The sequence below is a fragment of the Channa argus genome, chromosome 9, assembly GCF_033026475.1.
Source record: "Channa argus isolate prfri chromosome 9, Channa argus male v1.0, whole genome shotgun sequence".
Lineage (NCBI taxonomy): Eukaryota > Metazoa > Chordata > Actinopteri > Anabantiformes > Channidae > Channa > Channa argus.
The window spans coordinates 23655795-23799973 of record NC_090205.1 but is presented as its reverse complement, the minus strand read 5'-3'; the positions used below and the strand labels follow the sequence as shown (position 1 = coordinate 23799973).

Here is a 144179-nt window from a genome sequence, read left to right as displayed (position 1 = left end):
TAATAGCCAAAGACAGTGTATTAGATGTGGTAATCCTGCCCTGTGCCCAAAACAAGACGAAATTACTTCAATTTAGCAGTGATCACTTTGTTTTAGAAGATGTGGGCAGGCTACTTTGCTGTTATTCTTCCTAAAGCTTTTTTTTTGTCAGCGTATAGAATAGCCATGCTGCTGATCATATTTTTTTCAGTTTTCTTTAGTACTTTGTTTCTCTTATGATAACAGATTAGGTCTATACTAAATGAATCCTCATCATTGCACACTTTGCAAAAGCCATCAATAAAATTACAAGCCATTTCTCCAGAGTCTTATGTACAACACCCATCCATTCAATTTTAACTGAGTGTCTTAAAACACAGTGCCAGTTTATGTTCTTGTTATCAGAGGCCTGCAGGCCAGAGAACTCCCCCCCCCACAAAACAACACTGCTCTCCATCAGTCGGCTTCATAAAAGCCTGCATGTAAAGAAGTCAATCTAAAATTGTCGAGGACATGCAAAACATTAAGAGCAGAGATTTTGTTGCTGTATTGAACAGATGCACTTCTCCATATAGTACGTAATGTTGGGTGCAAACAAAAAGCAACGGTGAAAAAAAAACTGTAAAACTAGATCACTTGCTTTAATACTTCAATTAGTTATACCTTGAGATAATTAAACACAACATGATATAGTTGACAAAACTTTGCTTTATTCGAAAGTAAAAACATATTACAGTACAATAAACAGTTTGATGCTATCAAAAAAGTTAACAAAGCTACTGAATAAAGAGGATTCAGCAAATTCCTGGAACCAGAGTCTTGCTTTTATTATCACATTATGACAAAAGGATGTTTCTCCAATTGTATGCTGTAGATTTCAGCCATTTGGCAACTGGGCCTGCTGAATCAGGTGTTCTGGCGAGTGATGTCCCTCAGCTTAAAGCAAGCAGGCAAGTTGCCTTTAGTAGGGGTGGATTAGAGCAGAGGATTAGAGGAGCTCACTGTTCTTTTTTTTTTTTTCTTAGCTTCCGTGCATGTAGCAGGTTCTGTTCTTGAGTCCTTGGAGCTCTGAGTGGCCATTATATTGTAGAACTAAAACATCCAGCTGTGACTGCAACCTTTAAGAGTTTGTTTGGAGAAACCTTTGTGCATAAACTATTCTCTAGTGCAATGTGGTGAAAATCAAGCTAATTGTTCGAGCCTGGAGAAGAAAAAAAAAAGAAAAAAAACAGACGCCAGTGAAGGTGCTGATAACAAACTTGCAGTGTCAAGTGAAAGCCATAAACTCCTTGCAGTGAAAAAGCATGCTTCACTTAAATCAGTCCCAGGAATGAGGTTGCGTTTCCTGACCTTTACCTGAGATGATTTTGCAATCGTCAAATTGAAAATTCCACATTGTTACCATTATTTCCTTATCAATCCTAGCGTGTCTCTATGGCAGAACTGAGAAAATATATTATTGTTTTGGCCTTTTGTACAGCAAAACCTTTTTAAGGTTCACAGTTAAAAATGCTTTACGATGTCAGTACTGCAGTTAAAGAAAAACAATAAATGTCACATTAGTCACATTATCGCTTTCTTGCCTACAGTTATGAGAAGATCAACATTTTTCTCAATGTCTGTGCATCATGCTAAGAGGCAAGTTTAGCATAAATGTTTGTAGCAAAGAGGTCAACAGTACCTACAGTACTAACACATTTAAAACACTACAAACTAATACTAGTAGCACTTCAGTTGAAGGTGATGATAAAGTGTTAGCATTGGATTTGTTGTTCTAATTTCTGTATTTGTTTGTTTGTTTATTTATTTTTTTTGCAATGAGTGCTATATTTGCTGTAATTTGGCAAAAGCTGACATTGGCTGCCAATGTTAATAATGGCTTTTTCTCCATGGCTGCTCATAATGACTTTTTAAATAAATATGGCAGAAATGTGGTATTTAAAAAAACAGATACAAGCAATGCAATTAGTAGAAAACTAAAAATAAACAAGAAAAATGCAGAATTACTTGGTCAAAATATATAAGAAAAAGTGGGTAAGATGTTATCTTTAAGTAAATGTGCATACAATTCTCAAAAATAAATGTATTTTGTATAGAGGCACTACTGTGTGTACACAGACTGGCTTCTGCTCCTGTTCACTACTGTCATTTGTGATTTTCAGCAGGGAACTACTGTATGTTCTTTCCTGTGATTCTCAGTGTGGTAGTAAAGCTCAGATTGCAAGGCTGCCGGACAGTAATTGCTGTGGACAATGTTAGAGGTATCAAAATCAAATCTTGCTCCAGACCTTTCAGGAAGTTGGATCGAACCTCAAAAAAGTGCCAACCATGATGTCTGATTTTTTGATTTCATCCTGTGTAATAAACATCAGTCTTTTGGTGTACCACAGTAATTCTTTCGTCTACGTAGCCACAGATCCATTAGCAACACCTCTAAATCTTTCAGCTGGTTGCCTGTGTGACAAACCTGAGACCTCGCTTTGAGATGAAATTACTGATTTCATGCAGAAATATTTTATTTATAAGACCTGTTGCTCCTTCGTCATCCAACTGTATGTACAGAAACAGATTACTTTTCATGTTATGGTGAATACCTGCTAAAATATGTGAAATATGTGTGTGTACCCTGCAGACTGGTGCGTAGTTTATATTTGCCTAAGAGGAGTTTATACGGTGCATCCAGAAAATATTTTCTTAAAATATTAAAATATTTTAAAAACATTTTCACATTTTGCTAGTTAACAGCCTTATTCAAAAATTTATCAAATCCATAGTTTTCCTCAAAATTCTACAAACTATACCACATAATGACAACGTGAAACAAGTATGTTTGTAATCTTTGCAAATTTATATAATTTTTTTTAAAAATCACATGTACATATATATTCATGGCCTTAGCGATGACATTAAAAAATTGAGCTCCTGTGCAGTGTTTCCACTGATCATGCTTGAGATGTTGAGTCCACCTGTGGGAAATTCAGTTGATTGGACACACCTGTCTATATAATGTCCCACAGTTAACAGTGCATGTCAGAGCACAAACCAACCCATGAAGTCCAAGGACTTGTCTGTAGACCTCTGAGACAGGATTGTGTCGAGCCACAGATCTGTGGAAGGGTACAAAAATTTCTGCAGCGTTGAAGGTCCCCATTTTTAATGTTTTTCTCTTCATCTCAACTTTAGACCACAACGGAACAACAATGAGTATAAATGTTAGATATGCATAAGTTTGACAGAGTTACTACAGTACATAACCCGACGTGAAGGTAGAAAAGATGACACGGGACATAATTTATTTCTGTTGTGGTCTTGGTCTATCCAATTTTATGACAACAGAATAAGTGCAGGCATAGGAAAGGAGATTGGACATGTAATTGTGATTGGTACTCTAGTGTGTGCGTGTGCATGGATGTTTGTGTGCTTCATTTGTAAAAGCTGTTACATACAGTGCACTATATGTAGATTATAATAATCACAAATTGCTACAGGCACAGTTATCAATTTGCTTGCATATTTAAAATGCTGGAGGGGATAACGTGTGTAATAGTTACTGTACTATATATGTTTACTTGTATTTTGGTTGGTGCTGTGTTTGTGTGTACACATGCATAATGTATATGAAGAGGGTGGGAGGCTGACGGGAGCCCTAATTCTTTCTCTCAGTGGGCGATGACCAAATGTGTTCACCACACAAGATGGCACCCACAAGCACAGAAGACATGGAATTGGAAATCCCATTAAAAATGGGTCAGTAGATAAGAGAGATGAGTACATGGTGCTCCAAGTGATTCCCAATTTCACACCTCAACATTTCTCTCCTTTTATGGCTGGGATGTGGGATAAGTGAAGCAAACTGCATATGCAACAGCACAAATCCCATTTAGTTGGAAAAACAAAGTGTGTGCTACAACTCCACCGGTAACTGCAAACATAACTCGCCAAAATAAAACATTACTTAGACTCAACCTCCCACCTCCTAACTGCAGTTTCAGATCCATAGGCTGAAAAGGGAGAGCGCATTGCAGGTGGTTTGTTCCTTCGTAATTATTGGTCTCAACCAACTGTCCCCACACTTTCAGAGCTGAGACACACCGCTGCAGCTATAAATCGCTGCTTGCTGTGCCGTGGGTGATGTTGCCTACTGTTTTGGCAGCTGAGCTACAGCCAGGCTGTGAGCTAGGTTACTGTATCTAAGCGTGTTATCAATTATTCATTTTAGGTCACTGATTACTTAATTTTAATGACATGTCACAGCTGACAGATGTTCAGGTTTCATTAGCTGGATATTGAATTTGATTTTTTAAAACTATACATTATATTAAATCACAACTACAATACCTACACGTGGAAGTTAAAAAACGAATCTGACCCAGATGCCTAATATGAACCTAGGCGATATAATAGGCCAATATCCATCCCGACCTGGTTTTTATCCTTAGTCTGCGACTGGGCCACACATAAAAGGGATGTGGATTATTTGGTTTCTCATTCCCATGAGTCACATCTACTGTACATTTATTCAGCTGACTGACTGTGAGGTCAAAATGACATAGCCTGTCCCCAGTCCAGTAATATCAATCTGCCAGTTTGGAGGTGGGTCTGCTCCAAAGCCAACTGCCAACTGAGGTAGGGGTGTGCGGAACAACACACAACACATTTAGTTCCTTGTTGTGATTGTTGTTTCTAGCAGTATGTCTCTCGGTTGGTTGTCAGTAATGCAGACTTCCCAAAAATTAGCGAACATTAAAGAAAACTCTGAGCTCTGACTGGGGTTTACGGAATATTTCAAATTCTCACTATATTTCAAATTTTGCATATCCCTATTGAAAAACAACAAGACAAAGTAAACAGACAGCAGATCAAGGCAGCGGATGATCTATTTAAAAAAATAATACGTTCCTTCTGTCAGCTAAAGAAACCCTTCTCTCCCAACTGCAGAGGAAATGAGGAATTGTGCTGTAAAATAAATAATTTGTCCGGAGCCAAATTAAAACATAGTAGCCAGTGGGAGCATGGTGCACTGATAGGGATGTTTTAGTAGGAGCAGTCTTTAAAGAGAATTATGGCTCATCCCAGGGAGTGAAATTGTCTTCCAGCACAGTATTTGGTGTTTCTTGTTTGGAGACCCTCACTACCCATGATGCACAGCTGGCAGTACCAGCGGGCTCACTGCTGCAGGCTCGTAGGAATCCATTACTTAGCTTAGCCATTGATTTTCCTCCTGCCTAGAAAGATGCACCAGAGAAAGTATAAACAGCTTTCAAGTGAGATTGCCAGCATACAGCAGGAACTTGAAGGACATTTTATCATTACAATACTTTTTATTTAGAGGCAAATGGAGTTGGCTCTTGCCTGTTTTCAAACATTGCAGGCTTTAATACACTTGTGATTTTCACTTATTTCAAGAGAGTTGGATGCAAATATTGTGGACTGCAACAAGTGCAATAAATATCTGGATATTAGCTCACGTGATGTGCAATTTTCTACTTAGAGGCTTTATCAGCAGCTGATTAAAACAGGACCATATGAAGTCTCCAAGAGGTGAGAGGCAGTGTGGTCCACATTAGCATACATTAACACTAATATGAACAAGAGTTTACAGCAGCGCGCCGGCAGATTAGCTCGTTAAAAGTAATCACACCATATAAGACTTGATCAAAAAGAAATTTGCACTCACGCCATTAAGATTCCCTGTGGGGGGAAGTGTATAAAAACAAAAAAGCGATTTTCTGATTTTCAGTGAACTCTGTTTACACCCAGATCTGTTCCTCATGCCTGCTGTTGCTGTTGGATGTGATGAAAATCAGCATAAAAACTAAGTTTGCATCCCACGTGTCACGTAGTGTACGAAGTGTAGTGTAGAGAAACTGCCACGTTGTTTCTTTGATGCATATTAATTTTTGTCAGTGAGAATGTGGCGTCTGTGTGCTTTAGCGTAGTTGTGTGCATGTGCATGGTGTAATTAGTGACTCGAACAGGCTTAAAGAAATCAGAAAAAGAGTGAAGGGATGACACAGTGGGAAATGGGGGTGTTTTCTCTGCCAAGTGTTGTTGAAATATAAGTACTTTGAAAAATGGCCGAAAAATAACTGCTTTGTTGGCTACGCAACATTGCTGGTCAGTGTAAGCTCCATTATAGTGACAACTTCATGACAGCTCATCAGGCTGCTGGAGAGCCAACCCAGGCTGTTCATTGTGTGTGTGAATGGCCTGCAGCAATATCACAGTGGCCGGCAGCGACTCATCTTTGGGGAAATGAAATGACAATGCAGTGAATGAAGAATGCATCTAGAGATATTTTTCAACATACTTCCTCACTGAGGCCTTTTTTTTCCACCCTATGGCTATTCTCCCTTTAAATGCCAGCCAAAAATGTGGATAAGAGAAGAACAAACAAATATACAAACAATACAAAAAAGAGGCACTTATCACAGCTGTCAGTCATTCCTCCAGACTCCTCCAGGATTTGGTCCTCTGCCTACCCTCATGCCCTGAGTCCTAATGTGTAATTTATTTTTTTTTTAAATCACAAGTTGAGGCTGGTCAGCTTCACAGAGGGGAATGGTTGAAGCCCTGTCCAGTGTGGTGGAGGGGCTGCTGCGGAGGTATTTCACCATGGCTATCTAATTTCCCAGCCCCACTTAACGCGCCAGCAAGGGCAATTTTCTGCTCTATCAACGCTTCTTTCCCTTTGCTGCGTGCTGAAGACACATGCTTTAGCCCCAGTGTCACTCAGTGTGCTAGCTGGAAAATAAGACAGAGAGAAAGACTGAGACAGGTCGAAGAAGAGGGATGACAATTACACAACAAGTCTGCTAACATCCGGAAGAATGTAGGCCAGGACTTTAATGAATCTTGGCAATGGGCCAACTGAGTTTGTCCCCAGTCGAATGACCCATTAACAAACAAAAGAGTGGCAATTGCTAGTGCAGGCCCAGTTTCGATGCCGACGTGACTCAGGTGAATGGAACATTCGGGGCTTCAGTGTGGGCCAGCAATCAGCCCCTCTCCACACCTCAAGCTGAAAGCATGGCGCTTGTTATTAGCGCACATGGCTGGGAATGATACAGAGTGCAAGGATTCTCAGCAAATAATCGCAGTGGCAAGCTACTTATCGCGAGCGCTATGTGGAGATGAGAGTCATCTCATTTCAGGACACGATTAATGTGATTCCGAATGCACTTGATAATCCTTTTACTCTCACACAGCTCGGATGAATCAAAGATGTAGCCCTATCAAATAATTCATCTGAATGCAAGGAAAATTAATGCAGTACATTTAAGCAATGAAATTAAGATAAAATGTCATGTTATTGTGGTGATAATCTGCAGCTTAGTTGTTTTATTATCAACAAATTACAGGAAAAGGGATCCACCTAAGTTCCCAAGTATATTATGTGTGTGAGACTTTTCATAGAACTCCATTGTTGCCCAAAAACAATTAACATCATTACGGAGCCACATTGTTGCACATTACTGCTACAACGACTCTCCATTGCTGAAAATAGTCCCAAACAAATGCACTACTTACTCTCATTTCATGGCAACTGCAGTGCCCGTGCTTTTAGCTATAATTATTTAAATACTTTTGTGTTCAGTAGCAGGAAATGGGCTCATCGCTGAGAGCCACAAAAGTGGGTAGTGAAATCTGATTATACTAAAAAAAAACAAAACAAAAAAAACCCAAAAAACAGATGAGCAAGCTTGCCAGTGGGTGTTTTAATGAGGGGTGAACATCACATGACACAGATTCTTCTTTGTCTGTAATGTCATCTACCTTTCCGACAATACATATCTTGATATACAAACTGCTTATTCTGCGCAAAAGGAGCTTGTATGTGTGTTATTGTGGTTGAAAGTTCAGTTAAGCCAACTGTCTAAACTATATCTCGTGTGCTGACCCTCCTAACTGTGGTAGCTGTTGCTGAGCCAAGTATAAAAAGCAGAACACGGGCTAATCTGCTCTTTTCCACTGAGAAGCAAATTACAGTCCTCAGGGTTGCTGATATCAAATTATTATTGGAACTGGGATGAATTTAAAGTCGCCATAAATGGCTAATTACCGTTTCATTGCCTGTGCTACATTAAAACCGACACTTGCTTTGTACCATTGCCGAACAAGACCAGCTGCAGCACTGGGCCAAAAGATCCTGGACAATTCCGTTCCATCTTAACGTCACGTGACTGGTTGCCACAACAACAAAAGCAGTTGTTTCACACTGGACTTGAACTTTGGTCTCCTGTCCAAAAGTCCAATGCATGTCTTATGTTTGTTGTTGTGAGGGCTGATGATCTAGTCTGTCATATTTCACAGAAGAAGCGTTTTAAAGCAGAACAATGCACCTGATATCCTCACACAGAATATAAATAAATATATATGCAACAGTACCTCCCTGCAGCCAGAGCATCTGCGAAGAACTCCATGCCAAGTCTTTTCCCCCCTCGCTCCGCTGCATTTCTGTCTTGCCTTGGGCAGCAGGTTTGTTGGCGTACTGTACTACACACAGGGACAGTACTGTGACATCTTCTATTGTTCACCTCTCTGACAAGAGTGCATTGTGTCCCGAGCAGATGTGAAGGTACTGAAATTGTTTTCAGGACCCACTAGGGGCACACTCTGGTTTCAAACACATTCTCCTAGGGGAATAAGGTTTACTTTGTTGTTACTGACAAGCCTGAAATACCAAAGATCATGCAGTGTTTTTACTTGATTTATGATGAATGAATGAAGCAAGTCGTAGAAAATAAAGAATTACCTTTGGATTTGACCGCTAGTTACTTCAAAGACAAACGTCATGTGTGTGCACAGGGTGGCCTGAAAATGATCAGAAAAGGAACAACATTTAGTCTGTATGTCAGGGTCTTATTAGGTTAGGATTTTATCTAAGCTCACAGCAAACACGAGCCTGACAGAAAGAACTGCCCAGAGTGTGAGGTGGTCACATCACGATTTCATAATTGAACTAAGAGACTGTGATAGCTGCATCAAGTGTGTGATGATGCTCCGTGAAGTGCCCCGATTTCTCGTTTCTTTTTACCACATACACTGCACGACACAATACCACCAAACCAACTTCCACCCAGAGGCAGACTGGAGAGAGGTGGAAAGAAGACCCAGCAATATGAGGAATTCAAGTGTTCATATAAAGTGTCCATTTTCTATGGCAGGTGTTTAAGATAATGTTGCACACGTATTCTTGTGTGTGATTAAAGAATAAAGATTAAAGTCCAATGCTGACATCTTTCATTGGTAGTGTTGGACTAATAAACAACTTCATGTTGCCACCCAGAAAACATGATACAACAGTCCCAGTTGTCTTTCCTGAGGGTTATATGAAGTTACAAATCAAAACTTTACACTGATAAAGACGTCAGAGAAGGATACAATACAATAGTATCAATAATAAAAAAGTAAAATAACCACAGTGGAAACTTTGGGCAGATTTCAGTCAGATAAATGATGAAAACCTTTGAATGAATGTATGAATTCTCCATAAAGGTAAAAAAGTAATGCTTTTCATAAAATGTATTAACCACAGAGGCAGAAAACTAAGTTGAGCATAACACAAACATTAGACTGATGAATAGTAGAATTTTTATTTAAGACTGTTTTAGTCTGAAGTGCTAAATGCTTATAGTGTGAACACAAGATAGGCCATAGACACCACGAAGGCATCAGTGACCTACAGTATGTTGTCTCAATTCCTGCTGTTACTTTAATTGTTGGTGACTGCAGGGTGCCAGTAGACTGGTTATTGAGGAGCCCAAGTCCAGCTTGACATTTTACAGCAGCTGTTCTCTGTTCAATGCCCATGTAAAAGATGTACTGTAAAAAAAAAGAAAGTGTTGCTATTTAACTGATTGAGAGGAATAACAATTATAAGACTTTGTAAAAGTCATCAGCCAGCAGGAGCATCGCTACCATTGTACCACGGAGCTAGTATTGGTAATGATTAAGAGGTACAGTACATGTACTTACAGAAGTGTGACATCTAGTTTACTTGTAGTATTAGTGACTAGTGATTGTACACGTTCTCCAACTCTGAACAAAACCAGCTTCATGTGCTTCAGTGCATTTTGTCCTTTTGTTAGGGCGATTTTTCCTTTTGTGATCCAAAGGTCTACGGACAGAGGAGGTTGTGTGATGTAAAGATCACAAAGCTCATTGCTGGAAATTTGTGATTGCATAAAAAAAATGACTTTACTTTAAAATACCCTGTAAAGTGCGTCAGTCTCCTCAGGTTTCCCTACAGGTGGCAGTGATCAGTGCGCTGGTCTTTCGATTGATTGTTGCTACCTGTGAGTCTCTGTGTCTGTGAACTACTTATTCGCATTGCTCCTGCACGAGGACGATTTGTTGAAATCAAATCATATCACTCGTTGTGAAACAATGCAGTGAGCGGTGCTCAGCTTGCCGGGTCGTTTTCAACATGCCCATCATGTCAGTGTGATCCATGAGTTGGAAAACACATCTGTAAGTGCTCATTGTAGCACTGTGTTGAAAGCAGCCCATGCAAATGTGACCTTTTTTGTGTGTACTGTAATTGAGCAAATAGACATTTCATGTCCTTTATCTTGACCTTAATCTGTTATCACATTCATCGTTTTTGAAGGTCAAATTGTGAGGACGGGAGGGAGAGGGGGGGACAGAGTGATAGGGATACTTCAACCAATTAGGCTTCAAATCATGCATCACGCCTCATGAATTAAAAGAAATCAGACTCCATCAAGGAAATTGATGAATGAGATTTTCAATCAAGCTTGGAGTGCTGAACTTTTTAAAGGGAGCCTCCACATACTGGCCTGTCTGAGTAGGCTGCTGCACTGAGTAGGGTCTGTATGGGTGAGACATCGATGATCTCTCGATCCCTACTTTGTTGGACACTTCTTTTCTCTGTGCTGAGATGGTTGATATTCTTTTCCTTTATGTCCTCCTTCAAAGATCTACAGTTTTATGCTCAAATAAACTCAGGTAAATATTACTCCAGTCCGGATAAATATTTTAAATTTTTGTTTTAAAATGTTGTTTTTGTCAACAAAACCTATGATAAGACTGAAGCTAACAGGTACAGCCTGAAATAGACATTTACCTCAAACCAGTTCCACTTACACCATCCAGTAATTTAAAATAGGTTATTTCATTCATTTGCAAAAGGATAATAAATCCAGCATTAACTGCAGTAAATGTGGAACATGAAATCAACTATATGTCACTCGGAGCATAAACAAAGTCAGACTATTGACTCCTATGTTAACTCTTGTTAAAACAGACACTAAGGATTTAAAATATAACATTGCGACTGTCATCAAAACGCTGTATTGGAGAAACAAGTGACTAACTTGAAATTTTAAATTAAATGTTGTTAACATTGTCTGAAATAGGTTCGTGCCCTTTACTACTTAAACCGTGACTGAGATGAGCCCACGTTTCATCTGCATTCAGTCACCATCAAGACTTTGACAAATCACTTCTGGGCACAAAATGAAAGCTTCCCAAGGTTAATGCACTTGACAGCACACAGTCATAGTGTCAAGTTTCGAGGTGCCCGAGAGAAGAAATTTAGACTGAAACTGACAGCTATCACTTGTCTCCCATGCCCTAAATTACTTTTGTACTTGAAGGAGAATTAAGAACAGATACTAAAAAACAGCGGCAGCTTCAGTCCTATGGGAGATTGTTAGCACCGGCATACAGTAAAACTTGACCTGAGGTTTAAATCTCAGCAGACCCTCCAAGGCTCCCTTTGGCATGGTACCATGTGGAGTATATCGTGCATATAATTGGAAAAAGCTTACACATGCTCAGCCAGCAGCTCAGGCTGAGTGGAGAGACTAGACCTTCGTGCACTCTGGGGAGATTGGCTTTACGTTTACATTCATTATCAAGCTTCTCACCCAAAAAGACAATGAAAAAAGATAAAAAATGCTTTTTGTAATTAAATGTAGTAAGCACTCACCATTTTGAAATGATGAGTGAGAATTTTGAAATCAAGGAAAACTGTCAAGGCATTTAGTGACTGGCCTGAGAATAGCGGGAGACAGAAGGAACCTTTCTGCTTATAATTTACAGTGGTGCAAAACACCTTCATTTACTCCATGTTTACACAAGAAAGAAATGGGAAGCCATTGTGCTCAGTTTTGTTTTCAACAAGTGAAAAGGAAATGCACCTAGTGCGTGGAGTAGTAAGAAGAATCATGGATTTCTTTCTTTAATAATATTTAATTTAAATGAACACGGTTACATGTTTGTGCTACCGGTATTAGATGCATGTTCAAATGTATGCAGGAGTGTAAGTGGACTTCATGCTGTGTGGATGCAGCCCTGCAGATCAACAGCACGTTTTTTCTGACATTCGCACTCCCTCAACTTTGTTCTCCACCTCTGCCTGAGGTGGAGAACAAAAGAAACAAGGAGTTGGGGCTTGGAACCGTCAGCAGCCATAATGTTGATATCACTGCTGGATTGCTGAAGGGAATCTGGCTTTGTCAGCACCCAGGTTGGCTCATCAGCATACATGGGGTACGAGTGAGACTGAAGTCGTCAATCAAGACAAGTCCCTGGAAGGCACATTTCAGGCCAAATCCGACTTGGCATCTTTGTCTGTATTTACCTAATGGGACAGCAGTGGAAAAAATGAGACAAAGCCCATATTTGTGGTAATGCCACAGACAGTCTCTACTCTGCTCTGCTCACAAGGGTGACCAAATTCAATCAAAGTTGCAGTTTTGGTTTTCCATCAAAAAACGTAGCTTTAGGGTTAACTCTGTCAAAAACAAGAGGAAGAAAGTGAGGCTAGAGTAAAATAAAATGATTTTTTTTCTCACTTTATAAAATTGCTTCTTTAGCAATAGATGTACACAAAGAAATAAAAGACATGCACAAGTGCATTAGAGGCCTGGGGCACTGATCTATAATAGAAATTGTGATTATTTGTGAATACTGTGATCATAAAACATTTTATTTCAAGGATATATAGAAACCTATTATACATGTAAATGCAAGCCTGTTTCCAAGAAAAGTCCATATGCTGCTACTATAATACTGTCACAGATACATAATCATTAGTAAGGTTCTACATTTATTGTCCACTATAGGGAAATTGCTTTATAAGAAGTAGTGAGCTAGTGGTTTTAAACACTGCTTGAACCTCCTTTCATCCATAAATTCAAGTGCTGGCAGCCTTTGAGTGGACTTAGAGACTGAGTCTTGGCCTTGGAAGCAGTAGCATCACACACATAAAAAAACCCATCTTAACACAAGCTCCACTGAGCCTCCAGAGTACCACCACCTTTTCTCTGTCCTCCTCTCTACTAACAAGCTAAGCTTTGTAAAGAGAAGCCGAATTTAATATAGCAGTGTATCAAATGATGTGTGTGTGTGAAAACAATGTGACAATGTGAAAGAGGTCACTCGTATTGAGAGTTATCAGCTGAATCTGCAGCTCCACTCAGCTTTACAGTGCTTTATCACTTCATTGTTTAACTGTCCAGCCTGCAACAGCTCTACTGGGGTTGTTGTTCATGCTCCCCTCTCTCACCGTGTATTTTGCAGCTGCAGCACACGGCTTTTTCAAAAGTAACAGCTTTATCAACCCACAATGCACCACAGGCCAAGCTCCAAATAGCAGACTAGCAGGTGAACACTGAGGAATGTTTAGCAGCCAAAGTGCCGGAGTGTGTATTTCCCTGTTGGTAAAGACGAGAAAAAAGGAAACAAAGAAAATTTAAATAGATTTTACTGTACAAAAAAAACAATTGGACACAAGCAGAGTCCAGCTGCAAAAATATGCTAAAGAGTCCATTGTGGATGTGCACAGTAACTATTATATACCCTGCATGTTTTACCACAGTGTTAATTGATTTTAATTTGGAAAAGGAAATTCAGACATTAATCTAGAGGGGAGCACGATGGTGGAGTGGTTAGCACTGCTGCCTCACAGCAAGAAAATACCAGGTTTGAATCCACAACCAACTGTGGCCTTTCTATGTGGAGTTTGCATGTTGTCCCCGTGCTTGTTTGGGTTTCCTCCAAGAACTCCTGTTGCCTCCAACAGTCCGAAGATGTGCATGTTAGGTGTGACTGCAGTGTGAATGGTTGCCTGCCTGTGTTTGTCTCTCTGTCTTGGCCCTGAGATAAACTGGTGACCTGACCTGGGTGGACCTCGCCTCTCACCGAGGAAAAGTGGTTACAGATAATGGATGTGAGTGAAGCCTACCTGTGGGAAGAGCTGCCACAACCAGGAACTAATCAGCCCAAAATCTGACCAAATGGTAACTTAATAGTAGGGTGGAGTCATGTAGGAAAATAAAAAACACTGATTTTTTTTGGAACGATACTGTAGCGGAGGGGCTAAGGAAAGCATTAAGTCAGTGAGTGTCCTCCCAGCGACAGAATGTTTGTGCAGAATCACTGATGTTTCTATATGGAATGAAATGCTGACAACTGTGACATCACAGCATCTCAACTCACACAGGTCGCTTTTTCTGCGAGGGTCACTTCATTGTCACACCTCATGAACACACAGCACCCGAGAGACACCGGCAGGGATGAGAAACACAAACTCTCAAAACAAGTGACACCACACTTCAGACAGATGAAGGACAAAGTTCCTACCACGTCCACCGGAGGAAGCAGAATCTTTAATGACATTTTTTGTTTTCACAGAGTCAATGTTGGAAACATGTCCCCTGTCTCCAGTGAGGAAAAAAACGTCCTTCCTTTAAACTTTCTTCTGGCTTTCCTGTAGGAAAATATTTCTCTGTTTATAGCTGAAAAACTCCTCCAGTTGATCTCACCCGGAGGAGTTTTGCATCATTTTCGACCTCAGACGATGTCATCTGGAGGAGCTCTGGAAAAGCAGGTTGACCATAAATACAAACTCCATACTGTGAGCTAAGAGACAACATAATCTGAAATGAAGGTTCCTCTAAGTGATGTCATCTGGAGGCATATGTACAAAGTGACACAACGCGAACAACGTTAAATATCACACAACTGATGGAATATTGTTCTGTACCTTAAACTCGGGATAGTAGTCAAACTACATTTATTTGGTGAATGTAAGACAGAGCCTAAGAGCGTTCAAACCAAAGGGCCAACACCGTGAGCCCGTGGCTAGTTTCTCCAGACGTAACTAATAAAGTGCCTATAATGTTAAATAATGATGTTTTAAAGTGAGCCACCAGGAGACTGTACATGGTAACAATAAATGCTGTAAACCACTAAGTAGCTATTGTTTTATATTTATGTATTTAGGCATCACGACTTCTAAAAACTCAAAGATGAGCCTTGTGATAGATAACTCACATAACTGCCCACTTCTCTGCTAGATATGTGACAATGCTCACAACTACAATATTCTCTTTAATACTAAGCCAAACAGTTTCTCCACTTAGTCAGTCATGGCGAATGAAATATGTAATATGTCAATGTCACATGAATAAAGAGCAATTGAACTTTGCTTGCTCCATGTGTGTGTTTATGATGCATCATACTAATTAATATATCAAAGAAAACTCAATATGGATTAATGTATCTACACTTAATTAACTGTCTGTCATTAATTTTGAATGTCAGATGTGTGTATTAAATTCATCTCGCCACAGTGATCCTAGTCTGTTCGACGGAGGCTTCAAGCAATGAACAGTTTAGATTATGATATGATGATATTATTATATGAACATTGTTAAAATTGCACTTTACTGTGCTCATGTTATGCTCATACAGTAGCACTACAATTACATAAAAGGATATTAAATTAAAGCAGTAGATAGTTATTTTGGCACAATAAGTAACTTTACATATACGTTTATTACTGCAGACAGTGGGTGATAAACAAAGGTCAAAAATGACCTTCTATGGTTTATGCTCTGTTCTAGTGCTGTTGGACTAAAGTGCCTTTGAGACAGTTGATCTTAATACTGTCGGATGGACTGATGCACTGGGTGGGTATATCGGGCACAACGTTAAACTGGTTTGCTTCATATTTGTAAAATAGGAAATATTTTGTTTCCATTGATAATTATATGTCATCCCTCTCCCCCTGTGAGTATGGTGTTCCCCAAGGATCAATACTTGGTCCAATTCATTTCTCACTCTACATGCTCCTACTGGGTGATGTTGTATGCAGCCATAATATTTCATTTCACTGTTATGCTGATGAGACTCAGCTTTATCTCCCTTTTAATCTTATGGACCATAGTAGGCTGAGCTCTCTACAAGATTGTATGTCCGATATTAGAAACTGGATGTAATTACATTTTTCTCAGTTCAAATAAATCAGAAATTCTCATAATTGGACATCAAAATATTTCGAGTAATATACTCTCATCCATAGGACCTTTATTAGAATTTGTTATAATTTTAATGATGCTGAAACCTTTGTTCATGCTTTTGTCTCCTCTTGTCTCGATTATTGAAATAGCCTATTTTCCTCACTTCAACAAAATAACTTGAAACACCTACAAATTGTTCCGAACTCAGCAGCTAAGCTCCTGACTAGAACCGGGACATTCATCCACATTACTCCTTGTCTTGCGTCTCTACATCGGCTCCTTGTTCATTTTAGGATAGATTTTAAGATTTTATTGATTACTTATAAAGCACTGCATGGTTGTGCTCCATCCTATATTTCGGATCTTTTAATTCCATACATGCCGATACAAAACTTAAGATAGTGGACTGTTGTTTGTTACAGTTTCCCAGTTAAAAACCAAGGGGGATAGAGCATTTTCTATCATGGCTCCAATCTGGCTTTCAGTCTCAGTGTCATCTTTTAAGTCTTGTCTTAAAATGCATTTTTATCAAATTGCCTTTGCTGAGAAAGGCAGAGATGTGAGACTCTTGTTTTAGTATAAATATTATTTTCTATCTATGTCATTTGATCTATTTTTACTTTGTGCTTTTCTTTAATTTTATATTTACCCTGATTTTATTTATTTATGTATATTACATTTTTTCCTTTTTACTGTACAGCACTTGTACATTGTTTGATAATTATTATTATTAATACATATAGCAACAATGTGATTGAGTGTGTTACCATAACAGTATACATAGGATTTACCAATGTAATAGTATCCCTTGTATTGTGTCCACCCCATTGATATCAATAAAGTTAAATAACAGAAATCCAAAATACTCACTGAACCACTGACCATCCCCGGTCCCACCTACGTGCCGAAGTGTCCTTGGGCAAGACACTGATCCCTAAGTTGCTCCTGGCCGTTCAGGTGAGCACCTTGCATGGCAGCCACCACCATCAGTGTGGGGGAGTGTGTGTGAATGGATATCAACATTTTAAAGCGCTTTGAATAAAAGCATTTACCTTCATTCATTGAATGTAGTTGTGTTAGATTGAGTTAGTGTAGCTAATACACTCCCAAGTGAGTTTCTATGAAATGTGGTGGAGTAAAAAGTGCAGCTACCGAAGCCAAACTAGGGAATGTTTTCTGTAATGTTGATTTTAGGACTTCAGAGCTGAATAATCTGATGAGGACCACTGAGGTTGTTCTTTAGGTTACTGGTGGAACATCATCTCAAAATGACACAGAATGATCAAATATAGAAGGAAAATAAAGAAGGAAATCATGTGAACAGACTAAAACATAAGTAACTAGACGGTAAATCTACATAAAACAGTAAAGTTTCTTTCATAGAATAAAAAAAAAAAACAGTTCCAATCATACACTACATCATTGTACCCGTATGACTCATTCAGTAATGGTATTCAAATGTTACTAATTTGATAGTGGGGAGGAGAAGCTGTGAGTAAGTGTATCTTTCTGTGGTCATCCACTGCTTCTGGTTTATGACCCAAGACCCCTTCCCACGGTGGAGAAGGACAGACAGACTTCAAGTAAGTGAGGTGAGAATTTCACAATATTGCCAATATCATAAACATGTGAAATAAAGATGCAATGAAGGAACTGTAATATAAGCAAATATGTTTACTAAACATAAACTCATACACAGTAAAAATAACATAACTACAATTTTAAAAATTGATATTTTGCCACAAAAAAGTGTTGACTGCACTGTCCCAAGTGGAGTCATACATATGGAACAGTATTTCCATGCATACAGATGCTGTTCTTTCCTCGGGGGACAGAATGAGTTCAGGGTAGTGATGTAGATACAGGAAATCGATACGAGTAAGATGTTGCCTCATGCTGATGCGTCAGAAAGGTCTCGATTTACATATAAAACTGTGCACTTCTTGATGCGAATCTTTCTTTCCATTGTTTCCGATATAGCAAACGCTGATTGCATTCAAATATTGGTATGGTAAAAAAAAAACATTTGTACCAGTTTTGTCACAGCAAAAAAAAAAAAGACAAGGAATTAGAAAAGTTTTGTGTTGGTAAATACTAGATAGACTTGCAGCATGTTTTTTTGCTGCTTAAAGGTTAAATCACTCGCACATAAGCTTGTTATTTGCTGTCATACAGCTTTTTCCAAAGACCATTTTAAGAAACTTTAGATGTACACGTGGCTCGGCCATGATCAGAAGATTTACAAAATGAATGGAAAGTTCTTTGAACAGTTGCCATCAATAATCACATGTGTTCTTTACAGCTAAAAGTGGGGATTTAGTTGCGTTCAAAGAAAGTTTACATTTACACACTATCCCGTGCTGTTGCAACATGTTTGTGATACTAAAAAGCCTACAGCTCTAGATTTCCACTTCACAGCAATTCAAGGCTAATAGACAGGTATCAGGAACCTGTTTTTGATTTAAAAAGTATTTTGTGTGTGTTTGGATTAAGGATTTTAAAGTAACAAATAGATTCTGAGTGACTTTCTTAAGCCTCAGTTACCATCTGAACTACGTTGAACAACATCTGAACAACGTTGAATGAATGAAATATGTTGTGTGCTTGAATAAAGACTCACTGCTTTGAGGAAAGGAAAGAAAACATTTTAATAAAACATATTCACATTGGAAACATATTATAATATTTATTAGGACATCAAAGTGGAGACTTTGGGCATATGACTTCATATGACTGGTTCAGCTCAGACACCATTAAATTTATGCTGATAAAGGTATGAGACACGAGACACAACCTCCCTTAGTGGTGGAGAAAAACCAGCAGGTGGAAGATGAAATTTCTTGGGCAATCTTAGAATCCCGGGCGTAAAGAAAAGTGATGGGTTGCCACAATTCCATGGCAGCTGATTTACCTGCTAATGAGTTCACTCTTTGGGCGAATAGTACAAAGACAAGCAAGTAAGTGGATTTTGACATATTTTGTTGCCTATTGATAAATGTTGTTTTTTCACAAGTGCTGTACAGTGAATATCTCTAAATACTTAATTATGAGCCTTTGCCAATGTTGCCAGGGCGACAGAGCAGAAGCAGACATGAGAAGCTGCAGTAACACTTCATTGTGTAATTGGGAGCAAAACAAGGTTACAATATGTCATCAATTAATTATAATAATCACCTTGCATTGACTACTGTGGGCAAGTATGTGATGTGTGGGATGTGCTAGTTATGGTAGTTATATTTTCTCTATGTGCACTTGTAAAATTATGTTGAATAAAAGTCTAAAATATTATGGACACAACAACTATTATGAACATCTAGAAAACCTAATATCACAGTGCATGTTGCTCTAATTAAATAGATAACTCTCTTAATTCTACTCGAACTAGAGCTGTTGGCTGTTCATCTGTTCAGTTATCTGAAATCTGGACGATGAGTCCAACCGGCGACATAGGTTCTCTCAGACGCTGCTGATCCGACTTTGATGAAGTCCATCTGCATTCAGTCTGATGAATCTGAACTCTAACAGGGACAAGCATGACTCGTCTCATTAATACACTCCGGCACTTGAAGAACCTGAAGAGAAACAATAATTACAGGGTGAATACAGAGACATGTATTATTGACTCGATGTGATTGTAATGACATTGTTCATAGACCACATGTATTCTGAGGCCTTTTATTACACACGTATGGTGTTTAGGGTTAAACGAGAAGCAGAAGGATGTTATTAGGTTTGGGTATAAAACCTTGGACTACATTTAATTATGCCTTTAAAATACTACTTTCTACAATGTCTGTCACCTAAAGTGAGGTTCAAGCTGCAACTAGGACTTTACACATTATGTGTTAAAATGAAAATGGGACAGACTGGGGTGTCTCTGAGCTGTGAACCTGATAAAACCTGCTCTCAATAAAAGATGCAAACTGCTTTATGAAAAGTTAAAATAAAAAACAACCTCAATATTCACAATGAGAGTAATTTATTTCACTAGAAACGATTGTGCACAGACATTTATGAATCGTTGAAAACTGTAAATGTCTTTTTTAGTCCGCACAGCCAAGGCGGTTGGTAAAGGACCAGTTATTCATCAGTAGAGATCTGACAAGGGTCTGCAAATGGCAACAGAAATTTAATTTTAAGTATTATCAGAATATATCATTTCTGTCAGTGAATCTACATTTTGTCTGACAATAGTCTCCTAATACAAGTCATAAGTAAAAAAGTCATTCAGTGCCAATGCAATTGCTATTGCAACTTCAGGGCATCTGGAAAATAATTACAGCGCTTAACTATTTCCACATTTTGCTGTGTTACAGCCTTATTCCAAATTAGATCAAATTCATTTTTTAGTTTTAAATCTTTGCAAATTTATTTAAACAAAACAAAACAAAACAAAAACCCCCCAAAAGAATCACATTCAGAGCTACACTCAAAAATTGAGCTCTGGTAGATCTTGTTTCCACTGATCAGCACCACTCTCCACCTGGCCAATACCATCCCTACAGTAAAGACTGGTGGTGGCAGCATCACGCTGTGGGGATGGTTTTCAGTGGCAGGAACTGGGAGATAAATGGAGCAATGTACAAAGACCTCCAACTCTGTGAATGTCCTTGAATGGCCCAGCCAGAGTCCAGATTTGAGCCCGTTTGAACATCTCAGGAGAGACTCTGACAATGGCTTTGCACCGATGCAAAAGAAGAATGGGAGAAACTGCCCCCCCCCAAAAAAGTATTAAGCGAAGGCGGTGAATACCAAAGTATATTCTTTTGTACACCGTTTTTTATTTTGAATAAACGTGCAAAGATTTCGGTAATGCTTTAGATTACTTATTTATTATTAATACCAACAGTGTACCTACATAGTACCTATGGATACATATGTGTTGTTACCTGATAGCAATAAGCAAACCTTAGGGAAAGACTCGGTACCAAGATGAGAATAAGAAAAATACCGTGTAAGTATTTAGTAGGTATGGAGTACTTATTAAATATTACATGATAGGTGGGAATTCTGATTGTGTACCTATAGATAAGAGGGTAAGAAGCTCCACTGTAAATTACAGCCCTCATTTATTGTACTAATGGTGTAACTACAAATAGAAAGATGTTAAGAGGCTTCCACCTATCACACATGTACCTATCCTGTAATATTGAATTATTTATCAGTAAGTGGTTTAGAAGATTTCAAGTTCAACTGATTTAAATTAGTTTCCCATGCTTTCAGGCATTAAAAATTAAAGCATAATTGCTATTTAAATTCATAAATCTAAAGCCCTTTGTTACCTCTGGTTTCACTGTAAGTACAACACATGATAAGTTTTCCCACCGATCATGTAATATTTAATAAGTACCCTTAACTACAAAGTACTTACACTGTAGGTATTTTTTTACCCTGTTATTCCCCAAAGTTTGTTTATTGTTATCAAATAACAACAAATATGTATCCGTAGTTACTGTGGAGGTACACGGTTATTAGAAATAAGTACACAGCAAGTTCACTGTACTTACCTTGAAAGTTGCGGGCTGTAATCTAAAGCATTACCAAGATTTCAAACAAACTTCTTTCACTTTGTCATGATGGGGAATTGTTTGTAGAATTTTGAGGAAAATTATGAATTTAATCCATTTTGGAATAAGTCATTTCAAAATGTGCAAAAAGTTAAGTGCTGTGAATAGTCTCTGGATGCACTGTGCTGGTTGTAATAGCAAATGTTGCTGGCAGCAGGTGGTTTCAGCTGTAAATAGCATAAATACTGTGAGAAACGTTTGAAAGATTTGTAGTTATCTGTAGCTGGTGTCTACAGTATATGAAGTCAAAAATGTTTGCAAGAGATGATGTTTGCGTGAGGCTTCAGCCAGATCTGGGTTTTGTCTTTGTCCATGTGTGGTTGGCTGTGTATTCTGTGTTTTCCTTGTCTTCCAGGAAGTCAGAGGCTGGAGCTGAGTTTTACACATGCAGCACACCTGTGTCCACTGTGTTAACATTCCTACAAAGGAGGCCTCAAAGATCTCCTCAGGCTCCTCCCCTTGGGCTGCCTCCTGAATCCACCTTTGTCTGGTTTACAGCTAGACACACTCTTTTCACACTACCCATCCCAACATTGCATGCAGCACTAACTTGCTCACAAACATAGGTTGCATCTTTGCGTATTCAATTATAACATGTTGAATTATTTGAGCACTTTGTGTGGCCTCTCTCCTTTGTCACATACTGTTAAACCAGGTTACAGTAGAGTTACAGTAAGTCCAGCGGAGTGATACATTTTCACTCCCTAGGATTCTCTAAGCATCAATAAATTTACTTATTGCAAAGTAAACCTGTATTTCATCATAACAGTGTAATAATTGGGTATTTTAAGTTCTTGAGAAAGGAGGTGTACCACAAAAAGTACGATAAGATACAGCTGTTATCTTAGTGTGTCATACTTATATTTGTCATTTCATTTAAGGGCAAACACAACAATGGTGAGTAAACTTCAATTGTTTTTGCGGAGATAAATACACATTTCAAAACCAGTCTGAACCGAGGCCTGAAACCATCAATTTAATTATCGAAAGCAGCCTTGTTACAGCAACTGCATTTTCTAAGCATTTGCTTTTTATCGCTTTCTCAATCAGCAAATCACAATGAGTCCTTTATTCGTTAAACAGGTTACACACTGACCGTCTTGTTTGCATTCTGACTAAGCTGCAACTCGGGGATACATTCATGCAAATATCTTGCCCACAAAGGGACTATAAATAAGATGCAGCAGTTGAGAACTGAGTACATGAAAAGATGCTGCACACACACATACACACACACACACGAGTGATGATGTGCATTGATTCCTCAGACAACTATGAGATTCTTCAAGTGGTCTACATTTAATGTGCTGTCAAACACATTAATTACACACTGCCCACAAAATGGTTCAGCCCCTCTAGCCTCATCATCTGGCTAGTAATGTCAGGACGCGTGCAAAGCAACAGCTAAGGGGAATTTGTGTCAAAGGTGTTTGGAGGTTAACACAGAGGCACTGGCCTTGCATTAATCACTGAAAGGTCACACAGAGAAAGGCCATGGAGAGCAAATTACTCCTGGCTCAAACTAGGGACCAAATCAATGGCAAAATGCAATCAGTGCGATGGCCAACGTGTAACTAAGCATTCATTAGACTGTTCACGTGCTGATTTAGTGATCTGCAAGTGTGATTAATTATTTCATAGATCTTGACGTCCCGAGAAACTTCTTCCCATCGTTCAAATGCTGAGAGTAATGTCTATATTCTCTGACCAAGTGACCTGTGACTGTCTGCTGTCATGTGATTAATGTGAGAGCAAGATGGTCTTTTTTTCACTGCACGACACAGCATTTACTACCAGCCAAATGCACCTGCGTTTGTACCAACAAATGCAGGTGTGAAAATGCATTTAGGTGGTGCATTTAGTTATGGAACTAATTTATGATCAGAGGAGTTTTGTGAACATCGTATTGATGTGCTTCAAGATGAGGACATAGTTAATTTGTGTTGAGGCACAAAAAGCTGATTATTTCACCATGAGAGACTGCACATACTTTCCCTTCTCCCTCCAGTGGTCAGTATTGTCTTCTTTTCAGCATGACCATGATCTTTTCCTAACCTCGACCAAGCAATTTAACTAAGGACTCCTTGAGATTGCCCCACCAAATTACTTATTTTCTCATAAAAGTCTACAGTGGATTTAGTGAATCCATCCAAAGTATTCAGAAATTGGTGCACCACGGCACACAAGGTTAAAGTTTGTACTTCAAATCAAATCACCTCTCACAAACTAGTCAAAGACTCTTATAAAAAGAGGGCACGTGGAGAAGAAAATCGTCCAGACCAGGAAAAATTACATGGCAGAAATTGTTGATAAAGCATTAGTAGCAGGTAAAATCTGATATATTGCATTCAGGACCACCACAGGCTCAGAAGCTCAATATTTCTCTTTAACCCAAAAAAAAAAAAAAAAGAAAAACATGTGGTGTTAATTACAATAAAGAACTTTTTGTTGACACGGGTAACAATTCTTCTGGGAAAAAATAGCAGATACACTGATTAAGTCCCTAAATGAGAAACTCCTCTCTATGAAGATTAACTTCAGTGTGGCTTTTAGGCTGCATTAAACGTAGATTTAACGTAGAGTAGAAGTAAAAGGAAGCTTTGGGAACAGAGTGAGGATAACTACCTATCATAGGTCCAGGATGTAGAGTACGTAAAGGTTACAGTGCATGCAGATAACAATATGTTTGTCACACTGCCTAACAACACTAAGTGCAAATTATTATGGGGCGACTGTGTCGAAGTGTCCTTGAGCAAGACACTGAACCCCAACTTAGTTGCTCCCGGTGAGTGTTGGCCAGCTGCATAGCAGCTCCCCCATCGGTGTGTGAGTGTGTGTGTGATTGTGAGTGTCAATAGTTGAATAAGAAGCAGTGTAAAGCCCTTTGAGTGCCAATAGGTAGAAAAGCGCTATATAAGTGCAGAACATTTACCATTTACCATATATGAATATGTGTTTAACTGAAAAAAAGTCTCGCATGAATTCTTTCCACGTTTTCCTTCACACAAAACCAATAGAAGAAAGAGGCATCACTAGTCATTGTGGACAGGTGATACTTGTGTCTGTATTGCCGAAAGAGAGCCCTGGTTTTTAAAATGTCTGCTATCACCGAGGAAGACAAACAGGAGGCACAGATGTCAGATGATACATCTCATTCAGAGAGAATAATTGTCTTCCTGTATATAACATTTTTTTCTTATGTTCACATTAGAGAATCTTTGATAAGCTCAAGGACAAGGACAGCTCACCAGGTACTGAATCACGTCAGAAGTGTACACATTTATTTCACTCTGACCTGCTATTTCCTCTTAAGATCTCATAGTTCCACTGTTGGCTTTGCAGCAACCAATAAATGTTGCCCTGTAGAGAAATCGTAATTGCATTTACCATTTATTTGGGTGTAAGATGTCTCAGAGCAACTTATTGTTTTCAGTGAAAAAGTGTGGAAAGAATTCAAGCCATTTGGTTTGGTCTACATAGTACCAATGTAAACATTTTATGCTGGGATCAGATCGTTGTATGAACACATGCACCTTACATGCATGTGGCTTAGTATCCCAATCTAAATAATAAACTTAACATATAGTTTATTAAATATGATAAACTATTTAGTTTATCATATTTAATCGCAATTGTCTCCACTGCTCCAGTGGAGACAATATTAACACTATCTTCCTTTTTTCTCCTGTTCCTCTTTTTTTCTCTCCCAGAATGAAAACTCCTCTTCATTTTCATCAGCTGGTTTTACTTGATTCATTAGACCTGATGTGCAACTTGCAGCAGACTGAGAGTCGGGGTCCTTTTAGGGAGCTCTGTGACTGGTAGTGTGATTGCAAACTTTGCACACGGTCAGTGCTGTCCACAGTTTAACTCTTTGCAGCCCTCAGGGCCCCCCAGGCCAGTTGCCTGGGACTACGGTAGCATTTTAGCTATAATGTCATGTTTACATCTGCTGTTGTATCAATACAGATGTTCATCAATGTGCATTGTTTCTATCAAATAAATTAATATCATGGATCCAACCTTCAAGCTAAAGAGAAGAGAAAGCTGTGGAGCTGTGTTGATGCACATCTGCACACCTGTGCATTGATACAACCTCCCAGTGATCCTGAATGATATATTCAGGTTTTGGAGCAGCATATGCAGATGATGTCTTTTCTGGGAAGGTAATGCTTATTGCAGAAACACAGGGTCAAAAACATTCTGGATGTATTTGTTGTATACAACATTACTCAGTAGTAAATAAATCTGGGTGCTAAACCTGTTTGCTCGTTGGTACATCGAGACGCGTGACTGATGACACACGTCCCTGTGGAGAACACGGTGGAGATGTGAAAAGGAGGAGATACAGTATGTGGTGGTACACTACATAAAAAAATGCTGAGTGACTAGTAACTTTGGAAAACTACTAGCCACCGTGGCCAGTGAGCAAAAAAGTTAAATGTCAAGTCCTGTTTATAACACCATATGAAATGAGATCCCTTTGAGTTGAATGTATATTTTGTTTTGGAAAAAAATGGAGCAGATTCCATTTGAAAACAGGGTTCAGTAGATGACATAAAAATATTTCAGTAGTCTTAAATGCAATGAATGACATGTAAACATAATTACTTTGCCTAATGATTGGACAGCAGTAGTTTCTCTTCAGGAGTGCAACAAACTTTTCCTTTGGCTTTAAGTCAGAAAATGAACGACTGAATAAAAACAGAATTACTGTTGGATACAACATAGAAATAATGGATGATACAGCCTAATTATGAAAATCTACTTCTACTTGTGCTGAACCCTGTCTTATAAAAATGCTGTAAGTATGAAACGTAGTCGGCACCTGTATTATTTACCAATTGAACTTATTTTATGTTTGAATTAAGCACTACATTAAGTTTAAAAGGTTTAGGCAAACCTCTTTGTTCAAGGTTTGGTAAAAACTGTGGATTTTTTAACCACTTTAGTTCTTTGCAGTATTTTTATAATACATGGTACAAGATATGATGATATAGTATGCATTCATGGCAGCACCAATTGAATCTAAATACTTTATATTTATTAATTATTGTTTATAGGCCATCATATACATGTGTAATTCATTTAATGGTTATTTTTGTTCATTTTAAAGTTAAATTTAAGCTTTGGATGAATACAGCTGAGTTTAAAACAGGTGTGTGTTTTAAATAAGAATTGCACTAGATTGCAAAGGTAATATATTAACTTAACACATATGTTGAAGTTAAACCTACAGTCAATTATTTTATTTGTCGAAATCCATTTTCATTTTTTTAAGATCATTTTTTTTAGCATTACCAGACAATAAATGAAACCCGTTTAGCATCAACTATTTAAACCCTCTGTTAGAAACAACAAGTCACCCCCATGAGCCATCTATGACATGGAACCTGCAAGAACTATCCACTATTGCTACTTTTATACACACTGGATGTCGGTGAAATTCATTTCTGGGCCAAGTCCTACTAAACATTAATCATGGGCATGTTTTTTAATGATGCAATCATACATTGGGGAAGAAAAATGTAAGCTGGGGCTGAGAACACGTACTATTTAAATGGCTTATCATCCACTGGCTGCCATGCAATGAACATTTATAAACATAATCACGAATCCCCAGCTCCCATCATGCTGTTTAGTTCTGCTGATGTGTGGGAGAGAATTTCATTACTTCCACTATCTCTTCCCTCAGGTCATGTGAGACACAACGCCTCACCCACTGACACTGCAGAATCCAATGCTGACAATTAAAACTGGGCTGAGTTGGAAATTAATTCCTCGGCTTAAGTTTGCTGCCGATCTCGCCTTAATTGAGATACAGGTCGGCGCATCAGTATCCCGCCCTGTTGCGTCAGTGATACATGGACTCATCAGCTCAGTGACGTGGAATGTTTGCTCTCCTGAGAAGTGAAGAGGAATTTGTCACCAAGAGAGACATAAACAACTGTGAGAGTTGCACAGTGGCATTAATAAAAAAACAGATATTGTCTCACTGTGAGCCAATATTAAATTAGTGCGTTAGTAGTCATTAAGAAAGAGGAATAAATCAACATTTCTTTGCCTGGAAATCATTGTTGGAAAGCAATTATTCCTGAAATATAGCAAATATACCCTGACAAATTTAAATCCCTGGAATCAACTGACATTTTAAATATAATTTATGTGATTTGTTGTGGTAATATAATTAATATGAACACATTAGCTAATAGCTACAGTACAGGGCTGTAGTGGCTCAGCTCATTCCCATCCCCAGCTGTGCAGTGCTGGTCTCAAGCCTGGTTGAAATTGGGGAGGGTTGCGTCAGGAAGGGCATCCGGCGTAAAAACTGTGCCAAACTAACATGCGGGCAAATGATCCGCTGTGGCGACTCTGAACTTACGCGATAAGCCGAAAGGAAAAAAAAAAGTTAATACCTACAGTGTTGCACACTGAGCTTTGACCTGATGGATTCAAGGCTTGTAGAGCCAGAGTTTGGATGTGATGTTGGACTCAACTCTGCTCCAAATTCTGTACAGTATCTCTATGAAGTATGTAAAGTAAAAGTTCAATATCCAAAATAGAAAACAGATTTCCAACAACAGCAATTAAATAAAATAAATGAACCAAAGAAATGTAGTGAGATACTGTAATGTCAGGGAGATGATGGGCAATGCTGGCAGGAAGCAACACTGAATAAAATCATAAGGGAAGTTTTTGGGACATTCTGGCCACACTAACTGCTGCTTTGTAAAATACTGACTGGACATTTAAATGCTGCTGTTTCATGTCTGGGACAAGACGGGAGAACAGGTGTTCACATGCAAAATGAGAAGAGAAAAACAAACTTAATCATGCTAAAATGATGTTAGCATAACTTTAGTTGAAATATGTGACTCATTTCTGTCTAAACCCAGTGTGTTCAGCCAGTTATTTTAGAGAGTGTGACTTTGGGTTTGTATTTACATTCAGTTGCAGCTAAAATACAGTTGGGAGTTAATGTGGTCTAAATGTAAATCAGCCGTGTGCTCTCGTTGTTTTATGCTAATTAATTAGCCATGTGCAGCTAGTTTTGGGCAGGTGGTTTTGTAGCTTCTGTTTAAAGGAGTAAAAAGTGAAAATAGCTAAGTATTTTCTGCTAACTCTGTGTAAAAATGGAGTTAAAAGTCATGAAAAATATTGAAAACTCCACTGAGTTTGATTACACAGTAAAAATCTTTAGACCGCTATTTTATAAATAACTTGGTCTTTGCATCCTCAAATCAAAGCTGTATGAGAGCAGGGAGATGGAAAACTGGACAAAGCAGTGGAGACTGCCTGCAAGCTTGGTGCTCGATTAAGCTCCATTAAAACAAAACTACAAGTGTGGCCATGTGGGTTCCCTCCCAACTGACGTCTGAACTCTCTGCAACCCCCTGACTTACTCTTCCGTCAAGCTGCGATGTTTAACCTGGAAACATTCACTGCAGGGCTCATGGGAACTGGTGTCCATTAAAGACTGCATCTAGTTTCAGTTCATCTCTTACACCATGGGTTTGAAATTGGCTCTGTGTGGCCAATCGAACTTCCCATTTGGTAGAGTTTGCCTGTAGCTGCTCAACCTCTACAGCTGTGATGGCCACGCTGCCCTGACTCGACAGAAACAGCCTATTTCTGAGAGACGGTGAAGGAGAGACGGTAAAAGACACGGGGTATTGCATGGTCACCAGTGAAAATTAAACTACCAAGTCTTAGTTATTCTAAACAGTCAAGTCACAGTCAGAGAATAGAAAATACTTTGACGAATCAATGAATGTTCAGGAAAATGAATTATTTCAAATTGCACATAATTGCACATTTGTATCTAAACCTGGTGACAACATCTTTTTTTTGTTTTTTTTTTTGGCCAGGGAGCAGTTTGGCTGAGTTGAAGCAGTGGCAGAGCAGAAGGGTTTGGGTTAATCCTCATTGCCACTGGGAGAGTGTGAAGTGGGTATAAGCCAGCACACAGCAGGCCTGCTGCATATTATAGTGGCTGCCAGCCACTGGCCCCATGAGCCGCATTTCAACTCTCAGACACTGATCCCACCTGTGTTTGTGTTTTGTGAGTTATAGACACACAAACACACACACACACACACACGAAAAATATGGGAAATGTGGTGTGCTGTCTTGGGGATATCACTGCTTAAAAGATGAAACAAATCTTTTTGCGAAAGGGCAAATATTTCTCCGTCAAATATGTTTGCATAAGTGGGAGAAAGTGTTGAAATAGTATGTTGCATCATATTGTCAAAATGCTAAGAAATGACAATCAATGTGATCATGAAGGAAAAATCCAGGCATCTAATTAGCAGGAACAGAGAAAAAAAAAAAAACCTTTGGCAAATGCCACAGTTTAATCAACTTCACATTTCCGACGGCTCTTTGATGTTAATACTTGACAGGCCTGGTGTGCTGCTCACATCCTACTCATCACAAACCTATTTCAAGTGAAAATGTGCCTCTTTCATTTTAAATGCGATTTGCTTGAAAGTCCAAAATTGTAAGCGAACACAAACAAAGGGACCGGTTACATCCCAAGTACGTGGAAGGTGAAGTCAAATGGGAAAAAGGTGGATACTTTTTTTTTCTTTTACGTGGTTTTACAATAAATAATATATTTAAAAAATATTATCATAGGGTAAAGACACATTGAGTCAATATTGATTTTCTTTTGGACACTGACTCAAATTTGAATTTTGTCAGTTTTGTGGACCAATACTGATTCATTTGTAGCCTCAGCATTTTCTCAGAGACATTCTTACGTTTTAAGATGTGCTAATATACAGTAGCTATGTGTGACTCCACACTGTGCAGTCGCTGGTATTTACGGGTGTGTCTCTCTCCTATAACTGACTACTCAGCTTTATCCAACCAAGTGTCAGTCTGAAACTAAAACTATACAATTCATGTATGATTTACCAGCTCGTTCTCATTCCCAAGGCATCAAAATCAGCCACCTTGTCCAGTCCTTTGTCGTTACGTATTGATGCTAAAGGTACCAGTTTGTGCAGGTACAGAGGCCCGGGGCTGTCAGCCAAGTGCAACTGAAACTTCATTATTTGATGCTTAAAGCAATTTCATTGTCGATAAATCCACTATGTTACACACGTGTTTATAAGGAAGTACGTGTGTATGTGGCCATTTAAGATTTACACTAACTTTACCCAAACTTTTCACTATCTCACCCTGTGGGATGAGAATGTGTTGGCTTTGCTACATTTGCTTTTCAATGGTAAAATTGTGAAAAACAATTTATTTATGTTTTACATTTATTTCAAATACCTAGTCACAAATATTAATAAATATGGGCAGAGATGTACTGATGTGGTATAATATATTTCACATCGATAACGCTCAGTGTCTGTCTCCTGAATGGAGTCATTTCATTAACTATATGTCTGCACTTACGTAGCGCTTTTCTAGTGGTGCTCAAAGCGAGTAGTGTGGTGGTGGAGTGGTTACTGTAGCTCTGCTGCCTCACAGCTAGAAGGTCACAGGTACTGTGGCAACTCTAAAGTGCTCACTTAGTGTAAATGGATGTATGTCTGTGCATGTCTTTTTGTGCTTGTCCTGTCCAGGTTGATCCCCTCCGTCTCACCCTATGACGGCTGGGATAGGCTCAAGCCCCCCCTGCGACCCTTCACAATATGATTGGTTCAAGATAATGGATGGATGGATGGTACTGAAAAAACTTTACAGTTATTTCCTATTCACACACACTCACACCCACCAGGAGCAGCTTGGTGTTCTGTGTCTAGTTTAAGGGCACTTTGACATATGAACAGGAAGAGGTGGGGATCAAATAGTAAATGGTCTGAACTTGTATGTCTAACCAAACTGCTAACCACGAACTTGGTGGGCAACATCTTTACCTCCAATGTTTATTGTAGTAACTGATTTAAGATGAAGCTTCTTAATTAAAAATCTAATTAACGAATACATTATAATGTATTATTATGGATTAACCACATGTCAGCACATAAAGCGGTTAACATCAGCTCGTGCATTGCCAGCTGTGCTGTTTTTGTTCCACACCAAGTTGCTAGGCAACACTTGGCCCTTAATTTTTCATTAATTACTGTAACTTTTCTTTGCCATGATTGGAAGGCCTATTGGAAACAGTTATAACCTCAACAATATCACTTTGAATACTGTTTATAACAGCATTCAATTCTGTTTTCTTAATGTATGTATTAAGTTTGTATACTCGTACCACTTCTGATGTCTGGTCAGCATACGTGCAACAAATCCATGAGGCCTGGGAAATGGTGTCTGTGTGCAGCCCTAAACTTTGGGCCTGTAATGCAATGCCAACATTTTATGCAGTATTTACATTGTACTTATACCTAATATTTCTTACTGCAAGCGGAAGTTGTGGATGGTTTGAAGCAAGTGTGTGAGCGGGGAATGCAGAGCAAGCTACAGGTTGTTTTTCTTTGGTACTAATACTGAATTTTCCTCCCAAAATCTATTTGAGGAAACTGTTGTTTTCAAATGGCATCAGTGGATCTTTACACTCTCAACATTCTTGACTTTATTTTGTGCTAAATTTAAACATGAGATGTCACTATTATCTGTCTCTTCAATTTTTCCACCTCTTAGTTTAAATAAAATTTAATATACTCCTTTAATTATACAGTGTGCTGTGTTTAAAACAAGTAACAAGTAATCGTATTTTATTCATTCAAATTAATTCTAATAAATGTAAATAGGATGCAGAAAACAACATTTGTTAATTTATTTACAAGCGATAGTTGCTCATTTTTTCTCAATAAAAACTAATAGCACATGTAACTTTATTTAAAGGTTAATTATAAATAGCTTTTAGGATCCACGTTTAGAAATGTCAAAGAAAAAAATGTAATAACACTTGTTAAGGCATTTATTTTTAAATTATTCACTGAAGTCTGTCCTTTTGTCCGTCTTGACCCATTAAATTATTTTCCAGTGGAAATTGCAGTCATTGTCAAAGTCACTGTGCCTTCTTGTCCTTGATGCAAAAACACATTGTTCCCCTCTAGGGCTCAAAATGCTGTGTACGAAAAAAAGAATCCCTCAAAGTCGTCAATTTGAGCATGTTCTTTATTTCCATGGTAATGGGACCACTCCGTCAAATATGTTAATGAAGCAGAGCACACTAATATCCGCTGCCTGGTATCAATATGGTTTTCACACCCAAAAAGCACTGTGAAAAATCAGCAGCTGGATACTTGCCAAATACAGCCACTAATTGGTATAAACCTCTGGAGGGAAACAGTTTTGACAAGCACCACTCCAGTGTCAGAGTTTGCATATTTATCAGTCAGAAACAAATATTTAGTCTCCTTAGATTACTTAAATAAAAGAAGAAGGTGGACACCATCCATACACAGAGCAGCCTCAATGAAATGATCAGGAGGAAATTCAATAGCCTGCTTTCGAAAACCCCATTGACTTATTGCCTTGGAATTTACATTTAATCAACTTTTCATTTGAAGGCTCGGTTTTAAATCACTGTTTAAGTGATGAACTTCAGCTTTCCTTCTTTTTTTAATTTTAATTTTTTTTAATTATGTCTTTCACTGTAAAATAGCCACTTTGCAAAGTTGGTTTCAACATGAGCACTATAACTGATTATCTTTCAGACATTCCATGAAGCATGTGATTGTGTAAATCTACGGTACCAGTTTAACAGATGCACACAGCCATTCATAAAAGTCAAAGTCGCCAATTTCTTATAATCATTACACCATTTTTTTCTATGTGGGGTTTTTCAACCTCCATTTATACTGAAATGTGGGAGTGGAAATGACGCTTTTAAATTTGTGTTCATTTCCACAATGACTGCGATTTTTAAAGCAGAACTTCATATGTATCTTCATAAATCTGATGAACTAAATGTGTATGCACAAGTCTTTCTCCGCGTGCACACAGTTTCATTTGTGAATCTTCGCACACCTCAGTGCTTCTTTCTTACCCCTGAGAGACCAGGGGCTTTGCGCATGTCTGTGTCTTGGCACGTTTTCTCATAAGCCATGCATGGTGGTGCTCCACACAGGACAAAGGCTTAAGGATATTGCACATAAGGACAAAAAGATGGAAAGGTATGTGTGCACAACATTGAAAAAAAAAATCCTGTCATAAATATGATTTATGACTTATATCTCTTACTGTGTAAAAACTGCCCCATTATGTTTCTTACGCTGCTGCCACCATAGAAACAAACAGGGTCTGTTATTGATTTGCAGACGTTTATCAGTGATCAAATATTCCCAGCAAGGTTCAGACTGATTAAATGATTACAAAACATGGGTGGCTGGATGTTTTCCCCGCTTGGCCGGATCTGTTTAATTTAGAGCAGATTTGTATGACTCAACCCTGTTCCTATAAAAATGGTACATTACATACACTGCATTGATTATATTCACAAAAACTTTTCACCCTATTCTGCTCTAGCTCTACATTTCCTTGCTAATGCTTCTTGATGAGGCTTTGCAGATGCATCAAGGAAATGTAACCTCAAAATAGATCTCACAGCAGCTGAGCGGCTTTACGTCTTTTTGAAAGGCAACAGGGGAGCTGGGGCAGCAGAAAGGCTTTAAAAGAGGAGGGAAAAGATTTATGTATTTACTTCATTAGCCATGTTGCTGGAGCCTGTGACAGGTAGCAAACGAGGGATGTGGCAGTGTATTGACAGCATGTGTACACGAGGTCCCAGCAGGTTCACTTTGAGAGCAAACAGGAAACGCATGAAAAAGAACAGAGTGAAAGTGAATGTGTGGAATTCAGAATGTTGAGCAAATAGTACTATATATTTTTCATCCATCTAACAATCACTAAATGTAAAAAAAAATAATCTGCTCTCGTAACTTATTTACTGTAGCGTTTCTCGTCTTTTTGTCATCTTTGTTTCTGTTTACATGATACCAGTTGTTGTCGTTTCACTGAATCGTCTCATAACATGAAAACACATTTTATTATTAGCTTTGTGCCTCCCACCAGTGATTCAGACAGGGAGTGGCAGTTCTTATTACAGCTTACCATAAGATTACTTTCTGTAGCAATGTCCCATCCAACAATTGGATGTCTTGTTTGATTGAATAAAAGATAAAGTCCTTGTAGGCAAAGCCCACAATACTGAACCAAATAATGTTTCTTCCTGACCTTTCTTCCCCTCTTGAGAAAGGCATTATTCAAACAGTATGATAACCTGTGTATGAAAGCTCAACATGCAATATTAGATTGTATATCAGTAACAGGTCACCTATGAGGCTGAAAAGAAAAAAAAAAACGTGTTTGATTGATTTGCTTTGTCTGCAGTACCTTCGTCATATAGTAACTGAAGAGAGAATTATTGATCAAACAGGGGAACCTGACAGGGTCCAGATAGATTGAAACACAAGCAGTGTCACCAAAACACTATTTGTCTCTTTTTCAAACTGACACTTTTACTGAGGTTCATCATTCAGTGTCTGGAAATCCACAGAACATCATAATGTAAACAGTCTGTGGCCTGAAAATTAGCTATTTGGTTTTAAAAATACTTAACAGACAATACAGTATTCGGAAATATTATTTTGGAATTTCTTTTTTTACACCAACAACAAAAGGAAATTATTATTACAGATTACACTGTAAACTGTATCTAAGCAGACATATATACATATAGTCTTATTAAGTTTATTGAATTACTGCAGACAGTAAGAAAGAAATGGTCTGCACTTACACTGTACAGCATTTTTTGGTACCAAAACCACTGTACAATTCCTTTTCATTCACTCATGCACACACACACATTCACACACCGATGATGGCAGCGGGACAACTTGATATTAGGACACGGAAAGGTGTGGGTCAAACCGCAAATCCTTTGATGGGTGGGCAACCTTTCTAAAGCTGTCCCTGTATTAAAACATAATACTTTCCATGAAGGGAACCTTTGTATCAACTGTCAAAATAAGAGCGTGAAATATAATTGCTGTAACCCTTCCCCTGACAGTTTGACATCAATGACTGACCCTCAACATCTGTATTCATTTAGAATTTTTAATACAGTCACTATTGACAGCCCATTATATCATCAGCAGACTCATCAACTTCAGCGACTGGAAAGCAAAAGACCCCTTTTCTTAAGTGTACTCAGGTGTAATTTGGGCTGACACGTTTGTCAGCAATTCAGAGGTAGCATTTTTTTTAGTGGTCTTTTTTCTTTAGTTTCTGCCCCCCCCTGCTAAAGTTCTACTTAGGCAGTATTGTTTAGTTTATTCATCGAGTCACGACAGAGCGTATTCGGACCCTGTCGAGTTTTCCACATTCAAACTCATATTTAAACTTATTCAAGTCCTTCTACACACATCACTCCACAGGGATAAAATGAAAACAGGTTGTTTGGAGTGTTTGTAAAAATAAAAAACCGAAATATTCTATTAAGGTCACTCTGACTCTTCATTTAATATTTGGTTAAAGCACATTAGCTCTGGCTCGGCGACTCCAAGACTTTCAGAGTTTTCCTAAAACCACTCGTGTGCTTTCTTGGTAGTACAGTCTGCTTCAGCATGTTGTCTTGTTGAAATGTAAACCTTCCCTCTACCCTGAGATCCTGAGTGCACTGGAAAAGGGTTTCACTCAGGATTTTAATAACTACTAAAATAAACATAAGTACATTTTTATAATAATACACAGTTCAATGAATCAACTGTTTGCAATCGATAATTGATGTCAAATTGTGGTATGACAATGCTTTGTGTGTGCCGAGTGGGGAGGACATTTTTAGTAACATATTACATCCTTTTTATGGTTAATATAAGCTGCTATTATGAGGGTGAAGATAAAACCAGTGCGGGTTGTTCGTGGACAGAGATCTTTTATAGCATAGCTAAACAAATCCTTGAGATATCACTGTTGTCTTTTTTTCATTTAGTCATATTATATGAAGGGAGCCATGTTGGTGGACTGGTTAGTCCTGCTGCCTCAAAGCTAGAAGTTCTCTAGTTCAAATCCAGCTTCCGGCTGTGGACTTTATGTGTTGAGTTTACATGTTTGCCCTGTGCTTGCGGGGGTTTCCTCTGGGTTCTCTAATTTCCTTCCACAGTCCAAAAATCAAGCATGTTGGGTTAACTGGTGACTCTAAATTTGAGTGTGAATGGTTTTCTGTCTGTGTATATCTTTGTGTTGGCCCACAGATAGATTGGAGATCTATGAAAGATAGACTGTCCACTGTGTACCCAACCGCTGGCCCAAGAACAGCTGGCAGAGGCTCCAGCCCCCCATGATCCTGAAAGCGATAAGCGGATAAGATAATGGATGGATGGTTAAATTAGTACAGCAGACATATACATTGCCGGGCCAAAAACTTCACCACCTGGATTTGAATAAGTAAGTAGGCAAGAGACGTCCATTGGATAATTACTGCAGTGATTATGTCAGCTGGCATTAAGTTATTCAGAGCTAACTAATGCAGAAAGTCAGCTGACAACCTGAATACACTTGATGATCAGGTTTTTCCATCAATAAAGATTTTTTTCCACATAGCAAAGACATATTTCAAGATGACAATGCTCTAAATGTGAAAGAATAGATTAGGTAGAATAAGACATCATTTTCAGTCATGGATTGGCTACCTGAATCTACTGAAAATCTTTGGGGTGTGCTGCAGAAAACTTAACACGGTGATCCCACTGTCCCATCATGGTTAAAAGTGAATGAAACTCTAAATGGATGTAAATGCTGTGACATTGCATAAAACCATCAAAATGGTGTCAAAGCTCAAGCCAGTCCAGAAAAATAACTGAGTGTGTGACGTTTATGACTGGGTGGTGTATTTTGCAGTGACATTATTTCCTCTTGGGGGTGCTATGGTTCCATCACACAGTACATTTACCCCATTTATTAGATAAATAATATCTTTGCGATTTTACATCAGATTCTAAGCAGACAAGGATCAAACATCAAACGTGTTATCATTTATGGAAACTTCAAATTCAGGTTTTGTGAAACTTGTGACCTTAGGTCATACAGATAATGACCATGTACAAAAGTTTAAACACTTTTAGTTGGTAAGGTAACATGGGTGCACACGAAGTGGTCTTTTTGAAGAAGGCTGATGATAATTGTTTTAAAGCTATGTGTCCTGGATTCAAAAGGCAAATACTGGTAATGAGAAACATCTCTTCCTTTATGTGTTGAAGGCTACGTGTTAATGTTAGGCTCCCAAGACCAAGTAGGAGACCTCATCATGGGGAAAGTTCAAAGGTCAGTTTGTTTTCCTAGGATAGGAAATAATAAGCTGGTGAACAAGCAATTATCAGCTAAAAGCCAGATATTGTTTTATTTTTGGGAGTCAATATATGAGGCCAAAAACACAACCCCAAATGAATCTGTTACTCAGCTGTTTTGTCCAGAAAGAGCTGGGTAATCAGTTCATTTTGGAGTTTGGATCTTGGACTAGAAGTTAAAATTTTAATGCCAAATTACCCCCATAATTAACAGTGACCCATTTCTGTGAACTTTTCTTTAAAGGAACCAAAATCTGTGCAGCACTTATTCATTTGCAAAGAACATTACTGTGCAATTTAATGAGCACATGCAAAAATGTACAAAGGAAAATCATTCACCGGCACAGAACTATGGGTCTAAATGTGGACTGTACAAATATAAGATGAGGACAGAAGTACTGAACAGAAGTGGAGCTGTTGCTGCTTTATTAGCAGCACCTGCCAGAGCAAAAACAGTGAATTAATCCTTCAGATTAATGCAGTATTACATTAAAGTTTTGCAATATTGCTCCCAAATTCTACCATAACACACCACTCACCATTTCTTCTACATTTTTTGTCCGGACACATAAGATGACACATCTTTTTTTCAGTTTTTTTGTTTAGCTCAATAGTTTCTTCCAGAGATCCTAAATGGCTTTACAAACCATAAGTGGGGAGTTTTGTCAGCATAGAATGTCCCTGTTACTGACATCTCAGGACCCCTTGGGATTTGTAGGACAAAGAGTATATAATGGCAGTAGTGTTTGTGACTTTCTGCTCCTAATTGGCAAGGTGTAAAACACCACAGTTAGAGGTGCAGCTCTCACCGAAGCCACTGGGAGTATTTACATTGTCGCAGAAGTGCATCAAGACACCTATTAATGGATACACATAACAACACTGAACAGATCATTGGAATGAGTCAGTAGAAGTTTTCTATGGACAGGTCAAACCATTTCATTTTATTTCTTTGGGTCTGTGCAAACGACACTTAACCAGTAAAGCAGCAAATGATTAAAATGGGTTTAAAGTGTTGGCTTTGCGTTGGCTGATGTGATTGCATCACCTCAGAGGAAGCCTGTTATTTGTGCAGCTGAGCAGAATAGCTTGCAATGGGAAATCACTGCCATAACTGGCAAGATTTGTCTTGAATACGGCCTCTAATTTCAGCCTGCAATGCAATTATTTTAGAAAAGCCTTATGAGCATGTCCTCTATGACTGAAAGGCAGACTGGTTAATGTTCCCTCTCAGGCATAGCCACATGAACCCTCTGCATTCATCAAGTTCATAATTTATGCATGTGTTATATGGGGACAGTCCAAAAAGACTTTGCACTCAAGGACTTGCCAAAAGGACACAACAGCTCAGCCATTAGAAAATGTTCAAGGTTTCTTTTTAACTGAGGAAAAACGCGATTTATATCCAGAGCAACACGTGTGGACGCATTCTCCAATGTGTCATTTTATGAGCTGTGATCATTGAATTGCCAATAAACTGCAGCATATTGGCCACATGCGTGCAACAGCTGTTGCTCAGAGCATCTTTAGGAGGCCGTATAACCAAGTCATCTGCAAACATAAAATAAAAACAAGATGTAATTTAAAAACAAACCTATTTTATGATCATTTAACTGCCAGCACAAGTGTTGCATTTAGAAGTTACACAAGAATGGACATAATACACCAGCTTGGGAGTGAGAGCATCCGGCCTAAGCTTTGTGGTCGGACAGGTACTTTAATACACAGAAATTGAGGCTGTAATTGAGGGGATTGCTCACTGTGAGCTGCCAGCTTTAAAATGACAGTCCAAAATCCTCCCTACTATACGTGTTCAATAGGTGTGAGATCTGTCTCATTCCTAACATTTACTTTTAAAAGGTTGAGAAATGTGGACCTTTTTGTCACATGCTAATACTTTAGATATTTAATATCATTTTGTACATGTGATATTATTCATCCGGCATATAAGCATATTTCTAATCCTTTATTTAATCAGAGTGGCTTATCTCTGAGAGGCAGGAACGTCCTGATCAGATTCTCTCTAATATACACATTCAAACCTGGAACCGGTCCAGTGCAACCACAGTCTGACCTGTGACCACTGAGCAGCTCTACTGGACCGGTTTGGAATTGAGGGTCTTGCTCAGGTACATCACAGTGTGGCTGATGAGTTCTTTGTCTCTATTGATGCTGCACTATTAAGAAAACCGCAACTGAGATGTGAGCTCATTGGGTTACATGTTTGCAAAAGGAAAGTGTGTGAATGTGATAGTCTCTGTTTGTGTGGCATTTTGCTCAACCACACTCGCCAGATTTAACATCTCATCAGATCTATTTAGCAACCTTGTGTCAAAGAAGCTGCTAAAAACTTGACTCACCTCCTGTCAGTGCAAACAGTGGTTAGAATCCACTCCACCTTTACCAACAGTGAGCCTTTTTTTTTTTTATTAATTACAATACATGTTTTGGCATATTCGTTTAAATGACATTGTTTTCTTAGTGGAGAGCTTTTATATTTGTACTGTAAATAAAATGAAGATATTACTTGCAGTGTAGGTTTGCCAGATGTGTAAACAATGCACGAAAACAGAAAACATGCAGAATCCTTTTTCTACACATAAAGTCAGACATTGTGTGATTACATATAAGATAAGAGCCATATTAGATGAGTTCAGTTGTTTTGACAATTGTCAACAGTTATCTTAATACTTTGACATTTAGATTTTGATGAAGCTTTGCATTTAAAGTCTTAAGTTTAAATCACTTTTTGAATGATGGGCTTTTATCTTTTATTTATGGACATTTCTTCCTACATCAATTTTTTTTTTATCTAAATGGTGAAGTGATTATCTTTAAGACATTTAATGCAAAAGATTGAGATGTCAAATGTTGGTTTACTGTTACATGTGATAAATCAGTGGTAGAGGCTGTCGCACCTCTACCACTGATTTATCACATGTAACAGTTATATGTGTGGTAAAATCACCCTGATCATCCTTTTCAGGGGAAAATTATGATTAATGTTTGGAATAACTCTTTTAATCATAGTTCAGTCTGTGCAACAGTCTACAAATAAAGCTTTTGATAATAAATATCTTTAGGTGAGTCCAAGAATGTTTAGCATTCAATCAATTGTCTATACATATTATGATATTTTAAACACTTTTGTAGTTTTATAGGTTTTTTTAATTTCTTGTGTTGAGCTAAGAAATACAGATTTACAAATAAACAGTAATCTGATCCTTTTCCTCGACATGGGACACCTTGTTTTCTTTATTCTTTATTGTCCACAATATTACGTTCGGACCAAATGCAGACCCAGCGTTTGATTTTACTCACTTTAATTGTTATAATTACAATGTGACTTTTTACAATCAGACTTCTTTTGTAAATCACCATGAAATTGTGCCTATTTATTTTAACCTCTCCTCTCTCTGTACAAATATAAAAGGTCTCACAGACCAATGATTTTATCAGTAGTTTCATGATGTTTTTATAGGGAAAAGTTTACAAACCATTTTTCAAATGCATGATCGAAAAGGACTTCATGTGTCTGTCAGACACATGCTGCAGGGCTGCATTTTTTTTTTGGGGTCAGTGTTTAATGCATTTGTGGCTAATGGTTTGTTTTTAACAGTGTAAGGAAAGTGTAATCCAATCTAAATACATTTCATGTTCATCAAATGTAGCTTGGTGTTTCATTTTAAGACCATGGGTCAAAGTGTTTTCTCAATATGTCAGCACAAAAAAAAAAAGGAGTAATTTTGTTTCAGTAGTAGAATGCTACAAGCACACACACACATACACACACACACACACACACACACACACACATGCAAGAGTGATCGTGCGTAACTGTATCTGTGTATTTGTCTATGATCCAATTTGGAAGCGTGTGACTGCGTATGCTTTTGAACTGTAAATATGCTTTTCGAAGAGTATTTCCAAAGTCAGACTGCTGTGTCATCTTAAAACTCAGATGTACCTTCATTTTTTTAACTTCACAAGTGCTTATTACGTCTGATTTTCAAACTCCTACTTTTAGTTTTGCCCTGTAGCCACAATCAGATACTCATAAGTAAGAAAAGAACAAGAACCTTAATTGCAGAGAAAAGTCTTTGTACTCTCATTTCTCTATGAAGTAATTGTGTGAGCTGGAAATCCCTTTAGGCTGCTTTGTTTGACACTAGCCGTGCACGTAAATCCATTTTTATCAAATTCCAGAGGGTTTTCTTTCTTAATGTGCTTGTGCAATCTGACCTATTCATATTGGGAGAGATACATTTCTCTAACATAGTGAAACTGTCCTTACTTGAACTGATAACAACAGATGATTTAAGAAGCAGTGACTCACAGCCAGGAGTATTTGTACCCTAGGGACGTTTCTGCAGTTGCAACAGGGAGTGATGAAAGTTAATGGAGTTAGTTAGTTAGTTCCACAATTAGAAAAAATTGAGTAGGTAAAATAGGTATAATAAGTATATAAATATTTTAGATTAGCATTTATTTACTTTATAGGGTTCGAAGTAGTTAGAAGTAACAATATTAAGGGGAAGGGAAGAAATAAAACCCTAGTGTAAACAAGTCTTCCAACCTAACGACAATACGGCAACAAGTCCTCCAACCTAACGACAATACGGCAACAAGTCCTCCAACCTAACGACAATACGGCAACAAGTCCTCCAACCTAACGACAATACGGCAACAAGTCCTCCAACCTAACGACAATACGGCAACAAGTCCTCCAACCTAACGACAATACGGCAACAAGTCCTCCAACCTAACGACAATACGGCAACAAGTCCTCCAACCTAACGACAATACGGCAACAAGTCCTCCAACCTAACAACAATAAGACAACAATTCCTCCAACCTAACGACAATATTGCTACCCTCTTATAGGACTCAGAGTTTCCACTTAAGGTGGAGCAGGTGCACTGCTGTCCAGAACATCTGCATCAGGCCTCTTCTGTCAATGTGGAAGCCTCTAACATTGCCATAGCTGCCGCAATTACCCTGGTGTGCAAGTAAGTTAACAAAGGAGTCGGTTGGCATGAGACACCTAAGGGCAGGACAAAGCAGCAGTGACAAGTGCTAGTAGATTGTAACTTCACTGACCAACTGAAAAGTTCAGTCAATTGACCATTTCTAAACAGCTTTGTTATAACTTCAAATCCCGCAAACGATTCCTGAGGGCTTCATAGGTTATCTTAGTCACACATGGTATTACAAATATTTAACACATCTTTTACTTTTCTTAGCAGAGTTACATGTATGGAAATATGGAAATATGGAGGTTTAGTTTTGTAAGGTTAGGTTTTGTGTAAACCAGCACTAACCACTGGAAATGAATAGCAATGGCAGTCTAAACATCCAGATGTTGATCTCAGCTCCTGTTGCTCATAGCCAAGGAAAAACTAACTAAGAACAACCCTGATATACAATTTGTATGCTCAGATGAGATGCAGATGATGGTATAGCAATGAAAAGAAAATATGCCGGAGACATGTGAATGAAATTTCCTCTTAATCAAACAAGAAGATCCATCAATGTTACAGCTACTTTGTTTTTTGTCCAATGCCACAACAGGACAAGTTACTCTGGTCGTCAAATACTGCTGCAAGTAGATCAACATATAAATCAGTTGGACACCCTGTATGTCTTATACAGGCTGTAAATTCCAAATCGACTTAGAATATTCAGCTGCCATACAGCTTTATAACCACACTCACTTAGTACTACAATACTACAAAGATATTTGAATGTAAAAACAGAGAAAAGTATTACAAGCGCTTATTTATAGCCTCGCTTATTTTATAGGGATGTGTGAGTCTGTCAGACAACAAAAGATATCGAACAGCTACTTTAGGAAAAGAGGGGGGGCAATTTGTCAAGAACAGATTTGTCGAAACTTTTGGATCTAAAACATTATCTTTTGTTGCAGAGTTTGAATTACTTGCAAACAAAAGGAGCCTTTGCAATCTATGCTTTGCAGTATGCTCTTTCGCAAGATGCTGCCTTCAGAGGTGCTGTTGAAATCCTCCTGGAAAAGCAGACTTATAGAACAGCACTATTATAGCTTCTAAACGTTTTGGTACACGGTACAAGATTTCTGCTTTTGATTTGTGTGTTTTTCAGCTTGTTTTTTTGTTGTAATTTAATAATGACTTATACCTGAAGGACTGCGCAGAGCGTGGCACAGCAGACAGTCGCAGATTTTGAGTCTCATGCATGCGTTATAATTGTTACTTGATGGAACTGAGGATGTGACTGAGTTACACTTAATTATATTTCTTCTTTTCGTCTCTTGCATTAGTTGTTAATGTTAAACGCAGAGAGGAAAGAACAGCCAATTAAAGTGTACTCATCCATCAATGCACTTCAATCAGTTAGTGCCCTAACATGTGACTTTTACTACAACAAGCATTAACAGCTTTGTGTGTATATTCGGGAGTGTACTGGGAGAAGCAATATTAGCTGGTCTCCCTCCAGATGCAAAATGACTCATCTGACACTTGAGGTTAATGTAACCTGGGTTCAGATGGTGCACATTTGCTTCTGCTTGATATGCAAGCAACAGTAGCTTGTATCTCGGCTCCAGGTGAGTCAGCTATTACAAATATACTCCTTTATTAGTGCTGACAGTATTAGGTTGAAGTTTGAATCAGTATGTGGTTCTGCCAGCAATTAAAACAACTGAACTGTTCAGACATTTTGTAACACAGCTGGTGATATCATTTGTTTGGACGCTAAGTGTGGCACCATCCACTGTCAAACAGAGCTGCTTATTCACTGGCCCTTGTGCTAAGAGATGATACAAAGATTACACAGGGAGAGATAATGAAGTGCACCAGGTGGTTCCAGCATCCAGCAGGGGATTTTACATTAAAGCCAGCAGATGTTACAGCTGTGACTCATGTCTCTATACCTTTACAAGTACCCATATATTTCAACCCACACTGCAAGCCTGTCTTCAATGACCTGCTACCTCATCCACCCCCACCAGGACCATTCATTGTCAGGTCATGACTTCTACTGATCCATTAAACTGGAAAGTAATTTGGAGGGTAATTGAATAAAGGAGCATTATTTCTTTCTATTTTTGCACATAAACTTCCCCTCCAAAAGTATTGTACAGTGAGGCCAGTTCCTTTATTTTTGCTGTAGACTGAAAACGTTGACATCAAAAGACGAATATGAGACAAGAGGTGAACATATCAGCTTTTATCTCCAGGTATTAACATCTGGATCAGAAACACAACTTAGAAGATAGCACCTTTTGTTTCAACCCACCCTTGTGTACAAAAGTATATGTGACTGACAGGTGTGTTTTGTTGCCCAGCTGCGTCCTATGACATTGATTATTCAAACAATAAATAGCACTGAATGTCTACTCTCAGTTTCACATTTGGGTTTTGCCTGTTCAGACTGCATTTATAGTTAAGAGGTGTAAGCAACATGAAAAACAGAGAGCTGTCTCTGACTGAAAAACAAACTATTATGAAGCTGAGAGAATATGGAAAATCAATAAGAGACATTGCACAAACATTGGCCATAACCAGTGCAAACATTTCGAACGTCCTGAAGAAGACAAAAACCACTGGTGTACTAAGTAACAGGCATCCTATGGGTAGACCAAAGAAAACAACAGCAGTTGATAACAGAGACATTGTGACAGCTGTATAGAAAGACCCCAAAACAACTGTTAGTGACATCAGCAGCAGCCCCCAGAGGGCAGGAGAGAAGGTATCACAATCCACTGTTCGCAGAAGACCTCGTGAACAAAAGTACTGAGGCTACAACAGAAGATGCCACGTATTAACAAGAAGAATAGATTTTGAAAAAAGTACAGTGATGAGAATTTGGGGACAAAATTTTATGGACTGATGAGACAAAAATTAACCTTTACCTTTAAACGATGGAAAGACTAATGTTTGGAGACAGAAAGGACCTGCTCATGATCCAAAACATCCAAGCTAATCATTAAACTGATGACGTAACACATGATGGCAGCAGTAAAATAAACTCAGTAGCCTACAGAGTCTTTTTGTCTGCCAATTTAAAGAAACTAAACTAATCTAAACTAAACTGATTGGGAGATCCTTCATCATGCAGCAAGATCATGACCCAAAACACAGTGCTAAAACAAGAAAGGAGTTCATCAGGGGCAAGACGTGAAAGGTTTTAGACTGACCAAGTCAATCTCCAGGTTTAAACACTATAAAGCATGTATTGTATTGCTAAAGAGGAGACTGAAGGGAGTAACCCCCGAAAACAAACATCAACTGAAAGAGGCTGCAGTGAAAGCCTGGAAAAGCATCACAGAAGAAGAATGCAATTATTCGGTGAGGTCAGTGGGTCACAGGCTTGAAGCAGTTATTGCAACTAAATATCAAATCTTATTCGCTTTAATCTATTTTAAGTCCAATCTGTTCTAATACTTTTGGTCACATGAAAAATGGGTGGGTTCCAACAAAAGCTGCTATCTTCTAAGTTGTGTATCAGATCTAGATGTAAATACCTGGAAATAAAAGCAAACACAAATGTTTTTAGTCTACAGCAAAAAACTGTTCAGTGTTTTATACTTTTAAGGAGTTTTTTATAACTTCAAACAGTTGGAGCTGCCGCAGAGGATTTCTGAAGGCTGCAAAGGTTATCTTAAGCCTGTTTCAGACATCAACTCTAGAGAATGTCTGGGGCATCAGGTTGTGACAGGAGTATCAGGAGTTTCCCTTTCAGACATGTAGCCGACATCGGGAGATAGTCTGTTCGAGATGCGTTCTCACTTGTGAACAAATGCTCTGTGTAATTGGGCAAGAGGTGGTGAATCTCGTGTTGTTTCATGTATTTGACCTTACCGACAGAGGGGGTCGCAAATTTCGTTGTCCTTCCAGTTTGACTTTGTTATTGAGTTCGTATGAATGAATGTGTTCTTCACCGGGTTTCGTGGCAGTCGCAGGAAATGGACATAATCAAGACGCCCACTCACTCACAGTGAATGCTCCGGATTATTACCTCCTCTTTTTACAGATGAACTCGGTTGGAGACAATCTGGACTTTGCACTATAGGGAGTTGGCTGAGTAAAATCCGAGTAATTTCAGGGGAAACAGACTTGGGAGTTTGCGTTCACACATACGCCCCCTCCAGAAAAACTCTGGATAATGTCTGAATTCCAGTGCATGTCTGAAAGAGGCTTGTGTCACGCATTGTATTACAGAAGAAGGGGTCTTGAGGAGGGATTAATCCAGGCCTACGGGGTATAGCTGCAATAGCACAAGGAATGATGGTTTTGAAACCTACAAATATTTAACAGTTGGGTGTACGTCTCTTAGCAGAGTTACATATATGGAAATATGGAAGAGGAGGATGAGAAAATGGTTTTTTTCCTTAGATGAAAAACATGAAGAAAATAGGTTGAGGATTAGTTTTGTCAGATTAGGTTTTGTGTAAACCAGCACTACCCACTGGAGGTTAATAACAGTGGCAGCCTAGACATCCAGATGTTGATCTCAGCGTCTCTTGGTCCTACCCAATGTACAATGTGTGTTTCAGTCCACCTGTTTCTATGAACATTGTTAAATTGTAAATTGAAAAACTTACTAACTATTTAACTAAAACCAACTGTGATATTCAGGTTTTTGTATTTAGAGGAGATGCAGATGTTGGTATAGGAATAAAAAGGAAAATTGCCAAATATAATGGAAAGAGACATGAGACGTAAAAATTAAAAGATCCATAAATGTTACAGCTACATTTTCTCTATACACACCAGCTTTTATGCGTGTTTAGCAGCAAAATAAAAGTTTAGAGTAATTATGTCATGTTAAAAAAAATCAATAATTACTTTCCATAAGATAAAACTTTGTAGGACCATTTATTATTCTAAAAATAATACTTGAAATAGACTTTTCTGCTAATGAACAGTATAAATGGAAAAAGTGTAATGCATGTTATCATTTAATAACACATTTTCCTTCTATAAGCAGATGAAATCTATTTTAGAACTTTCAGCAGACAGACAATGGCATCATTTCCTCTGCTGTAGCCAGACGTGTCAGGAGTCTACTGTTCTGACACATTTTAAATGAGAAAAATTGAGGTCATGATATCGTGGGAAAATTAACACACAAGAAATTCCATCAGGCCCTTTTTCTCCAGATCTGACCATGTGACCTTTACTTTCTCTCCCTCTGCTTAGTGGGGGGCCGTGGGGGCAGTTTCCCTGAACACAGTGAGTAACAGTGCTGTGTCGTTAGTCTCACAGACAGCCACATTCTTATCCACTGACAAGCCGTCTCTGCACAAACATAAAACAGTGCAAGCTCAGAAAGACAAACACTGACAAAAGGCTGATGATACAAGTGATTCAGGTGTAATTTCAGTCTCCAAGGCTCATTCGAAAGTGAGTGTTTTCCTGCTGAAAAAACCACACAGAAAATCTCTCCACTTTACATTTATTCTCACTAACTATTCATTTTAAATATTTGTATATACTGTCATACAGTACATCTACTACGTTTATTACAATTGACTACGGATCAAATATGACAAAGTCTGAGAAACTAAGATGCATTTTAGGGGAAACACATACAGTATATTGGTCCTGACATATTGTATATGTTTGTGTATATAGACTATGTTATAAAAGTATTGTTAAGGTCAAGCAGCTAAACTACTAGGTCATGGTTTAAGAAACTGACATTATAGTTGAAATAGGTTTAATCTTGATTCCTTAATAGTTTGACCACTGGGGGGCAGCACAAGAAATTGTCAACACAAGTCATTAGCAGCTGTTTTAATTCACAAGTTAGTTGCTTATTGTCTTTAAGTGCCCAATAGGTGGAGCATGTTGGGTTTGTTGGATCTTTGAAAGTATCATTTTGAACTAAACTGATACCTAGGGATAGATGTAAATGAATAGAATTAGTAGAAGACGTGCAAAATGCTTTAAGCCTCTTATGCAGTAGGCTGCACCTCAGAAAAATGAAACCTTTACTATCGATGACACACTCCAGTAGGTCACTTCTCTATCTGCTCTTCTCAGTTTGATATTGGCCAATGTGAAATGACATAGTCAGAGTTTACTCAGGGTGGATTGCTGTGATTTGCCTGACTCATAAAGTTAATAACTTCTCCACTGGAGTATCACAGTCAATTATCTTAATGTCATATAGCATTTTTATCTTTGTGTAGTTTTATTTCCAAACCTTTATTTGCCAAATGATTGTGAACTGAGCATCTCTGCCTTTTTCTCTCCCTGCCCCACACTCATAAAGTTTCACACAGCCACTCCTGGGAGTTGACCAGTATGACCACTGTCTTCTGCGGCTGGGTGTTTATGAGCTCCATGGGAGCAGTTGGGGTTTAGGATGCAGGCTTGACGACACTTCCGCGTCCCTTCAGGGAGATGAATCCAATATTAGCTTCCACTGCATAGATTTTCCAAGCTGTTCTTGGGAGTTGAACCCGGACCCCTCTGTCACGGTCATGTCTGGAAAGAAAGCTTGTCTTGCCAAATCTGGGACCATCTGAGAATAGCACTGAACTCTAGCAGTCAGTTCTGGAACAGTGTCAGTATCGGATATCCCTCACTTTTTTTTTGAGAGCACTTGTGCTGTGATTCAGTCTGTCAGTTAAACAAATCTCTCACAGCTGACACCTTTAGTCAACACTTCGAGTGTAAAGTGTGTAAAACTGACAAAATCTTCAATTTTTCATTAACTGAATGAATTTGCAATAGGTACTTCCTGGCTGCAAAGTTACCGAAATGATCATGACGGATGGACATTGTTGTGGACTGGTGGTTCCTGTCCTGCAACCTAAATAACAGAGTCAGTGCTGAATTAAACATTTAAGCTGTTGGAGACAGCAACAAAGTTATGAGCCACCAAAACGGGAGGTCTTGGGAGGTAATCCAATATTTTTAATCAAATCCTTAAACTAAAGCTTAACAATCCACTTTTAAAGACATTGCAACTGTTTTCAAATCCATTGATGTGAAGGCAGAGACACAACTGTATGTCTCTGTCCAAATGTTACAATTGTGGACACCCAAACCTTATACCCATTCAAGTACTTGTGTAAGAGCATTTAAAGGGTTTGGCAGATAATCCACTTTATTCCACTGTGTAAGATGGAGGTCAGAGATTTATTCAGGTTAGTAGTATTTATCTCCAAAAACCAGTTCTTTCTTGCTTTGTGCACTGAAGACTTGTCATGAATGTTTGTGAATTTAATTTTTAAATCCCCGAATCACAAATGCGTGTCAGAGAGTTTTAACCATTTGTACATCAGCCAACATCGATCTGTGAAACTCCGATTTATTGTAGCTCTGGAGAAACCCTCCTCATTTGCCATGTATGGCAGCAAAATGCATGACTTTTTATTTTGAATGACCCCCAGCTGTGCATCAAATCCTCCGCCTTGGCAGCAGTGCAGCCATTTGTATTTAGGATGGTTTGTTGCTGTACATAAATCTGGTGTAGTGTTTAGGACATTATAATGAGTTCATTTAAGGTATGGAAGTGTTGGGTGCAAAGAGGCTGGCAGACTGTAATTTCAGCATATATCTGCCAACTTGAAGCTAAATTACACTATGTGTCACAAGCAGCGGCTTGAAAGGCTTTTCAAATGCTCTCCAAACGCCATAACTCAGGTATGAATTTCTTGAATGAAACAGACAGCAGAGTCTGGGTAATGGGCTTCAGATGAAAATTTCTCATCACGGCGAGGTGAGATGAATTGCTCCGGATTAAAGTGTTGTTGAGGGGTTGAAAAGACGCAACTTGGGGGCTCATCTCGTTACGGTCCACGAGCTCCCAACAGAGAGAAAGAGCGAGTAGAATAAGGTTTATACTGATAAGCCACTGCGAAAGTTCCCTTTGATACTATTATCAGGTTATTTGACTCTCATATAGCAATATGATAATAATGACGCAGGTTTTCTTTCAATTTCCTTGGAAAAACTTACGACTGTGGATAATATTTTATTTCCTAAGGTTAAAGTCTCCCTTTAGGAAATTACTTGGAATTTCTTACTTACTGACTTAGTCCCCGCGGACTGGCACGGCGTTATCAAACGGGAAGTGCGCACCCACCCACACTCGAAGACGCACACGCAGCCCTTACATTTAATGAAGTTTTCCTCTCAACTTTCCATTCAGCGCGGATCATCCCCCTGCTCAGCACCATGGCTCTGACGGACAAGTGGCGGATTTGCTGCGTCGTGTTGCTGGTCTGCGTTGCTCGTCTGGGGTCTTGTCGTAGAGCCAGACAAGGTAAGATGTCCTAACACCTCAATGTATGGGCACACTGTGCTTTTAACTGGGGTTCCCAGTTAGTCTGAGCTGGAGAGGGAGATTGCTGTACACTTTAAGAAGTTTTCACTTTTAGACACGTTGGGAAGTTGCATGCAGTGACTTACTTTCTAGTATATTCACTGTCGTTGGGACAATCTCATACTATTCTTTGTTATGTTCCATGTCTGTTAAAGTTTAACGTTTTATATCCAAGAATGTGTTTATCATTCCGTGTGCTACTTTAAAAATAATAATGAATAATGCTTAAATACTGGTCAGCACTACCTGCCGACTTTGTTTAGCCGTGGTGGAGACTTTTCGATTCCCTTATTAGTGTGGGGAGAGATGATGGCGTCAGATAGGACCATAGTCCACATCGACAGCGCTTGTTATTCTGCGCACGAGCCATACCTGGCACCTCCTCGTGCCCTGTCATGTCGCAACAAGCAGCCTCGCTGGCGGTAACGAAGCTGCTGGGATTAAGTGTCACACGCCCAACAAGCTGCACAAAGGCCTGAGTTCACAGGCAGGTCCAAAGTGGAGGAGAAGCTGCTACGTCAGATATATTGGCTGTAGACAGGTTTGATGCTGTACTGCAACGTTCAGTTTATTTCTAAGGTACAAGGCAGACTAACACAAATAAGTTCTTATGGGGACGTTGTCTCTAATATTATGAAAGGTGTTTAATATATTTATTTATGATATGACATGTATTTACAACTGCCTTAAATGGGACTTAAATGATAGAATAGAAAACGAGCGCAGACCTCATACAACATTCTCTTTGTTAAGGGTCAAAGGTTACGCTGGCCCTTGCACTTTTGTTGTTGTTGTTGTTGTTTTGCGCTCATTGCGCTCGCTTTGGTCAGAGCTGGATCAAACCCTAAAAAAAACCGTGGCCAGCTTCAAAATGCAACATTCAGGATTCAAACAACTTTATTGATCCCAGGGGGAAATTGTGTTGCCTTGTTACAGCTGCCCTCCACGTGAGAAAGTAGAAAAGAAAGGAAAAGCACTGACACCAAACCAAGACAATAAACAAATAGAAACTACTAATCAAGGAGTAATAATAAATACAATAAAAACAATACTAATTGTGCTTTTGGACCATCCAGTCCCCTTCTTTTTAACAGAATGAGTTAATCATTAATGAGCTGAACAGTTTAATGGCAACTTGTGACCCTAGTAGATTTTCTGACTGTGTGTGTGATGTGTGTATCATAATGCAGACCGCACAGTGAGCCAAACGATACTATGTATTATAATACCAATCAAAATTATTGAGATGTATTTAAAATGTAACAAATAATTTATTTTAGAGCACTTTTCAAGGAAAGCAAAGGGGAGAGCATACCAAGCCCTATATTAAATATTAAAAAATTGGCGTTATGTCAATGAGTTTCACTTCCAACTTTATAAAAATGTGTTAAACACCGCAACTCAACAGGGCCAGTGCTGCTAGCTTCCAGTGTTTGGAACTATCTCCACGGTCTGTTATTACGTAAATGAACAACAAGGTTTCACCAGCATCAAGGACTATATCTTTAAAGAAGCATTTGGCTTTTTTAAAAATTAATTTTTTTGCATCTAAGAGGCCCCAATATCCCAGAAGCAATCAGCACACAATATTTTGATAGTTGACATTTGCAAACAGCACACGTTTATCATTTTAACCTTAAAGCACATAAGGACAAATATGCTGAGTGCTTAAATATTTCAAAAACAAAAAGGGGCTCCGGGCAGTATTACAAAAACACATTACCATTTAGCGATTATGTTTTGTATCCATCAGAGATATGAGAATACAAGCCATAAGTAAATAGAGACAGGCAGTCTGGGCTTCTTACATTACAGTGGCCTTCAACAAGGTTTTTTTTTTCAAAGAAGAAGATTAGCTTTTACTATTTGCATATCATCTAGGAGCTCTTGAGAGGTAAAACAATAAGAGAGTCACTGAGCCTCTTTGAAATGAAATGTCAGTTTCATTGGTGCACGTTCTTGGTAGCTTCACCGTTCACTAATCAGGCGTAAACACTGTGTCTCATTAATTTGTGAAGAAATTTAATTAGATGCTCACTTGCTGTTTGAAGTCATTTTATTTGATAACCTCAGGCCATAAACCGAGAGGAGATTGTGTAGCATGTCCCATCTTAATTAGCACTTGCAACGAGGGGTGGACTTCTGCAAACTACCAACCTAAACTGCCACTAAAATCTATTTTGTTATTAGACGAATACACCTATAGCTAGAAAGTGTGGACATTTCCTCCCTTGCCAAATAATAAATGTAACCTAACGTCCCTTGTTATATACAGGCCTGTAGTTTTTTTTTTTTCATGACAAAATGTCTCAACAAAATTCACCTACAAGCAAAAGCAATGTCTGTATGTGGAGGCCACAGCAGCACTAGAGAAAACAGACTCTTAATGAAAAAAATATTTTCTGCTACTGATGCAATTCACTATCTCTGCCTCTTCTCTGTTTGCAAACACATAATGCTGCTCTCTATTTGAGTTCAGTCTCTATTTTTGGGTATATTTGTAGAGTCTGGTTTGTTGGTTTGGTTCTACTATTTGTTCTGTACCAACCAATTTAATTGTTGCGTGTTTTCTTAAAGTTGGGTTCAAAATTAGGGGTTTGCAACCCCTAATTTTGAAATGGCAAAAAAGATGTTTTTTTTTCATCACCATAATATTTTTTGCATATTTAGCTAATACAAACGTTTCATTTTTTTAGAAAGTAATTAAAGTTGGATGCAATATTTTAAACTGATATAATTTTGATGCCATTTCAATCTAAGAGGGTGCAAATTCAATGCTAAATCTAACAACAATGCACATTCAGCTGGTAAAAATATTCTTTCATTATCAGAAGTAACAAAAATGGTTAGAGTGTGAAAACATTAAAGTAAAATAATGAAAATCATAATGCTTCCATTTCTTAGAACTTATAGAGTTCAGATTTGGAATCTTACAATTGATGCACAAATGATGCTGCATTTTTGATTCATCTGCTGTGAGACTTGAGACATGATTGTTGAAGATTTAACTTGACTTGAAGCCAGAAAAATGAAGGGGACTCAACGTGTTGACCCACAGATATTAAAAAATATGATGTGTTTGTAGTTTGGAGCTCAGTTAAACTGTCATGAATAATTAAAAACATAAAAGCAGTTTACAGTAAGAACATCTTGATAACCTTGTGCACATTTTCAAAAGACACAAACATCAGTGCTGAATCTTGGATAAGATAAGTGTTTGGGGAGGCTTATAGACTTCAGAAGCAGGAACTAGTTATTTAGCAGGTGACTTAATTATATTCAATAATTGAATTTATTTTTGCCGGTGATATTCAAACCATGGAAATCTGTTGCTAACAGCTTAATCAGATTGGTTAAGTGAATCAAGAAGATATGTTTTATAGAAGTATATTTAGATGTAGATTTAGATTTGATAAATTGCTATTGAATACCGACCCTAAAGGTCTCAAAAACACAAAATAAAATCTGTCAAATGTGTCTTTGATGTAACAGGCATATCTCTGTTAAACAGTATCATTGTTAAATGTGTGACTGTTCAGTATTTGCCAGGTGTGTCTTCAACTTCCTGATTGTTGCTTGTACATACCCAAGATCTAAAAATGTACAGTGGTGCTTGAATGTTTGCCCTTAGAGTCCTTTAGAATTTTCTCTGTTTCTCTCCTTGTTGCATAAATTTGATCTAAAGCATAATCACATTTTTACACAAATGATAAAACTCGATAAACAGAACCTATTTAAACACATTTGTGTGTGTAGCAACTGTATGTGAACATCTAGTATAATGAATTAAATTAAAGATGAATATAGAGACAATTAGTTGTGATATTTGAAAACACTTCCAGTAACACTGCTGCCACTTCTGGTGTGGGCGCGTGGTGGGGGATACCCCACATACAAAGGCACAATAACCAGAATAATAACAGAAACAACTATATAAGAATAGATGGGTTTTTTTTCTATTAAACATTAAGCAGTTATTAAAATGTTTTATTTGGAAAACAGTAAGAAATTAAATTTATAAGGAGAATTGATAAGCCGAGCACTTACCATTTACAAGCCAAATGTACATATAAATGTCAAGGTGTTATTTGAAAATTGTTGTCAAAGTCAAAGTCTGTTGAAGTCAGGACATCGACTTAAGTCCTACAGAAATGCAGTGGAGGGACCTAAAAGTGTGCAAGAAAGACATCTGACATTGCAGAAAGCTGTTATGTAATGATGAAGACATAGTTGATGTTGGCTAAACACATCTAAACTCGTGCATAAGCGCTGTTTATGCACGTCATCAGAAATTAAAGATAAGCACGCACAAAGTGCAATCCTGCATAGTCCTGTTGTGGTGGTATCAAACGATCTCAGTGGCAGCTTCAGATAACAATGATAATAGCAGAATGTTTGGGGAAAAAAAACGAACTAAGCATCTGCACAACTACCTGCATCCACACAACTACCATTTACTGTATGTTGTCATTGCCGTGTTCTCTGCTGTAAACAAAAGTTTTGCTTTTGTGCTGCCACGGCTTTTGATTATGTTGTGGAAAAGTGGATGTTCACAATGCCGTTGTTGGTCAGGTATGATTAGGCCCAAGTTGGCTGACTTGTAGCTAACCCCTTTAAATCCTCCTGACTAACACAAAGGGAAGTGTCTGAACAATGGCACAGACAGCAATGCCCATGTCGACGTGAACGCTTTGGGTAAACAGATCTCTGAACCATAAGGAGCTCATTTAGCCACACACAAATATTTAAGATTTGATCATTCTCTGCAATAAATTTAGTTTTTGAGAAAAGAGTTCACAAAGTTTCGAGTGCCACTTTAACTATAAATATTGAATACATACATGATAAATTAAATATGTTTTTTAGCATTTTTTAATCCCATTGCTGCATGTGGCCTACTACAGTCATCCTTAGCTTCCTCCCATCACAGCAACACTGTGAGTTTCTTTACTTCACGGAGGCAAAAGGCTGGATTGTGCTTGAGGTGAAGCCTCCAGCCAGTAAACTAGCTGCAGGCTGGCTGGAGACCGATGTGAGTGTGTTAGTAAGTATAGAGTAGAGTCAGTAGAGTTACTGTACAGTATGTGTATCAATTCTGCAAAGCAAAAACACACATATATTGAAACTTTTGCTGTCGTAAACTCATTAAGACACTTGCATTATAATCAAATTGATTTGGAACAACCTGTGGTTTTTGTTCGTCTTAACTATAGAGTGTGTCAGACTGTTGAGTTCAAAAGGCCTTGCTGAGGCATCAGCTGCAGAATGTAAAACAAAAGACATCTCGGTGGGTAACGACAGCAGGAACGCTGTTTAAAATAAATGAGTGCGAGTAATGAAACATTAGTGAGAATACCAGGGAGTGGCAATGCCTGCTGAATTAACTTAGCCCAATGCACAACATTTCCACGTGTGATCTATTCTATGTGGAAGACAGACTCTTAAACTAAAGCTCCGGGGAAACGGCTACTGCACATCAAGCCTCTGAACCACTGGTACCCTGCTCCCAGATAAGAGGCTGATTGCATTGCATTGTGTTGAAGATATGTATCCTGTGAGATAAAATGCCTGTCGAGCTTGACACAGTTGGGGAGATGACAAATGTACTCAGAAGAACATCAGCCACAAGTTAATCCCTGTGTCCCGTGCACTATCGCCTGTAGAAATAAGTAAAGGATAGTTTCTTTGTATTTAGAGAGAAGATAAAGTCTCTGTGGTCGTTTCTCCACTATCTTGACGAGATGGTTACGTTTTCTTTCACAGTTAACAGAGGGTAGCTCTGCAGCAAGGGCAGATTGAGGACAGACTTGTTTCCAAAAGTTGAAAAGCGAGAAATCTCAGTGCCATCCTATTTGCTCAACAGCAGGAGAAGATGGCACAGCTCACAGGCAATTGGCTCCGAGTGACATATAAGACCAAATAGGTGAAAATGAAGCCTTATGACGTAATGTCACGGATTGCAGAGCAACCACCCGTTCTTCTTGGGACAGGATGAGTCACCTGGATGCTTTACCTACTTAACGTCATGTTTTTTCAAGTAGAGAACTAAAAATAAGCTTGTGTGGTGTTTGTATAATTTGTATTGGAATGACATATTCAATTTGAAGGTTTGACTTTGGTCTCTAAACGATTCCAGAAGCAAAAGCAGACGACAGTGAGGCCTTTGTTCAACTGTTGCTGCATGTGTCTGTATGCACAGTGTGTCATATCATGAAAGGAACAGCGTGGAGAACAGAGTCTGCTGCTGATACATTATTAGTGTCTCTCACTAACTTACAGGAAGCTTTAATATCTTTAAAGTTGACTCCAAACTGGATAAATAGTTCGCATTTTGCACAGGGGGTGAATGACCCAAACAAGGAAACTTATTAGGAATGGTCTCCTGTGGTATTCATGCCTTCATGCCTTTACTCTGTCGGGTTTGTTTAAAGTGACAGTGATATGTTTTTGCAATAGAGTTCAGCAGGCATTTTCCAGATGGATAAGGCTATGGTGGCGTTTCCTGTGTGCGTCGGAGTGACGATAATTGGGAACTTTTTTTAAAGGGGGAGAGTTTCAGGAAGTGATGTGTGTAATATGTTGGTGAACTCATGGGTGATAACACTTATTGTAAGGGACTGTGCAAATGAGTAATGTACAGAGGCCTTAAAATGTGTCCATTTCCCATTACGCTTTATTTGTGCATGGAAAGACATGTAAGGATATAAAACTGCTTATGTTATTGTATTGGTGTCCACTCAACCATAGCAGCTACTATCACACGAGTTTATAAAAGGGCTGGAATCAAAAACATGAACTAAGTCTGAACTTGCTGAAGTAATACTCTGAAATAATGCGTGCCGAAAGAGCAACGGTTTGTCTACTCTCTACCAGTTCAGACAAGATGGGAGTCGATGTTGGACTTATTTTTAAATTTTTTTTGACTGCTTATTGTTGGTTGCCATTGATGTTAAGCTTACTAGCCTCCTACACACCAATAATGCCTGTTGTGGCCAAAAAAATGACTAAATGTAATGAGAAAAAAAAAATGCAAAGACTGATTACTGTAAATGTCATCTACAGTTAAGAGACTGTTTTCAAGGCTGGGTGTAGTTGGATAATTGGTTTGGGTCAGTCTTTGCTTACGTTCAGCACTCTCAGCTTTGAATGGGGTGCAGAGCAGTGTCAGGTTCAGTGCGAGTCCATGGATATAACAACACATTGCACAATCCTTTTTTCAGTACACCATGCTTTATTGACTTAAAGCTTTCAGCTATCTTGCCTTTATCAGGGTGGTACATCTGCAATAAGATCTATAAACAGATGAATCTGACTAAGAGTAAACACAGGAAAAAGATAAGAGAAGAATTCCAAACTTTGCCAACCAGTTTTTAGAAAGAACTGTGCGCAGCTGGCTGAGTCAAGCATGGGTACGTGTACGGCATCACGTGACTCACCTGTCACATGTGTAGTTTAATCTGTGAAGCTAAATACCAGCAGTAATTGTCTTTTAACTCCATCTGTAGTCACAACTTTGAACATTTAATGGTTAAAAAGAAAAAAAAAAACTATAAAGTGATCCCTTTTAAGTCAAAACTGTTCGCATCAGCTACTGTATTTTATGTTTTGTACCAATCCGCTAATGTTAGCGTGTTTATAAGTAACCCTGTTTCCTAGAAATTATGTTCCTATGCAACTAAACTGCAAACATGGTTCTGTTTTTGTAGCAAATGGAATGACTTAATCCTTATGTTCTGATGCAATGTATTTTTTGAATGAATGAAATGTTACTTTTGCTACGGGAAAGGGAGCTGGTGGTTGGGGAAGGTGGCGTGTGCATAAAGCACAGGTCTGTCAACCCAAAGAGCTGAGATCGGTTCCTGAGCCCTGTGTCTGGTTAGGTTAAGGCAAGAAAACCACTGTCGTTAGGGTCAGAGGAAGATAGTGGATGTTTTAAAAGCGCTAACACGTTTTGTGTAAAATGACTGAATGAGTCAACCCCTTGATCTTCCTCTGACCCTAACCAACTGCAGCACCTGCCTAATCATAACCATAAAAAGTCTGAATAACAATGTAGTCACACAAACTGGACATTGTACTGCAGGATCCCATATTATGGCAGAAAAAGAAACCGGATACTTTGCTGCAAGATCGGATATTTTGGCAGAGAAAAACACGTTGTCTGGTAACATTTTATTAATATGTTCAGTATCAACGTAATTGCAACGCGCCATTCAGTCCATTTCTCTGCATGGACTTCTTTGGTGCTCTGAGTGGAGGGACGAGAAGGCCGAAGATGAGATCACTGGAGGTTTGCTATGTGGCTCCGTTGGTAGAGTGGCCGCCTTTTGACTGTAAGGCCAGCAATTTGTGGCATGCCTGGGCAAGGCGCCGAACCCCACAAACTGTGCAACTCCACACTTGCGACTGTACAAGACAGTGCATATCTGAGCTGGTCCTGGGCCAATAAGATATGAAGCATCTATTGTAAAAGCATGTACCACATGATCTGCTGTGGCAACACTGAGCTTACTGTTTTAGACGAAAGGAAAAAACGATACTGACCACTGCTTGAAAGACTATTTTGTCTTCTTGAGTCACTGAATTTAACAATGGTGTGGTATCTCAATGTTAAAGCCAGACAAAGTCAAGCAATTGATTTCATTGGTGAACCAAGCAACCACAACTTTATAAACAGGTAACTAAGTCTACTGCTAAGAATATTGGCATTGTATCTAGGGTGATGCCATGAATATCAGCGACCCTGCAGGTTTTAGAAGGTTAAATACCACATCGAGCAGCCTGGCAGCAACAATGTGGCTATGACTTCACAGTGTGTTCTGACACCGACAGAACACACGTCTCCACGTCCACAGGGTTGTTTGTGTGTATATATTTGCTATAAACTAACACAACTGTTTCTGTGGTGTTTGTGTTTATCTTCAGCTCAGCCTCTGTCTGACCTCGGCTGGATTCTTTCTTTTATTTTCTCTCATCTCTGCATTTATGAAGCCGATTCATAAATTCTTGGCTTATGTGCGAATTTTTCTCACAAGTTGAATTAAGTTTCAATTTGTGTTGGTAAGTGCAATCACACATACTTCGCCTCTAAAATTCACTTTGCATTTTGTGGGAACACACTGTTGTTCAATCAACGTACAAGTACTGTACCAGTAACTGAAGGAATGGAAATTTGCAGACACGCTACAGTGAACTATGCTTTTTTTTTTTTTTCTGCTAAGAAGTCTACAATAATGACAGGGCCACTGTGAGCCGGTCAGAGAGGACAGGGATAGATACTGCTCATTTGAAATCAGTGAACATGAATGTTAAAAACAAACTGTAATGTCAGTTAAACTTCAACTGGATGTCACCTTTAATCATTAGCTCTTTGGGCACATTCCCAGCAGTAAATCCCTCACAGCAAAACATGCTTTATAACTAACTCTTTCTGCACACTCATAAAAGAAGAAGTATTTCTTTCCTTATTTGTATTATGTAAATGGTAACCTGCACTGAAGAAAGAAGGGGGGGGGGGGGATATCGATCCTCTTGTCTAATCTGGAGTGCATCTACAGCACATTCAGTAGAGGATGACATTTGCACATTACACAATGAGCCACTTGCTCTCGCCTTCTGTCTGTCCCATTGATTTAGCTGTGTAATCACACGCACATCAGCCGAGAGGAGGCTAAGGCACAAACATTAATGGTTGCAGTCTGTGGAGTCTGCTTGACAGGGCTCCATTGTCTATCGGGTGTTGAAGATCCATTTAGGAAAATAGCGTTTTAGCTCAGCTACTTATGGTGGACAGAAAAGTAACTTGTCAAGCTGCTCAGAGATTGAAATACAACAGGTTTCTCTTTTGAAGGTGTTGATGCTGTCACTGGCTCCTACCAGTGGGAATTATTGACTTGCTCAAGTGTTGCCTTTTTCTGATTTTCTGACAGTAAATAATGTTGCCTTATGGCGAACGCTCAGTGAACACTGTTCACACATATTACAATGGAGTGACAGAAGAGATGCGGAATAGGATTACAGTACATTTAATTCATATTGGCTATGTGATATTGCAATTATTACATAACATCACTGTGCTGTAATGACTACAAAATGGGCTAAAAAGCCTGCGGTTTTGGAAGCCATCCATTTTATTTTATTCACAATAGAACATAAACAACATATCAGATGTTGAAACTGAGACATTTTACCATTTCATAGAAAATATTAGCTCATTTTGAATTTGATGGCAGCAACACATCTCTAATAAAGTTGGAAGAGGGTGATGTTTACCATTGTGTAGCATCCCATCTTCTTTTAACAACTATTTGGGGCGACTGTGGCGCAGGAAGGTAGAGCGGTTGTCCACCAATCTTACAGTTGGTTCAATCCCCAGATCCTCCGGTCACACGTCGAAGTGTCCTTGAGCAAGACACTGTACCCCAACTTAGTTGCTCCCGGTGAGTGTTGGCCAGCTGCATGGCAGCTGCCCCATCGGTGTGTGAGTGTGTGTGTGATTGTGTGTGTGAATGGGTGAATAAGAAGCAGTGTAAAAACACGTAGCGCTTTGAGTGCCAATAGATAGAAAAGCGCTATATAAGTGCAGAACATTTACCATTTACCATATTTGTTGGAGTTTTAGGAGAGAAATGTTGTCCCATTCTTGTCTGATGCTTGCTGATGATGATTGTAGCTGCTCAACAGTCCTGGCCCTTGTTGCTGTATTTCTTGTTTTATCATGCACCAAATGTTTTCTATTGGTGAAAGGTCTGGATTGCAGGCAGGCCAGTTCAGCACCCGGACTTTTCTCCTGCGAAGACATGCTGTTGTGATGTGATGTCTATTTCACTTCCCTGAAATAGACGTTGTGTGGATGGGAGCATATGTTGCTCTAAAACATCTATGTTTCAGTATAGCTGGTGCCTTTCAGGACGTGTAAGCTGCTCACACCATAGGCACTAATGCACCCCCACACCATCAGAGATACAAGCTTTTGAACTGTCGGCTAATAACAAATTGGATGGTCCCTCTCCTCTTTAGTCCACAGGAAACAGCGTCCATGGTTTCAAAATTTGCTTCATCTGACCACAGAACAGTTTTCTATTTTGCCATTTGAAATGAGATTTGTCCCAGAGAACACAGCAGCATTTCTGGGTTGTGTTCACATCTGGCTTATTCTTTGCATGATACAGCTTTAACTTACATTTGTGGATTGCACAGCAAACTGTTCACAGACAGTGATTTCTGGAAGTGTTCCTGAACCCATGCAGTTATGTTCAGGAGAGAATCCTGTCTGTTTTTAATGCAGTGCTGCCTGAGGGTCCGAAGATCACATGCATTCAGTTTTGTTTTTTGGCCTTGTCCCTTGCGGACAGAGATTCATCCTGATTCTCTGAATCTTTTGATGATATCATATACTGTAGATGGTTCCATATGTTTTTGATTTGCAGCTGTTACGTTTCCAGCCTTTTGTTGCCCCTGTTCCAACTTTTTTCAAATGTGTTGCTGCCATCAAATTCAAAATTCATTTTCCATGAAATGATAAAATGTCTCAGTTTCAACATCTGATATGTTGTTTGTGTTCTATTCTGAATAAAATATGGGTTGATGAGATTTGCAATTCATTGCATTCCGTTTTTATTTAGGTTTTTGCACATTGTCCCAACTGGCCCTGTAGTGCATTTTCACTGTGCACATGGGCACCGGACCGCTAGTTAAAGACACATTTAAAATATTGTGAGTTTATCCTTTAACTAGAAATCTATGCTAGTGTTTTAGCACGCAGGTGTTAAAAGTATACAAAGACATTGCATAAAAGTATCATTGTAATTTGTAAGCTGCAACTGAAATCTTCAAAATCTCTGAATGGACCTGAATCAAGGAGTGAAAGTTTATCCACCTCTTCAGGTGCTTTACGAGCACTCTGGGTTTGGCTTCACCCTCTGGTAAAACATCAGTGGTTTCTCAGTTTAGTTATACCACCATAAACATTTAAATATACCTATGGCATCAGGCATTGTGCTGTATGTCTTCAGAATTTTGCTAAAGCGGACAGTAAATAATGCCAGCATCTTAGTCTAACTTTCTTAAGTAGGAAACCTTGCTACTATTAAAGAAATGTTCCCTACCTGAAAGGAAAATAATTAGCATAAGTTCAAATTCATAAACATTAAGAACACAGCTGATACAAGAAGTGACTGGCTGCCAAAGACCTAATTAATTTGTTTGATTTTCGTGCTCCATGCTGCCTGGTTTGCATACACATTTTGGCCAAGAAGCTCTCTGTGTTCTCTGCATCTGATCTCTGATCTATCGCAGAGAACCAAGGGAGCCATGACCAGTCTGATGTTACGTGGAGCTGAACCACCTCAGCACTCGAGGATTGGCTGGTCCCCCACTTTTGGGAGCCTGTGTGTTAGACACCAACTTTTTGGGCTGTAACAACATGCAGGACATCACATGAGTGACATTTTCAATACATTGTGGCTTCGATGATCTAAACTCAGCTATTTAAATTTACAAGAAGATTAGAGTGAGTTCTCATATGTGCAAATTCCTGATATAAACTGGGTCAGGGAGAGCAAACGTGAGCAGGAATCTGTTTAAAATTAAGTATCCCAATTCTGTACACTTTTTTTATATGCTGATATTACTGGAAATACTCATAGGTCTTGTGAGACACATTTTAAAAAATATACTTTTCGGCAACGGTTATCGATTTGACTGTTGATGTGTTTGAAGAAATAATCAACTTACTAAGGACTTACTTCATTCAGTGGCCATTACCTGTTGCTATCAGCACCATAGCTTATTAAGACATGTTATGGACTGATAAAACACATGATTATAGTTAGCTTCAGGCCCCCAAAAATGACACTTATGGTTATTGACAGATCATAGTTTGGGTAAAAAAAACACAAATGACTGATCATTGGTTTGAAATGGGAACTAAACTGTTGTGTTTCGCAAGTACATTGTCACTTGCCACTGCCACTTTTACCCTTCTCTTATATTTACTTTGGTGCTAGATGTCACCAGTTTAACACATGTCTTCCTGACAATAATTAGGCAGATAAGTATTAGGTGGCTTACCAAACCATATGGCACAAAAACACTCAGTTCTCTAATCTTACGTGTCCCAGCGGCCCAGGGATTGAATGAATCCCACTGTGGCTGTTCTCTATATTTTTTTCTTCACTTCTACAGTTGTAGCACACATTTTAAATAGTTCAGGCTTTTGTAGGATCAGCATTGTGATACAACTGGCCTACATTACTAAATATGTCAAAAATGAGTTTTTACTTCAAAAGTGCAGCTGGTATTTTGAAAAAGGAACAATTGACAATTATGGGTTTGAAATTCCACTTTCATTCTATTATTAGATTTGACTTGTCAGCTCTGCAGCATTAAGCTACTGAAACACCAAGTTATAATGATTAAATGATTGGATTTTATATAAAAGTTTCTTAAATAAGCTTGGTCAGAGCCCTGTTTCACTTCATGCTGTTTCAGACAATTTAGTATAATCTCATTTGAAAGTGTACCTGCTATTTATGTAGTGACATAGATGTTTTTTCACTTTAGAACATAATTATGACTGGTGTGAACACATTTCTTTTTTGTGACTCATTTGGTTGTTCTTGCAAGTGATGTGATGAATAATCCACTGAGCACTTCATCGGTTTGGCAGATGGTGTTTGTGGCATTTTCTTCCCCCCAGGCTTGTGCAACTTATGGCAAACTCACATCATGTTGCCGTATGTCCACGGCATTGTTTGCCCATACATTCCGTCTGGACTGAGAAGTTTCAATCACCCAACAAACTACCAGGATCAGACAAGCGCTTTGCATGCTTGATTTCTTGCAAAGTTGTAAGCATATCTGTCACCAACCTGCAATTCCGCTCTCCCCCAACCTTCAGCTTTAAGCCAGGAAACACATTTTGTTCAATTGATTGGCTGAGAACTAGCCGAGACAGGCTCTAATTGGCATTGAGTAGGATTGTTCGGTTCGCTGGCGCTTGGACTTTGCAAATGTCAGAGCAGGGATTTTGCAGAACCGCTAGAGCGAAAGGGATTTCCGGTTCCCACTATTGTTTTCTCCTTGAAACTAAGTGGGAAACAGGTAGAGGCTCAACTTAGATATTGCCAGGAAAAAGATAATGCCATTGCAATGGGGGAAACAAAGAGAGTTACACCACTGAGCTGATACTGGAGTAAAATTGGTTGGATTGATAACAGCAAGTGTTCAGGTTTGCTGCTCCAAGTTATAGGGAAGAGAGTTGATGCCATAGCAAAGCAGACAGAGAGTTTGATGATTTTAGCTCATGTGTTTTTGTCCAGCGTCTCCTGTGTGAAAGTGTAAGGGAAAAAAGAGAAAACCAATATCTTGTCAGAAGATGTGTGTGGAAAAAGCAAGCTCAGATGAATGTTAAATCTGGCTTGCCATGGACAAATGGGTCCACAAAAACTATCGAGTTGAGGAACAACCATTAACTCGCTCATTACATCCCTCCTCCTTCACCACCTGCGATACCAACACAGAGGCTCTGATTAAGAATGCATGCGTCTCACAAGCCCTTTACATAATTAAGAAGGTTTCCCTGCAGTGCTGTGTGTTAGAACAAAGGAGAAAGCACGTTTTTGCAACCCCAGATTAAATAGACATAGTAATGGCTTGCACAGCTTTGTAGCCAAAGCTTGTGGTTAAGGAGATTGTATCATTTTTTATGTGACTGTACCGCAAATGCTAAATTTTTCCATGTGGATCCCTCCACTATCAATCAAACCCTCATGTGTCATGCTCTATGTACTGAGCTGTACAGGGCCAGGCCTGTTGCTGCCTAAACATGAGTAGGTTGACTCTTTTCTCAGGCTTCAGGGTTGCCCCAAGCCTACACAATCAGAGCTCTCAGAGCTTTTATTGTTCATAGATATGGATAACAGATTTGTCCTGGAGGCACGGATGTGTCCAGACTTTATTGGGATTCCTTTGATGTGCAGGAAAAAGTGCTTTGGGAGGTGTTTGCTTAGTATGTCCCCCCCTTAACATGAAGCTCTAAAAAAAAGGGCTCCCCCCATTTGAAAAATTGCTGCAGTAATGGGGTCATCTCCTCATAGCAGCCAAAAGGCCAGAGTTGTTTTAATGAGTTGCTTTTGAGATGATCTGCAGGCGTCACTGTCAGTGTTTCTTTTTTAGTTTTTCTATACCCACTGTCACTGAGATGATATAATCCTTGTTACGTTTCACCAATTTAAAGAAAACCTGCATTAGTAGTAGTTTGCATTTAAAAATTCACTTTTAAATCCAAATAGAATTTAGACACAGGGAACTATATTTCATATATACTAAAACTGGATGAAAGGTGTCTTAACCCTTAGTGGTCTGAGGGTTAGGGTTAGGGTTAAGTTAAGGTCAACCCTAACACGCACCGGTGTGGCGTCGACTCCTAAGGGTTAATAAACTGCAAGCCATTAAAATGTAAAGAATGATACTGAGGATGTATTTTATTGTCAACACATCCTATAAAGAGACCAAACTCAATAAAGTGATAATAAAAATGCATATGCATGCATTTTGTGCCAATAGAGAATTTGATCTAGTTCACTATGCCACAGAGCTCCAAAACATTAAAACACAACACACCACTGCATTGGGTGATGCGTTAGTTCATTATGAAAAATAATTATAGCATTATGAAAAATGTGGTGTATGGGCGTTTTCTAGCTGTCAACTTTTGGACTTTAGATTACAGTTCTTTCCTGGGACAAGATGAGATTTCCAGAGCAAGTGAATGTTTAAGGATCAATATTATGTTGAAATATTAATGAGTAAAAAAAGTGCATTTTTGGTTATGACCTAAATTGTATTGTACTCTATTCATGTAGCATTCAGATCAAGCAATACATTGTATTATAGAGCAACACCTGTTCTAAGGGAAAATTCCACCCGACACTCTTCCACTGTCAGATTAGAGACGGTGAAATATAACCTAAAACATAACACCCTAACCTTCGAGCTGTCAGAACACCTGCGACTTTTGATTTCCCTCATGGACAAACATGTTTTACAAACTAGTTGTGACTGAACAGTCTGACTGAATCAGAAGTCTTTACTGTTGCTGTGTGTTCAGTGAGAGCTAGAGGAACTGGTAAGTTCTCCTCTTCAGGTTTTTGGGGGACTGACTTAACACGCTAAGCCATCAGCCTTTTGAAAACACTGAAAGACATTCCCTTATAATTACCATTCCTTTATTTATCGTTATAGAGACCTTGTGTGACACATGTCTGTATCCAATAGATCTAATATCTGCTGTAAACACACTAGGAGCCACGTACTACTATAGAAACATACTGGAGAAAAACACATAACACAACCCAGCAGAAAAGTGGACTTACTGGGCAGCTTTGGTACTGATTAATTGTAGCCGACATGCAGATCTGGAACAAAATGGAGATCTATCAGCCAGGCAACATTAGGGCTATAAATAACCCATAATGCAGCACTATTTAAAAAATATGGTCCATTAAAAGAGATAATATATTTTTTTGACCACATACTGCATATGTCTAGTCCTTGAATTTTATACAACCCCACAAATCATTCATCGCCGTCTACGCTTTAGAAAATTGAAGCTTGAAGCTTCACATAAAAAGACAAAAATACATGTATTAAAAAAGACATACACATAAACACACACACACACACAAGTACTCATGGTGTAATGAGGGCAGCCTCACTTAATGTCTAACAGTAAAACCTTGGGACAGGTGTTGACTCACCCTCAGCCCTTTGTCCACTGGCCTCAGGGCCTGGCTCTGACAAACACTGACACCCTTTTTTACATCTTTGACCTATGGGCTCTCTGACGATGTAGAGAGTTTGTGCTCTTTGCTTCATTGACAGTTTGGTAAAGTGACTCACTAAAGAAATTAGTCTTCTAGCTGTAGTGACTAACATGACTATTTATACCTACATTGCACACAATAACTGTTTACCAGTGTTTTGATTCCAGTTGTTCTTTATGTGATATACAATCCAGCTTGCAAAGCAGTTATGCCTTCATTTTAAGATTAGAATTCACTCTTTGAAAGTAATATTGATGACATTGGACATAGAGGATTGTTCATGCTTTATTGATTTATGTTTTCAGTCTGGTTAGTTAGCCAGACCTACATTTCAGCACCCGCTATCTGAGAGGGCCAAATATTGTTTTTTACTGAACACGCACATTTTTAATACACATGCACAACATCCATTTAGCTTTGGACATTTCATTGTAGTCAAATTTTGACATATTGATGTAATTAATTACTGTGTTTTGTATTTTATAACAAAACGTAAAAGTTAATTCAAGGCTTTAAAGGCTTAATGGTACTGGCTCCACATTGGGAGGAGTCCAGAATTGTGTTTAAGAGGCCGGGCACAGCTCCGACTATCTCGGGACCAGCTTCATGGTTTATTCAATGCATTTTTGATTTTCTGAATCACTAGAGAGTAGACACTATTATCAACAAAGATACATAAGAAAATTTGAGATGTGCACTGTTGCTGATTGTGTTTCATTATATTCTTCCTCCTCCTTCTCTAATTATCTTTAAATACAGAGGTGCTTGGCATATTGCACATGTTGAGCAACTTGGATCTTTATGCAAATGTGTGTCAACAAAGATACATCACAAAATTCACAGTGTTGCTGATTTTACTTCATCATATCCTCCCTCCTTCTGTAATTATCTCAATTCCTCATTCTGTCTTTCTGACATTATTTTACATAAATTTTAGAACAGATGCGAACTAAAAGTTCTATCCAGTCAATTCAAACATAGTAGTTCCAACTCCATTATTTCTATAAACGTCATATTATGTCGATCTATGTTAGCACACAATCAGACCCAAACCTCAGCACTCTAGCGAATTGTGCGAATCGCTGGGATAGATCCCTAAAAATTATGCTTTACACTTCATAGGGAACAAAATGTACACGTATCATCCACTTTTCTGTGTTTCCACTGACGCTAGAAGAAAAATAGCTACTTCTTTCCCACTTTTTACATTTAATGAGCACGTCTACTGTTTCTTATACTTTATTTTTCAATGATAGTGGACAGAAATCATGAAACTCCTCAGAAAAGAATAGAAATAGTTAAAGCTACAAATGACAAAGCTGTCGAGCTGACAAGATTGTGCCATCGCTCTGCTCTATTTCTCTGTTTCTGTCTCCCTCTGTCTTACTTTGGCCACCTGATGTTTTTACTGCATTATACTTTACTGTCATCCTTTAAGTGAGTCACTGATAATGAGCTGTTTCTTGGTGTTTGCTGCTCTGTGGCTGCTGCACAGTTGCTGCTCAGTCCTGCTTTGTGAAGGACCTACAAATGATAATCCTCCTGTACACTAAACAAGCTGGGACTGGGCCTTAGACTGACTGAACCTGCCCATATTGGGAATTACAGAGGTGCTTGGCATAGTGCACATGTTGAGCAACTTAGATCTTTATCCAAATGTGTACGTGTGTGTAGCACTCAGGAGACTAGCTGCCAATAGAAATTGGATCTAAAATCAGTTTCCCTGTTCAGCAAGGCCCACATTTGAAATACATGGTTGATTTGAGTTTTATTCATTATTCAATTCATCATGTGAGTAGGAGTATGTTTATTTACCTTATGTTCAACAACGCAAATGATCCCTGATTACAGATCTGGAGCTTTGGATGCATGTGTGGAAAGCTCAAAAAGCTTGTTTGCATTTAGAGCCAATAAAAGGGTTCACGAATCCCACCTCTCTGTTTTTTTTTTTGACAGGTTGTAGAAGCCAGTATACTAAAATATATAATACTGTAATTAAATGCTGCTCACCACAGTTATCTTCTGGCAAAAGTCACTGTGCAGTAGTGCTGAATTCTGATCAAATAATAATCAAATTGAATTGTCTGTCCTTCCCCTAAATTAGTTGACTGTACTAGAAAGGTTTGTTGTAAAACAACCAGCCTTAACCAGTTAAAATTTTTACATAAGGTGAAACTAAACAGTTTAAGTTTTATTAAAACATAATCCAACATGAACCCTTATTATGGTTGACATTCTTCTTGTTATTGTGAAAAAACAATAACAAGTTTCCATCATGTTTCAAACTACTGTTTCTAAAACTACAAAATAAAAGAGAAAACGTGCATGCTGGGAAAATTAAGGTAATCACTTGAGTTAACTCACAGAGTTTTTACGTATATATATATATATATATATATATATATATATACATATATATATATATATATATACATATATATATATATATATGTGTATATATATATATATATATATATATATATATATATATATATATATATATATATATATATATATACATATATATATAGAAAGAGACAGAGAGAGAGAGAGATATCTGTCAGAAAATCTTTTAATTTCACCTTAAAATTGTTTTTTTCTGTTAGGTTTCCACCCTCTCACAATGGCTCTGTCTGGATATTGGACACGAGTGATTGAAGAACAGACTGTTTATTGTACTTTGGTCTTTCTCAGACAAGAAGAGTAGAAATCAATAGATTTTCCTCTCTCCTTGGGTGGCCAAATTCTGCCGTATTGAACATTCTTATTTGCAAGACCAGTTTGCACCACGTCTGTCCAGAAGTCTGTTTTTTTTTTTTTTTTTTGTCTGAAAGAAATCATTCTTATGCAGCCATGGTAGCTTGAGGCATCCAATAACAAAGAAGAGAGCAAACAATCTGAACTCGTCATTATTTTTCTGAGAAGTTTGTTCAGCGAGGTTCAGCAATGAGCAGGGGTGTAGGAGTAGGAAACTATGGAACAAAGCACCCAGGGCCCCAAAGCCTGCACAGAAAAGTCTGTGTTCGGTGCCACAATGTAAATCTTCAATGATCAGTGCATTAGAATTAAAAGTAAGCTGCCACTATTGGCTAAAGAAATAACACTAATAGCGCCACAACATGGCTCATAAGACCTGTCCTTCTAGATACAGTAGCTGGTGACTATCATAGTGTAACACTTACTGTATCTTGCTAATGGAAGAAGCAGCATTGCCTTCACTCTGAAAAAGGATCATCATTTAAATCTTCCACACAGACCTTGATCAGCCCCTTTCAGCCATTTCAGAACAAATTGTTCTGATATTAACTTGCATTTACTTATTGATTCAGGTATTTACCAAGACAGGCAGTGGAACTGTTTAAAAGATAAGAAAGCCCACTGAAGGTCCATAACTACGGGCCAGATATTTTTTGCTGCACCACTACAAACAAGGTACCAGACACAGACCCCTATGGCCTGTTTCAATGTGTAATTTCTCCCCTGCTAGAAGATCCAATCTGCTCCTGCATCAGCCACAACTCCAAGGACGTAAATAAAAGAATACCACAAGTCTCTGTGGGGATGCCCTGCTGGCCTCGCCAATGCCTCCCACATGCAATAGCAACTCTGTAGGTTGAGGGGGGGAGGGAGAAAGGAAGAAGTTGGGGACTATTTGATTGGTGTCCCCAGTTCCTGGCTATAAATTAGAATTGGATGAGTGAGTGAGAAAGGCAGGTTGTAGTGGTGAGCTGCTGCCCTCATTACCTTCCCTGGCAGAGGGACTGTTTGCTGACTGCTGTGCCGATAAGACAGGGCAGGGTGGTTCCCATTAGAGGGTGTGCTGTGATGGAACTCTGCACCTTACAGGGAGGAGAGCTTAATATCTGTTATCCAAGTTTTCCAATAAGACCGGAAGAAATAGAGTTGGATGATCATTAAACTAAATGCACAAACAAAAAGTACAACAGCTAGAATGGGTTTTAAGGTAGTTTGTTGTAACTCATACATAGTTTGTCCACCAACAAGCACCTTTGACTTTCTTGTCCACTTGATTTCTCCATTCTGTGCTGATACTGTATCAAATGTAATGAACGCAGAGCTTGAAAATGGGAGATCATATAACAACATTGTTACACATTAGCATAGGTAATGCATTTTTAAAAACACTGTCACTTTCATTCTGACCGTCTGCGAATGCATTTGCACTCAGATCCCTCTTCTCTCAGTGGATTTTGAAGTAACTGCATCCCTACAGGCAGACATACAGTAACAGAGACCTGACCTGAAAACAGCAGGGATGAGGGCAGAGAGAGTTATTTCCCAGCAGTGCACTGAGATAGTGATTTAACATTCGCAACAGTGGTTAGTAGAGCTTAGGGGGTTTTGTATCACCTCCTTCCTGGATCTGAACCAGCTTTTATGAATGATAATGAAAACAGGGAAGTGTGCATGTGCAGACTTCATAATTTGAAGTGACTTGCATAATTATGCGTTGACTATTATGAACTGTCCAACAGAATTCTTAGCATAACAGTGACGATCAAACCTGCTGATCACATCAGAGCAGATTAGTTAAACAAACTTAGATGATTAAGTCTCTCAACCTTTGCAATACACTTAACTGTCTGATCTGCCGCAGTGCAAACTAGTGCTGTGTACCGCATGCTGTGAAATTTCCATTGCTTTCTCTCACTCTTCTCCTGCCAGCTGCCACCTGCCTGGATCAGCTTTTATGTAAGAGGGGGATTTAGATGCTCCCTGATGGTTTTTTTATTCTCAGTGTACAATAGTGAGAATTAGCACAACAAACATCTACTGCTGTATAGGCCTGTGCCTAAACCAGATGTTGTTATTTAAAGCATTATTTATATAAATATCAAACATAGTGTGTGATTTGATCTGTTGCCCTTTGTTTTATGACTTTCCCATGTTTCAATTATTCCATCTCTGCTCTTAACAAATCCTCCACTCTGCCTCCCTCTGCAGCCCAGTATCTAAAGACAGGGAGCTGTCAAACCTTTTATACAGAAGTCTTTTTTGTAAATTATACTGGCATGCAACATTACTTTATCTTAGAGCCTGAGGTTAGAGTTTGATGCTGTGACCTAATTTCTTCCTCCTCATACAAAAAAAAAAAAAAAGTGTTTCACAGAGGGCAACAAAAAAACGAGTACTAAATTGTGACTTTCCTTGCCACCCTCAGCTAATGAAGCACCATCTGAGAGCTACATCTTCCAGGAATTCTGTGCCCTAAAGGACGACCCAGGGCCTTGCAAGGCCATTAAGGAGAGATTCTTCTTCAATGTTCTCACCAGAAAATGCGAGCCGTTTGAATATGGAGGCTGTCAGGGAAACAACAACAATTTTCAAAGCTTGGAACAATGTGAAGAAACATGTTTTGTCTCAGGTGAGTCTGATGCTTTCACTGACACCTTTTGATGTTGATACGTAAAAAAAAAAAAAAAACTGTTTGACTTGTGTTCACAGATTCACTTTAACAAATTGTAACATATTGTTACAATGATCCAATGGAGAAAATTATCCACTTTCTCAACTTAAAGTCACAATAAAAAAATGCAAATGCATTATTACTTATAATCACAGTATTAGGCAAATTAAGTTTGTTAAGAACAAAAGTTTTGTTTTCAAGAATGGTTCTTCCTCATTACACTTTATTGCCACCTTGAGCATTAAAACCTATTATAAAGTCATCTTGTTGATATGTGGCTAAATTGGAGCACTGCCAAGACAATAATTCTTAGCAGTTTTCCTTGAGGGGTCTAATGAAATAATAGATACTTTTAAGAGAGGCTGTCAATATTCATTTATTTATAGTTTACAATTATTATTATTATTATTTAGAATTTGAGTGATTTAATTATAATTAGTTACAATGTGTTCCGACTCAGCAGTGACTGTCTCTGTTCTCCTGTCAGAGCTGTGAGGTTCTCACACAGGAGATGTCTGCTAAACATTGTTAAAGTGCTCATGATAATCTGACATTTTAGATGAAAAACTTAAACTGCAGACATTGGAGGTAAGCACCCGTGAGTAACAATGTGTCTCTAGGCCAGCTTGAGAAATAGAATGACCTTGTGGTTAAAGATTGAAAAGTTCAATAATATGATACATTCATTATAAAACAGGGGGGACAAATGTGAGCGTAAACTGATCAGCCACAACACTGGTAAACTTCATAATGTCATGGAGCAAAAAGCTCAGCATGGCCACTCTGAGCAGATTGCAGCTACTCAGCCCTATACACAGCAAAATGCGATACACTGTGTCCAGAGGTTGTAGAAGTACACAAACCCAGTACTTAAGTAAAACTGCAAAACCGCAGCCTAACAAAATATTCATTACAAGTTGTTACAAATACAGATCTTTCAATCTCGACGACCCAGGGCCAAAGAAATTTACTTCGAGGCACTAAAGTGAAAAGTTCAGTTGTTTCATTTGCTCATAAGAACTGTCACAGAAAGTCTAAGATTAGTGGAGGGCGGAGTTTCTTCAGGTGCACAACTTCTCAATGCTATATAATCAGACTTTGAAAAAGCTATGGGCAAAACTATGAGAGCAGGTCTAAAATGTACTGTAGAGCCAGGTCTTTAAAGGATGAGGATTTTTAATTCTACTCTGAAACCAGAGTAATGTGCTTTGAATTTTTTGGCCTAGTTAGAGCTTGTGCAGCTGCATTCTGAATAAGCTGTAATCTATAAATTTTCCTAGTTAGTGAGGCTATAAAGAGGAAGCTGCAACAGCCTTCATGTTCATGTTCATAGTTTCTCACAGTTAGACAGGGAGTGAATACATTAGATTTTGGGATTTATTCTTAACTGGCAACCTCTTATTATACCCACTTGTTTTATTGATCTTGATTCCACGTACTCACAGACCAGCTGCCTACAAGTTTTATCATCTACAATCAAATTGTTCTGCTATATTAACTGTCAAACGTTTCTTAAAATGAGAGTGTCAGGGATAGACACCTGTGGGACCCCACACTGTACAGTATATTAAAGTGAAAGTGAAATCCTTGTTATATAGGCAAGATTGAAATCACTTGAAAGTCAAAACCCGGTTTTTATCCATGCAGTATTGATTTTCCTCACTTTTCTCAACTTTTTAATCCTCCATTCAGTAGACACCACTAGTAAGACATGAGTAAGTCAGAATCGTACTGAAGTACAATACTGTAAATGTACCTATTGATATTTTACGAATGCAAAGCAAGTTGTGAGAGTTTTGAGCAAAGTTAACTTTTTATCCACATCATGTTTTGCTTCTGATCCAAGTGGCTGCTCAGTAGATCACTGAAGAAGGTCTTTGGATCAGTAGTGAAATGTCTCTAAATTAAATAGATGTAAATAGATATGAAAAAAGAGGCATCAAAAATGAAGTCCACATGAATTTACACATAAATGTATGTTTTATATTTGTAATGTGTGCAAGCGCTCGATGTGTCAATCCATTGGTACTGCTTGAAAAAACGGGAAAGGTTGTGTAGTCTTGCAGTGAAAGATCCATGATTTGGGTGTTTTTTAGTTCAATTAGAGTGAAATGAAAATATGTCTAAAAATACTCTTCCCCCTGGATTGAGGATGGGAGGGGAGAAAAGCTGTATGGCTGTGTTCCCAGGTACGTGTTCAGTTCAAAACGCAGATGATGAAAACATATTCCCATTTAGAACACAGAGCCAGTTTATTTTCACCCACAGCACTTTCAAACAGCAGCTCTTTTGCACCAGGCGTCAGTGATCGGAACAGACGAAGCAACACGATAATGTAGAGACACAAGACTTGGTGCTATTTTTATTTTTTCCGATGAATGGAAATTATTCACTGAACTAGCACTATTCCTGCGGTTCTCTTCGTCAAGCAGAGCTATGCTACAAGTTGAAGCATGTTATGTGGCAGCTGTTGAAGTGCTACGTGACTGAAGTAAATGAATACACACGCAAACCCATAAATTAAACCTCAAACACACTACTAATCCTGGATTATATATATTGCTAAAATATAATGTTTTACAGCAATACAAGTGCACCTTAGGTTGACTAAAATAGAGATTAAAGCTCATTGTGAGCATGTGTGTGTGTGCATGACTGAAACATTGAATAAATAAATGGAACACACCTCTGCTGTGTGTTCTTTGTGCACAGTAAGAGCTGTGATTCCTGCTAAGTGCAGTCTTACATCATGTCATGGTGTTGTTAGTAATGTATCATGAAACTGCTGCTCATGTAAAGTAATCAAAGCTGAAACAGTTAGAGCTCTCAGTTCATCCACAGTATGATGGGGGTCAAAAGAGGAAATGTCCAGTAAGGGAGGAACACAATTACTCGAATATAACTCATCTGAACTCTATTATTGTGCGGAGGAAAGTTTTGCACAAACAAAAACAGTCATCATTCGTTCCATAAAGAATAATACGGAGAAAAGGGAAAAACAGTCAAGATTAAATCAGGCCAGCTGAACACAGAAATCAATACAGCCTCTATTGGGAGAAAGTGCAGAAGTACAGACCCTCCACTAACAGCTGCGTGCAGTATGAAATGCTGTCTGTCATCAGGAGGAAATCATTACATCTTTAATACCCGAGCTTGTCCGAGCAAAATAAAATCTGTCCTTGCGTATTTGCGCACTAACACATCTATCAAAGCATTTTGATGGTGTGTTATTCTGTGTTGTGATAAAGTACTTTGTGCCGGTGGCAAACAGCAACCTTCACCTTCTGATTGCGTGCCATCAGATGCATCATACTGTACATGAACAGACAAGAGGAACAGGAACGTCTTTGCATTCTGCAGGAGGTTTCCCTTCCCACATCTCCCGGTCTCTCTTCATACCAACTGACCTGCTCTCTAAGGACAAATCTGGAGGTGTGGGGCTTTTAGCTGCAACTGGTCTAAAGCTGACATTAATAAAAATGATTGAACACAATTGTGAAGTTGTCTTCAGAAAACAACCTGCTCAAACGACTACGACACCTACATGTTTGTAATTGCCTTTAAAGGGCACTGTCACAACTTTTTTAATGGCTCTTTGGCTGCTTGTACGTCTTGTAGTGGTTATTTTGATTGAATCACTTGAGTGGATCTTATCTGTGCCGGATGGCGCCATTGGTTTTATAGCCAAAGTCAAAACGAAAAGGAAAAGAAAGCAACTGTGGTCCAATTCCATCCTGGAATATTGAATCTACCTCACTGTCCAGTATTTTTTTAAAATGTGAGATGAAGAGAAGAGTATTTGTACTTGTGCGCACACCACAGGTTTACTGTATGTGACAAACAAGACAGCTCAGACGCATCAAGTGCAATCGAGAAATCAGCTTTGTCGAGTAATCGCGGAACGATGTTTACATGCACTCAAGAAACCGGGTTACTGGAAATCTGCGTACACATGCAGCAGTAAAATCTGATTTTTTTCTCCACCTCAGACATATTTTGGAAGTCGGACTCACAGATTGTATCTGTATAGTGACTTTTCTTTTTTGCATGTGTGGTCATGTCGCAGCAGAGTGACAGCACAGCGGGGAGTGAAATGAAAAAAAGGGGTCAGCTGAACCACTATAGGAACTGTCTGATTTTTAAAAATCTGCAGTAGAAAGTGACTTTGTTTTAATTCGGTGGCAAACTCACTCACTCACTACTGAGAAAACTGCTGAAAGCAGGACTCTTTCACACTTTCCTATGCACCTAAATCTGCATCCTTGAAATAGATTTTTGCTTGCCTTGTACTTCCATTGTAAGTCTGAAATAAGCTTTGGATCAATGTGTAGTTAAGAAAAATATTTTGCCAACAGCATCTGTGCGACTACAGTAGGTAACTTGGTTTAGTTGCGTTTTAAACTAAATACTTTGAGAGACAGACCTAACATCACTTGTGGCTACATTATGGTTTCACTTTACTAATAATACATTGGTAGGAATTCAATAATTGTGCTTGATGACATTTACTGTTGAGCAGATCAATGCGCTAAGAGACTGGAAAAGCTGCCCACAGTTTCGAAGAATCAAATTAATTAGATGGTCATGACACAGCTCTAGGAAAACAGTATTAAATATTTTGCTTTTTGTTTAATTGGCATCGTCTTTCTATCATTGTATAATAGCCTGTCGGTGTAGTCAGTGGAAGACTGAAGTATGTTAAACGAATCAAACCTAACTGATCCAAGTTAATGATGAGAGCAATCTCATGTAAAGACATTCGCATGATTTTATATTTAAAAAAACTTCACCAATCACAATGAAAGGTTTTTTTTAGACATCTAGACATTTTTCAGCTTGATTTATTTGTGCAGCCATAAAAGTAATAAGTCTTGAAATTGAAAATGTCATAGTGCTTAAAGTCAGATATGGAAGAATATAAAACAGAATATAGGCGGTATGATGATACAGCAGTAAACAGTGTGTTAGGAGTTTTCCAGCCTTAAAGATGAAGTACTTCTGGGAGAAAGAATAAAACTGTAGTGTTAAAATGGCAGGTGGACAAAGCTAGTGTATATTTTACAAACAGTCCTGAGTGGTCACTTCAAACAGTGATGGGAAAATTAGGCCGCGAGCTCTATTGCAGTAAAATTGGTGTCAGACAATCAATTTGGTTTGGCTTATTAAATCTAATGCATTTGCAAATGAATTTCAAATAAAACTAAATTAACAACAGTGTTTTAATTTGCACCGGTTCAGCAGCACCCATCAATGTTGCAGTATTGTAGCACGTCCTCTTTTACCATGCCCATACAATACCATGCTGAATGTCTCTTTGTATAAGTACACACAGTTGAGTACAGACTCAAAAAAGAGAGTGTAGACCTTTCCTGGAAGAATTTTATTAAACAGCCAGAGACATTTAAAAAGGTCATCACACTTCTAACTTTTTGAAAGCAGTTCTCAAGGGCAAAAGTCTTGGTTTTTTTTTTTTTTGTGGTGCACTGCCTGAAATCTTACCCATTCAGAGCAGTAAGTTAGTTATCATCAAACCACTGACATTTGAAATCTCACAAACGCTGCCCCCCCCCCAACAAAGACAGCCAGGTGACACACCCTGGTTAGATATATTTCGCCTATCGGTTACTGTAGGTACACTTTCTCATGTTTCCTACATGTGACAGTTGAACATTATTTTTAGTTGTAAAGGTCACGTACCCACTTGGAGAACATATTGACTTTCCTTTTTTTTTCCAGCTTAAACTCTCTAGCCCTGATGTTTCACTGAAACCCCCGTGACTCAGAGTTTCCCTAACTTTTCCTTTAGTCTGGTTTTCCTTTTTACAGCCCTACTTGAAGTGGTCATAGACATGAAACACAGTGTTCCTCTGTGAAAGGTGCACTTTTGTGTCCTTGGCTCAGGGCTTATGCTCAGTCTGTGAGCACAGACATTGTTAAAAAAACAAAGCAAAGAAACGGGCACGAAAGCGAGCAGCACAAACAATATGATGCTGCTGGATGAGACAGGAATGATAATAATGTTAGAGATTTTGGAAAGTGAAGAGGTGAGCTGACATTGTAGCCTCTAAACAATTTCTTGATTAGCAAATTAGTCATTTTTCCTTTGTCACATTAAAATGATAATGTGAAATTTAGTTCTGACAGTTGGACAAAGCAAGACATCTAGTTATAAACCAAATAATTACCTGATTTTCGTAGACAATCAAAAGGACTGTTGACTGGAATGTGAGTAGGCTGATAATGCTAGAGGTCAGTGTCTGTCTGATTGGATTATGTCTGTCTCCATCCAGTGGCTGCTGTTGTTTTTACGCCTGAAAGAAGAATTGGGTTTTCTCTGCAGGAGTCCTTAGCAAGCCTGTGGCAGGAACATCCGTTGAAGAAAATTGAAACAGGAAAATAAGTAGTGAGAAACAAAGGCAGCATTGGGTGATACAATATAGGCTGTTTTCATTAGATTAATTGTCGACCGATCATGAAAGTATGGGGCTCTTCAAAGCCAAACCCGGCTACCCCTCAACATGTGTTGTGCTGAAATATTATGGTTCTCTTTGGAGAGCAGCCAAAACTCTCTGGAATGATGGGCCGCATGATTCACACTTGAAATAAAAGCTGACCGATAATTCTTCTCAAAAACACAAATCACCTCCTCCAACTTCACAGCTTTAATAGAGATTTGTTTCTGAATTATTCATTGCTGCATTGCTCTGGAGAGTGTGCTGCGACTACCCTTTGACACATCTCTTTGCCCATGCTTTTACATAAGTCAAAGTCACCTAATAAATGTGTTTAGATGTTACAATGATAGCATTTCAATCGTGTTCACCCTTCAGCAGAGTGTGGTTGTTCAAAGACTTAACAGATAAACCAAACAGAGCTCATGTAGCCGAAACATCCTCGGGCAGCTTCGTTAGACCGTCTGCTGGGACACAGTGAGCGCAGACACATTTAATTACACACAAGTCAAACATCCCAACAGAATTCCGCTTTGGTTTATTTCAACTGTGATTGAGTTTGTGTTTTTTAATCAGCACTTCCCGTTCAGCCAATTGTAACTGTCCCTTTCTAAACCTGGAAAGACGGCATGTTCTGTGGACGCTAGTGAGGGACAATTAAAACAATGTGGCAATTATGCTTATACACAAGGCTACATCCATCTGGTTATGTTCAAAGATCACACTAAATACATAGATAGATACTTCTGAGCACAGGTTGTTTATGTGAATGCAACTATCCCTTCATCAAAGATTCCTCAGTAAATATCATATGCAGACTATACTTCTGTTAAAATATTCCTTTAATTCTAAGTTGTTTGTTTGGTTAAATCAACCAGGGGGGATATATTTTCCAAGTTAAAAACACAATAATCAGCAGTTTTGAAGTCTGTTTTGCAGAAATAATGATATTCTTGTTGGACAGCAGCCAAAATCCTCAGGAGCTGCTTCAGGAGGAACTGTTTATTCAGGTTTACTAAGCTGATATATAAAACGTCAGCCCAATGATGAAGGACATTTATCTTCCTGCTTGTGATTCGTTGGCAAACCCTCATAATTAACTTATGGGTGAGAAATATGATTTTGTGTTTCTTCAGTGGTTGATGAATCAACCTGTAGTTACAAAAGTTTAGCATGCAAAAGCACCAATGTGCCTTTTCAGTGATACATTTAATGTACATTTTTGGTTTTCAGCCTTGACTGGTCTGTGTTGGAAGATGGGGACAAATGAATCTACACTATTGACATACTGGTTAACATTGTTTGCCGTGGCTACAGTTAGGAATGGCATCTGTGAAGTTTTCGACTAAAGACTCAGACTGAAATAATGAGCTTGTAGTGTAATGGTGTAGTAGATATTAGATGACCATATTTTATGCAGACAAATACAGGACAGGAATGTCATTGCTAATTAGCTTTGCAGAGCTTCACTGAGAGTAACAGCTGTTCATACCTAATGTAGCTCTTTAGAAACCATGTAGATTTGAGACTGGAAAAAATAGACTCAATATACTCATATGTGTATATTGTGTTGCTTCAGATCTTTATTGAGGTTATATTTTTTTTTCCACACAGGCAAATACTATTCAAATCTAAGGCTCCATGTCTGCAACAGATAGAACAAAATGTTCTATATGCATTGGGCATCACTTAATAGACAAGCGCACGAAACTTGCATTTTTGAAAATGGGATTAAGAATTGATTTATTAGCAAAATATGCAAGCATGCAAACAATGTGCATTTGTCTTATTTTTTCCATATGTTAAATAGAAAAGAAAGAATAAATGTAAGAATTAAACAGAACAAACATTATTATTCAAACACACAAAAAAAACATGGACATTATGATCAGAGTAAAAGAGCTTTGATCAAAATGAATTATGATAAAATTTTAATTGAGGTTCACCGGGTTTGATCACAGTTTGTGTTCACAGCATGAGTGTGCACTCGTGAGTATCCTTGTGTGTGGTACACCATTAATCCAGTGTACTTGCCATGGTTGGATGCACACTCTGCACTGCCGTTGAGAAATGTTGATAGGCTGGTCACAGCTTGTCAGACTCCACCTGTGCTGGTTTGAAGTTGCCACTGAAGTCTGTTGGAAACTGAGCCAGTTCACTGGTTCACTGGTTGTGATGCATTTCACGCTATTGTTGTGATTGTGTCACAAACTTGACTCAAGCATGAGCCTGTTACTAGATTTTAGGACATACACAGACAGACAACCACTCACACTCACATTCACACCTACGGGCCATTTTAGATTCACCAATTAACCTAACATGCGTGTTTTTGGACCTGACACAGAAAGGCTACAGCTGGCCGGGGCTCAAACCCGTGACCTTCTAGCTGCGAGGCACCAGAGCTAACCACTCCACCACCCTGCTGCCCGCATTCAAGGAACAAAACTGTACAATTAGAACCAAAAATGATCGTACAAAATAAAGGATGCAGAACTTAGATGAGCATCAAACTGTAATGTAGAGCTGGAAAGATGACTGTGGTTTAATGGGTAATACTGTCCTCCACCAACCACAGGGTCACTGGCTCAACTCCCTGTCCCTCCTACATGTCAAATTGTCCTTGGGCAAGAGAATAAACCCCAAGTTTTTCCCAGTGGGTCAGTTGAGCACCTTGCATGGCAGCTGCAGTCACTGATGTGTGTGAATGGGTGAGTGAGAGGCAAAAAGAGCTATATAAGCAGACCACTTACCCAAGGGCGATAATATACGGGACAACTGCAGACACAAGGAGTGAAAACTGAGGTAAGAGGTAGAACATATTTGACAGAAGATTCATCGGGGACAAGCTAACATTTCAGCTATCAGGGGAGGATTGGAAGTGAAGTTGAATCTGAGACCTGACTGGAGGAGAAACGTCACTGTACTGCTGAGCAGACAGGAAATGGGCTGCCTGTGACCAAGTGGCCACTGATTGCCAAATGGGTCATGGCCATGCACTCGAGCGGGTGCATATTCAGCGTCTATACCTTCCCTGCCCACATATTTACTACAGTCCAGAGCTTTTCAGCATTCTCTTTCAAGTGTCGTTCACTGCCTTACAGTTTTGCTTTATTTACTGTATATAATCTCTGATTTTATTTCTCCAATGGTCCAGGCCCCCCAAAAGCAAACCCTAAAAAATTCAATCAAGGCAGTAAAAAAAAAAAAAAAAAAGTCATGTTTTTTTTTTAAAAGAGAATCTGCTTTCAGAGTCAGTGGAGTTCTGTGCTCCGAGCAAAAAACAAAAGAGAAGAGGACAGAAAGAAAAAGACAAGGAACTGAAAAGTAACACTGATCAATGGAAAGTGAAGCTGAGGGAAGTGGATCACGTGGAATGTAGAGACCTAGTTGGCACTTTTGTCTTATTCTTTCTTCCTTTCTTGGTCAGTTGAAAAAAAGTTGAATCCTTATGTTCAATAATTCAAAAGCTCAAAGTCAAACATTTTGTTTTTAAACCAGAGCTGATGATGAGGATAAAACCTTTGACAGTGCACTATAATGAAATTTCACACATATATTTATTAAGCAAAATACTCTACAATTAAGTGATGTAATAGAGCAGTTTCCAAGTCTCTTACACTTGTTCTTCTTCATTTTCTAGAGGACAAGAACCCCTGTCATTTACCGGAGGCTCCTGGTCCCTGTCGAGGGCTGTTGAGGCGCTACTTCTTTGACAGCGAGAGTCAGCAGTGCAAGCTCTTCTATTACGGCGGCTGCTTTGGCAATGCCAACAAATTCATGAGCTTGGCTGATTGCCAGAGGAAATGTCAAAACCCAGGTAGGCGAAGTTGAACTTTTGTCGTTTTTATCGTCAAGACTGGCAAACACCCAAACTGTCAAGGCAGTGGCAATGTTAGATTCTCTCAATAAAAAATCGAAGTGGTCGCTGTGTTCAGCCACTGCGAATGCGGACAAAAACGTACATGTTCCTAAGGCTTTAAAAGAGACAACACATCTTACGGCCCACCTCAGCCTTAGACACTAACTGTAGGACTGACAATTTGTAACTGTAGTCTGTCCAGTTTTCACCTGGTGTTCTGAGCTCTTTAATGTGGCCAAACAGGAATAATTACTTCCCTGCTTTTACCTCAAAGCCTCAAAGCAGTAAGCAAGATATAATTTATATGCTTCTGAGGTAACAGACATTCAAGGCAGAGCCGATCACAGTTGCTGCAAAACAAAAACCCATTTTCAGAGTGGTGACATAATCACAAGAGCTCTGCCTCAGAAAATTAACTTTCTGATGAATTTTAGCTGACCATGAAATCACATTTCTCTTTGATTTAGCATTTGAGTCGGTTTAAAATTGCCAAAACACACTCAATTATGCCAGACTTAGGCACAACTTAGAAGCCATTTAGATACTGAAATTGTCAAAGAAAATAACATGAAAGTGACTCAACTGTGACCAGTTCAACTGTCAGCCTTCGCGGTACTGAAAATCAATTGGAAAAGCTTGTGTGATTTTTCATTTTCCGTGGATAACACTTTCAGATAGATGAGTCTGTCTGGTTTCATTAGTAGATGATATCTATTTGCAGACCAACACCACTTCTAGTCAGATACTAATGGAATTAAACAGACTGTACTTCAATTATGATTGATCGCTGGGATTCGAAAAGATTTACACTAAATGTAGGCAAAGTAAAAACTTTGGCCCACATCTGGTTGTGGTTGTGTGGTTGTGTTCGATAGACATCAATGGACATATAATGAAGTTATTTTTTTTTACCTTTTTGTCACTATAGCAAAACGTAGTACGGTCCCGGAGGTGCACACAGAGTCTGCTGGAGAATCTGTGCTCCCAACCATCGCACCTAGTAAGACTCGCTGTACACCGCAATGCACGTCATGTCTTAATGTTCTGTATGCTGAGGCCATTAGCCTACAGTAGTTTACCATGCAATTACCTCACATTCAGTGTCTGTCACTCTGTGGATTTGCTTATTCATCTGTGCTGTAGACCAGAAAAAGATGCAAATAACATCAGTTAGTTGTTTTATAGTGGTCAGAAGTAAGTGACTGTGACGGCACATGTGCACACATTGTTGTGATTTGGTTTTATCTCCATCTCAGTGAGAAGGAGCATTACATTTATTTCAGAATGTTTAACTAACTTCATGACACAGCTGATTTGTGTTTTTGCTTATCAGAAAGACTGAATCAAGTCAGACGAGTGCGGTTGAATGGCAGTGACCAAGAGACAAGAGGTAAGAAAGTATAAGTGTGAAAGCAGTTTTTCATGTTAAATTATAGGCTAATTTGAATGAAAACACATAAATTAGCAAAGGTTTGCAGACTGGAGTTTGAAGACAGTGGTCAAATTTACAGCAATAACATGAGATGAAAATTCCCTACACTTCCTACACACTATAATAAGATGTTTTTTGTTTAACCTGCTGCATTGCAGTTTCTACTTCACAAACCTTGATCAGCAATAACAAATTCTAAAATAAACTGCGACAAATTCTTTCAAAATAAGAGAAAAATATGTTTTGTTTTCACAGAAATAAAAACATCAAAACATGCACAAAATATGCAGAACAATCCATTTCCAAATTCACAGAGGACCATACGTGTGGGAAAGTGGACTCTTGTTAGGTCTTATTTAACTCTTTTGAGGTTTAATTAAATCAATAATTTCGTCCACAGAGTAGCGACTATACTAAAACCTCAAGCAAATCTACATTGTTCACTAAAGCAGTGTTTGCTGTACAACAATAAAATTAAATAAATGTGAAGGTACCTTGATGCACAGATGGTGGACAGCTTACAAAATTGCTGCTGTTTTCAAAGGTAAAGGGCAGAAAGAAAATCTTGTCCGTGACTCCTTTCATCCCACAGCCCATTTGTCACATATTCCCATTTACTAATTTTATTGTGCATTAGCGGTGAGGGAGCACATATCACCCTTGTTGTGTTTCAAGGCTCTTTTGTGCCTTGGCAGGAGAGCACAGGGAGACCCCGGCCTCCCACAACTCCTCCAAAGAGTTATAATTTTAAGAATTCAATTTCGCTCCTGTCAGGAAACACGGAGGGGGAGAGATTCAGGAGTTTCTGCCTTTTATCAATCTATGTTTTACTATATTTCTATATTAAAATTGCTGCCATCATACAAAATATGTTTTAGAAACAACGTGGTATGAGAGTAAAACTCCATAAAGGAACAATGAATTATTCAGATCTTACATTAGACAGATTTATAGAATCATATTTATTCATGATTTGTAACAGTAACAAATGTCAGATGATTCTTTTTATTTTTTTTATCTGTGACTTTAAATTGGAGTATTTGAATTTCAAAGTAACAAAAACTGGAAAATTAATATTACAGAATTATCCCACAAGGTGGGAGTGTACCAAGTAGATGCGGCCACTGAGAAACTAAAGAGCGACATCTTGTGGCTGCATGATGATGCACACGCTGGTGACACCGGACCGCTGTGCTTGTATAGTTGCAGTAAATTAACGCTAAACAGAAGCAGTTTTGGGTCCAGAATCGTGAAAACGTCCCTGTTTGGATATTCCATTCAAAAAGCGTACTTATACTAATGCACCACTGTCAGAACACCATTCTAAACCCAGTCTAACACTCAATCTTTCTGCTTGTATTGCTTTGTGTTTTGAACATCCTGAGGTTGTAGCGTTTCTGGATGGTGAAAATATGATTCATTTAGAACATGTTGTATATGTTCATCCATTGCTCAGAGGGCTGAGCTGGAGCAGGAAAATTACAGAAAACAAACCATTCCAGCAGGTTTTCTTGTTCTTTATCTGTTGATAATTGTTCATAAATAAATAAGACTTCTATTCACAATTGTTAACAAAAGAAGATCTGTATGTCCCTTGAGTGTGCTCAAATGTATGTTATTGAATATTTTAGGTTTCTCCTCCAGGTTCAAATGATGACCGAGATGTTTACCCATGAAAATCAATGTCCATCAGTAGTGTGAAAGACCACTCAGGGCTGCTAACAGGCTCTCTTACAGTTGAAATGTGGCCCTGTCTCTCACCATGAAGAAAGCTACAGAATAAATCAAAGTTAAGAGCTTATACGGCCCCATGGGGAGCCATGATAACAGCTCTGCCTTTTTAAGTCTGTTGATTTAAGTCCAAGAGCCTGCAGACACTTGACAAAATCTATTTCAATCACACTGAACTTTAATGTTTAACTATATGAAGCCTTGTTGAGTTATCATTCATATCAATATGTTAAATTCAAAGGATGAGCCCACTAAGCACTGAGAGATAATGAATAATTGTTAGTTGCTGCCATTAATTACTAACTGTTTTCCTGGTGCTTGCTGTGATTGACAGATTCCAAGGGTAAAGGTGTGTGCTTTGGTCCTGTGGACAGGGGGACATGTGACGGAGCGGAGATGAGGTTTGCATACAATCCTGAGACCAAGAAATGCGAGGAGTTTGTTTACAGCGGCTGTGGAGGAAATGAAAATAACTTCTCATCCAAGAAAATCTGTTTTAGAAAGTGCATCAGACTTAAAAAGGGTATGAAGATGATTTTAAATTTAATTCATTACGTATTGTTTAAAAGGTGGAAACACATGACCTGAATGCATTGTTTTTGGAAATTAAAGTATAGTATACAACTTAACTTCACTTTAATGACATATCAAGAAAATAAAACTACAATTGAGTTTTTCTGTTGTTTTACAGATCATGGGTTCATCCGAATAAAAAGGAAAAACCTCCACAACTTTCGTAAAGCCTCAGCCTGAGCACATGGCTCTGCACTAAATCTGGTGTTACTATGGAGTGTCTCTGTGTTTATGTCCATATTTCATCGTTAGCTTTACTCATATCTGTAGTTTTTGTAGAACTGCAGTGCTTGTGTGAAAAGCATTTCTAGTGCAGCTGAATTTGCTTTATAGTCAACCATTAGCCACCATGTTTCAATGTTTTTGTGACAAAGAACAAATTTGTTTTGCTTATAGTTTATATAGCAATTCTGTGTAAAACGGATTTGCATATAAATTTGTGTGTTGACCTCTTTTTATTGGCCTGTTATGGTCAAACTGATATTAACATTTTACTGTAGGTTTTTAGAAAAACACCAAAGTGTTTTTGTTCATTAGCAAACCGAATTATTTTACTGCATATTTACTATGTATATACAGAGACCAGTGCTTCTCTGTAGTGGTTTTGGGAAAATGTCAGTATTTTGAAAGTAATGATTTAATTCCATGATCAAGAAAAAGATATAGAACATTCTTAAGCAAACTTTGGGATCCAGAGGACTGTGTCAACGCAGCAATAAATCAATATAAACAATGTATTTTGTTCCTATTTATATTTGTAATAACTTTGATGCAGTTTTATAAACCACTGGTGCAGAGCTGGCTGTATCCAGAGATCAGGTTAATTAGGAACTTGGAGTTTATTAATCTTAAGTTAGAAGGAAAATCTGAGTTTTCAGTTCCACAAATGGAGGTCATTGTAAGTCTAAGTCAGTCAAAGTGGTAAATGTAAACTTTGTGAAGTTAACGTGTTCACTGGCAGCTTCTCATTTGCAAAACCCCAAACTCCTGCAAAGCCAGAGGAAATACACTGTTTCCATTTTCCTACTACATACTGTATGTCGAAGCACTTTCATTTGCAATTGGGAGAAAAAGAAAAGAATCCGGTTTGTATATTAGTTTGTCACCCAGATCCTGCGTAGTGTTACTAATGTCACTGCTTTCATGACTGTTCTGTGAATGAAAGGACGGGGACTACCTCTGTTCTTGCATACAGACTCTAAAGCAAGTCATTCAGTTCACAGTAAAAGTCACATATATCGATCAAGGTGCGTATTTAGCGCACTGTGACTGTGTGGACATTGAGACAATTTTCCTGCAACACGTCAATATCTTAATATAATTATTGTAAATGTTAAAAAAGGCGGGAGCGTTACAGATGAAGACATATTTCCCCATGCTTTGACCGATCAGAGAACACACACAGATTTGACAGAAATGAGCCGGACCTGCAACTGAAAACTCATACTCCTCATGTTAGCTGTTTAGAGTTTATTACATCTGTTTGCAGGAATTCAACGAGGTAAGGAATAATCAGAAGGGGGCAGTGCTGTGTAACCTTTTGAAGAAGCTCAGCCCTGGTTTCTCTTGGATGCAGTATTTGCTTTAATGCCTTTTTTTGCCTGTAAAAAAAAAAAAATGAATGTCAGATTCTAAATAATAAATTTCCATTATAGCCTCCCTTTCTTTGCCCGACTTGTATCTGTTATATTCTTTTGTAGCCGGTGAAAGAACCAAGAAAAAACAGACAAACTGGCCTACTAAGCATTAAATGTACATTTTATTTTAAGGCTTTACATGTACAATGTATTTAAAAACTCCTGTGTGGTCATGGAGTTGGCAGATTCCATAATTCTGATCCTTGAAATAAATCTTCAAACCTCATCTGGACCAACAAACACAAACAGTACTTTTTCTTATAAAATCATTCTAGTTTCCATGTTGTGAAATGGTACACAAAATGGTTTGATAAATTAAGCTGTACATAATAATATATTTATATTAACAAAGGATCTAAAGTCTATATATAATATGAACAGTGTTGAGACATGACAAACCCACAGAGAATAATTACCTTTAACTGCTACTCTATTGTTTACCAAAACTGAGCTAAGAAAAGAACGACGATCGGACATATTTCCATCACAGAAACCCAATTTGAAATGAGTGCTTTGTGTTAGACAAAGAGAAAGGAAAAGGAACATCTTATTTTTGATTCTCCTTCAATTGTCAGATCAAGGACATCATAAAAATTGCTCTTATCCACTTATGTAACATATCCAAAATTAGAGCTCTCCCGTCCTTCACTGATGCTGAGGCATTGATTCATGCATTTGTAACATCCAGGCTCAGTTATTGCAATGTACTGTACTGCTGTCTGATTTTGTAGATTCGTGCCTTAGAAATTTCCAGGCGGTCCAGAATACAGCAGCAAGTTCAATTGACGCTTATACTTGCTTCACTCCATTCTTTAAAGCTTCCTATAAAGGTCTGATCGGATTTTATGGTTCTTCCATTGATCTACTAGATTTTAAATGGCTTGGCACCAGCAAATCTATCAGACCTGTTAAATCTCTACTCTATGTTCCATCTAGACTCCTCTGCTCTCATTGGGAATACTGTGTCCCTAGAGTTAAGAAAAGATCAGCTGGTGGAAAGGCCTTTTCATATCCGCTCCCTCAGAATAATCTACCTCTCAACCCAGAGGCTTTTAAAATTAGAATAAGACCTTACTGTAGGGTTTAGTTTCTTTTATTATTATGGACCTTTTTTAAATATTGTTTTATGTCCTTTAAACGTTTGATCCAATGCTATAATTTAATTGGCCTCATTATAAGTTAGCTTTATTGCTGAGGGGCATTTTTTGCTTGTGACTGATGTGAAAGGTGCTATAGAAATAAAGCCTGCTATTATTACAATGTTACTGTTTGTCAGGGCGTCTTTTAGGGTTGTGATACGTGAACTATACTGCTTCAATGTGGCATTAAAGTTGATTTAATAAACATTTATTTAACATACAAATGAAGTTGCTTAGACCTCATATTTAGCTATGATACAACTAGTAAAGTACAGCAAACAGCCCGTAAGTCCGAGCATCCTTAACCCAGAGAATGGCAACAATGTAAGAACATGTCAACAACACCCAGTGCGTTTACACGGCTGCGTTGGAGTGTGGGAGTCGAGGGGCGAACCATCCTGCAGTGAGAGAAAGTGGCCACAGCTCTCAGGCCCTGTGATGTAACAGGAAGTAGTGGGTTGCCTTCCAACGCCAACCTGACAGCCGCGTCAGCTGCGCTCATTGAGAGCCGGAGATCGGCTGTGTGTGGTGCTCTGCGCCGAAGCCCGACACAGAAGACGCTTTGGGGATTGCCTCAAGACTCGATTCCAGTTCAGCCTCCGCTCCAACCGCCGGCACCAGCACCACCCCCTCCCCCCGCCCTGCGCTGCTGTTGGATAACATTCTCTGTGGTAGGACGCGCTGAAATGGAGTGTGAAGTGTGTTGTGTTACTCGCTGTGTTGTCTGATCAAAACCGCGTTGTGGTTCATGTCGGGTAGAATCCGAGCAGAGTTAATGCGTTTTGTTCACCGTTGTGTGTTTAACGAGGTCAATTCAACAGGATCTGCGTGGGTTACAACGCCGAGCAATGTGCTTTTATACAACATGCTGCTCCACTGTTCAAACCAGTCTGACCTGAACACCAGTTATTCTGCATTATGTTTCTGTCAGGAGCTGCATGTGGAACATATGGATATGATAGAAGAATAGAGGCAAATTTGGCCACGATTACTCCATCCAAGCGTGTCTTGCATTTACATTTCTGTCCCATTTAATAGTTCTCATGATATGCAGATTCTGCAGGGTTCTACAGCAAGTACATTCAGTCTCTATGGAAATGCGTAAAAGCCTTTAAGTGGGAGTCGCATTACGCAGGGTCTGTTTAATCGTTTACATTGACAGTGTTAGTGTACAAACGATCGTTATTTAACATGTGTCAGACCTGGTTGCCTATCCATCCACGGATTACTCAATGTACCATCCGTTTCACAGATCGGTTTATGAAGGGGTGAGTCTTTTCAGAGTGATTGGACTGGAAAGCAACAGTGATTCCTGCTCCATTCAGCGCCGAAGCTTTGATGGAAGCAATGCTCCCTGTTTGCTAAATCATCTGCATGGTTACATAACAAACGGATTTGGACATCCTGGAAGTTTGTGGGCTGGGATGAATGACTGTGAGGATGATGATGATGATGATGATGTGTTAGAGGAGGATGCGATGACGATGGTCACCATTGGCAGAGCACACTGTGCCAACGTGAAAGACGCACGGGAGGGAGGTGACAGAGCAGCAGTCACTTCCAAGGCAAAGCATATTTGCTTTGTGCAGCAGAGTTTCTGGACATGAGTGAACTCTTTCTGTCAGCATGTCAAGTTTGATACAGTTCTGCTTCAGGATGACTGGAGAGTTCTCAGGGGTTTTGCAACCATGAAATGTACCCAGATAGTTTAAGAAGTTGAGTTTGATTTAGGACTTTCATACTGGGGAGAAGTGAGAACAGCAGAGAACCAAGTCTGCAGATTTTGTGTGCTGGTTGTTCTGTTGTGCATTTAAACTTTCTTCTAAATATACAAAACCCATGAAAGACGCTTAGACACACACACATACACACACTAACAAAAGAAAGAAAGAAATTGATTTCTGAATTTTTGTTTCATCATTTTCACATTAAAGTAATAATTCTTACTTTAAAACCATAATTCTAATGTTCAATTCAACATAATCACTTTAAACTCTGAATTCTGACATTTTCCTTAATTTGAGTTTAAAAGCCAGAGTTGTGAAAAGAAAAGTCAGGTCTCAAATGAAATATATCTTGAGCCTATACAGGAAGATCCTTCTTTACAACCCCAACAAGAAATGACTTTAGCAAAATCCCCGTCACCCAGCACAGTATGTGCTTCTAGGAAAACCAAGTTTGTAAAACTAGAACTACTTCAGGAAATATTCTGGTTATGGTTGAATATGTAATAATTATAAGAGGTAAAAAATATTCTTACATTATGTTTTTATGACTCAATATAGTAAACTTAAATCTACTACGATCCAAAAGTATTACGTTTAGGAGTTCCATGCTAAGAATACAAATAATCGGGATCAGCGGTGGTTTAATTAATAGTTGCCTAGCAACGCAGTTATCACAGTTTAGCTAAACGATTGCCAATGTATTGATTGCTGCAAATAATGACTTGACATCACCTCACACATCAAAGTAGTGACAAGACAGTGACACACAATACAATAATCTCCCTTGGGAGTAAAACTAAAATAGTCTCACTTTTGATTTTTGTTCATGTTCCGTTTGCTTTCATGAAGACCCATTGATAAAACACGATTTTAAGGCCTTTTAGTTAACTGTTCACTTATAACATCTGGCACTTGTGCCAGATGTGCAAGTTGTACGTCAGTGTGATGTCAGCAATTCAACCACAGAGTGTGTTTGTTTTGTTTTGTTTGAGTCATACTTAGCAAAAAAGATTCCATCAAAAACTCTGGAAAATAAACAATAATTCGAATGTGTTATTTGAATGTTATTTTTGGTTATTGCCTTAATTTTGTCGATCTTTTAACGGCCCCTCTGTAGTTAGGTAGCGCTATGCTGCGGCTCTCATGCTACATGTTCACAAATAACAGTCCAATTTTACCACTGACACGTCATAAATGTGAATTGTAATCGCAAACCTCTTTCTCTTGATCAAAGAACACAGGGACAGTTATATAATAGATATATTTATAAAACTGGGCTTCTACCTCACTGTCCAAGCAGGAGAGAAAGTCAGTCAAATTATCATGCTGAGTGTTTACTGCCCACTTCAGAAAAACAGCTGTTAAATGTGGGTGAGACAAACGTCTTGGCAGCAGAGCTTTGGAAGCCCTTCCGATCTCCATGGTACGGTGGAGCTGTTTCTAAAGCAATGACATTTAAAAGTTTGAGCGAGTGATATCTCATTGATACTGTATTGTAGGTGATACCTCATAAAGCATACAGGAGCCCTGTGGTGCACAAGGGTTGACTTTAGATTCATTTCTTTGCAGTAAAGCAGCACATGATTGATTTTCTTTCTGTCTCTACCTTCAGGAGCTAGAATGATGCTGTGTTGCTTGTTGTTTATCTTTTCTTGATCATATGCATGTAAAGCTTATGTGAAGGATCCAAAATGCCTGCAAACACTCTTGGCAACCCACACTGCAAAAAAGAAGACAGCCAGGCTTATATTCACAGAAAAATGATGATGCTTAGGAAAATGAACCCCTGGTAAATGATGAGGACACACAGGGATTCTGCCCCCTGCATCTTATTGATGTACTGTGTTGTGCTGTGTGCTGTTGTGGATACTATGAGTTATGAGTCCACCAGTTTCATTTTCTTGCAGCATCTTTCACTGTCCTTCAGCTGCATTCAAGTTGAACCTTTATCTCATATCAAATGATCACCCTAGGTATACATTGTATGATTTTTTTGTTTGCCTACCCCAGGCTGAGCTTATTGTATTACACAGAAGCGCAGTGATGTACATATGCACTCGTCTTACTTAGGTCCTGGATTCAGTTTCAGGGATGTGAAGCCTTCGGAGGTAATTCTTCCACTCATACATTATGGAGAGTCATTTTTTTTTTTTTTCCTTTTTAAGCTCTCGATTTCAGCACACAGGCTGCCTGACAGGACCTGTGATTGGTTACTCTTCACAAACAGCATCACCGTGGATGTGCAGTGGTTGGCAGTGCGAGCTGCAGTGCTTTGGAGGATAAGAGAAAGTGGAAAGAGGCTGTGTGGTTTCTATGGGTGTTCCATGTTTGTGTCAGTTAAACAAATCCTTGTAACACAGGCGCCCTGATTTAGTGTGTGGGAGGGGGCTTCTGACCTACAGGAAAGGGTCCCTGGGAGACTCTGTGCGTCTGTTTGTCTCCCAAAGGTTGAACCTTCAGTGTCGTACAAGGAGCATTGAAACCAAAATTAGTTCATGTAAAATGCAACTACCACCTTTGTTCAAGGGTTTGACATAACAGTGCATTAATGAATAATTAGTAACAGTAAGTGCAGGGATCTCTTGGATTTGAAGAGCTCCTTTTCCAGCCAGCACACGCTACTTTGGACCCTTCTTCCACGCTGCATTTTCCGCTGCTGTGAGCAAATGTCTGCAGAAGACATTGCTGCTGGATTTCTAATTAGCTCACTTACTCTACTGTGAAAATGTGACTATTAATGTTGTCAAATTCAGTCTGCCGTTAAAAGTGGCAAAACCTCTCCCATCTCTTATTGTAGCTAATTGCTTTTAAAGCTTATAAAAGACCTACATTACTTAAGTCCTCTGAAAATTCAGTGCATTGTTGTCCATATTTATAGTAGTCATTATCACAGCTTCTTGTGTGACATGAATGAATTCTAAATTTTGACTGGCTGCTAGGGGGATGTGGTTATTTTTGGTAAACCAGACAACTCAAGTAGGAAGTTATTTTTGCAAATTGAAAGGCTTGCAACACACAATAGCCGGATCAATTTAGTTTTATATGTTGTAATATTGCATTTATAACTCTGTAACAAATCTGATGACTAAAATGTGGCCCAGTATTAACTCTGTGTACAGCTAGAAGGTCATTGTTCAGCCTGCCGGGTGCATGTTTTCCCTGTGCTTAGGAAGGTTTTCTCCCACAGACATGCGTGTAAGCTTAATTTGTAACTAAATTATTCCTAATTCGCTTTATAAGTGAAATCTATGGGACACACATTCACATTCAGGTAAGTCTAGATTTACTGTTTTTAAATCAATGTGATCAAGCTACTCACTGACCCGTTATCTGTATCAGTCCAAACATATGGCGTAGTAGGCCCCTACTTTACCTGCCAATAGGTAAAAACACGGTAGGTTGTTAATATTCAATTTAATTTAATTAAACTTTATTTATATTGTGCCAATTGACAACAAATTCATCTCACGGCACTTTACAGAAGTTAATACTATAAAAATATATGGAGAGAACCCAACAATTCCGTGAGCAAGCCCTAGGCAACAGTGGAGAGGGAAAAACTCCCTTTAACGAAAGAAACCTCCAGCAGAATATTATGTGATATCATAAACCAGACCTTTGTTGTCATAGTTACAGTAGAAAATTTATTATTTTCTACTGTAACTATTATTCTACTATAGATTATATAGATTTTCTACTTATTAGAATATCTATTATTTCTATAAAAGTTATTTAGTTACATTTAGGCACGAAACTACAAGGTTAACTCTAGAGAAAGGGTCATGGTTTAAGTTAAAGTAACATTTTTTTTTTTTTTTTGTCCTTTCGGCTTATCCCGTGAGGTCAAGGTTGCCAGAGCAGATCATTGTCTGCATGTTGATTTGGCACAGTTTTTACGCCGGATGCCCTTCATGACGCAACCATCCCAAATTTCTACCGGGCTTGGACCAGCACTTCACTGCTGGGGAGGGGAATGGGCTGTTGGGGGTAACGGAAAAATGCGGACAAATTCATTAATATAATATTAAAATACATTTCTCTCTATAATATGAAATTAATAATATTGAATAAAACATACTCAAACCAACATAAACTGGTGTCTCTTGTTTAAACAAAACCCAGCCACATACACAGATTGCCACTCTTGTTTCTGCCATATTTACTGTTGCCACACAAACTGGCAGTAGGCTAGTTGGTAGCCTACTGAACCATACCAATGAAACATGGAAACAACTGACAGCAGCCCCTGGGATTGCATGATAACAATTTAACTAGCTGACTCACCTATTCTTTAAAAGCTTCTCTTTGTGCCTAGTCAGTGCCGTTTCATATTCTGACACATGTTCTACACGTAAAGTATAAGTTTGGTAATTTTCTAAATCAATCAAAATTTCCGTACGGATGTTAAAGCTAAATCGGAATTTTCTCAACTGTCCAAAAACTATTAAAAACCCATTAGCCGCTATAACAAATATAGCACCGTGTCCTCCGATTTGGCACTTGCTTGTACTGGGGCTGGGGAACTGTGCATGCGCATTTAATGAGGAATTACGGTGACTCGAAAGAGTGTGGACAATCCTCACAAGGGTGCTAGTTTTCAGAATGAAAAACACATCATGCAGTGCAGTGCTGTGTCTGGCTGATGTGTTTATAATAGTCTATAATAGTTTTCTAGCAACATTGGAGGACTATGGCATCAACAAACGAGCCAATCCAGGCTGCAGGCTGATAACCAAAGTTATCCTTTAATCAGCCCTGTTTCACTGGCCACAGAGAAGTTTCCTATGGTGTGATTGGTTGCATGTGTATAATGAGAAAAGACAATCAAATAGTTATTCGATTGTAAAAAATTAATTGACAGCTATTTTGATAACAAATGTATTGTTTAATATTTCAAGTAAAATGGCCCCAATTCACTGGTTGTCTGTGGTGCAGGAAGGTAGAGCGGTCGTCCACCAATCCTGCAGTTGTTGGTTCGATCCCCAGCTCCTCCGGTCACATGTCCTTGAGCAGGACACTTAAACCCAACTTAGTTGCTCGCAGTGAGTGTTGGCCAGCTGCATAGCAGCTCCCCCACCGGTGTGTGAGTGTGTGTGTGAATGGGTGAATAAGGAGCAGTGTAAAACACTTTGAGTGCCAATAGGTAGAAAAAGCGCTATATAAGTGCAGAACATTTACCAATTGTAATTTATAATGGTTTTAGATGGTTACATGTGCAAAGCAAACTAATAAAAACATCACCGTGGCCCAAAACAATGGCTGCTTTCACTAATTTTTACATTCCATTGAGTAAATAGTTAATAATGAAATAATCAGACAATTTACCAATATTTATTCAATCAAGAGTTGCAGCCAATGTGAGATCTTTATAGTTAATTTATATTGTAGCTTGCACAGTGTTTTTGTTCAAGTAACTTGAATCTGTTAATAATGACGTGAATAGCTCCCTTACAGGTCAAGTCTAGGGCCCATAGCAAGCACAGGGTGGATTTTCCTTGGCTTCCAGCCCAAGAGTTATTTTTGTCCTAGAAGTACCTGTAAAGAACCACTCACACCAGTCTTAGAAGACCCAATGTACCCTGTCAGTACTGTGGGACCCCATCGGACACTGGGGATGTTGTAACAATATAATGATCATTTCTGTCTCATTCATATTACTATAATAATTAAACCTCCTTAGTACCTTACTGCTTTTTCATGCCAGGCTTTTGTCTGGGATTAGCGTATGCGGCAAGTGTGAGACCCCCTCTTACTAACAATGTTACTAAATGTTACTAACCGCTGTGGAAAGCAACAGCAGGAGACAGAAATCCTTGACAGAAAAGAGAAACAAACCTGCTAGGAAAGTTATGTGCTTGTGTCAGCTGCCTGACAGCCGGGGCACTTAAAGCACATGACAAACAAAACCTAGTGACCTGTGAAGATGTAGCTCATGTAGTGGAAAGAATTGGTGGAATTAGCCCCTCTTTCCCACCAGAGTCTAGTGTATGCAGGTTAGGCTATTTTAAACACTACAAGCCCCTCCAAGCCCCACAACCAGCACAAAACATGTACATTAACACCAAAGGGGGATTAATAGCAGTTATGCAGGTGCAGTGAGCTATGAATCCCCATTTATTTTTAACCAGTTTATTTTTATCTAGGTATTTGTACTATTCCTTTTGCATAGACTGGATGCCTCTGGAATTTGATCCTCTGGAAAGACCCCTACTGTTATCCTGCCCCACACAGGCAACTAAAAACAACCATGGTGTTGCTGATGTTTTATTGTCCTTGAAATGGTCATACCAGATGCCATGTCTATGTTTTTACATACTAACAAGTACGTGTACAGTGTTTGATACCATAGTTTAAATGATAGATGGATATTACACATATGTACAGTTATCATATAGCCACAGCCAGGAGGCAGTTATCTTTCTAAGCAGTTCTTGGGGAAGTGGAAACAATGGGGGAAGTACAGGAATAGAATCCACCCATCTATATATTACATTCCATTTATTTAATATATACTAAATGGACACATCATGTTTTACAGAGAGTGGCAGTATGTGTAGCTATTGTTTTTTTGAATAATCAATTTGATAAAAAGTGGTAATTTAGTTTGTCAGAGCCGAGCAAGCATAAAAGCAGTATTCAGTACAACGCAGCAACGATAACTAATGCTAAATACTAAATTACAAATAAAAGTTTGAGTTTAATCACGGAGGTATTATCAGCTAAGTGTTAAACATAGAGCTACACAATTTGCATAAAATGTTACATTAACAACACTGACGTATATACATTTTAACTTGTGCAAGTGGAACTTTTCAATGCATTATTATTTATAGTAAATTAAATAACACATTAAATGTGTAATATAGATCATTTGAATTGCAGTGTTTTATCTATGCTGTTTCTTTTTAGGAAATCCCGAAGTAAATTTGAAGTAAGCTGATGATGGTGTAGGAACAAACGAAGAAAGAAAAAAACTTTTCATTGTTCCTACCCCAATGATAAAATTTTGCTTGATGCAAAACTTGACAAATGTTTGTAGTTTTTACTACTTAATGATTTTATATGACAGATTTTTACCGTGGTGTCAATAGAATATAAAAAGCTATTTGGTAACAGTGACAGCTGTGTGATGACTGCTACTTTTTTTCTGAAATGTATTGGAATAGAAGCAGCAGAAGTAGTAAAGTAAAATTGATGCTCAAGTAAAGTGCAGCACTTGAGTAAATGTACTTACTTAAATTCCGTCGCTGCAGCCGGGCTAGCGGCTTCTTGTTAAACTAACAAGCAGTTGGCTCCAGCTCCATGGCAGTTGTTTCATCTGTCTCATTTAACAAGAAAAGTCAATAAGCAAATTTCTCATTTTTGAGTTGTGTGACTAAAAGCTGACAGATGACAGGAGAATGTGGACAATAACATCAGTATTAACCCATAATTGGCTTTAACAGGGGTTCCTTTTAATAAGCATTTCGGATGTGTAGTCGGAGCTGATGTTAAACCACCTTTACTCAATAACATCTCTCTATCAGTGAGCTGTGGTGCCCAATTTTCCACTCTGGTGATGCTGCTGTGTTTGGCAGCTTCTCACACTGTTCCACTGCTTACATGCAATGGCTTTGGCTTTTTTGTATCTTATGTACAAACTGAAAAGTGCAGACCTTGTTTCCTGCTTCATGCTGCTTCCAAAACTCACATTAAACTAATAAACGTTTGGAAAACCAACAGATGGTTCACATTCAGCTCAGTTCAATATACACCTGTTACTGCTACTGTGATTAAAAGTTGAATGTCATGGTATTTTCTGCTCATCTCGTGTGTATATACTGAATGTGGTTGTAAAGATTTGAAGCCACATCCAATAGTAAACTAATGTTCTGCTGGTGTTCTATTTAAAGTGCTTACTTCCCGCTGTGTTTTGGCCTTTGGCTGATCTGAACAGCTTCAAAACACCTTCTTTTTCTCAGACAGTTTTGCCCTAATTGCTACTAAACTTGGCAGAAACTCCCCATGGACTAATCTCTCAATGTAGTTGTCAAAACATTTTAAAAAGTCTTAATTGGAATGAATAAGTGACATGCAAGGTACTTTATAAAATCTTAGCTGGATAATAATATGAATCATTCACAAAATGTCAAACTGTAACCAGATGTTGGCAGTTTTAAAGCTCCGTTAACCAATTATGACAAGTGACCACATTGTCATGTGAATGGTGATGAACCCACAACCAAAAAGCACCACACTCACCTCCCAGCTTGTTTCACTGCCCCCAAGTGGCCAAGGAACCCACTATTGCGGCTTTAAAAATGAAAGCCAAAGGCAGCCAAGCTAATAAAGGTAAATGTAACTGCTGCACAACATTGCCCAATATTGCAAATTATATTATGATATGAAAAAATACAGAAAATTTCACCAGATGATTAAACGGCTTTATTTTGACAGCAGTCATTCCAAAATGATTGTGGGGGATTTTCCTCCTCTTCTTTCTTCTTCTGTCTTTAGTCGCTTTTTGATATGTAAAATGTATCGTGTATGTGTCATGGTGCTACAAAGATCCAGAGGTGGGTATGTAAAACGTCAAAATGCAGCACTCCAGGCAGACGTCTTATGTACGTTACGTTACTCATGGAAAGCGAGAGTCCTGTGAGAGTTTTTCTTTTGCATCAAGGAGCAAAAAAGTCTCATCATGATGTGTTGGAGTTAATTAGCTTTACCCGATATTGCAGATCCTGCGATGTGACTGTCGGCATGCGCACAGCGCAGTGACAACGCAGACAGTCTAACCAGATGGAAACAGAGAAGTGCTGTAGTATTCATAATCCAAGCTATTGGCAGACAGAACATTAATACTGGATGGTCCAAATTCCACATGACATTCAATGCATCTATTTAACAGAACTGACTAACCTTAGGTAAAGCCTGTCAGGCTGCTTAGAAAAAGTAACACAGACATGAATCGTTTGCTTTCAAAGGGACAGTAACTCCACTAGGTGCTCTGCTTGCTCAGCTACCATCCCATTTTCCACACAGGTACTTTCAGCCTTGCTTTTAAAAGAGCATACTCTGCTCTACATTGGTATGAGCTATACACTTAATCGCCAGTGCCATTCATTCCTTGGGTCCCTGTTCTTTGACTGGACAGCCTCCATCAGTTGAATGACCAAAGTGACTGGCTGCATCGCAATATTTAGCACCAGTCTGAGTCTCTTCTGTCTTAATTTCCTTTTGATCTTCACTTAGTATTAGAATCTATTCTTCTCTTTGTGCTATAGTTGTAAGTCGTAAGTAGATCCATGTGCTTGCCCTGAGAACATTGGCACGGTGGCAATGAGGGCGTCAACGCAATGACATGAATACTTAGGCATCCGTTGTTGACTGATGCTTGACCAGTGGAGCACAACTGTTTCCATGTTAATGCAAAGAATATTGCGTGCATCAGTCAGGGCGTGTGGGTTGAGAGTTTAGTAGGTCTCTTTATACAACAAAGACCACGCCTCCTTCACATCTGTGCGGGATTGTTATTGTTTCCACTGACATCTGGTGATGCCCCTGGCAAGTTGGAGACTTGCATGAGGTTTGATGTCGTGTCCAAGACTTGGTAACATCAGTTAGTGAGATGTTAAACTCTTAATTCAGACTTTTTTTTTTTTCAGGAACAAAAGAGATGTGTCTGCTTGAGAGAAAGCTCTCTCAGCGGAACCACATGTCTTTATTAAAAAAGACAAAAAAAACTGCTTCTTTAATTCAGCCCCTATATCCACTCTATTCAACCAAGCTCCTGTTGCACTCAGATAGTGTGACACTAATTAGTCTTGAAAGTGAACATATTGCTTCTCGCTCACGTCGAAACTTTTTGTCAGAATCACAGAATCAATAACATAAAAGGGTGATGAGGAGCCAAGCATCACAAGGCATTTGAACGTTAACATTTAGCAGATGCAGACAATCATAGACAATAAAGAGCTTTCTATTATTAGCGTTCCACTGATGTTAAAAGCAGGCATTGGTATGCAGACAGTTCAGTTGGATGCACGCTACAGACTTGCTCATTACTGTGGGGTGATAACACCAGCAGCACCTGCAGTCCTCAAGCAGTTTCCCACTCAGTGTGTTTGCTAGCCGAGCCTGGCAGATTAAAAACGCAGACCTGAGCCACGTGTGGGACACACTGCATGCAAAGCAAAACTGGGTTTGTTAGTGTCTGCAAAAAACATCATGATGCACAGCATGCTGAGGAAGAGTGAACGGATGCGAGTACGGCCCCACAGCTTAGACAGTCATCTGTTCCCGTAATTATGTTTACTCCCAACGTTCACAAACCAAGACTAAGGAGTTCATATTAAGGGTGCTGGACTGGTGCCCCTGTCAAGGTGATTTTGTGACTTTAATACAAATCCTGTGCTCGTTGGTCATAATCACATTCTAACACTATATCAGTTTTTCTTTTAAACTATAAAATGAAAACATTCTGGATGAAGGTAATGCTGATCGAAGCATATTCCTTGTATGTGTTAAAATACTTGGCCAATGAAGCTGATTCTGATTCTGCTAGAGTAATATTTCCTTGTTACCTAAACAAACAGAACAATGATGGTTTACAGCGCAGCTTACAATAAAGCTCCATGGGTTATGTTCTGTTCATTTGATCATATTACTTGATTCAAAGTCATGTAAATACTGTTTTGGATTAAATAACATAACAGCCCAAATTAATTTTATAAAAGAAATGTTTTTATTGCTTTTGAAATATACATGTAAAATCCAATTTTCATATGCTTTTGTGTATCAGATTTTGCTTGGAGCATGATCCTGAACCAACAGTTTCCTGACTGATTCTGTTTATAGAAATTATAAAAGGAATATGAGCCCTGCTATTTCCTGTGCCAGGTTATTTCTTGTTGTTTATACTGTGCTGTACAGTAGTTTGGAGTTTAAATTTCATAGACTGATAAGAATCAAGCAAACATCATTATACATTACCACAGCATTTACTTTTGCCTTCTGGGCAGATGCTTCTTTATGAATCAGATAATATTTAGTGTCATTTTAGGTTTTCTTAGCTTTTACTCCATTGAGTAATAACAGAGCAAAAACTGTACAAAGTTCACATATTGATTGTTGTGCACCTGCATGTAAGGGCCACATCAAGCCCATATCCTGTTGAAGAATGAGACAGTAATTATGCTTAAGCTCTCACCAGAGCTAATGGACATCCGAATGCAACTGATTGGAAAGTGGAGTCACACATCCTGTGAGGGCTAAAGGATGTTTACAGCACAGCACAACATCTCTACAGGGACAGTTGAGAAGTACAGGCTGAGCTCTGGCACTGGATGAGAAGACAACAGCTGTTATGCAGAGGCTGTTTTTCCAGGTACCTTTCTGTATGCTGGCAGATGTAATAGGTGATGTCAACTCTTCTGCAAAGTGTACATGACTAACCACTTCTGTGAAACACTCAGAGGTCCTATAGATAATATCAGACCACCCACAGTTTGCCTCAGACTGTTGTTGGATTAAGTTAACAGATCAATTATCAAGTGCTGTGTCTCTGTGGAGATTGTTTTCTTAGCTTTGAGCTGCAACTAGCAACAATAAAATATTTATAAAATGTTTGTTTATTCATCAGTTATTTTTTCATTTCTTTGGCTTTGTGGAACATTAAATTGTTTGTTCATTCCGTTCTGCATAGCTGTTGATGTAAGACATGCGGATTTTTGTGGTGATAGGAGAAATGTAACATTTGGATCTTTTTGTATCAGTTACTGCTTTAACTAGTGCAAAATGAATGGGTTTTTATGTGATGTACTGTAAAACCAGAGATAAATGGTGTATTGATTACTGTATAAACCAGCTGATAGTCGAAGAATAGAATATTCTTCTTTCCAATAATTTTCAGATTCTTTAAACCCATCTACTATTCTCCACCACGAAGTGAAAATGTTACATTGTAGTATAAATAGTACAGCATGGTTGCAGATTCCGAGTGTTGCTCTGACGTATTGTATTTGCAAGGCTTTCAAATTTAGGCCACTGTTACTGTCCCACACATAACAATGAAGAAACTCGTCATCTCACACAAGTAGTTTTCACTTGTATATTTATTCTTTACGACTCAATTTTAACGTCTCATGACATTTTCATACTGAGGATGACTGGCAACCCTGCATCTCACCCTATGACAGCTGGGATAGGCTCCAGCACCACGCAACCCTGGACAGGATGAGTGGTTACAGATAATGGATGGATGAATAGTTTCCTAATAGACATAGTTCACGATCATCCAAGACCTTAATATTTTCTCAGAAGTCCATGTAGTCCAAACCATGGTCACCGTGAAAAAAAAAAAAACACTCTTTATTCATTCATGGATTTTATTACCCATGCCCCCCTTACTCAAAAAAAGGCTGTGTGGAGTTGACTATACTGTACTTTAGTATATTGGAAGTGTAATGTAAATCCCATTCACTACTCTATGTTGTTTATAACTTGTCTGCAGCTTTACTTGTTTAACACATAGTATTGTTTTTCTCAGTTAAATAGCCCATTTATAGCTAAAACCAACAAAATGTCATGGTGGAAATTCCCATCTGGATGCGAAGGGTCAGTCATTTTTCTTCACCACCTTTATGGTTTGTTAAATGGTTTTATATGAGCAGAAAATGGAATGAGAAACAAATCCAAACTACTGTAGCTGTGTGAAAAATTCCAGCACATATTGGGAAGGCATTCTTTAACATCTGTTTTTTGTTGCTATCTGACAAGAGATATCCTCAGTATGGGTCTGCTAATGTATGAAAACAGCCCCGGCCAACAAACAGCAGGGAAACCTGGCAAAGAAGAGTGTGCTGTGTCTCCATTTTTGTGTGTCTGGATGCAGACATTCTGTATGTGCCAGAGCAGCTGATCTTTTTCTGGCTGTTCGTTCATTATGTTTTACAATCCGGCTTTCAGTAAGCCCCTCCCCTCCCCAGTGTACTGCTGTTTTAATTCTGAACAGACCTGTGGAGGCACTGGGCCGGTCCCTCTGGTGACAGAGCTGCAGGGAGACTTACAAAAATCAACAGAGTCAAATCCCTCAGTTATGTACAAATTATTGCCTGACTGCTTGAAAAAGCTGCAGGATTTGCATAATTCATTTCACAAAAAAAAAAAACAAACAAAAAAAACCTAGGTATAAAAAAAGTACATTAGCAGTCTTACAAAAAGTGTGTGCGCATGTTTTACTGATTTACTGAGCATGGAGGAGAAGACACATTGCGAGGGTAGAAAGCACATTATCACATATGAAACATTTCCAGTCATTCATGGTTTACTTTAGGAAGCATTCAGGCCTTTTCGCTTTTTGCACATTTTACTGTATTGTAAGTGTGTTTTCAAATGGAGTGGATGAATTTGCAATTTGTGTCTATTAACCTACACACTATAACAAGTAATGGTCTTGCAAATTAAAAAACAAAAACAACTATAACCTCTCATCAATGTACAGTAAGTATTCATACCCGAAATTCAATACTTTGCAGAAGTCACTTTTGCAGTAAAAACAGTTCTAACACCTCTTATGTGTCTGCATGCTTCTTACACCAGGATTTGGGCAGTTTGTCCTGTGCTTCCATGCAGATCCTCTCAGGTTCAATTCGTTTGGATGGGAAGTGTCTGTGAACTGTCATGTCCAGGTCTTTTTACAGATGTTCTGCGAGGTTAAGTCTCTACATTGATTTGGCCAAAGTTTGTCCACTCAAGAACAGTCAGACTTGACTTGAAGCTACTCCAGTGTTGTCTTAGCAGCTTCCTTTGACCATGGTAATATTTTTAGGTGAACCCTCACCCCATTCTCAGATCTCCTGCACTCTGGGGCAGGTTTTCTTGGAAGACTGTCCACGATCATCCTTCTCTCAATTCTTAACACTCCCAGAAAAGTTGATGCCCATATGATGGTGCAGCCACCACCATGCTTCACTGTGGGGGTGATTGTAACCAGGTTACAATCAGTGCCTAGTGCTTGTCAGGCATAGTGACTACAGAACCTTAATCCTCCCTGCCCAGTGGTCCTCCCTGAAGAGTTCTGGTATTTTCAGAATTCTTCCATTTCACAATTACTGAGAATCTGGTCCTGGGAACACTCAGAGCCTAAGAAGAGTTTTACACACTTGTCCTTTATTGTCTTAAGACAAAATATTATTGTGGAGGTCTACAGAGAGTTTAGCGGACTTCATGTGCTGGCTTTTGTCCTGAAATGCATTGCGAATACTTTCTAAATCAGCTCTACATTGATGTTCAATGTAAAGATTAGACTTGGTGGAAGCCAGAATGTTACATAAAAAACATAAAGTCATTTTATATGTACGTATCACTGGAGAATGGCACTCACCAGCATTTGCGGGTGTGACTTCGCTAAGAAAGCTTTTGCAGTTTTGAGGACTAGCGTGTCTGTCTCTCAGACCATTCACATACAGCTTGGGTTTGCATATATAAAAGTGAAAGATCAAAATGTACCCAGATGTATATTTGACTAGAAACGGTTTTTAAAACACTAAGAATCACTCAGTCACAATGTGGGTTGTCTTATGTGGGTGTTTCTTCCTCATCTACTTCCGTGCAAACCTGTCCACCACTTGCCAGAGAGAGATGTAGCCAATTCTGTACTCAGAGCTGAAGAGGAGGTTTCTTTCTTGGGATACTGACATTTTTCACATAACCTTCTGTCCATGCAGTTTAGGGAAAAAAAAATTGTTCCGCATAATCAGTCTCCTCATACGCTTGATTTATGCTGAGATAATTTGATTCATTTTCTAACTTCCTGTGCCCTACATGGAAGCCCATGTCCGGCACATCCTTTAAATATTATACCCTTTACAGTGGATTAGTGATTAACACGGACACTGGCTGAAGTATAATCTGCAGGTCTCCTGTTTTCTCTTTCTCTTTCTCATTCGGAGCTGTCATAAGCCGTTAATAACGACCCTGTTTCTCAATGAATAAATACCTTGTGACACCTTTCAGTGTGTGAGGAAAGAATCCTGGGGCATCACCCGAAATGTGTGTATAGATATGCATAATTATGAGTCTTGAAATATTTATAGAGATGGAAAGTAGTGTGTCCAATTAAAGGTCCTGCTTTTTTTTCTTGCTTTTGTACTTTATTTCCCATCTCCTGGTTGTTCCATTCCTTCAACCTTAATTAGACTGTTGCAAATAGAAGTGATAACCCTGATTCCCTAAGGGTGTCAAAGATATTAAATTTACCTTCTGAGTGAGATGCGATCCTCTCCTGCATGCTAAGAATCTTCATGTATGTTATTGTGGGTTCAAATGGTCTCCGTCTCTCACATCCAGCTTGTCCCCTTTCCTGCCTCAGAAAAATGCATATAGCCATCACATTGCTAATAAAAACAGTTTAAAAGAGAGAACTAATTTGTGCCAGACAGGCCTTAAGCTACCCACTTTTTTGCAAAGCAAATTTGTACAACCTGAGGGATGTAATCTCATGAGAAATCCCAGCGGCCTGCAGCTTTGCCAAAGACAACTTTCTTGTCTGATGAGACAACACTATCATAGTGTACAGGACATACAGCTCACGAAACAGCAGTGCAAAGCAGCGTGATGAAAGTGATTTGAAGTCTTAGTTAAATGACTTTTGTCAGGGAACCGGAACATCCTTTATCAACAGGGCTGTGCGGGGCTGATTCCAGCTACTTATTATGTCAGCTGTGTTGTTCTTTGATCAGCACCCCAGGATATTAGCATTGTTAGTAGAGTACATTTAACCCCAAATTGACTTCACATGTACAGTACAGTTTTTGATAGCATGCTATCATTAGATCAGATGAAGGTCGATCCGTGAGGTCACCACATGCAGGTTCTGGTAAAAGCTGGGGGATATGACTACGCAGTTTGTTGTGCGCGATGATTTGAATTGTTTACTTTCCGATGCAATTGCTGCCTGATCTTCCTGATGTAATTATTTTAAAGTTGTCTGGCTTAAAAACTGGACCACTGACATCACATTTTTGACCGTGAGAAAAAAGAAACTGCTTATCAACAGGAACTATATGCCATTTTATTTTGATTAGTCATTTCCACTTATTATTTGCCTCTATTTTGTATTTCTGTTTTCAGGGGTCAAATTTTGGCCATTTTGTTAGGCAAGGATTTGCAATGCGTGTGTAAGAGGGATGGGGCTGGTAGCACGGTTTGGAGAAAAGTGTGACAGCAAGACAGCTGGTTTTGGCATTTGAAAATGAGAATTGCTGAAAAATATATATAACGTATATCAGGGAAAAAATGATCAGGATGGAGCTGCCTGACAGGGGGAGGATGAGGAGGGTCATGGACGCTGCAAGATAGGTAGGTGTGACAGAGGAAGATGCAGATGACAGTGTTGAAATGGAGTTGGAAAGTCGGCTGTGGTGACCCTTAGAGGGAGCAGCCACTAGAAGAACTAATTACTAATTACATCATTGGTGATATTAAGTCTCTTAAGGTGAAATACCGAAGCCCTTAAAATGCCCCTCTAGCAGCGTCTGTTGAAATAGCACCCTATGGTGGCTTGGCTTTTCCTGAAATATAGGGAAACAGCACCCGTCTTTTGACATTACACCATAAAGGCAGCAGGTACCTATTATAAACACTGTGTCTAAACACTTTGTCTACTGCATGTACTAATTCAATATGTGCCTCTTTAGGGTTAGGGTTAACTTTAATAACTGTTTATTCTCCGTTCCAGATCTGCTGTCGGTATCTCATTAATCACCTTTGACATGGCCAAAAGGAAGATGAATGTCATTGGGTGGAGTTGGATCGTGGCACTCATGATGCTGTTTAATCTAACAAAGGTAGGACAAGCTGCAGACACTTGTAAAACGAGCAATATTAGACCATATTATGTTATAAAACAGACCAATTTTCATTTAAGAAAATCTTCAGTACTCATAATCCGTCTCAGTTCACACATGTCTTTTATGCTGGAGTTCACTTTTCAACGATGTCCCATTGAGTTGCTGTATTTCAGTTTTTTTTAGTACAAAAAAAAAGTGCTTTAGGTTGTTCTCTAAGTGAATTAAAAGCTGTAATTGTGTGGTTGGCAATGTTTCTGCAAAGAATCATATTTTCCTCAGAGCCCAAGTGATTTCAGTGGAACCTTGTGTTGTGCTAATACACTGCAGGTACACTGAGTAGGATCCTTACTTTAATACAATGCCATTAATTCAACATACATACCCAAAAGCTTTAAGTGGAACACATTTGGTTATGAATTAGTAATAAAGCTCCGGCATTGGCAAAATGTTTTTTTTTTTAAATATCAGCGGTTTAAAAGTAGTTTCACAACTACAAAGTCACAGACCTTCATCAATATAAATCTAACATGATGACATAGATTTTTTTAAGCTAAAGCAGAGATGTTATGAAGCATACTCGGGCATTATTTCTTAAAAAAGTACTCATGTCTCATATATTTTTATTGTCAGATTTTGGTTTTTTGATAATCCACCACGTTTTCTCCAACCCTGCAGTTTTTTGTGAAAGCAAGTTTGGAAGTCAATGAATCTCAACAGCAGCATCCAACCAACGTGTACCATGAGATTGGACAAACCAGGAACACGATAGTTACTGCACAGTTTGAGTGCTATCAAAAAATAGTTAAGGACAGTACCCACAGCAGACAAGGTATCTGTGCTGTTTCATTGCTCCTTACGGGATGTGTATCAGTGTATCGGTTATTGGTTCTGCCTCATAGTGTAGACACCCAATGGCCCATTTTCACTCTTGGTGTAAATGAATATAATTTTAAAATAATAGTGCTGTTAATTGTGTTGTAATTAGTAAAAACATTTTAACCCATATTCTGTCATTGTCTGGTATCACCTAACACTCTGTGTGCTTTTAGAACCCATGTGTAATCGTACCTGGGATGGCTGGCTGTGCTGGGATGATGCTAAGGCAGGAGTTATCTCGGAGCAGCATTGCCCAGACTATTTCCAGGATTTTGATCCTTCAGGTGAGATTTGTGGTGGATAATAGCCAAACTATTACATTTAGAAGTTAGGCAAAATTTAGTTAGCCTCAACTCCCTAATTGGAGATTTCAGGTCAAGCATTTGCAGGTTGCAATCCCAAACCAATATAAACCTTACAGGATAGCCCTGATAACACTGAGTAGTACTCCTGGTATTTATATATTTATCTGAGTAGTTTGATTCATGTTACTAGGTGAGAACAATAGAACATCTGGAAAAGTACGGCATGTCATCTTCAATCAGACATAAACCAGTTAACACTAATAACCATTAAACATTTGGCTTAATTAGTTGATAAAGTGGGGTTACATGTATTTTTACTTATGTATTATAAAGGAACTTTTATAATCTGAAATGTAAAGCTCTTATAGTGACCCTCATTTACAATACTTGGGTTTACATCAGTGCATGAACGTCTTTATAACTGTAAACTAGTTTTAATTACTGGAACTGTCAGAACGGCACATATTTTAGCAGGCTATGTGTACAGATTCAATTCATGGCTGCATGTTTTAAAATGTTTCGTTCAGTTTCATAGTTTCAGAATTCGATTTTACCTTTATGTGGTTATGGGAAATAACATACAAAGGTGAAAACTACCACAGTATTTGTAATAATTTTGTCTTACATTTATGTGTCATTTTTACCTGCAGAGATAGCTACAAAGATTTGCACTGACAGTGGTCAATGGTTTCTACATCCTGAGAGCAACCGGACATGGACCAACTACACCCGCTGCAATGAACACACCAAAGAAGGCAGAGTGGTTAGTAACTTAATACAATGGCTTTGAAAGAGTATAATGTCGTATAACAGAAAAAGACATGAATCAAGGTCAGCACTGATCTTTTTTGTAGATATCTGTGCAGTTACTTTTTGCAGTGATTACAGGATCATTAAGGTCACTAATGTGCAACGTTTTTAGAGATACTACATCTGTATCTGAAAAGCACTGCTGACCCAATAAATGTTATGCGCCTCCTCCTTGAAATGTATTGTGATGATTCAGTGGTGAGGTTAAAACTATGCAATTTGCTAGGAAATTAAAGGAATGAAATTGTATGATCCAGGATTTAGTATATGGAAACTTCGACCTAAAAGGTGGTTAGGGCAGACAGGTTTAAACATTAAATGTTTTTTTAAGATTAAAATTCATAATCTAGCAATCCAGATGATTTCCTGGTTCCACTTACAATGAATGGGTCTGTTGCAGTATGTACTGTATGTCAGTGTAGTACAAGAAATTTAATCAGGCGGAAATTGATGCAAAGAAAGGTTGATGAGTCACCAGAATCATTATGTCCCACGTTTAACTAGGGACTATAAAAATCCATTAGTAAATCTGACATTTTCTTTTCATTCATCTCTTTCCTGTTCAGACTAACTACAGAACATTTTAATAAAACGTGTTTTGACTGCCATCCTCACATGAATAAATGATGTACCGCAAAAGGAAAAGATATGAGTTTACTTTAACAGCGTTTTTATGGAAACGTTTGGTTGAATGGAAACATTGTGGTGACGCTTAATTGTCTAATGTCTCGCAGCATAAGTAGTCATTACATCCAGATAATCTAATTTCTGTCTTTTCTTTCCTTCTAGACTGCAATGAATCTTTTCTACTTAGCCCTCATAGGACATGGACTTTCACTGACCTCCCTCTTCATCTCACTTACAATATTCTTTCATTTCAAGTGAGCAAATAGTCGTCATCTTAACATGTTTTTGCAGACACATATTTCTCATCGCTCACATGAATCGGTAGAATAATGGTGTAATGACATCTTTTGTCTTTTGCAGGAGTCTGAGTTGCCAAAGGATCACTCTTCACAAAAACCTCTTCTTTTCTTTCGTTCTGAACTCGGTGGTCACCATCGTTTGGTTGACAGCAGTAGCAAACAATCAAGAGTTGTTGCAGAGGAATCCAGTGAGTTTATGTGCATACATTTATTGTTATTCATTTTAATTAATTTTACAATCCTCTCATAGATAATTTTACAAAGTTCCATTTAAGTGGTTCTCTTTGCCAGCCTAGTTTTAGTATTTAAATAAAAATCAGGTGAAAAGTTGCTCTAGAATCTACACTCTTGCTAATATTAATTTGTTGTTTCACTTACTGTACATCTTTCTATTTCACTGTGAATGTAGTGCAACAGGGAGCATAGGCGCAGTAAAAACTGTAAAACCCACCATCCAAATTCATTTTGTACATTCATGTTTTTTTTCCCCTCAGACGAGCTGCAAAGTGTCCCAGTTCATCCATCTGTACTTGTTTGGCTGCAATTACTTCTGGATGCTGTGTGAGGGAATATACCTGCACACTCTCATCGTGGTGGCCGTGTTTGCTGAGAAGCAGCATATGATGTGGTACTATCTCCTAGGCTGGGGTACGTAGATAACACACAGACCAGACTCTATAATTGTGATTTTTCCTTAAAGGAAGTTGAAAGCTCCTCAGCAGTTAAAGCAATAAAATAAAAAAATTAAAAAAATACATGCACTCACAGTCACAACTTCTGTTGCAGGCTTTCCTCTGCTTCCAGCATCCATACATGCAATTGCCAGAAGTTACTACTACAACGACAAGTAAGCACCCAAATGTACAATCTAATAATATCCATTACAGTGGCTCAGTTGGTGGAGTGGCCGCCTACCGACCATATGGTCGGAGATTTGTGCCATGCTTAGCCATTTGCTAACCATTTATCAAGGAACAGCTCCTTTGGAATCAAGCTTATAATGTAGAAAAGAGGTAGATTTCTATAATTCTTAAATATGACAATGTTTTGTGAAATTATCTGTGTGTTTATGTGCATCTCGCACACCTGGCTCATAGCTTCTCCCAAGCTGTTCATGTAAACTCATTTCTCAGAAGAGTAGAGATGATCTGCACCATTGGTCAGTTGTCTAGTGATACATTGATACTGTTGTGTAAACTCTTCTCTTTTGTCCTCTTCATTGTAGCTGTTGGATTAGCTCCAAAACATCGCTACTCTACATCATCCATGGTCCCATCTGCGCTGCCCTTTTGGTAAGCGCCTTCAACCTTTTTCCTGCCAACAATCAATTATGGCAAAGTAAATCATGATAATATTGCTTTACTAAAATAAACCAAATGATTCGTTCCACATTTCACTTGTTGGACTGTTTTTATTGTGCAATGAGCAACAATAAGCTGCTTTTGTCTTCTTTCGAGTGGACGCTGTGGGGGGCCTGTAAGCAGGACACAGTTTCATAGCATTCATAATTGTGCATCTGCTCCTCTGATTATCTACCCACTGGTCCCCGGGCCCATGTTTCATTCCAGGAATTCACCTAATCAGCATAGTCCCTGGAGATTGTAAGCCGCAAACAACTAGACTAAAACAAGATTACTCATAGAATAGGAACTGAACTATGTGGAAAATAATTTCATTCCACTTAATTTTTTATTATTTGTTTTTCAGCTGCCAACAAACCACTCAAGCAAATAGGATGTACAAACCCCATTTCAGGAAAACTGGAATGTATAAAATGTAAATAAATAAAGAATACAATCATTTCCAAATCCGTAATTTGAAACCTATTATTCATTGTAAATAGTTCGATAGCTACATTAAAACATTTTTACGGATTATTTTGGTTTGTTGCCAGCAAAACATTTCAAAAAAAGTTTGGATAGAGTCTTGTTTACCACTGTATCTCCTCACCTCATCTAATAACATACTGAAATAATTTTTTTTTTTTCCCCCATTATTGATATAGGATTTCAGCTGGACAACAGCTTGGGGCCTCCTTTGTCATATTAAATGCCTCAGAGTGTTCCAATTTTTTTTCAATAGCTGACAAGTCATGACGTCAGGCAGACCTGGAGTCTTTAACTAGAGAATCATGCTGTTGCAATACTGTGCACTGTGTGTAATACGTGCAGATTGCAGTTTGGCATAGTGCTGCTAAAATAAAGGCCACCACTGGAAAAGATCATCTGAATGGCAACATCTATTGCTTCAAAACCTTTAACTGTATCTGCATTAAAGGTGCCTTCACAGATGTGCAGGGTATGCATGCCCACAAAGGCGACGGAAAGATCTGGATCTTCTCTATATAATATGGTGGTTCTCTTTCTTGCACTGATGAATAGTGACATACCATGTTCATCGACAGTGTTTTTTAGAGGCGTTTCCGAGCCCTTGTAGTGATTTTCTTTCCTTTGAAAAAGCCATTCTGCCTGAGCACCTGTAGATGATGAACTTCCCAGACTCTTTGCATTTTTAATTTTTTTTGTTTCTAAGTGGTTGAATTGTTTGGAAAGGAAGTCTTTCACAGAGTGGTGAACCTCAGCTCATTCTTCATTCTGAAGGACTCAGCTTCTCTTGACCTTTAGATGATTGAACTATTATGTCCTATTTATTTTCAGCATTACTCAGCTTTTCCAGTCTTTTGTTGCACCTGTTCCAACCTTTTAAATTTGTGTAGCTGACATCAAATTTAGAATGAGCAAGTCTATTAAAAAAAAAAAAAGATGTTGTCTTTGTACTGTTTACTATCAAAAATACCTTTCAAATAATTTGCAAATCTTTTTGTACATTTTACATAGTTTCCCAGCTTTTCTAGAAATCCAGTTTGTAGAATGTGTGTTTAATGGAAAAGTGAGGCACTGTATCTATGATGTCATTTTGTTCTTCACGCTCTTGACCTTTATGTCAAGTGGAATATGTTCTTTAGGCTTTAAAAAGGTAAATTAACTTAATTAGGTCTTAAACCAAGCTGACAGCAGCTAATAGCTATTATATTATGATGATGTTGTGACATGACCTGCTGCTTCTATCTCCCTAGGTCAATTTGTTCTTTCTACTGAACATTGTGCGAGTGCTTATCACCAAACTGAAAGTGACCCATCAAGCGGAGTCAAGTCTGTACATGAAGGCTGTGAGAGCCACTCTCATTCTGGTGCCTCTCCTGGGAATTCAGTATATCCTGCTCCCCTACAAGCCATCAGGACGGGTCTACTCCGAAATATATGACTACATCGTGAACATATTAATGCATTACCAGGTGGGACCATAATCTTATTGTCAGTATAAAGGTGTGCATTGCATGGTCTTTTGTCTTGTAGGAATGTGTTTTAGGAAGTATTTCAGTTGTGTAATTTTCTCCAGCTTTTTAAACAGTTGCCTTTAAAATACATTGTGAGACTGTATATTTTTAAAGTGGAATTCAAAGTTGACTGTTGCGTGTACTGCATTATTCCTGTTAACTGTTTGTGATGTGCGGATGTCCTAGCATGCACATCATACATGATATATCTCAGTAACATATTCGTCGCTCTCTCCTGAGTGGAGACGTTTACCAAATTTACAAAAACCTACACACATAATACGTTGCTTTCTTAACTTGTGTTAAAAGCCAAACATTTACATAAGTCTTGTAGCCCAGGGAAAAATAGCTGGAAGGAAGGCATGAATTATCTGAGCTGAGGCGGTGTTATCTGATCATTGTGAGCTGCCTTCACATTGGCAGTGGAGGCAGAATGTGTTGAGTAACAGGCTGGATCACCACTCGAAATGTGTTTACTTTGACGTCTAAATTTCTCAACTCCATAGCTAGATGTGATTTACAAACTTTTGATTCTGATGATCAAGTGCTAAGGCATATATGATTTGTCTTTTTAATGAGTTTCTTTTTTTTTCCATTTTAGGGTCTGCTGGTGGCCACCATCTTCTGCTTTTTCAACGGAGAAGTAAGATGGGCTTTCGGTGTTTCACAGTTTTTTAAGACTTGCATGCACACAGTCAAACTTATCTCTTATTCTTCGCCCTTTGTGGCCCGGCATGGAAAAGACAACTTCCTCTCTTAGAGCAGGGTAGACCCCCAGGGCCCGGCTGCAAAATAACACTGTATTTGCTCTTTGCAAGAGGCCATGGGATTTGCACTGACTGCTATTAATTATGCAGGTGATTGATTCACATTCAAGAAAGCTTGTTTTTGCCACTGAATACCTACAAACAGAATAACCCAATTGCAGAGTGTCACTGCTATCTCATATAATTTCTACTATCTCAAGGATTTCATAAAAAAGTTCATTATTAATTGTCTGTCTGCATTGTCTGCATTTAGTAGGGAGCTGGACTTATGTGGTTTGATTAGCTCAGAAAAAAAAAAAGACTAAATTAAGGAATAATAATTATATAATAATTACAGTGACCAATTACAATTACAGAAAACAAGACGGATAATAATCAATATACAGATATTAGAGTTAGATTAAGTTGAAAAATGAGAAAGACCGTCTGTGTGTGTGCATTCTAGACTTCATCACTCGCTTTCATTTCTATTTCTGTGCACTAATTGTGTATGAATATGTCAAGAATATAGTGCACTGTAAATTTAAAATCAGAAACGGGGGAAAACAGTATGTCAATCTAATCTAAATTCAAACGAGATCGGCATTGGCCAACTTAATTTTGTCTTAGTCCTGTTGGGCGGAAGGATAAACTGTTACTTTGTAGATCCATAAATATGTAAAAAAAAAAAAAGTGAAATCCTTTAACTCTCTTATTTTTGTTAGGTTCAAGCGGTTTTAAGGAGGCACTGGAATCAGTATCAAATCCAGTTTGGTAACAGCGTAGGAAACCATTCAGATGCCCTGCGCTCAGCCTCCTACACGGCTTCCTCCATCACCGAGGTACAAGGCTGCTACAGCATCGACAGCCAAACAGAACACATGAACGGGAAGAGCAACTACGACGCAGACGCGTCCATCTTAAAGTCAGACGGCCCCTTCGCCTGACAGCAACACTCTTCTCACATGCTTTCTGCACCAATCCCACCTGTAAAAACTGCAGATTGTTTGGACTCCCATGGCTCCGTCCATGGCGGCAAGGACAACTTGCCTTCTTCTAAAGATCCAATACCACTAGAATTGAGTGAGGAAAAGGTTTGCCTGCCCAGACTCTCACCCTTCTGAAGGAAATTACCACCTATCTCTCACAGAAGCACAGGCCCTTTAACACAACCGTACGTGAGCTCGATACAACTAATCCTGCACTGGCTACAATTTGCAACTGAACAGCTTCTAAGATGCATTCTGATAATCACCATATTACTACAATCATTCTGCCCTGACAAAATTCTTTTTAAATGGATGACTAATAACTGCTTGACGACGGGTCACATTGTGCACAAAAAGCCTTTGGTTACACTGTAAATTCTTTTGATATGGTTAGTGCCAAACTGAGAAACCCTGCCTGCCTCATATCATTTTTAGGTTCAACACAGACTGAGAAAAGAGATAGGTGTATCATAATATATTGAAGCTAGATTACTGTATATCTTTCACATTTTAATCTTAATTTATCTGAGCATATTCTTGTTTATTGAATGAAACTAATCAAGAAAAGAAAGAAAAATCGAGAAAAACTACCACACAGTATTCGTTAAAGCTGCCATGCTACTTCTCAAAACGAGTCAGTTAAATACCGATTGACTTGTTGCCAGCTTCACATATACATTCGAAGCATTTCTTGTTTGTATCAGTGTTTGTTTCTATGTGTGCAGTTAATTCTTAGAGACTTCATCATGCTAATGTTTAAGCGTGTTCAAGTGATCCTTTAAACCAAATGGTGGGTTTTTGTGTTGCTCTATAAAACAATATTATTATATTAAAAATCACACATAGGCCATCACATGCTCATTATGCTTGAATGTAACATTGTACATTTACAAAGCTGGCTCTGTTGAACACATCACATTCCCATTCACTTTGGTCTTTAGCCTTATTCTTCCTTAAGCATTTAGACTAAGCTGAGATGAAATCATACCTGGGTGTTCGGACTGAAAACGGCGCTTTGTCGAAATGACGAAAAAAAAAAAGTCAATTTTGAAAAATACATTTGTGAGGTCAAATGAACAGTTCAAATTGATTTTATTTTAATATATCATTAAAAATCATTATTTGTAATTGCACAAGCTCTGCATGTATATCATTAGAAATATGACACATGCCTATAGTCCTGATATGGTTAAAAACTCCATTCTAAAATTTAGTCAACACAAAGGAACAAAAGGAATTAGCCAAACCCAGTCAGTAGATGATAGATCAGCAGTCATTTACCAACAGGGTTAGTGGTTCAATTCCCAGTTCTCTCTTGATATATGTCACAGATATTTAACACAGAACCCTAAGTTGTTTCTTTCTCACACGTTGCTTTGGATAAAAGCATCTGCCAAATGACTGTGTTAAACACAAAGCGGGAACTCTGCACTAAGACGTCTGCCACTTTAGAAGGTAACTACTTTGGCAGATTTAGACAAAACTATACGCTAACTGGGCTTGAAAATGGCCATTTGAGACCATCATAGAGATGACAAATAATTATAGTGATCGCATTTTCAATTTGCTAATAAAACAACAAGGATTTGAAAAAACAAATACTACTACATGTTATTATGCTTGATTGAGGAAAGTCGGTCAACCAGTCAATAAAAGAAGTTGGACATGATGCTGTGGAAACAGACTTTGTGAGTAAATCGTTATGTAAAATGTCACTTCAACTGAAAATAGTAGCAACAGAGGAAAACATTTGATTAGCATTCTTTTAATTACACTAATAACATTTGTTGTTGTGCCTTCTTCTCCTTCTTTCTTCTTTTTTTCCCCTTTTTTGGGGGTGGGGGTGGGAGTGGGGGGTCATCCAGTGTTTAGATGGAAACCTGGCTTGTCTTCTGCAAGAGTCCTCTGCTTTGGCAACTCATGCGACAACACAGTGACCTCATTTTTTCACATTGTGCTAATCAGTCTGAACACAGCCTTATTCAAATGTTCATGTGATGAGATATGGTGTCTCACAGAAAGCTGTGCAAAACAAATAAATAAATAATGCAAAAAACTTTCTTGGTATAGCATTTAGCTGCAGTGGGCCATATCCAGACCTGGTCAAGGATCATCATATGTTTTAGCTGTGTTGTCATTTTATCCATTGAAAACCCCAAACTTCTTTTCAACACTTTGTCCACAATGCTGGGAACATTTGACCTATCAACAGGTGTAAATACTTGTAAATCTAGCATTTCTGGAAAGCAGACAGATTGAGTGAGTGTGTGTGTGCATGATTTATATATACAGTATTTATGAGTACATCGTAGTCAAAAGCATTCAACCATGAAGTGACCGTCTTATGTGACAGTGTGTGGGACGTTGATAAAGAAGCTGTTTGTTCTGCTTCTGTGTTTTTTAAAAGGGAGGGCTGGGAAATGGGCTGGTTACTAGTGGGAAGCTTTCAACAAGCGTCTGTATTTGTCTGCTTGTATTATTATCTTATCATCATCCTTGGTAAATTCTGTCGCCTTTCTATTTCGCCTGTATTTGAAAGTGAAGAGAGAACACTGCTGTTACCTTAGGTATGATCTATTGTATGTATGTCATTATACTATTACCAATCAGAGGGCAACTTTTCTTTTTTACTTTATTGGTGAGTATTGAAAACAAAAATGTAAATTGGATATTGTACAAGGTCCAAAACAATCAAATATGGCTTATGTGAATGAATCACTCCTTTTTTCAATTGGTTCTACACAAAACAAGAAAAGGGACCTTTACATAATTGTCACCTATGAAAAAGTGTCAAACAGGAGTCAATTCACAGTGTACAAATCAACATGCGTGATGCAGAATCACACGCACATTTTATACCTTTTCTCAGACATGCAGATATGCAGGCGACTTTTTCCATTTGCAGCCTACATTTATGGCCGTCGTGTCACTGCATTGCAAACAAGTGACTAATATGCAATGACATAAAGTCTTCATAAATCCTTTCATTTATTGTGCAACAATGCATCATAATCCCTTATGACTCTACAGTAATGTCATCACAACTGGGGGGGAAAGCCAGAGATTTCTGACTAATCCAGCAAATTCTGTGTACAATTTATGTTGTGTATTTATGTGTGAATTATTTTCATACGACTCTCCAAAGGGTTTGTGAAGTCCCGAGTGACACTTTGGTATATTCTTATAAAGTATGACAAAAGCATTGAGGACAATGTAGTTTTTGTTTAGCCTGTACTGTATTAAACTATGGTAGTCTTTGACACATTGACTCCATACTGCTGTTTGAATGTACAGTAAGTGGTGGTGTTTTATTCTCTGGATGTAAAAAACATGCTTATTCTATGTGTACATATATATTTATGTACAATGTCTCTTTTTTTATCATGTCACTGAATCAAACAATGTCGCTATTTTGTGTGTGTCTGCATACAAATACAGTATAGCACAGAACTAGCTCTCAACCCTAGTTGTTTTATTTCTTCATATTCTGCTATGTGTTTCATGTTGTATACGCACTTACATTGAATTGCTGGTCCAGTTCATTGATTTTAATTGCAAGGCTTAAAACGTGCCTCTCCGGTGCTCATCTGTGGTCTAACAAATCCATCTCATTTTGACCTTTGTGAGGAGCTTAAAACAAATGTAATACTAGAACGGCAACATAATGGGTGGACAATAATCCCATGTTTTTAACCTTTTTTGCTTGCTTATTACGTCTCAGCATATTTGGTGTACGACAAAGTTCCCACGCAGCAGTAATTTATTGCTCCAATAAAATAAAACTAATAAAATGAACTAATATCCCAGCACTTTTGTTTGTTGGGTTAATCAGGAGTTTACCCGTAAGTCTACTTTAAAACCTCAAGGTCCAAAAGCATATGGAAAGTTACACTACCTTGTCTCACCAAAACAATGCATTCATGCTCCTCTCACATGGGTTCAAAAGTTCATTCACAACTTTCTAACTGTAAAACATAAGAATCGTGACACATCTCCATCACCTACTGCCTCTGCATTCCACTTTGTCCAATTATAACTCCCTGTACCACTCAGCTTCTGCCACTCCACTGCCTAGAACCAGCCTGCGCTGACATACAGAATTTCTTATGACCCTTTGCTAGTTTTCAGAATGTGGCAGGTCAGGCTTAACTCGAAGTCACAACATGCCACGTTAGCAAACGTTTTAAAAATGTATGGTTTCATTCAGCGGTAAAAAAAAAAAAGCACACCGATCCTGTAGTTCCACATGAACAGATTTCTTAAGCTCTTTTCTCTGCTGGTGGTGGCGTGTGTTCCTCTTACGTGACCTGAATACGTAAGGCTGCCCACCACTGACTGGTAAATAACAAGGTGCAGGGTGCTGTCGCTCGCACTTAGCTTCTAAAGCAGCAAAATATTGGTATGCTGCACAATGTGCAACCCAGGAGCTATTACACCCGTGTTTCATTTACATACACATTCATTTATATATAAGTAGATATCTGTCTTAGAGAATCAGGGCTGCTACATCAAAGCCTTCCCTTATTCATTGCTGCTGAAATAGTGCATGGTTATGCTAACATAAGTTTTCCACTGAAGAAAAGGTTGTGCACACTCAGGACTGCAGTCATAATACAAATGTGCTTAACTTCAACACAACAATGTGGTTGCAACCCTCTACTACACCGCACATAAAAAGCTTCACAGGATGAGAAGCTTCCATGTGTGGTTGCCGTTATCTTATCAGCCACATCCCATACCCCTCCATGAGAGCAGGGGGAATGCAGATGAGAGCCTGTCTCAACAAAACATTTAGCCTGTGTCTTAATAATAGCTGATGTAGTGTATGTGTAGGAGAACAGCCAGCTCCAGTAAAAAGAATACTGACAAAACTTGCCTGCTTTGGGGAATCTCGTAAAAAAAGTGTGATTTAAAAGAATGTAGCCTGAACTCTGGGCAGAACTGATATTCTGTGCATTTTTAAAATCAACAATAAATGTAAAGGTCTTTTAGGATATTAGGATAAAAAGAAGGGATCAGCTAAGCTGTTTTATATGGTAATACTCAGGTGTAAATCACCCAGCTTAACACCTGAACTTGATGCACACTTTAGAGGCAACATATCAATGAATTTTGGTTCTATTCAGTCTAATATTATACTAAACACCTTCCATTGGACATTTTAGTGACATTGTTCATTGTATGTTCACACACATGAAATTTTGGTAGGTGCAGAAATTTGGGATCCTGTATGGATTTGATCAAAATGAGAACTCTGATCCCTGATGTTTCATCCCAGTAAGTATTACCAACAGCTTATTTACATACAGTACGTGTTGTCCCTCGATAAATTGTAATAATTTTGGTGATCGCCTATATCTACTGCTATCTCCAGGTCAAACCTTTAATGTAATATAGATTTTAGCTTATTATCAAACTCCTCTGAGGCTAAAAACCTTCCCATCAGTTTCAGCTATAGCTTTAAGTAACAAATGTAATCATGCAAACAAAACCTAATAAATATCAGCACGTTAACCTGATGACAGTGGCTTTTAGCCCCAAGCAGTTCTGTGGTTACCATGACTAAGTGTCTACTGCTTCGTGTCCTTTGAGGCTTAAAACCTTCTGTTAGTTTGTTTTACTGCATTTCATTTTCATATGGGCACACATGACTGACTGTGACTGGCTGAAACAATTGTTTGAATTATTGGCAAGTATTTTATATAAATACAGGTCAGGGCATAGAGTTTACAGGGATGGAAGTGCAGTGGAAAACACTCCATCCGCACGGGCCTAGTGCCTTTTGGCAGGAGGTAAGATCTAGCTAGTGTTACCCTATAGGTGGAGAAGACCAGTAAGGCAAGAACAGGGCATGTTACTGAGAGGTGAGAAGTAATTTGACCTGAATTCTTTTGTCAGTGAACGATTGATTGACTGGGAGCGAGAGTAGGGGATCAAACAGGCCTTATTTTTTAGGAGGATACTCTTGCAGCTTACTCAACGTGTTTGGGTGGAGGTGTAAAATGTCTATTACACAGGCACTTGGGAAAACTGTTGATTTATTTATTGGCCGCAATGCTACAATGGTTTGTTGGTGCTTGAATGAGTATAGTAGAATATCCAGCCTAGACATGGACTTCATTGCATTAAATCAGTTCCAAAAACGAATCAAGATACATTTCCTGATTTCAATGCAGCATCCAAGAGTGCACTCATGCATGAAAAGCACCATGTTGCACAGTTGGAGACATCTAATTATTCTGCCATAATTTCATTTGTCTCAAAAACAGAAGATTATGTCAAATTTGATGACTATACACACATAGACATACACACCCCTATATTCTTTGTCAAAAAAAAAATGTCTGTCATTAACTGGCAGCTGTGTGTGGCAACCTGTGAAACTGTGCTATGTCTGTGAATCTATATCCAGCTTGGGGGACTTCCAGGAAGTAGCTGATGCACATCAGCCAAAAGCTGTTTGGCAGCTGATGCTGAGGAGTGTGATGACAGGTGTATCGTAGCAGCGGGACAGCTACTCCAGAAAGTGAGAATAGAAGGATAAGCTGTCACAGAGCTTTTGCGTGTGTAATGAGATCTGTTTTTGTAACTGCATGTGTGTATCTCCGAATGTGTTTATTTTTTTTTTTGTTGCATTATTGTCTCTTTGCATTTGCACGGATGTCGCAAGCCTTTGAAAATAGGACAGACTTCCAGCAGCAACCACTATAGATTAAGTCCTAAAATGATGCCTATTGTGCACTGTTACAGCACAATTGATGCAAGTTCTGTAATAGTTTCCATAGCAACAAACATATACTCACTGTTTGCTGTAACAGACATACTTCTTTTGCCCTTGGATATGACACCAGAGGTTTAGGGAATTAACTCTTTGCTAAATATGTCTCCAGGAGCCCAGAAGCAAACAGCAGCTCATTCGACACCAGTGGCTTCAGCACTTGTTCCGATTATTTTATTAGAATTGCAATTCACAAAAGAAATTCAAGATTCAAGAAAGAAAGTCAAAATTTCAAACAAGTGACTTGTGATACTGACAATAACTACAAACCGATCGCTTATTTATATCTGTATGTATATACTTTAGTGATGATTGACAGCCTTTACACCACAGATTGTCTCCCCACACACTGCAGGTTTTGCCTGATTGTATCTGCAACACAATTGAGAACAACACAAAATTGCCCTTTGAAAAAAGACACATTATACACATTCACTGTATAATTCTATGTAAGTTTTATTCTGCATCTATACTGTACACAGGATATAAAGAACAACACAGAACGAGCAACGTTGTGCAGCTAAGATTTTATTATCACCCCACTGATAATTAGGGTTAGTAATAACTGTTCATTTAAGCCAACAGCAACAACAAAACTTTACAATGGAGCTGAATAAAGCTAAAGCAATAATTCTCCTCTTTATCTTCAACCGTTTCCTACAATTTACTACCACAAATATGTTTTTATAAGAAATGCAATTGCAACCACATTATCTTTTCTATTAAAATAATAAAGATGTATTTATACTTACCAGAAATTACAAGTAGAAAATGGGTGTTCATACGCATGTATCATATCAGGAATGATTTTCCCAAGCACTTATTTTGCATCTAAATTACCAAACGTGCAGTGCAACATCCAGTCTTTTGACTATAACGTTGTAAAATATTATAAGTGAAATTATGTTCAGGCACAGGTACTTGGTTAGGGGAAGATTGTGATCTGACTTAACAAAGAAAACTGTAATATTGACTTTTAAGATTGCATATAAGCAAAACCACGGTCTTTGTCTAACATCTATCATATAGCTTTTATTGCCTGCCCCTAACCACACAAATGGGGCTCAAGAGTCAAACTCGAGTCTGTATTGTGACAGTCAAGAACTTTCTGTGCACAATTGTTTGACCGAAATCAGAAGTTTAGCTGTTTGTTCATGAAGACAAAACATAAGACTTTCTGAAATGTCTAACAAGTCATAATAATTGCCTTGCTTAACTAGAAAAAGGGGAAGGAGTGGTGTGTTTGTGGAGCCAATGTTTCAGCATGTCTACTAAGACAAACTGTGGTGCTGAGCTCTGTTATCAAACTAGGAAATCTCTGTCCAAGCTGCGTCCTACTGAGAGGGGCAGCAAACTAATGTCCTGCTATTGTGAGAAACCACCGCCTTTAAGTGGGTAGACTTTGTTTGCTTGTAAAGCTTGTAGTGGTCCTCCACCCAAATATAACCCATAGCTGTGTGCAGTTGAGTTGCAGTTAAGAAAAGCAAAACATTTACTGTAACTTATTATTACAGGTATGAAGGCTGTTAACTCATTTGTCTCCGTTGCAGATCTCAGACCAGTGTGCGCTTCAATGTGGAATTATTGCACTACACTTATATGATCACCTCTTTAATATAAAAGTGGTGAATTGAAATTGGTTGACAAAAGTAAAAATTATTGTGCATTTTCTTCAGAAAACCAGAGCCCTCATCTTTACTTTTATTTGCCTACTGGCCAGAATTGACCTCCCCAATATGGCAGTGACACACTGGCATTTAACATATCGCAGCAGCAATACATCAATGCCAATGCAGCATCTACAAATATTACATCTATGAGTAGATCCAGAAGAATCCAAAACAAAAACTGGCTGTCAGGGATTTACATAGTGAATACACAGAGTTCATAAATACAAAATATCTGCCAGGTGTTCAGGTAAGAACAGAATACAAGGTACAGCAGGCATAGCAGAATAAGCGAAAAAGTTTTGGGTTATAGAACAAAATAAAAGTTGATTACCAAGCTGGACTACATGCAAACAAAGTAGATAAGAGGGCCAGGTCCAGAGAGTCGAGCAAAGTTTGTTACAAGGTCTTGTTGAGCAGCAGGCAAAGCCCAAAGTCAAGTACATGCAGTAAACAGGAAATAAATACATAAACTATAGGAAAAGCCTGAAGGTTGGTGATCATGAGAAACATCCTACTTTTTTCAATATGTCTTTCTTTTATTTTCACTCTATTTGTCACATCTGAAATACTGATTTACCTTTTTGACATTTTTATTTGTCCTCTGGTCCTTCTCTATTTTAACTGTCTGTTTACAGTACTACAAAGTGTACCAGGCAATTCTGTGGCCATTTCAATCAGGAAGACTCCACGGAGCTGATCAATTTTTAACAAAAGGTAATTAAGTTGTTTGACATTTTCAACACGGCACTAAGGTACTGTCTGTGCTGCTGGGATTTTAAATACCACAGAGCCATTATGGCAAATGTAATCAAGGGAGATGACTCTTGGTAAATTATGGGCTGATAACAATGGGCTCTGTGTCACAGTCAGCTTTCTGTGAGTCTCCGTTATTCATACGAGTCATCATGACGAGAGAAGAAAGCATCCGCAGTTAACCCGATAATAATTACCACAGAAGCACTTTTAAATATGTTAAAAATTCACAAAATATGGACTGTGATGCTATTTTTAGAGTAGGAATGCACTTTGCTAGATGTGTCACACTGATACGTGCACCTTCCTTCCCACTTAATGTTTATTACTGTAATTTGTGTGTGTGTGTGTGTTTGTGTGTGTGTGTCCCAAGCTGCTGATGGCACAAGTAGGTTCACTTGAGGCCATAAAAGCCAGTGAAGGAGGAGCCGTCATGATCTCTTGATCTCTCTCGCTTTCACACCACTGGCACGGATCATGTTTGTTTTGAGACTGTTCTGGATGTCGTATTAATGATCAGTCGGGCTGGGAGTTACTGGCAGTAATGTTTTTGGTTTTGTTTTGTTACCGTAGTTGAATAATTATTAGATCAGCCAGGGGAAGCCAGAATCCAAAGGCCCATTGTGTGGCCTGGTTCTGGGTTTTGGCATGTTGCATCTTATGCCACGTGTTTCTATAGTCCATAAGCCATAAGTTCCTGTAAGCCATGCAGCCATGTATTAGGACCGTAACAACACATAAACACAAAAACCCCGGCCTATACTGGCTTATACTCTAACTATTAAATATGATTTGTGTCAGCAGCTAAACTAACAGTTAAATATTATAATATTGTCTAAAAATAGAACTTGCTTTGATGAACTGAAATGATTTTCTGTTACACCTATGAGCTTGCTGATGACTGCATTTAAATTCACATATTGATACATCATAATGCCCCCATTCCCCCCGTTGTTTTGTTTTTATGAATTTGACAGAATATAAAAGTAATATTATGGTAATATTTATTTTACCAGATGAAATGCTGAAAAATACTAAAAAACCTATGGTAAACATTTGGCTAATGAACAGGTTAAAACAAATACTTCATTCGATTACGATAACAAACGCGTTGAAGAGTGTGGAAAAGTCGAAATGGGAAACAAACCCATGGAAATGTTCTCATGGGAGGAAAGTTTCCTTCGAACCAAGTTAAGGGCAATTTATCTGCAGACAGATCTAATTATGAAGTTATTTGATTATAATTATAAAACAACAACAAGAGCAGATGATTAAATAAAAACAAGACATAAACAAGAGGACATTAATTAAGAAACCCAGGCTCCCTGACTGTTCCTTACATACAGATGACTGCAATAGTCTTTACAGAATATAAAAATCTTGAACTATAATTATTAATTAGTACAAATTTAGTCCACCAGTACCTAAATCTTAAATGTAATATCAAAAAATAATTGCAATGTTTTAGTAACCATTTAATGACAGATTCCCAGGAATGCTGAGTATGTTGTAGGCCCAGAGATATGGAGGACTCCAAAATATATACAATGATAGAAAATCAACGATAAAAAAACAATTTAATATCTCATTGTTTAGTTGAATAGAAAAACTTGGTTTGACTAACTAGGGCTTTAGAGGGTCACAATGCTTTTTCCTTTTTCCAGTCCCAGCCAAAACAAATCTTCCTCATGTGCAGGGGCCCACACATCCCGATAAGACAGTTCTCTAAACACAGGATGGATTGTTTACAAAGTCTCCACTCCCACTTGTGCCCTCTACTCGTAATTGGGTGCAATTAAGGAAATGATATTGTACTAATGTTGACTTCAGGGTTGCACCAGAGGACAGAGCAGGAATACAATGTTGCTTGAAAACCTCAGATAAAAAGTTGGGCTGAGTCACTGTGGGTACATTTTCGATGCGTATCTGTCCCAGAAAGCCACAAATCTCACTCTTTTGTTTACCAGCCCGTCTGACACTTTCCTTTAACGCCAAGCACTTAGCTCCAAGAACTGATTTGAACGTTGACATTTCTTTTAAGGAAATGGAATAAAACTTAGTACTTTGTCCCTTAATGAACTAAACACAACCTCATATACCTCTTTTATTTTTCGAGCACTTTATGGATCTTTATTTACTTTATCAAAGACTCCATTACTTGCTGTTGCCAAAGGAGCTTAAATCCTAAGTGGAGTTCCCCTCTCTGGACATCACTCTAAAACTTCTTATTTAGATCAGGAAGACACTTGCTTATATAATACATTTTTCTGAATTCCGCAAGTGTGACATTAACACGTGTTAAAGCTCAGACTGAAAGTCATAAATACACACATTATTGTCTCCATTTGTCATGGAGCTCTCTTTGTTGGGACAACTAAACTGGAACAGCCACTATGTTATGTAGGAAATGTTTGAAACAAACTCATTCAAGTCAAATAAGGTTGTGTTTAATAGGACATTCATTCAGGGCAGGTGACTGAGTGTTTGGATGACGCACATTCGTTTTTTTTTTGGTTCACAGGCCGTTCACACATAGTGAGACAAAGTAATTTGCTGTTTTGCCAGAGATGTGTTATTTCATGCTCTGGTACTGTATGACCGAACAGTTTATGACATATCCGCCGCTGGCAGACACGGCAACCACGTCAGCGATTTGTTTTTAAGAGTCGTTCTTTTTGTCCCTGTAGGTTGTACATTATATGAGGTGTTAAAAAAAAGATAAACACATAAATAATCAGTTAAACCAAGACTCCATCATATTAGCTGACTCTCAGTTTCAGTTTTTACTGAAATCAAGAACCACACAGACCAGGAGTTGGCTCTCAACTGGCTGTAACTGAACTCACACACATTTACATAAATTTAACCCTGTTAAGCTCTTAAGTCTTTTTGTCTCGCAGAGGATGTACTACACCAGTTTTTGAATTATGTAACAGCCTGCTGTGTAGCTTTTGAATTTCACAATGGGGACTGATAATGTCTGGTTTTACTGTTGTGTTATTAATCTAATCTAAATCCAAAAAGTAACTAGTAACTATATATAGCAATTTTTAAATAAATGCAGTAAAGTACAATAATGGCCTCTGAAATGTAATGAAGTCAAAGTATGAAGTAGCAGAAAACGGAAATACTCAGGAAAAGCAAAAATACCTCAAAACTGTTAAATAAATTCAGTATATAAGTGAGTTTTTTTCTTACTCCACAGTAAATAAACACATTGTGTCTGAAATGAACATTTTCAGCATTAAACCACACAGCAACCAAGAGGCCAAATGAAGCCGACAGGATAACACCTGTACCCTGTAAATCTGAGGTTTGACCGTACGTAAAAATCAGGAAACCGATTGCCTCACTTTTACCAAGCAAACGTGAAAACCAAATTTTCGCTAAGATGCCAATCCAATGAAAGCTACTATTACTGTTTCATAATAGGTAGTATTAGCAGTAAAAATAGTAAAATAGTAAAAATGCAAGTAGGCTTATTTACAAATCTTTAGTAATACATTTAAATCTAATAATCTAGTAACAAATCAAATCGAAGTAATAGGAAACACTTCTACTTTGCCAATTAGAAATAACTGACTTTACTACAAAATTAGAAACCTGTGGCCATATTATTTCTCTAGAATTTTTACATAAAATAAGCAGCCCCTTTTTTCTTACTATTCCGCTGTATTCTATTCTAAACTATTCTAGTATCTCATTAACATGAAGAATGTATAACAGCAGCTGTTTGAACTGTTTGGTGACGAAAACTGTGCAAAGACTGAAGTAAGTCCCATCAGCTGTTTTCTGGTCTGTAGGCGCTGAATTGAACACTAGTCCTTATCATGGTTAGTGTTTCCAGTGTTATTTATGTGAAAATTAACAATTAACAATTTAAGAAACAAACAGGGAATTTCTGTAATAAACATTTTCTGTTTTACACCTGAGAAGTCTGCTGGGTTTTTTAATGGCTTTATGTAAGTAGCCAAACCTAATGTATTTACGTTGGTTCCAGTCAGAGATGTTAGTAAAGCCAATAATGTCGTCAGTAATACAAACTAATATGGGTTAATTAACCAAATTAAACTCAACATTTTTTAATAATAATTACTGAATTTGTTTAAGTATAGTAAAGCAGTGTGATGTGCTTTAACTGAATACTATAACCCAACTAGTAAACTTTATTCAGAGTGTTTTTGAGCCTGTGGTATTTCCCCTCAAATGTGTATGGTGACTCCATAGTGCTAATTTTGTTATTACCGACTCTGTTGTGGAGGTTCAGAGAGATGAGGATTCACATTGAGTGGCAGACAGCAGGGAAACTGAAAGCTTCAGAGAGCCCTCAAAATAAACACGATTTTCTTCAAATCCAGTTTTACACCCTTTTCTCCGGATCAGAACAAAATGAAATGGGAGATATTAGCTGTCTGTCAAGTGATGATTAGATGATCCTTCCTACAAAATGTATTTGTTGCAGATTAGGATCTATTGGCATCATCTATTGATGAAGACCGTGCGATACAACTAAATGCTCCAGAACATACTCTTGTCCTGACCGGATGCTTTACATTTTTGAGAGTATACATGGATGACATCAGAACTGTAGAGTTAGAAATAAACTCTGTATCTGATGCAGAGTTCTTGTCCCGTTTTATTCTTCCACTGCAGCATGAATGACTCATAACAACAATGACTAACATGACCTGTGAGCCCACTTCAAGTGACAGTCAACTCATGGAAAATAGAATTTGCTCTCATGCATTATGGAAAAAAAGAGCAACACAACCCACCCACGATTTCAAGTACTCAACACATGGGCTTTGATGGGTTTCAGGAATAGTCCAGCCACCCCCACTCGGTGCTCACGCACATTGAATGGCCATGTGCATAAACACAGTCTGACCACTTTCGTTTTGTTTCATGACATCAGCGATCAGTATGTTGTGGTAGGTAAATGTGAAACAATGTCCTCAGTCAATTTATTTTACGCATATCAGTTCTTCATTTGTGCAGTCAGACGTCTCACTGTTGGAAAAAATGCTTTTTGTAGGAAAGGAAACTAAATTGTTCACAGTAGCTCTGTTAATATTATGACAGATGGAATATTAAGGGTATGTCACTATCATAGCTCAACTGTTTTGATGCCTCTCCCTGCTGAACTACTGGTTCCCAAATGGCTTACTAATTTAGTGTTTAATAACTATTTGCATACATTTGCAATTCATAACCATTGCCTCGGCAGTTATTATCACCTGTCTTCACCTATGCAGCCCATTGCAAAGTTACTAAGTGCTTAACAAACAAAAAAATTGAAAGTGTTAAAAGTAATGAGAACAAGGTACAATTTTAAAAAGGCAACGAATTGAAAAATATTAGAACAAATGCATCTTCTACAGAGCTTAAATGTAACTACTACGGAATACGGATGAGCTCTGATCGCACAGGCCAGATCATTTGTCTTTAATCTCCAGCCAGGAAAGAAATAAAAAAAAACTGCTGGTGGACCTGAGGCGACAGTCCGACTCATCTGGAGTTTAACCAGCTGCCTCATCAGATCACATTGACGTTTAACTTTAAAAGGGAGCTCGTTCAATGCAGAGCTGGCCCAGGGCATCGGCGAATTAAGTGACTGCTTTGTGACGCTGAGCCTCTGACGGCCCCCAAAAAGGATTTCAAACGTAAACTTGATGCATTTAATGAAATGTCATTTTATTTTAACTTTGAAAATGTCTTGAACAACCCACTTGACTTCCTGTTTCCTGGCTGTTGTTTTGTAATCCCTCTGGTTTTCCTACTGTTCCTGAACTCTTCTCTGGCAACTTTACTTCTCATCTTCAGCCCTGATTGCTTTCAACTGTTCACCTGCCTATTTATACCCAGCTCTCCCCATACTTCTCTGTCAGATAGTCTCTTTCTATGTGAGCCTTCCAGCCAACTGTTTGGATTATTTTTTGTGTGTGTGCATTCTGTTATTTGCCTGCCTGTGTTCCCTTTTCCTCACCCTTTGCCTGTCTGTTTGCCTGCTTGACCTGCCTGCCCTGCCCGATCCCTCTGCTAGTCGAACACTCTGCTAACTCTACTCTACCTGGATCCCATCTTCCCTTTCGGTGTCCTAAGTCCCCTGTTTCAATATTATATTGTATTGCACTTACTGGATATTGGATCTGGGTGATATTGGAGGATTGAATAGTTGGATGCTGGATTGTAACTTTGGATTTAGAAACTTAGTTTGTCAGACCTGTAAACATACTTTAGAATGTGTGTGATTTTCATATTTTTTTTTCCTTCTATATGCTTGCTCACCAGTATGTACCTCAGTTTATAGTATTCCTACAGAAATACCAGCTGCCAACCACCTGAACCATCTGCCATCTCTTAGTTGCTAGCCTCCTGAATCATCCGCCAACTTCCCTGTCACGACTCACCTGAACCATCCGCCATCCGTGTAAACATCCACCTTATCTGGTTCCAGACCCAGTTTGCTTAGCACCTGACCTTTTCTTCTGTCTACAAATATCTTTGGCATTCAGTATTTCCCACACTTACCTGTGTCTCAGTGCTCTGTCATCTTCTCCCGACCGCTTTTGGCTACAATCCTCCTGGACCATATTCATTCGACTGTGGTGCGGGAAGGTAGAGCGGTCGTCCACCAATCCTGCAGTTGTTGGTTCGATCCTCCAGTCATGTTTCAAAGTGTGCTTGAGCAAGACACTAAAGAGTTGCCATCTCCCCCATCAGAGTGGGAGTGTGTGTGATTGTGTGTGTGAATGAGAAGCACACCTTTAAGTGGCAATAGGTAGAAAAGCACTATATAAGTGCAGACCATTTACCGTTTATCCCCTGGCTGGGAACCTTTACCTACTCTATTTGCTTATTTATCAGTAAAGCCTTAATCCTCAATCCATAGATTTGTGTACTACCCACAAGCATCCTTACAGAAAACAGACATACATTGTTTTGGTGTAATATCTCACCTTTTAGTTGCTATAACAAATTAGGAGAATTTTAAAAGATTTGTAGGGTGATAACAAATATTGTAATATCTAACAAAAACTAGCAAGTGGGTATGAAGGTGGTCCCAAACCTCAATCATCTTTTTGGTATATTCACACATGGAAATTTTACTTTGTTTCTTTTTTTTTTGTTTTTTAGTTTGTTTTTTTTTTTTCATTTTCTGGTTAAAACGGATTAAATCCCTTAACTCTTGCAGTGAAACACAATGTATTTTGCACATGGGTCAGACATTAAAGGTTATATATGTTTTTTTTTTGTTTTGCAATTAGCATTGATATGTCAGGGCCACTGTAGAAACGCAGGGGGAAAAAATATTAAAATGATGGACTGAAAGACGCTAAATGGTCTATAAAGTGGATATAAATTGTATGGATGGTAATTAGTTTTGGATTTTTCACTACAGATGATTCATCACTATTTTATTTATTTATTTTTTTAATAAAATATTTCTTACTGTAGCAGCTTTACAGATGTCTGGTGGTTTTAGAAGGCACATACACTTGTTTCTCTGCTGTACAGTACTGAGGTTATTGCACTGGGGTCAATGCTGTTTAATTTGTAAAGTCACTGACCAGGGCATCGCTGCTCATCCCATTCTGTTTACATTGACTGTGTTCTTGGCAGCACAGCAGGGCATTTTCCCCTAAACTCTGTTTTCTACAGAAGACAATGTGTCTATTCATGTCTGTCACAAACTGCCACAATAAGATTAAGAGTAAGCATCCTTGTTTGTCACAATCTGTATCCTGCTTCTGTGACTTGCTGATATTGTGACAGTCTTTATCTGAGACATAATGTGGGTTTGTAAAGTGACTGTTTACATGATAATATAATCTAAATACTATAGAAAGACTCAGGGTTGTGAGGAGGACAAACAAATACTGCAAAAGTACCCTCTAATTTGATCTTGAAGTGAAGCAAATTTGAAATGATTTCTGTGGTGCCCCCACAACAGAGCGAACACGATAAAGCGATGTAGCATGATAGCTGATCATGCATAGTTTTGTGCTGATATCAGGCGACCCCTGCCCATCACCCAAAAGCCAGAGTCTGCCACCATAAACACTATTTAAATGCTTTTAAAATCTACATTATTGAGTTTTCATTTAGAAGTTTACAGTATAAAAACCAAATATCACATATTCCAAGGCGGTATCAAGGATCATATCTTAACATATTCTCATAAAAAAATATAAATGTGTAGCTTTTCTAAAACGTTAATAGTATTTCATGTCAGCCCTCCTGTTCAGTAAGCCACTTAAATCACCACCTGCTATAGTACACTGCCTATTTTAAACATGTGTCACCTTGTCTGCACATGCACAACTGGTGTGTTTCAGTTCAGCTGAAAGTTTCACTGGGAGCTTCAAATAGCAGTGGCCCTTTTTCATTTTTAAAATTATTATTATTATTTAATGTTTTTGAAATTCAAAATGATTTCCTATAGCTTAGTATTACAACCCCAATTCCAAAAAAAGTTTGTAAAAGGTTTGTAGTTTGTAAAATGTAAATTACAGAGTGCCATGATTTACAAATCCCATCAATCCCTATTTTATTACAATGGTATTAATGTATCAGATGTTAAAACAGAGATTTTACCATTTCATGGAAAATATTACTCATTTTGAATTTTATGGCAGCAACACACAAGTTGGAACAGGAGGAAGCAGAAGGCTGGAAAAGTGATTGCTGCAAATAAAAAAAACAAACGAAAGAGCTTTTGACAACTAACTAGGTTAATTGGCAACAGGTCAGTAACATGACTGGGTATAAAAGGAGCATTTCAGAGAGGCAGAGCCTCTACAACGTAAAGATGAGCAGAGGGTCACCACTTTGGGACAAACAGAGTCTAAAAATGATTTAACAATTTCAGAAAAATGTTCCTCACCATCTAAAACATATCATCAACAGATTCAGAGAATCAGGAAAAATCTGTGTGTGCAAGGGAGCAGATCAAAGGGTCTGATATGTTTTTTATGTTCTATGAATAAAATATGGGTTGATGAGATTTGCAAATCAATGCATTCTCTGTTTATTTACATCCTACATTTCTTTGGGATTGGGGTTGTAGATGAGTTTTAGCTTATTTCCAATAATTTATGTTCTTTTAGGGTCAGAAATGTAGAGTAACAAGAATGATGTGGAGAGGCTCTTACAACAAGCACACTGTCATAGAAACCTTTGCAAATTGCGTTGCAATTGAAGTCCTTCGATTACAATAAAACATTAAACCTCCCATCCCAAAAGTGTGTGCCAATACACGAGTCAGGACCACACAGACCCCCTCTCACAGTCAACACTGAAACAAAATGTTCCAATCAGCAACTCTCTAGGATTTTGCGCAACATCTATCCCAAAGTAGTGGCAGAGTGTAATGTGTAACAAGATACTGTGAACCAATCCGACTTCTAAAACAAACTCAAAGCAACTGTTGAAAGGAAATGGGAGCAGATAGTGGTATTAAATGGAATTAACGGCCTAAGTGCTGTGCCTGCTCTTTGGGTGCCCTGTGGAAACTTCCTGCATGTGTTGAAAAGAAAGATCCTGTGCCCTTGATTTGGGCCTGAAGTATTTTGCACCACATTCTCCTTTGGCTTCCCCTCCACTCGCCTTATCTTTTGTTTTGGAGCCCTCGTTTGTTTCACAGGAAGAAGAAGAAGTTTTTGTGGTTGTGGGAACGTCTGCATAGTAGTGTCTGGTAAAATGTGCATCGCAATCTTAACATCAAAATGTACTGATTCTGCAAACCCCCAGACATATATGAAATTATTACGTTATTTTTGAGCCAATACCATTGTTTTCAACATTTGCACTACATGATGGCACTGCAGTCGCTATGGCTAGTTTGCTTAATCCTGCAAGAAATGGTTTATGGAATTTGGCCGTATTAGAAAAACTTGCAAGTGGCATATTGATTTAAAGATATGGCAAATGTGTTATCAAAAAAAATGCTTATTTGCAATAAAAATTATACCAATTATCACATTTTAAGCAAAAGATTTTTTTACAATTTGTATAGTACCCTATTTACCCTATCTATTTAAACAATGACATACCTAAAACAGGTTGCTGTTCTTTAACCCTCTTGATTGCATTTCGTTCACAGGAATCCTGCCTTTTGGCTTTTGGACATGTATCTTTCATCTTTCTTTTTTTGTGTGGATCCTAAAATGCTATACACAACTAGAATCAGGTGATTAATTCTGCCAAAGCACTATACATAAATTGTCATGGCTTTGTCCAGATTGTTCGCAGAATACACATGAAATATTGCTATGAGGGCAATAACATCCCATTGTTGGGATAATGCAGTTTAATTTAAAGAGGTGGTGCAGTTGGTGGATCTTGCATACAGCGTTGTAGTACTGCACTACCACCTGCAATATGAAGGTTTAGGAATGTGACGGGACCATATTGCGTAATTTTAGGTTTATAGTTTAATTTGCAATACCAAAAACATTTTTTTTAAAGCTTATTTTTCTTATAATGTGTGGTACCTTCTCAGCTTTTTGTGGGATGGGTTGTTTTAGCTCCTCTCTTATAAAGTCAGCCTCATCCCAAGTCCCCCTCATTCCCTCTGTTCTGACTGACCAGCTTGCAGTAGCCTGTTGTTGTTGGACCAATCCAAAAAGGTGAACCAAGCATGTAATAGCAGAGTGTGTTGGAGACATTTTGGGAGGGAGATTTTGTTGATTGTACAGTAAATGTGGATCATGTTTCACAACTAGGCAGAACAGTGGTAGAGTGGTTAGAACAGCCGCCTTACAGTTAAAAGATCCCTGGTTTGAATCCCTGACCAGCTTTGGCCTTTCTGTTAGGAGTTTGCATGTTCTCCCCAAGCTTGCATGGGTTTCCTCTGGAGAATCTGGTTTCCTGCCACAGTCCAAAGACAGTCCTAGAAAAGGTTTGTTTGAACCCGTTACCATAGTTCTTACTGTGGGACCTCTCTTTTTCCCATCCTATGTCCTTTTAATGTCATGGGAGGAAATGACCATAGGGTGATGAAGATTAAATTCCCATGTATGGTATAATGTCAAGGAAACATCATGCTGTTTGTTATACTCATCTTTCTTTGCAGGAACTCCACGAGACGTTCAATGACTTCCAGTAAGAAAGTCATTGTTTGGTGTGCACATAGTGTTTCCAGACCTACTCTGATCTAAGTGGTTAAAAATGTTATCATCCAGCTGGTCACATGTGTCACAACTTGTAGAATATCCTGTGCTTTATTGTGAATACTTTGGTCTATTAACCTTTTTATCTCTTTCCATCAATTGTCCATCAATTGTAGAGGGATAGATAAAAAGACAGAGGCTGTTTCACAATCAAAATGTGTTGCCTCTTCAGTCATTCACTACCGGGACCTTTCAGTATCAATGCATCTTCGAAGCAAGTAGAGCCTAAAGAAAAACTCATGCTTGCAGTATGAGCTGTAAAATAAATAAAGGTTTGTGACCTAAGTAATGAGTACACATTTTTGGTTATGTAACATACTGTGTTTTGGGCAGCTGAGGTTTGTTGCTTATCTGTCTCCTGTCTGCTGCTGTGACTTGGGACTTTTAAGTCCTAACTAACAAATTTTATTGTATATTTTTTAAAGGATTGAAATATTCTTTTGGGAAATATCTGGCATTTCCAGATCTGATTGCCGGGCTCAGTAAGGTTTGTAATCTCCGACTCTATCAAAATGTCAACTCAGCTGGTTTCATTTTGTATCTTGTTTAATTATATTCTCCTTGCAAACAAAGCTGCTCATCTCTAGCTTTGAGCTGGGCCACACACTCAGTGACTTCTGACCTTAGTGCTCCGATTCCCCGCAGATGTTTACACTTGGCTCCTCTCATTTCCCATGCAGCAGTGATCTCTCAGAGCTCTAAACATGTGATTTACGACACTTGTCACAACTGTGTTGCTAAGAGCTCCACCTTTTGATACAGCTGTTCATGTTTTCTTGAGCCATCACATAAAACTTTGACCAAAAACATGCGTTCATGTAAAAGTATATGCTCTAGCTTTAAATGGCTGCAGTGTAAATCATAACTCGAACACTGTATACTACGTGCATGATTGTGACGTGTCAAGCGTAAGTCAATTACACGAGTAAGTAAATACATCATGTAGACAGGCAAAAACATTGTAGTAGTGTTTCATGGAAAATTTCTTGTTGATTGAGAAATTTCCTCAGAATAATTATGTTACGTGCAACAACAAAAGTTATCGAAAATATAGAGCGATGTTCCCAGAGGAGCAGTGTTCCAAAGTTACAGGAAACATCTAAGAGGAAACCACGGTCTCATAAATGCATTGGTGCACTGATGTTAATATCTGCAATCCGTTACAAAAGCAGTTTCCTCAGACACACACTGGACACCAACAGGTGCATCCACTCTCCCTGAAAACTCAGATGTTAATGGGGAGATTTTGGAATAGAAAATGGAAAACCTAAAATAAAAACAGAAAGGAAACATGAGTCAAAATGTAAGCAGGCAGATGCCGTGGCCAAGATAGGAAAACATGTTTTCCCGAGATAATTTGTTTGTCTGCTTCTAAAGTTTAGGGGGAACTTTTTCGATCAGTATTACTACAAAAATTGACGCCATTAAAAGTGAAACTGATAGCGGATCTTTAAATCTAGTGACCCAAGTCACCGAGAAGCACTGCTGTGACACCTCCAAATAGTTCTTTCGGCCGTGTCAGGGTTTAAAGAGAAACATCAGCTTTGCTACATCAATGTGGTGTCTCATAATATACAATAGTAAAAAAAGCTGTGAACAAATTTTAATTGAATTTTCTGTTTATTCATTGTATTCATTGATTCTAAAATGTGATCCGCTCTTCATCCAAGTTGCAAGTATAGACAAACCCAGTGTGCTTAAACTAATAACCTAATGATTTCTCCGGTAGAAGCTACCGGAAGGGTTTGATTAAGGTTATTGCTTCCAAAAGCGGTTATTAAAAAAAAAAAACGGTCATTCCGAAAAAGGTTTGCATACTTTTTCCAGCCACCATTGCATCCCTGGGGGCATGAACGCATTTGTTTTGCTGAAATCTCTCTAAAGTTATTGGAAGTCATTTAATTAAAGCTGCCATTTGAATGTTGTTTAATTTAGACTTGATAACACACACATCCTTAAATATCAAGTCCCTAAAACCCTCCAAACATTTTTTTAGGTATGCATGATATTAAGTCCCCCCCAACTGTTTCTGCTAAAATAAAAGGACATTTTTGAACTTTGTGCATTGTGCTGCATCTGCTCCTCGTAGAGACGGGGCAGAGGAAAGGACCCCTGAGTGCTCAGGCTGCTGTTTGCATTATGGATGACTGCAAGAGCGAAAACAAGAGAGGGCAATAGAAACAGAAAATGTGGGAGTTCAAGTCTTTTCTGTTCTTCTTTTGTTCTCTCCTGGAGTGAGAGAGTATGCGAGACAGAGAGAGAGAGAGGGTTGGGGACATTATATACCCACACTTCTTTTGAGAACACAGGAAACTGCGGGAAACAAAGGAGATAGTCAGACATTTTTGTGGGGAGACAGGGTCAGCTCTCCAGACTAGGCTTCAGCATGTTTTTTGCTTTGATGGTGGTTAAATGGCTTTGTTAATGCATGCTACAGACAACAGCAGCCAGGAGACTGGAGGAAAGGAAGGCGTCTATAGAGTACGGAAGTCTTAATGGTGCCAACTGCCTGCTGATTGACTCATGCTGTATGTATGGGTGGTGAGTGGAAATGGTAATCTGGACTTCCTCTCATGTAAGCCAGGAACGTGCATGCTACATGCCAATCAGCTGAATGGTTGCTTGTCATACTTTTGGTATGTTTAAGTGCAAATTCTGGGCCCTGGCAATAGGTGACAGGAGCCAGATCTTCATTTCCTCTAGTTGTTTGATATCAGCTTGGTGTGTCACTTTGTCAAACATTAACCAAATAGCACTTATTACTTATAACTTTTAGCCAAACATATATAATTCCATTCATATTTTCTGAGTGGAACTCCGTTTTGTGTTGAAATGAATTAGAATCTTCTAAACAAAATATATCTTATCCAGGAGCTAGAACTGACAGGAAACAGTCTGGCACGTGATTTTCCCAATTTGGTCACTGATTAAATATCTTTAGCACTCCTGTCAATGTGCTGCTAAAGCAGGAGGTCCTTCAAACTTTCCACTCACAGAGGTCATTTGTCCCTAAACTTTCCCACAACCAACAGAACTGCTTATATAAGATGCTGTGCAAACACAAGGTGCACAAACTTGCAGCTTATCTTAAAAATAACAGCTTCTTTAACGTGACAGGTCACTTGGCTGGTTTGAATCACAACAATAGCAGTTTCCACACTGCGACAACGTTCTCCCATGAGAAACAAAAAGTTCACACACGAGTAACTAAAAATAAAATCTAAGAAACATACGGGAAACATGTTCTCATTGAAGTGTGGGTAGCCCTATTGCTCAGCATCATAAAAATGAAAGTTATAAGTGCTTACTCTGTCAGATTTTGGACACTTAATCACTCTCAGTCAACTTTCTAAAAATGGAAAGCAAATAAACAGAATGAAATGTCAGCACCTGAAAGCTTGTCCCCAGAGCAACGTTACTAGGACAGCTGATGACCTGCTCACATATGTTGGTTGAACCTTTGTGATTCCTTTTCCTGTGAGTTCTTTGGGTTACAGAGGAAACAGATTACACGCTCCGAGGGCCTGCAAAGCATCAAGAGTAAAAAGCATCAAATTAAGTAGAGATTAAAAACCTTTCCATTCCTTTTTTACAACAACAAAATATCACTGGGACAATCACTGAAAAAATGACTTACTGGCCACACTTTGAGTGTTGCTAATAAGCAATTTACAAAATATTCTATTGTATAATTAAGCAATTGAATCGTGGGGAAGTTAATTTGTTTTAAAGCCATAGTGTGCAACTTTTAGGAATCAACATACACGTCTTCCGTCTAGTGGCAGTAGTAGTCAATGCGATACTATTTTACAAAACACAAAAGACAAAAGACTTTCAAACAGGATACTGGGGTTTGACTCAGGTGTAAGACAAGTGGTATTGTGGTTTTGGCAGAAGTCAAGTATCAGTACTTCCTCAACTTAAAATCCTGTGCCCATCGACATAATATTAAGTAATAAGTGACTGTAAGACAAAACTGCGACTTTTGTAAATGGTAAATGCTCTGCACACATAAAGAGCTTTTCTACCTATTGGTATTCAAAGTGCTTTACACTGCTTTAGTCGGGGTCCCCATTAGTCGGGGATCGAACCAACAACTGTGGGATTGAGGGACAACCGCCCCTCCTGCTCCATAGTCGCCCCAACCCTAACCATAACCCTAGCATCTTAATTAAGTGCTTAACCCAAACCGAACCTACCCCTGATGTATTTGTGCCAACCTCTAACCAAACAGCTGTGTTTGCACGTTTCAAATCTCACATGTATGAGTGTTGAAAGCATAAAAAGAAGTGAGCAACCATCACCGTTTTGGCTTCATTATAATGACCAGTGTCTGGCATTTTATGGTGTGATGTCAAAACGTGGACAATTTCAACAGTTGTCTGCCTCCCTTTTATATGGTAGCACTGTACTGTGTAGAGCAGCAGATTAACTGTACATCTTTTATCAGACAAGTCTGGAATTTACATACACTTAAACTTTGTTGCTATATGGGAGAAAAACAATAAGTATAAGAAAAATGGTAAATGTGACAGGTATTAACTTAAAAGTGTAGGGTAAAAGATTTCCAGTGCTGTATTTCAAGAAATGGGCAATGAAATGTATGTTTTCCTTAGTGTGTAGCCTCCTCATGTCAAAATAAATATCACAACCTTTTCCTTAGCAGAAAATGAGCCTTTTCTTGCTATATACACAGTGGGTCCTTTTAAAAGGACGCCACTAAATTCCACTGCCATGTTGCAACAGTAGCTCGGACCAACCCAACACTGGCTCTAGAAGGGGAATTTTGCACTTTGATCGTGAAGCAGAAGCTTGAACAAGGTTACGCCACAGCGATGCTTGAAGAAAAAAAGTATTTACTACGTTTACAATATTTACCATGTGAATAAGTCAAGGTTCTTACTTGATTCTCAGAGTTTGAAACCTCTGCTCAGGTCATAACAATTAGGTTTTTTACCTTTACCACTCTTCCACCAGACCATCATTAAATGTGAATTAGAATACTTTTAAAATTGCTGCATGAAGACAGGTTAGGTAAATCAATATGTAGACAACTAGTTGATCAGGATATGGTTTGATAATGGTATAGACAGTATCACATGGAAATACACTAGCTACAGCAGGTGATTTCAGAGCCTGAGCGGATTGTTGCAGAGTGACGATGCTGTGAGAAAAGCTACAGTATATATAAAGTCTGGAACCCTGAATAATCCTCTGCTGCCATCATTTTTTTAACAAGGGATTTTGTGCGGTGAATGTTCTTTCCATTGACAAGTGATACATTGTTGTGGAGGATAACAAGCTACATTGTTAAATACAGCTGCATGATCAATCCTCAAGGAACAGTCAGCAATAGCTGATGCAGCTGTACAACAAAAGCGCTTTAAGACATGGATGCCACATGTTTTTTTTTTTTAATGCTGCAAGTTCCATGACAGACGCTGAAAAGGTGCTCTCTACTCCCCCCTAAAGGTCTCCATTGGACACAGTCCATGAAGGGACTGCAATTCAGACAGGGCGTCAGGAAACCACAGTAAAAAGCGCTGAGATGACGAAGAAAAACAATTTCTTCGTAAACCAAATTAGATTTGAGTGCAGACAGTGATCACAAACAGATATGTAAGCTGTTTATTCAGAAAATGCACCATTTACTCTGAAACCTAGATGAGATGTTCCAAATTGTCGGTTACACCGATGTCTGACACACTTTTCCTCGAGGTCTTCACTATACCACAGCGCATTTAATGTGTTTATTGAGAAACAGTCTTTTTGCTAGTTGTTGAACAGACATAGTTAAAATACTGTAAGTAATTCAATATTTTCAGTGTTAGAGAAAAGCTGACGCACACGTTCAGCAACAATTTGATTACAATTTAAAGCTGTATGTCTGTAAGGATCTTCAGAGCAGGTGAACACAATCTAATGGAACACATCAATATTTTGATTTAAAAAAACTCATTAGGACTAACTGAGATGCTGTGTGCTCAAATCAGGTGAACTACAAATTTGTTAAAATGGGTGTTTCTAAATTTTAAGTGTGGAGGACAGCTGAAAGTGATTTTCTAGGTCCCTATATTCTGTTAATAATGAATTGAATGGCAAATTCACAGCATGTAGTAAGGAGGTAGTGTATAGGTGGGTTGTCCACTAATTCCAGGGTCACTGGTTTGATCCCTTTCTCCTCCAGTAGCCCACGATGCTCCAATGGTGTGTTCCTCTTGTGTAGGTGGATAAAAGGGTCAAATGATTAACGAGAACATAAATGACTGAATATAGAAAATGTTTCCATGCTTTTTTCCAGCTCTTTTCTTCATTTCAGCTGAAACTCTTCTCATTATGGCGATTGCTGCGTTATGTCCCAAATCCACAGGGGCTCATGTGAGACAATGCCAAAAGAATCTTGGTTTTGGCACAGACATAAAAAAAAAAAAACCAGAGGGCAAAAAATGTTAAACTTGTTCATACTTGGATTGTTTGTTTTTTTTACTAAACACCCCCTTGCTGTCTAGAGATAACAGCAGTACAATTCAATCTGGGAGGTTAAATATCCATAAAAAGATACGAGGAAGGAAATCCAAGGTTGCATAATTCCCTGCTGTGTCAGTGGGCATTTTATATATATATATATATATATATATATATATATAGTATTAGACTTTCTCACCCACTGCACAAATAATTTTCCATACGAAACTGAATGTCATTTCACCCCAAGTTGTTCTTTTGCAACAGATAGTCTCTTTTGGACGAAAGGAAAAACTGGTAAGACTAAATGAGATC

At 38.5% G+C, this 144179-nt stretch overlaps 2 protein-coding genes across 4 annotated transcripts; both read left to right on the top strand.

The window, feature by feature from the left end:
- The first annotated feature begins 51105 nt into the window (after positions 1–51105).
- On the top strand, positions 51106–89369 carry tfpia (tissue factor pathway inhibitor a). Its single transcript, XM_067516497.1, has 7 exons — positions 51106–51336; positions 73405–73608; positions 83746–83922; positions 84893–84964; positions 85298–85354; positions 87462–87650; positions 87819–89369. Exons 1-7 carry the CDS (start codon positions 51249–51251, stop codon positions 87878–87880), a joined length of 849 nt encoding a protein of 282 aa, XP_067372598.1. The 5' UTR covers positions 51106–51248; the 3' UTR covers positions 87881–89369.
- Positions 89370–90926: 1557 nt separating this feature from the next.
- LOC137132790 (calcitonin gene-related peptide type 1 receptor) lies at positions 90927–120485 on the top strand. 3 transcript variants are annotated; one of them, XM_067515762.1, is made up of 13 exons: positions 90927–91147; positions 108924–109032; positions 109711–109864; positions 110085–110195; positions 110867–110979; positions 111816–111907; positions 112014–112140; positions 112447–112600; positions 112739–112799; positions 113178–113244; positions 115029–115247; positions 115891–115932; positions 116761–120485. In XM_067515762.1, exons 2-13 carry the CDS (start codon positions 108958–108960, stop codon positions 116980–116982), a joined length of 1437 nt encoding a protein of 478 aa, XP_067371863.1. In that variant the 5' UTR covers positions 90927–91147; positions 108924–108957; the 3' UTR covers positions 116983–120485. The 3 variants fall into 3 exon arrangements, with proteins under 3 accessions (XP_067371863.1, XP_067371862.1, XP_067371864.1); XM_067515761.1 differs by lacking the exon at positions 90927–91147 and adding an exon at positions 102635–103571; XM_067515763.1 differs by lacking the exon at positions 90927–91147 and adding an exon at positions 108556–108811.
- The last annotated feature ends 23694 nt before the right edge of the window (positions 120486–144179 follow it).

Coding starts and splice junctions, on each gene's coding strand:
- tfpia (XM_067516497.1), top strand. CDS start 51,249: ATGGCTCTGACGGACAAGTGGCGGATTTGCTGCGTCGTGTTGCTGGTC. Junction 51,337..73,404: donor TTGTCGTAGAGCCAGACAAG/GTAAGATGTCCT, acceptor TGCCACCCTCAG/CTAATGAAGCACCATCTGAG. Junction 83,923..84,892: donor GAGGAAATGTCAAAACCCAG/GTAGGCGAAGTT, acceptor TTGTCACTATAG/CAAAACGTAGTACGGTCCCG.
- LOC137132790 (XM_067515761.1), top strand. CDS start 103,531: ATGAGAAGACAACAGCTGTTATGCAGAGGCTGTTTTTCCAG. Junction 112,141..112,446: donor AGTTGTTGCAGAGGAATCCA/GTGAGTTTATGT, acceptor TTTTCCCCTCAG/ACGAGCTGCAAAGTGTCCCA. Junction 112,601..112,738: donor GTACTATCTCCTAGGCTGGG/GTACGTAGATAA, acceptor CTTCTGTTGCAG/GCTTTCCTCTGCTTCCAGCA.